We start from the raw sequence: 144179 nt of genomic DNA, 5'->3' as shown, positions 1-144179 counted from the left end.
TGCCCTCCCTAACATCGCCGACACCTAACTTCAAACATTAACCCCTAATCTGCCGACTGGAGCTCACCGCTATTCTAATAAATGTATTAACCCCTAAAGCTAAGTCTAACCCTAACACTAACACCCCCTAAATTAAATATAATTTTAATCTAACGAAATTAATTAACTCTTATTAAATAAATTATTCCTATTTAAAGCTAAATACTTACCTGTAAAATAAATCCTAATATAGCTACAATATAAATTATAATTATATTATAGCTATTTTAGGATTAATATTTATTTTACAGGTAACTTTGTATATATTTTAACCAGGTACAATAGCTATTAAATAGTTAAGAACTATTTAATAGCTAAAATAGTTAAAATAATTACAAATTTACCTGTAAAATAAATCCTAACCTAAGTTACAATTAAACCTAACTCTACACTATCAATAAATTAATTAAATAAAATACCTACAATTACCTACAATTAAGCCTAACACTACACTATCAATAAATTAATTAAATACAATACCTACAAATAACTACAATGAAATAAACTAACTAAAGTACAAAAAATAAAAAAGAACTAAGTTACAAAAAATAAAAAAATATTTACAAACATAAGAAAAATATTACAACAATTTTAAACTAATTACACCTACTCTAAGCCCCATAATAAAATAACAAAGCCCCCCAAAATAAAAAAATGCCCTACCCTATTCTAGATTACTAAAGTTCAAAGCTCTTTTACCTTACCAGCCCTGAACAGGGCCCTTTGCGGGGCATGCCCCAAGAAGTTCAGCTCTTTTGCCTGCAAAAAAAAACATACAATACCCCCCCCCCCAACATTACAACCCACCACCCACATACCCCTAATCTAACCCAAACCCCCCTTAAATAAACCTAACACTAAGCCCCTGAAGATCTCCCTACCTTGAGTCGTCTTCACCCAGCCGAGCCAAATTCTTCATCCAAGCGGAGCAAGAAGAGGTCCTCCATCCGGTAGAAGTCTTCATCCAAGCGGGGCAGAAGAGGTCTTCCATCCGATTGAAGTCTTCATCCAAGCGGGATCTTCTATTGTCATCCATCCGGAGCGGAGCGGCAGGATCCTGAAGACCTCCGACGCGGAACATCCATCCTGGCCGACGACTGACGGTTCCTTTAAATGACGTCATCCAAGATGGCGTCCCTCGAATTTCGATTGGCTGATAGGATTCTATCAGCCAATCGGAATTAAGGTAGGAATATTCTGATTGGCTGATGGAATCAGCCAATCAGAATCAAGTTCAATCCGATTGGCTGATTGGATCAGCCAATCGGATTGAACTTGATTCTGATTGGCTGATTCCATCAGCCAATCACAATATTCCTACCTTAATTCCGATTGGCTGATAGAATCCTATCAGCCAATCGGAATTCGAGGGACGTCATCTTGGATGACGTCATTTAAAGGAACCGTCATTCGGCTAGTAGGCGTCGGGAGAAGAGGATGTTCCGCGTCGGATGGAAGATGATGGCTCCCGAAGAAAGAAGATTGAAGATACCGTTGATAGAAGACTTCATCCGGATCATGGACCTCTTCAGCTCCCGCTTGGATGAAGACTTCAGCCGGATCATGGACCTCTTCAGCCCCCCGCTTGGGCTTGGATCAGGACATCGGAGGAGCTCTTCTGGATCGATCGGTGAACCTGGTATGGTGAAGATAAGGTAGGAAGATCTTCAGGGGCTTAGTGTTAGGTTTATTTAAGGGGGGTTTGGGTTAGATTAGGGGTATGTGGGTGGTGGGTTGTAATGTTGGGGGGGGTATTGTATGTTTTTTTTTACAGGCAAAAGAGCTGAACTTCTTGGGGCATGCCCCGCAAAGGGCCCTGTTCAGGGCTGGTAAGGTAAAAGAGCTTTGAACTTTAGTAATTTAGAATAGGGTAGGGCATTTTTTTATTTTGGGGGGCTTTGTTATTTTATTAGGGGGCTTAGAGTAGGTGTAATTAGTTTAAAATTGTTGTAATATTTTTCTTATGTTTGTAAATATTTTTTTTTTTTGTAACTTAGTTCTTTTTTATTTTTTGTACTTTAGATAGTTTATTTCATTGTAGTTATTTGTAGGTATTGTATTTAATTAATTTATTGATAGTGTAGTGTTAGGTTTAAATGTAGATAATTATAGGTATTTTATTTAATTAATTTATTGATGTGTAGTGTTAGGTTTAATTGTAACTTAGGTTAGGATTTATTTTACAGGTAATTTTGTAATTATTTTAACTATTTTAGCTATTAAATAGTTCTTAACTATTTAATAGCTATTGTACCTGGTTAAAATAAATACAAAGTTACCTGTAAAATAAATATTAATCCTAAAATAGCTATAATATAATTATAATTTATATTGTAGCTATATTAGGATTTATTTTACAGGTAAGTATTTATCTTTAAATAGGAATAATTTATTTAATAAGAGTTAATTAATTTCGTTAGATTAAAATTATATTTAACTTAGGGGGGTGTTAGTGTTAGGGTTAGACTTAGCTTTAGGGGTTAATACATTTATTAGAATAGCGGTGAGCTCCAGTCGGCAGATTAGGGGTTAATAATTGAAGTTAGGTGTCGGCGATGTTAGGGAGGGCAGATTAGGGGTTAATACTATTTATTATAGGTTAGTGAGGTGGATTAGGGGTTAATAACTTTATTATGATAGCGGTGCGGTCCGGTCGGCAGATTAGGGGTTAATAAGTGTAGGCAGGTGGAGGCGACGTTGTGGGGGGCAGATTAGGGGTTAATAAATATAATATAGGGGTCGGCGGTGTTAGGGGCAGCAGATTAGAGGTACATAAGGATAATGTAAGTAGCGGCGGTTTACGGAGCGGCAGATTAGGGGTTAAAAATAATATGCAGGGGTCAGCGATAGCGGGGGCGGCAGATTAGGGGTTAATAAGTGTAAGGCTAGGGGTGTTTAGACTCGGGGTACATGTTAAGGTGTTAGGTGCAGACTTAGGAAGTGTTTCCCCATAGGAAACAATGGGGCTGCGTTAGGAGCTGAACGCGGCTTTTTTGCAGGTGTTAGGGTTTTTTTCAGCTCAAACAGCCCCATTGTTTCCTATGGGGGAATCGTGCACGAGCACGTTTTTGAGGCTGGCCGCGTCCATAAGCAACTCTGGTATCGAGAGTTGAAGCTGCGTTAAATATGCTCTACGCTCCTTTTTTGGAGCCTAACGCAGCCTTTATGTGGACTCTCAATACCAGAGTTATTTTTATGGTGCGGCCAGAAAAAAGCCGGCGTTAGCTAAGCGGGTCCTTACCGACAAAACTCTAAATCTAGCCGTTAAAGATTTTTAATGCTCAAGTTTCTAAATTTATTTGGAGTAACAAAAGGCCTCGAATCGCGCTTGCAAGATTAATGCAAAATGTTGGTTCGGCTGGACTGGCGCTACCTGACCTTAAATTGTATAACTTGGCTGCGATGGTTAAGACAGCAATAGATTGGCTTGCTGATACTAGCCTAGTTTCAACAGTAGAGATAGAAAATTATATGATTGCCCCATTCTCATTGAAAGCAATATTACATACTTCAGTCCAGAAGCTGCCCCAGAACGTTAGTTGCCTCATTACTTTCAGAAACATTGTTGCAGCCTGGCAGAAATTTTGTGTAATATTAGACATAGATTATTCTTTATCGGAATGGCTGCCTATTGCGAACAATCCAAACTTTTTGCCAGGCTTACATCAAAAAGTATTTAAAGTCTGGGTTGATAAAGGATTACAGTATGTAAGACAGTTATTTGATGAGAATGATCAACTATTATTGGCGGATGCTATTTTTAATAAATTTGACCTAGCCAGATCTAATCTCTTTGCATATTTTCAAATTCAACATTTTATTTTATCTCAAAATTGGCCCCTATCTTCCTTTTCGATTTGGGTGGATATTAAACCTCTTATACAAAATTTTGTGGCAGGAAAAACATAATTTATGCTTACCTGATAAATTTATTTCTCTTGTGGTGTATCCAGTCCACGGATCATCCATTACTTATGGAATATATTCTCCTTCCCAACAGGAAGTTGCAAGAGTCCACCCACAGCAAAGCTGCTATATAGCTCCTCCCCTAACTGCCATATTCAGTCATTCGACCAAAAACATGTAGAGAAAGGAAAAAACCATAGGGTGCAGTGGTGACTGTAGTTCAAATGAAAAAATTACCTGCCTTAAAGTGACAGGGCAGGCCGTGGACTGGATACACCACAAGAGCAATAAATTTATCAGGTAAGCATAAATTATGTTTTCTCTTGTTAAGTGTATCCAGTCCACGGATCATCCATTACTTATGGAATACCAATACCAAAGCTAAAGTACACGGATGATGGGAGGGACAAGGCAGGTACTTAAACGGAAGTTACCACTGCCTGTAAGAAACCCTTTCTCCCAAAAATAGCCTCCGAAGAAGCAAGGTATCAAATTTGTTAAATTTGAAAAAGTATGAAGCGCAGACCAAGACTCCGTCTTGTAAATCTGTTCCACAGAAGCCACATTTAAAAAAGGCCCAAGTGAAAACCACAGCTCTAGTAGAATGAGCTGTAATCCCTTCAGGAGGCTGCTGTCCAGCAGTCTCATAAGCTAAATGAATTATGCTTTTTAACCAAAAAGACAGAGAGGCTGCCGAAGTCTTTTGACCTCTCCTCTGTCCAGAATAGACAACAAACAAGGTGAACGTTTGATGAAAACTGTAGTAGCTTGTAAGTAAAACTTTAAAGCACAAACCACATCCAATATTGTGTAATAGACGTTCCTTCTTAGAGGAAGGATTAGGATACAAGCATGGAACAACTATCTCTTGAGTGATGTTCTTGTTAGATACCACCTTAGGAAAAAACCCAGGTTGGTACGCAGGACTACCTTATCTGTACGAAGGACCAGATAAGGAGAATCACATTGTAACACAGATAACTTGGAGACTCTACGAGTCGAGGAAATAGCTACGCAAAAGGAACTTTCCAAGATAAAGATTGATATCTATGGAACAAAAAAGGTTCAAACGGAACTTCTTGAAGAACCTTAAGAACCAGGTTTAAGCTCCATGGTGGAGCAACAGTTTTAAACACAGGCTTGGATCTAACCAAAGCCTGACCAAATGCCTGAACGTCTAGAATACCTGCCAGACGCTTGTGCAAAAAAATAGACAGAGTAAAAATCTGTCCCTTTTAAGGAATTAGCTGACAACCCTTTTCTCCAAAACATCTTGGAGAAAAGATAATATCCTGGGAATCCAGACTTTACTCCATGAATAACCCTTGGATTCATAACAATCAGATATTTACACCATATCTATGTTCAATTTTCCTAGAGACAGGCTTTCATGTCTGTATTAAGGTATCAATGGCTGACTCGGAGAAGCCATGCTTTGATAACATCAAGCGTTCAGTCTCCAGGCAGTCCATCTCAGATTGATTCTATTTAGAAGGTTGAAAGGACCCTGAGGTAGAGGGACCTGTCTCAGAAGCAGAGACCGTGATGGAAAGGATGACATGTCCACCAGATCTGCATACCAGGTCCTGCGTGGCTACGCAGGCGCTGTCAAAAACACCAAAGCCCTCTCCTGCTTGGTCTTGACCTCCGGAGGAAATCCCACTCCCCCGGAAGAAAAGTCTGACGACTTAGAAAATCCACCTCCCAGTTCTCAACACCTGGGATATGGATAGCTGATAGACAAGAGTGAGTCTCTGTCCAGTGAATTATTGTAAGACTTCTAACATCGCTAGGGAACTTCTGTTCCCCATTGATGGCTGATGTAAGCCACAGTCGTGTATATTGTCCGACTGAGTATGATGTACCTCAGAGTTGCTAACTGAGGCCAAGTCTGAAGAGCATGGAATATCACTCCCAGTTCCAGAATATTTATTAGAAGGAGGGTCTCCTCCTAAGTCCACTATCCCTGAGCCTTCAGGGAGTTCCAGACTGCATCCCAACCTAAAAGGCTGGCATCTATTGTAACAATTGTCCCATCTGACCTGCGGAAGGTCATACCCTTGGACAGATGGACCTGATATAGTCACCAGAGAAGAGAATCTCTGGTCTCTTGGTCCAGGTTAAACAGGGGAACAAATCTGTGTAATCCCCGTTCCTCTGACTGAGCATGCATAGTTGCAGTGGTCTGAAATGTAGACGTGCAAACGGTACTATGTCCCTTGCCGCTACCATTAAGCCGATTTCATTCATGTACTGAGCCACCGAAGGGCGCGGATGGGATGAAAAACACGGCAGAAATTTAGAAACTTTGACAACCTGGACTCTGTCAGGTAAATTTTCATTTCTACAGAATCTATCAGAGTCCCTAGGAGGGAAAACCTTGAGATTGGGGATAGAGAACTCTATCCTTGTTCACTTTCCACCCATGTGATCTCAGAAATGCCAGTACTACGTCCGTATGAGACTTGGCAATTTGGATGTTTGACGCCTGTATCAGGATGTCGTCTAAATAAAGGGCCACTTCTATGCCCCGCGGCCTAAGGACTGCCAAAGCGACCCCAGAACCTCCATAAAGATTCTTGGGGCTGTAGATATCCCAAAGGAAAGAGCTACAAACTGGTAATGCCTGTCTAGAAAGGCAAACCTGAAAAAACGAAGGTGATCTTTATGCATCCCAATGTGAGGATAAGCATCCTTCAAATCCATTGTAGTCCTCTATTGACTCTCCTGGATCATAGTTAAGATGGTACGAATAGTTTCTATCTGAAATGACGGAATTCTGAGGAATTTGTTTAAGATCTTTAGATCCAAAATAGGTCTGAAGGTTCCCTCACCTTGGGAACCACAAACAGATTTGAGTAAAAACTCTGTCCCTGTTCCTCTCTTGGAACTGGATGGATCTCGTACACAATGTAAGAATGCCTCCTTCTTTATCTGGTTTGCAGATAATTGTGAAAGGCGAAATCTCCCCTTTTTTGGGGGGGGGAATCTTTGAAATCCAGAAGATATCTCTGGGATATAAATTCCAATGCCTAGGGATCCTGGGCATCTCTTGCCCACGCCTGGGCGAAGAATGAAAGTCTGCCCCCTATAGGATCCGTTACCGGATAGGGGTCCGTTCCTTCATGCTGCCTTAGAGGTAGCAGCAGGCTCCTTGGCCTGCTTATCTTTGTTCCAGGTCCGATTGTCTCCAGACCGCCTTGGACTGAGCAAAAATTAGACCTTTTTTGGCCCTTGATTTGGACCTATCCTGAGGAAGGGCATGACCTTTTCCTCCAGTGATATAAGCAATAATCTCCTTCAAACCAGGCCCGATAGGGTCTGCCCCTTGAAGGGAAGTTAAATAGTTTATTTATTAAAGTCACGACAGCTGACCATGATATAAGTCATAGCGCTCTGCGCGCCAGTATAGTAAAAAACAGAATTCTTAGCCGTTAGTCTAGTCAAATGAACAAAGGCATCAGAAAACAAAGGAATTGGCTAGCATAAGCTTGTCAAATATATTCATCCAATGGAGTCGCTAACTGTAAAGCCTCATCAAGAGACTCAACCCAGAACGCCGCAGCAGCAGTGACAGAAGCAATGTATGCAAGGGGCTGCAGGATAAAAACCCTGTTGAATAAACATTTTTTATCCATTGGATCTAAAAAGCACAAGTGTCCTCGCCAGAGGTAGTGGTACGCTTAGCTAGAGTAGAAACTCTTCTCTCCACCTTAGGAACTGTCTGCCAGAAGTCCCGTGTGGCGGTAACTATTAGAAAACATTCTTCTAAAAAATAGGAGGGGAAGAGAACGGCACACCTGGTCTATCCCATTCCTTATTAAAAAAAATTTAGTAAACCTCTTTAGGTATTGGAAAAACATCAGTACACACCGGCACTGCATATTATTTATCCAGTCTACACAATTTCTCTGGCCCTGCGATTGTACACATTCATTCAGAGCAGCCAAAGCCTCCCTGAGCGACAAGTGGAGGTTCTCAAGCATAAATTTTAAATGTAGAAATATCAGAATCAGGTTAAATCATCTTCCCTGAGTCAAAAAAATCACCCACAGACTAAGCATATTGTGAGGTAGTATCATACATGGTTCTTAAAGCTTCTGTATGCTCTGTATCTACCCCCAGAGCTATCTGCTTTCCTTTAATTTCAGGTAGTCTGACTAATACTGCTGCCAGAGTATTATTCACCACCTTTGCCATGTCTTGTAAAATAAACGCTATGGGCGCCCTTGATGTACTTGGCGCCATTTGAGCGTGAGTCCCTGAAGCGGGAGTCGAAGGGTCTGACACGTGGGGAGAGTTAGTCGACATAACTTTCCCCTAGACAGAATCCCCTGGTAAAATAAACGCTATGGGTGCCCTTGATGTACTTGGCGCCATTTGAGCGTGAGTCCCTAAAGCGGGAGTCAAAAGGTCTGACACGTGGGGAGAGTTAGTCGGCATAACTACCCCCACGACAGAATCCACTGGTGATAATATTTTTAAAAACAAAAAATGATCTTTATTGTTTAACATGAAATCAGTACATCTGGTACACATTCTAAGATGGGGTTCCACCATGGCTTTAAAACATAATGAACACAGAGCTTCCTCTATGTCAGACATGTTAAAACAGACTAATAATGAGACTAGTAAGCTTGGAAAACACTTTAAATCAAGTTAACAAGCAAATATATAAAACGTTACTGTGCCTTTAAGAGAAACAAATTTTGTCAAAATTTGAAAAACAGTGAAAAAAGACAGTAAAACAAACAAATTTTTTACACTACATGTAATAAGGTAACAGAGCATTGCACCCACTTGCCAATGGATGATTAACCCCTTAATGCAAAAAACAGATAAAAAAAACGACATAGACGTTTTTAAAAACAGACACAACAAAACTGCCACAGCAGAGCTGTGGATTACCTTCCCTATAAACGATTTTTGGAAGTCTTTTTAGCCCTTTAGAAAAGTCCTGTAGTATTCATGGGACTGCTGAGGGAATCTGGATGATTCATTTTGTCATTTTAACTGCGCAAAAAAGCGCTAAATTAGGCCCCTCCCACTCATATTACAACATTGGGAAGCTTCAGTTAACTGTTTCTATGCAAAATTTAAGCCAGCCATGTGGAAAAAACTTAGGCCCCAATAAGTTTTATCACCAAACATATGTTAAAAAACGATTAAACATGCCAGCAAACGTTTTAAAACACATTTTTACAAGAGTATGTATCTCTATTAATAAGCCTGATACCAGTCGCTTTTACTGCATTTAAGGCTATACCAACATTACAGTGTTATCACCAATGTACGTTAAAAAACGATTAAACATGCCAGCAAACGTTTTAAAACACATTTTTATAAGAGTATGTATCTCTATTAATAAGCCTGATACCAGTCGCTATCGCTGCATTTAAGGCTTTACTTACATTACTTCGGTATCAGCAGTATTTTCTTAGTCAATTCCATTCCTAGAAAAATATTTTACTGCACATACCTTTTCTGCAGGAAAACCTGCACGCCATTCCCCCTCTGAAGTACTTCACTCCTCAGAATGTGTGAGAACAGCAAATGGATCTTAGTTACGTCTGCTAAGATCATAGAAAAACGCAGGCAGATTCTTCTTCCAAATACTGCCTGAGAAAAACAGCACACTCCGGTGCCATTTAAAAATAACAAACTTTTGATTGAAGAATAAACTAAGTATAAATCACCACAGACTCTCACAACCTCCTATCTATGTTGAGGCTTTGTCAGATCCTTCCTTTTTTCTCTGCTCACTGCCCCTTTAATGAATGCACCTGCCTATTTAAGACACACCTTTGCCTCTCTTCTATGCTGGATTATCTGCAATTCTCAGTGAACTGTGTGTGAAACTGAGCCAATCCGGCTCCACCTAATTTCCCCAGCATCTCAGAGCGGCACTCTCGCTCTCGCTACTAACCGCAGCTTGTACTTTCAGCTTGTCTCAGACCAGTATCGGCTGCTACCCGCTGACGTCATCAGCTACCGCCTGGAGCCATTCTCACACAGCTCCACGCTGCAAGCCGCAAGCCTCCGCGGTCTCTCATATAACTTTGCACACCTCTGTTTCCAGGACTGATTAACAGGTCGTATGTTTACCAATACTATTACTTGAAACCTTATATTTCATTCGCTTCAGTATCTACCTTGATCAATATCTCACTGAATATCTGGACAGTATTATTGCATGAACCTGAACTTTAATCCTGCCTAATTAGTTTACTGCAGACTACAGTGTTTGTAGGATAAAACTATCTAGCTGGCAAATATTAATACAGATAGGTTAACCTAGCAAAAGTCTTATTCTGTTAACCAACCTGTAACACTATACATATTTTTTGTCAATTCCTATAATAATTGCTATAAGAAATCCTGTATGTTTCACTTCCCATAGTGAACAAACAAACAAGAAATATAATTATAACAGTATAATCCAGCCTCTAAATACAGGTATAGCACTATGGATATGACAGAAATTGTAAACCAAATTGCCACTTTAACTCAACGTATGGATTCTGTAAATTTAACTCTCAGAGATGTGCAAACTGAAAATCAGGTGCTCAAAGATTGCCTTAGAGATATGTATACTGCTAAAACTGCACATGCAGAAGCACATCCTGAACCACAGGTGTCTTTTCCTGACAAGTTTAGTGGTAATAGAGCAATGTTTAAGGAATTTAGAAATGCTTGTCTTTTGATGTTTGAACTAAAACCCAGAACTTATAGCACTGATAGAATTAAGGTGTTGACTACTATCTCTTATTTAAGGGGTGAACCCCGTGTCTGGGCGGATAGTTTGTTTGAAAATCAGAATCCCATTCTAAACTCTATACAGGATTTTCTAAAGGCTCTATCCTCACTATATGAAGATCCTTTTAAACAGGAATCTGCCGAATCCTCTCTCAGGGCCTTGAGACAGGGCAGACAACCTGTAGAAAATTATATATCACAATTTAAAATCTATGCAATTGAATCAAAGTGGAATGAACCCTCGCTTAGACATCAGTTCAGGATTGGGCTTTCAGAAGACATCAAAGATGAGCTCTCCCGTACTGGTGTACCAGAGCATTTGGAGGATCTCTTCACACATTGTACTACAATTGATAGGCGTATAAGGGAACGCAAACAAGAGAGGGCAAACACCCCAACCTCATACAAGAGACAGAATACTCCACCAGTACCCTCTAGGGAGAATGAGACTCCAATGGATATTGGATTTATCAGAGGTCCTTTATCACCTGAGGAGAAGGGCAGAAGACGCACTCATCGTCTGTGTATGTACTGCGCTGCCCCTGAGCATGACCTGACAGCATGTCCTCTCTTAAAAAAGACAAAAAACGGTAAGACTTCTTCAACATTTCTTAGCCTTTCAGTAAACAGACCAAAACAACCACATATTTCTATGTCTTTTACTTTACAGTGGGATCTACATTGCCTAAAGATTGATGCGATTATTGATACAGGCGCTTCAGGAAATTACATTGATTGTGATTTTGTAAATAGAAATAAAATACCCTCACAAGCAAAAATGTCTCCTGTTTCTATAAATTTGGTTGATGGGTCTTCATTATCCTATGGTCCAGTAACTCTTGAAACCACTCCCTTACTTATGTGCACCTCCACAGGACATAGAGAATCTATCAGCTTTGACATTATACCTAGTCCTCTATATCCTGTTATATTAGGTCTTACTTGGTTACAACTCCATAAACCTATCTTTGACTGGCACAAATTGACTATAGACCTAACGTCTTCCTACTGCTCTCAAACTTGTTTCCCTCTCAATAACATTCTTCTCTCATCTACTTCTCAGTTGCCATCCGAATATACTGATTTCCAAGACGTATTTAACAAGACTGATGCACAGACACTTCCGCCACACAGGACCTACGACTGTCCTATAGACCTCTTACCTGGCTCCACAATACCAGTGGGTCACATATACCCCCTATCTAAACCCGAATTAGATCACCTAAAATTATATCTACAGGAAAATCTAGCAAAAGGGTTTATTAGACCTTCCACCTCACCTGCTGGCGCAGGTATATTTTTTGTTAAAAACAAAGATCAGTCGCTCAGACCAATTATTGACTACAGGGAGTTAAACAAACGTACCAAGAAAAATCGCTACCCATTACCCCTCATCCCTGAATTGATAGAAAGATTGCGCACTGCCAAAGTCTTCACAAAATTGGACCTCAGGGGTGCTTACAATCTTATAAGAATGAGAGCTGGAGATGAATGGTTAACAGCTTTCAGAACTCGTTATGGCTTGTATGAATATACCGTTATGCCTTTTGGGTTATGTAACGCTCCAGCTACATTCCAATGTTTCATAAATGACATTTTTAAAGACATCTTGGACACCTTTATAGTAGTTTATCTTGACGACATCTTGATCTATTCTGATACTATACAACAACATGTGACCCACGTGAGAACAGTGTTAGCAAGACTTCGTCAACATAAGTTATACGCTAAACTAGAAAAGTGTGAATTTCATTGCAGTCAAGTCACTTTCTTGGGTTACATTATATCGAACACTGGTATTAAAATGGATGACTCTAAAATCCATGCTATCACTCAGTGGCCTACCCCAAAAAATCGCAAACAAGTACAAAGATTCCTTGGTTTTGCGAATTTCTATCGAAAGTTTATTCGTAATTTCGCCCAGACTGCTAAACCACTTACTGATTTAACAAAACACACAAACACTTTTAACTGGACATCTGACTGTCAGAGAGTCTTCCAACAGTTGAAAACTGACTTCACCACGGCACCTATTCTTAAATTCCCAGACCCAGATTTACAATTTATTGTAGAGGTTGATGCGTCGGATTATGCTCTGGGGGCAGTGTTGTCACAGAAACAGTCTCTTACTGATGTGATGCATCCTGTCGCCTATCTTTCCAGGCTCATGCTACCAGCTGAACGAAATTACCCCATAGGGGAAAAGGAATTACTGGCCATCAAAACTGCATTTGAGCAATGGCGACATCTATTAGAGGGAGCTTTACACCCTATTATCGTTATTACAGATCACAAAAATTTACAATATTTACAACAAAGTAGGACTCTCTCCTCCAGACAACTCCGCTGGAATCTCTATTTCTCACGATTCAATTATCTCATCACCTACAGACCTGGTAGTCGAAACGGCAAAGCTGACGCCCTCTCCCGCAAAGACATTAGACCGCTCAATGTGGAAACCCCGTCTACAGTTATACCCTCATCAAACTTTTTAGGTCTACTCGTTCATAAAGATCCTCAGTTCCAGAAAGCTCAAAATCAGGATTCCACAAAACCAACTCATCTTCTGCAAAGAAATCCAGATGGTTTATATTACCATGGTAAACATCTATACATACCACCTCAGTATAGAATTTCTCTTTTACGAGCTCATCATGATTCCCCACTCACGGGACATTTAGGCATACAAAAAACTCTAGAGCTACTTAAGCGTAATTACTGGTGGCCAACTATGCTTTCCTCTGTAGAAGACTATATTTCAAATTGTGGTATTTGTGCCACGTGTAAACCATCACATCAATCTCCGATGGGACTTTTACAACCATATCCAGTTCCAGAAACCCCTTGGACTCATCTCGCAATGGATTTTATTGTCGATCTACCAAAATCTTTGTCCTACACCTCCATTTTTGTAGTAGTTGATCTACTAACAAAAATGGCGCATTTCATACCAGCTATAGGAGTACCCACTGCACAACAAACTTGCGACTTGTTTATCAGGAATGTTGTTAGATTACATGGGTTGCCTATGGTACTCCTTTCGGACAGAGGATCACAATTCACCTCTCGGTTTTGGAGACATTTATGTAATACTCTACAAGTAACTCAAAAGCTCACAACTTCTTATCATCCACAAACGAATGGACAGGCAGAGCGCACCAATCAGTGGTTGGAGCAATACCTCCGCTGCTTTTGCTCCAACCAACAGGATCAATGGGCTGACCATCTAGCTCTGGCAGAATTCGCCTACAACAACGCTAAGAATTCTTCAACTGGCTTTAGCCCTTTCTTTCTCAATCATGGACTCCATCCCAGAATCAGCTTCCTTCCTTATGCACCATCTCCCTGTCCTAAAGTCAACGACACTGTGAATGACATCTCCCAGACCTTGTCTGTTGCTCGAGACAACATAAAACATGCACAAGCATCCCATAAACGTTATTATGACTTGCGGCATAAGCCTCAACCTGTCTACCAGGTTGGACAACTAGTCTGGTTGTCAACTAAAAATTTGCGCTTACATACACCCTCCAAGAAAATGAGTAAGCTATTTATAGGTCCTTTTCCTATAATTGCCGTTAGGAATCCAGCTACTGTCACTCTACAACTGCCTCACTCATATAAGTTGCACCCGACTTTCCATGTCTCCCTGGTTAAACCCTGTCTTTCCGACAGATTTACCGTGGATTCTGTTACACATGTTCTTTCCCAGGATTTGGAATATGAGATAGAAGCTATTCTTGACTCCAGGAGGCGAAGGGGTGTTTTGGAATATCTAGTACGATGGAAAGGGTATGATCATTCTGAAGACTCATGGGAACCTGCTACTTCAGTCACGGCCCCCAGGTGTGTTTCACTTTTCCACCGTAGAAATCCGGATAGACCTTGTCCTTAGAACCCTCGCTGTGGGTGTTCTTGGGGGGGGGATATGTCAGATCCTTCCTTTTTTCTCTGCTCACTGCCCCTTTAATGAATGCACCTGCCTATTTAAGACACACCTTTGCCTCTCTTCTATGCTGGATTATCTGCAATTCTCAGTGAACTGTGTGTGAAACTGAGCCAATCCGGCTCCACCTAATTTCCCCAGCATCTCAGAGCGGCACTCTCGCTCTCGCTACTAACCGCAGCTTGTACTTTCAGCTTGTCTCAGACCAGTATCGGCTGCTACCCGCTGACGTCATCAGCTACCGCCTGGAGCCATTCTCACACAGCTCCACGCTGCAAGCCGCAAGCCTCCGCGGTCTCTCATATAACTTTGCACACCTCTGTTTCCAGGACTGATTAACAGGTCGTATGTTTACCAATACTATTACTTGAAACCTTATATTTCATTCGCTTCAGTATCTACCTTGATCAATATCTCACTGAATATCTGGACAGTATTATTGCATGAACCTGAACTTTAATCCTGCCTAATTAGTTTACTGCAGACTACAGTGTTTGTAGGATAAAACTATCTAGCTGGCAAATATTAATACAGATAGGTTAACCTAGCAAAAGTCTTATTCTGTTAACCAACCTGTAACACTATACATATTTTTTGTCAATTCCTATAATAATTGCTATAAGAAATCCTGTATGTTTCACTTCCCATAGTGAACAAACAAACAAGAAATATAATTATAACAGGCTTGCAAGAGAATGACTGAATATGGCAGAATAGGGGAGGAGCTATATAGCAGCTTTGCTGTGGGTGGACTCTTGCAACTTCCTGTTGGGAAGGAGAATATATTCCATAAGTAATGGATGATCCGTGGACTGGATACACTTAACAAGAGAAATCTTCTATATCTATGATGTATGATATCATATTGTCTAAGCAGAGTCTCCTAATAAGGGAGAATATTTGTAAGTCCTGGTGGCCTTCAATACCCGCGGTAAATCATGATAAGATTACTCAGAGTTTTGACTCTCTACGTAAGTGTATAGTTCCGACTTCTTGGAAAGAATCCCATATGAAGCTGATTAACAATTTTTATCTTTCACCATGGAAAGTCGCTAGATTTTATCCGACTTCGGTTAGTGCATGCCCTCGCTGTTCACATGACAGGGCAGATCTTCTTCATATGTTTTGGACATGCCCTATGATAAGACAACTGTGGTTAAAGATTATTTTCTGGTTCAACAAATTATATAAAATATCAATTGGTTTATCTGCGGAAGATGTCATCTTTTTATTCCCTCCACATGAGGCCATCAATGTTAACACTATAAATAGTTTAAATATGATTATCCTCACTGTTAGATACTGTATTCTAAAAAACTGGAAATCTAGGAGTACTCCAGGATTAGCTATGGTCTTTAGAAGCTTACAAGACCAAATTTATTTGAATCTTTTCATATTTATAAGGTATCAGAGCAGAGGATTAAGCAGTTCCTTTGGAGATGGTCGCCCGTTATTCTGTCTTTTCCATATCCCTTACAGAAGCGGATTCTTTCCCCGTTCCTTTCGTCAGTAAGTTTTGCGGAATTAACGTTACTTAATGTTTTTCCACATACTTGGATTGACCGTAATATAGGGGATTCCTAGCTGGTGGTGTCCGGGGAGAGTGGGGGGGGGGTGGAGGTGGGGGGCGGGGACCGAGAGCGTATATTTTTTAGGTATCGATTTTTTTTTTAAATTTTTTTTTATTTCAGTAATGTTTTGTTTTGTTTTGTTCTGTTTTGGAGGTTGTTGTTGTCGGTTTGTTTGTCTGTTTGGCTTTCGTTGTTCGTTGGCACTCAAGAAAGAGGATGGAGAGAAAGAAAGGGAGAGGAAAGGGAAAGAAAAGAGAGGGGAATATTACAGGAAAAGGTAATAGTAAATTAATAATTGTTTATATTTTTAAGTTATATAAGGTAGAAATTCAATTATACTATGTCCTGTCAGGTTTTGACAAGAATTTTTTTTTTCTCTCTTTTCTCCCACAGTATAAAGATGATAGGAATTTGTGTTTGATTATATCCATTTTGTTTGTTGTTTATAAGCCATCAGATTTTTCAGATGTACAGTTATCTGGAGCTGCGTCTCCAGATATGCTACCTGCAATGTTTGTTTTGATGCATAAATTTACGTTGTAGTATTATATATTCAATAAAATGAAAAAATTGAAAAAAAAAAAAAAAAAAAGAAACTTCCAAGATAATCATAGAAATTCTCGTAGAGAGAATTGGAGAGAACCTAATCAGCATAACCAATATGGAGGATATTCCACTAGACCTAAAGATGACCATCATTTTAAAGAAAACACTGAAAGACGTCAAAATACTCACACTTTTGCACATAACAATAACTCCCATTTGAAATTGCAAGAACTACCCACACAAAATAGGTATTTAGTACTAGATGAAGTTAGAGAGGATCAATCAACCACTAGGCCTTTTTTAGCACTAGGTACACCCACAGAAGGAACATCGTGGGGAACACAACAAGAAAGGAATGTAGAAAGGGTTTGGATTCAAAAAGGAAAACGAAGGTTAGAGGAAAGAGAGGTAGAAGAAGAAGAACAGGAAACAAAAAGATTGAGGTAGTTAATACTAGTGGGATTTTTAATTTAAGTAAATTGACATTGACTAAAGAACAAGAAACAGTATTGAGTAAGGGACTATCATTTGCCCCAACGTGTAGAATGAATAAATTCAAAACCATGATAAATGTGAATCAATATATATGAAAATTAACCCTGAAGCGATATTTTATTAAGAACCCATTGGAACGTAATAACATGAGTGCTCAATCTAGTTCAATTATATCACAAGATTACTATAATCATACAGACCTTAGACAGAAATCCTCCTTCTACCCCACCCAAGATAAAGGTAAATATCTAGAACTCTTTGAAAAGTCTGTAAAAGAAGATCTTACTAAAAATACTAATAAAGGGAAACAGAAATATAATCTTATTAAAAAAGAAAAAGAACTACTCCAAGATCTTAAGAACAATTCTGATGTTATAATAAAGGCAGCGGACAAGGGGGGAGGCTTAGTCATATTGAACACTGATGACTACCTAACGGAAGCTTATCGACTACTAAATGACACTGAGACTTACATTAGACTTAAACCAAATCCAGTAAATAAATTTAGTATAGAACTAGACAAGTTACTCTTTTATGCTAAAAGATAAAAAAATTTAAATGAGAAAGAATTTGAATTTTTTAAAAACACAATACCCAGTTACCCCAGTTTTCTATTACCTGCCAAAAACACATAAATCGTTAGTGAAACCACCGGGAAGACCGATTATTTCGGGCATTAATTCTCTAACGGCCAATCTATCCCAATATGTGGACAAGTTCCTACAGCCTTATTTAACTAATTTATCAACCTATTTGAGAGACTCCATTTCACTAATCCAGGAGTTAAGTAATATTCATTGGCAGAAGGATTTTCTTCTGGTAACCTGCGATGTAAATGCACTTTATACCAATATTACACATATTTTAGGAATAGACTCAACCAAATATTTTTTACATAATGATGCCAGTATGTCGATTAATCAAGCAGATTTTTTAATACAGTGTATCAGTTTTATTCTCAATAACAATTATTTTAATTTTAATGGTGAATACTTTTTACAAAGAAAAGGAACAGCGATGGGTACGAGGTTTGCGCCCAGTTATGCAAACCTCTTCATGGGTAGATTTGAACAAGATCACATTGTAAATAGTGCATGGAGCGCAAACCTCGTACTCATCAAACGCTATATAGATGATTTATTCCTGATTTGGAAGGGAGGAGAAGATCTTTTAATTCAATTTATGGAAGATATAAATAATAATGGTTGGGGAATTACTTTTACATATGATTTTAATGTTAGGACTATAGATTTTTTAGACTTGACTATTGAGATTGTTGATAACAAAATTCAGACGAAAACATTTTTTAAGAAAGTGGATACAAACAACTATATACACTATAATAGTAGTCATTACGACCAATGGAAGTTGAATGTCCCTAAAGGACAGTTTTTAAGACTAAGGAAGAATTTTTCCACAATAGATGATTACAAGAGTCAAGCAAATGTACTTAAAGAAAGATTCATAGAAAAAGGTTATAATGAGGAATTTATAACAGGAGCTATACAAGAGGTAGAGAAAATAGAAAGAAATACACTTATTCAGAAAAAAGTAAAAACACAATCCAATCCTAAAGATTTTGAAACTACATTTATAACTCAGTATAGTGCGGATTTGAAATGAATAAAAAAAATTATTCATAAACACTGGCATCTAGTTCAGAAAGATCCAGTCCTAAGTGAAATTACAGAAAATAAACCTAAGATAGTCTACAGAAAAGCTAAAACACTTAAATCTATTTTAGCACCTAGTGAGTTCAAAAAAAGAAAAAGTTTTAATACAGATGTTCATGGACACAAACTTGAAGGATTCTACCATTGTCACCAATGTAAAGCCTGCAGTTTCAGCAGTAAATGCAAAATAATAGAAGCTAGCAATTCAGATCATAAGATCAATATTAGAGAAACTATTAGATGTTCGGATAGGAATGTTGTATATATGATACAGTGTCCGTGTAAGAAACAATATTTTGGACAGACGAGTAGGCCAGTAAGAGACAGGATAAGGCAACATCTTTTAAATATTGAATGGGGCTATGAGTAGGCTTACCAGAAGTCCCACTTTTACTGGGATTGTCCCGGTTTGGAGGCGCTGTCCCAGTGTCCCACCCAGTTGTTCATTCTGTCCCAGTAGGGTTGCCACCTCCAGGTTTCAAATCATGTGTCCGGGTTTCAGACCGCCTGAAACCAGGACACATTATTCAGAATGACTGGACTGTGGGTCTCCAGCATAGTTGCATGCTGGTACTTTGTTACATACAGCCCTGCTTAGCTTAATGTTTGTGTCCTTCAAAGTTTACATTTAGTAATACAGGCTGAGTGAGCAGCATAGGGTTTTTTAATTTTGTAGTACTACTTGGTTTATTTTTCTAAGAATTTAACACCCCCCCCCCCCCCCTGTGACATTGCCGGTAATGCACCTTTAGGGGAATCATATGGGTATGACTAGGAAGTACAGACAGGCAGGATTTTTGGCCTGGATCTTGCTTCATGCAGGATAGCATTTTGGCTATAATCTTCCTGCATTATGGTATAGAGTAGCCTCTTAAACAGCTTTAGCAGGTACGTGTTTCTTTTTTACTTTCATTCAATGTTGTATTTATGCCTTATCAGTATTTGGCTCTGTTCCTTAATTAGACACATAAAACACATATTACACTGCAGATATTAAATTATGAAAGTGATAATTATGCTTGATGTTTGGCATTATTTAGAATCTGAGATTTAGATTAATGATTTATTTGCCATGACAACGTAATGGTGCCTTTTCCACTAGGGGGTGGTGTTATGGTCTATTTAAACTGTGTGATTCACTTGTTTGACTGACGAAGGGTAGAGTATCCACGAAACATTACACACATAAAAGCTACTACTTTAAAAGGACCGGTATTTGTCACGCACCATTGACCACGCTCCTGACCACACCCCCACTGGCACCGCACCAGGTGGTCCCAGTTTTACCTCTAAAAATTATGGTAAGCCTAGCTATGAGGACCACTTACTTTCAAAGCATTTTAAAGACTTCCACGGACAAAAAACTGAAGGATTTTTATATTGGGGGGTTAAAAAGGTTAAACTCCAAAGAGGAGGAAATACACTGAAACAGCTCCTATTCACTGAAGCTGAACTGATTTTTAATTTTGGTACTCTGACCCCAGGGGTGCTAAATGCGGAACTTGACCTTAATCCTTTTAACTAATATACTCATGAGTTATTAGTATTGTTTATCCTCATATTTATTATAACATATCTAATATATTATACACATAGTCTCCTTTTCTAATCCCATGGTTAATATTCCAAGTCTTTTTATTTTTGCATCAAATATTTATATCCAGTTTCTATGAACTTTTAGTACAACCTTCTTAATCAATTTTTAATCATTAATTTTAGAATTATCTATTTTTTACTCATCAGTTTTATAATCTTTTATATACTTAGTTTTAAAATTAAATTTTATTTTAAAAATTGAATTTTATTTATTATGTAAATAAATTTTTATTTTCTGATTGCAATGGACCTGTTTTTTGTATCTTCTTATATATATATGGGTATATGTTTTTAAAGGTGCATATATGGATATATTTTTTGTGTATATATGTATTTTTAATACATGTCTTTTATATATATTACTTATGTGACTTTTTGTGCAATACCCGTGTGCTTATATATATTTTTTAATTGAACTTCCCCTTAATCAAGATATGAATGTATCAACCCCACGAATAAGTATATAGACATGAGAAAAAAGTCCTTTATTGGTAATACTAAGACATTTTATACTATATATAAAATTTGTTCGAATTTCACTCATATATATTTGACAGATTACACTATTTTTAAATTTAAATTTAAACACCTTTTGTAATTTATTATACGCCAAGCAAATACCACTAATAGAAATTTAGTACTGCTGCTCAAATAGAGTATGTTACAATGGACATTATAGAGTTAAAAAGGTGTTACAAGATTCGAGCCTATAAAAGGAAGTACTAGACCACCTGTAAGTCATCTTGATAAAGGCACGCCGTGCTGAAACGCGTAGAATGACTTACAAACTATGAATCACCCGCAATTGGATTGTCTGAGAATATCAGTGAACTTTTTGAATTTGGTACGTTTTTCCAGGATCCGGATTGGTCACTTGAGTCAGGTGACGAAGAACACGTACACGCTGACAGTGAAGACGCTGAAGCCACGCTTAGGAGTGAACCGATACTCGGCGTGTAGTGCCCGCAGCTGATTGTCCAGGGAAAGCATTTACACAGCACCGGAGCTACCAAGTCTGTTAGGTACGTGCAAGTTCTCCCACTTTAATACTGGAACATTTTCTTGACTGACCGATCAGCACTCGTTAGGTTTTAGGAACTTATCAGCCTAACCCAAGGGCTACTGAACTTCCATAGGAACAATTAGGATTAATTATAGGATACTTACAAAGTGACATTTGGTTATCCGAATTATATACCTGGACTGCAGATAACTTTTTTTTCCATTCACCACAATTGTTTGCTAAAACTGAATCAAACAGACTTTTGCACAGACTTACTCTAAGGAAACAGACTTTGCTGGATGATATTAAATCACCATCTAGTCTTTCACAAGCCCACAGCTGTCTTTCTTATAATTAGAATTATAACCTGCATAACTTGGTTTTAGTAATACCTTCTCTAAGGATTCCTTATATGAGTGATAAGTTTTATTAGATGTGGCCACATCTTGTTCTATTTTTGAATGAATATATATCTATTTTTTTCATATTTTACTTGATTGAATGCATTTGCTTTTTTGTGTTTGAATAAATACTTTAACTGAACTCTATTTATTATTTATAATTTTTTAGCACTGTTATTTAATTATTTTATATAATAGATTTTATGGTATTCTGATATAATTACTGGTTCATTATTTTCAGTGATATTTATGACCTCTTTTAAGAATTGACATCTTTTTAAGTAATACTACGTTTATTTAATCTTTCAGTATATTGGACACTTGCACATTTTATTATAACTCAGCCTAGTGCGCCACTCCTATCTTTTCTTGATTCCTAATTTATGCTCTATAATTATTTATGTAAATGTAATGCTAATTAGCATTACCAGTTTTTCCAGAAAAGGTGGCAACCCTCTCAGTATCTGCTCCAGCCTCCCTGGAGGCATTGGAGAAACACAATATTCAGAGGTAAATTAAAAGAAAAGCAGGAAAAATAAACAAAAAAAGCATATGACATATGTTTACTATGCATGATTAAACAGTTTATGGAAGTGGAGTTTTCTTTAAATGGGGGAATTGCAAAGCAATAAACAAAACGCTCAAAAAGAGTAAAAAATGAACAATTAAAGGGACAGTAAAATCATAATTAGACATTCATGATTCAGACAGAGCATACAATTTGAAACAACTTTCCAATTAACTTCTTAATTAATTTCCTTCCTTCTCTTGTTATCCTTTTCTGAAAGATTTATCTAGGTAAGCTTCGGAGCAGCAAAGAACCTAGCTTCTAGCTGCTGATTGGTGGCTGCATTTATATACCGATTATCAAATATTTTGGTTTCATGTCTCTTTGAGCACCCCTATAGGTCTGCCTTACATCAATACTCCACACCTAAACACCACAACACATAAACACCATCAACGAATTAAAACATTTATCTAAATCCCTGATTAACCAATTAAAATAGTTGGCAGTGATTGAATCTGACTATTGCAGTCCTGATTGGTTGACTAGTTGAGAACCAACAAAAACAGTTCTAAAAAATATATAAACAAGAGGGAATCTTGAACTAGGTCCTTACTGGTCCTTACTGGGTTAGCAAAAGAATGTAGAAGACATTAATATCAGGATTAAAGTAGAAAAAATATCATTTTTTTTCTTTAGATTTTTTTTTTATTACAATATTATTTTTTTAGGAGTTTCTTTCAGGTGGGCATTTAAGTGTTAGGGAGATAGTTATTGAAGGTATAGTGCTAGAGTTTTATGTAGATAGTGCTAAGATGTTATAGGGGTATTGTGGTGGTAGTTGAACAGAATACTGAGATAAGATAATAGAGAATAATAAGCATTACCATAACCCTTTAAAGGGACATGAAACCCAGAATATTTCTGTCATGATTCAGATAGAGAATAAAATTTTAAACAAATGTCTCATTTACTTCTATTATCTAATTTGTTTCATTCTCGTGCTATCATTTGTTGAATGAGCAACAATGCACCATATATATATATATATATATATATATATATACAGCCACCAATCAACAGCTAGAACTTAGGTTCTCTGCTGCTCCTAAGCTTGCTAAGATAAACCTTTCAGCAAAGGATAACAAGAGAATGATGCAAATTAAATAATAGAAGTAAATTGGAAAGTTGTTTAAAACTGTATTCTCTATCTGAATCATGAAAGACATTTTTTGGTTTTGTGTCCTTTTAAGGACCAGCGACATACGTTGGTCTTTCTAATGGGTTTGTGTTAACAATAGCGCATTCTCGCCACCAGAGACGAGACCACACTATTTCCAGTGACCAGAAGGGAGGGTATAATAGCGCTGTCCCTCCACTTGAAGTGAGACCAGCGCTATTATAAACATGGAAACCGTTAAGGACCAGAGACGTACATGGTATGTCGCGGTCATTGAGGGTTTAATAATAACAATTTAAATAGCTTAGTTAACTAGAACAATAACATTGCAGGTCTCATTTTCATTTTTACTGCTTGCATCTCTCTGCTCACACTTAGCTCCTTGAGCAGATATACTCTAAACAATTTTGTATTCATTGAACTTCTTGAAACATAGCACTAAGGGGTTGAATCTGTGTACATAGATTTGCAGAGGAACAACGGGACTAAGGTATTTTTCAAAACTCTGTATGTTTATTTTATAATGTTTTTACTGTGAAGTAGAGGCATGTTATCTCTGGAAAAACAATCATCTGTGATAACATATTCTAGATAGAAAAAATGCCCAAATAATCTTACAGAAACCTCTGGGAAACACTGTGAAGGCATGAATGCAATTCAATTACAAAAACAAACAAACATTGCAACCATTGCTATACAGGGGTCAATTTAACAAAAGGCGAGCAGACATTATTCGCTGTAGCGGCGGCTAGCAGGGGGTGTCAATCATCCCGATCCTATTGTATCGGGATGATTGCAGACAAATTAAGGAGCAGCGGTCTTATGTCCGCTGCTTCTTATCTTATGTTTCTGGCGAGCCGGAAACTTCGGGCGTAGAAAGCCGTCATACTACATAATTAAAAACATATCCTTATTTCAGGATGAATAACCTTTAGACTATGGGGTCTAATTAACAAGGGCTGAATGGCCCCTATTCCCCTTGTTTCTGCGCGAGCCTTCAGGCTCGCCGGAAACAGGAGTTAAGAAGCAGCGGTCTTAAGACCACTGCTCCTAAACTCATACGCTGCCTCCGAGGCGGCGTATAGCAATCCGCCCAATCATGTACGATCGGGCCGATTGACACCCCCTGCTAGCGGCTGATTGGCCGTGAATCTGCAGGTGGGGGTATTGCACCAGCAGTTCATAAGAACTGTTGGTGCAATGATAAATGCCGACAGCAAATGCTGTTGGCATTTATTGATGTGCGGCGTACATGGTTCGCTATAGCAGATCATGTCCGCTCGCACATATATAAATAGACCCCTATAACATATCTTTAGATAGACTTTTCCTCTAACTGATTTAAAAGGCCATAATACCCAAATGTTGAAACACTTGAAAGTGATGCAGCATAGCTGTTAAAAGCTGACTAGAAAATATCACCTGAACATCTCTATGTAAAAAATAAAGATATTTTACCTCAAAAGTTCCTCAGTAGCCACATCCCATTGTTAAGGACTTCTAAGCAGCATATCAGGGACAGCTGAAGGATTGAGCCTTGTGCACTCTCATGTTATTTCCCTATTCAGTCTAAGGAAGTTTACAATGAAATCTCATGAGAGTTAAATCAAATCTCATGAGATTACAGCAAAAGAGTTCATGACCTCAACACTGCTGATGCTGATTAGCTGCTGTTCATTTCTTCATTTTTTATTTTTTTTTACCTGTTACTGGGCAGTAACTGAAGTATAACTTTTTACACAGAACTTACTCTGCTGAGCTGAGGAGATTGTGAGGTAAAATATCTTCCTTTTTTACATAGAGATGCTCAGGTGATATTTTCCTGTCAGCTTTTTACAGTTATACTGCATCAGTTTCAAGTGATTTAGCATATGAGTATTATGTCCCTTAAATTAAAAAAAATAGATTTGAATAATTATATGTGTATCCACCCTGGTGGGCAATAACACTGGTTTATATGCTATATAGACATTTGAGTTATGCTGGATGGGTCAGAAGCTACTTGACAGCTGGTCATAACCAGTAGTAAGGAGCCACTATTTAACAACTCACATACAGTGCATTAAAGGGACATGAAACATCATTTTTTTCTTTCATGATTCAGATAGAGAATACAATTATAAAAAAGTTTCCGTTTTACTTCTATTATAAAAATGTGCCTAATTGTCATTATCCTTTGTTGAAGAGATATCTAGATAGGTAGTGTGCACAAGTCTGGAGCACTACATGACCGGAAATAGTGCTGCCATCTAGTGCTCTTGCTAATGTATAACATTGTTGTTAAACTGCTGCCATATAGTGCTGCAGACACGTGCACACTCCTGAGCTTACCTTCCTGCTTTTCAACAAAGGATAATAAGAAAGCAAAGTAAAATTTAATAGAAGTAGAAGTAAAATGGAAAGTTGTTTAAATTGTATGTTCTATCTGAATCATGAAAGAAGAAAAATTGAGTTTCATGTCCCTTTAAATAATAGTGATACAGTTCTGATATAGCTGTACAAATGGAGCCGCTACAAAAAAAAATGTTGGTAAATAATATTATGCCTCTTAATTAACCGTTACATGAGAATAAAGAGCGATGTTTAAACACCAAGCTATTGCCTGTCTGTTGAGATTATTAAACCGAATTGTGTGAATGGCCGTGTCAGCTGTTTTGATACTAAACTAAACCATCAGTTTCGGAGAGCAAATGGTGGAAATTGTCCATGCCTCATCATGTTCTGTTGTACTTTTCAAGAGACTATTATTCACACTTCTGAATGGCTCTATTTTATACTCTGTCTCTAAGAAGCAGTTTTCAGATGGTGGTCAATGCTGGTGATACACAGCAATGCTGTGATAGACACAAAAGTGTTGGCTTTTCTTGGGAAATATCCCAGTAACTGTGACACTCTTAAAGAGCACTGCCAAGTGCGTGCTAGCAATCCTATGGCACTGATCTGCAAACACAATACGTATTCAGTCTTCTACATCAGGCCGAGCACAAAGAGAACCACTATCTAAATCATTTGCTGCTGTATTTGAGGTGTGCAGATTCACATTTTAAGATTATTATATTTATTTTTTAACTTCAGTTTTATAAAACATATGTAGCAGCCATAAATTAATTGCAGTAATAATATTATAAGTTTCTGTGTATTATTAAAATTGTTGTGTTAAAAATTGTATTTAATCAATAGGAACCCATCCACATCACTGTTCCAAAATAAACTGCACTATAACACACACAAATATATATATCCAATAAAAGAAGGCACTCACTAGTCTTGTATAATAAAACTTCACGTTTATTTCATCCGTATAAAAATGACATAACGTTTCGGTGTATTCCTCAAATGTCAAAAGATAGTCCACCAATGTGAACCTAAAACCAATGGTTTACTTTATATATATATATATATATATATATATATATATATATATATATATATATATATACACACAGTATATATATATATATATATATATATATATATATATGTACACATACATACATACAGTGCCCTCCAATAATATTTTAATATTTTGTGGATTTAGTCAATACTTCCTTTGCCAACATAACAGCTCTGAGTCTTCTCCTATAATGCCTGATGAGGTTGGAGTATACATGGCATATAGCGCTGCGGAACCTGTTGGCGCTCTACAAATACCTGAAAAAAATAATAATGGCAATTATTATATCTCCAGATCCTTCAAATATCTATAGGTTTGCTATGGGGTTCAAGTAAGGGGAATGGGATGACCTTGATTTTGTGGTCAGTAAACCATTTTTGTGTTCATTTTGATGTATCTTTTGGATGATTGTCCTGCCGGAAGATCCAACCATGGCCCTTTTTAAACTTTCTGGCAGAGGCAGTAAAGTGTTCATTTAATATATGTTGATATTTGAGTCCATGAGGCCATGTATACTAACAAAATGTCCAGGTCCTCTGGCAGAAAAACAGCCCCAAAACATTAAAGAAAAACCACCATATTTAACCATGGGCATAAGGTACTGTTCCATATGGCTACCTCTCTCTGTGCGCCAAACCCACCTGTTGGGGGGCGAATTATGGAGCTTGATGCTCCTGTTTCCGCGCAAGCCTTCGAGCTCACCGGAAACTGCAGTTATGAAGCAGCGGTATAAAGACCACTGCTCCATAACTTATCCGCTTGCTCTGAGGCTGCGGTCTTCAATCAGCCCGATCCTATATGATCAGGCAGATCGACACCCCTGCTAGCCGCCGATTGGCCGTGATTCTGCAGGGGGCGGCATTTTACAAGCAGTTCACAAGAATTGCGTATGCTGTCGGCATTTATCGATGTGCAGCAGACATGATATGCTACATTGGCCCCATGGTGTTTATTGCAAAAAAGCTCTATTTTGGTTTCATCTGACCATAGAACCCGATCCAATTTCAAGTTCCAGTAGTGTCTGGCAAACTGAAGATGCTTGAGTTTGTTTTTGGATGAGAGTAGAGGTTTTTTTCTTGAAACCCCTCCAAACAACTTGTGGTGATGTAGGTGGCGTTGGATTGTAGTTTTGGAGACTTTCTGACCCTAAGATGCAACTACCTTCTACAATGCTCCAGCAGGGATCCTTGGGGATATTTCGCCATCTCAAATAATCCTCTTCACAGTGCGTTTAGACAATAAAGACACACTTCCTCTTCCAGGTTAATTCATAACATTTCAAGTTGACTGTAACTTCTTAATTACTGCCCTGATGGTGGAAATGAGCATTGTCAATGTATTTGCTATTTTCTTATAGCCAGTTCCCATTTTGTGAAGCTCAACAACCTTTTGCTGCACATTACAGCTATATTTCTTGGTCTTACCCATTGTGATGAATGACTAAGAGAATTTGGCCTATGTGTTACCTTATATTCATACCCCTGTGAAACAGGAAGTCATGGTTGAACAATTTCCTGTTCCTAGTCACCCAGGTGTACTAATATATCGATGAGAGTATACTTCAAATATATTTTTCTCATATGAATTCATAGATATGCCAATAATTGTGACAGACATATATTTAACAAACATTTGTGTATTATAATTGTTACTTGTATTATTTTCCACATACATAGCCACACCTCGCCAATGTATCTGAAATGAAATGTGTTATGTAAATTTTATCTTCCGCAAAGGAAACAGAAGCGTGTCCTGCATGTATCTATAAAGTCTGGTGGATATAACAGTGGGACTTGAACAACACTTTGTATATTATAAATGTCTCTTGTACACTTTCCATGTAATAAGCCGAGATGTCATCACCCGCACATGCGTGCATATACTAGCCGCAGCAAAATCCGATAGAACGATTTCTTTGTCAGAATGTATTGACTGTCTCCCTATGTAATTATATCAGCAGCACGCTACCGCACTACTGCTTTCGGGACAGTCAGTACATTTTCCAAACTGTGCAAGTGAAGTTGTACAGAATATCCAACGGCAGATTGAAGTAAACAGTAAATGCTCTAGTCTGTAACATAGGGATTCACTGTTTACTGCTGTGGTTTCGGCAGCACATGTACCCAATGCGAGATACCCCTAGCAGCAACAAGCATTTTATTAGTAATAATGAATAGTATGATTAAAAGAAATAATAATTAATGTATATATATATATATATATATATATATATATGTATATACATATATTAAACACAAGTTCTATTTTCTCATATATATTTCTACTGACATTATCGTGGGGGGGGTCGTCCGTTTCTATTAGTAAACAGTGAGTCGCTATTTAATAGAGCATTCATTGTTTAATTCAAGCTGCTGTTGGATATTCCATACAACTACAATTGCGCAGTTTGGAAAATGTACTGACTGTCCTGAAAGCAGTGGCGCTGGAGCATGCTGCTGATAGAATTACATAGGGTGTATGGTTCATCCCCTATTGCCTGCACCATATGCCCATCAAAGTTTAGATAAAATATATTTGGAAAGGAGGTGGCCAGAGAACAAGTAAAGGGGGGAAGAAAAAAAAAAGCATTTATTAGTGCAAAATTATTATTTATAATAAAATAAAGAGACTCAATGGATATTTATTATATAAAGCATTTATATAGTGAAAAGTGCATCTTTTGAAATTACCATCACTCTAATTATTAAACATATTTTTGTGTGCTCTTTTTTCTCACTCTCATACTTTCTATTTAAACCACTCACTATCATTATGTCAATCAGAAAATACTTTTCTCGTTCAAGAATAAGAGCCCTATTAATTTAACTTGAGCAGTATTAACGCTCAATAGCGCTAATATTTTTACGCTCCACTTGTAATCTAGCCAATAGTTTATTTTCAGATATCATTCCAATCAAACAGTATTTTTAAAGTAAAAATACCTTTTCATTCAGCTCAGGTGGTTTTTAGTTCTAGTTCTTTGATACTTCAAATAAAGTAAGGGGAAGCTGTTTGAATTAGTCAAAGTGACACAAAAATGCAAAAAGAAAATGCTCTAAGATATACGGGCATTTTATTATTCCAATGTTGCTTGCATTTGTGTTTAACCCCTGCAAATGCTCACCTGGGAACTAGCTGAACAGATCTGGTGAGCCAATGACAAAAGGCATATGTGCATAGCCACCAATCATCAGCTAGCTACCAGCAGTGCTTTGCTGCTCCTAAGCATATCTAGATAGTACAGTACAGTTTTCAATAAAGGATACAAAAAGATTGACATAAATTTAAAGGGACAGTAAATACTCACTTTTGTAAGTGCAATGCATTACTTACTGCAGTACAGCCTTTAATCTTCACCTCTTTCCGTACATATTCTTCTTAAGGTATAATTTCACTCCCTGAAGTCCCAGTATAACCCCCTGCACTGAGCACCCCATAATATTGCAAGCATGTGTGACCTAGATTGACACTGTCAACGAAGGATCTAGAGAATGTGCCAATTAAAATCTTACTGCAGACAGGACGATGCGATAGGCCTTGCACTTGAAAGTGCTTGTTTCTATATTATTGAACTTTGTGACCGCAAGTTTAATAATTTAGGTGCAAGCACTTTGAAATGCACTGTTGTGACCATGGCCATGAATGACACATTCTAGTTTGAAGGTCTCCTTGGCAGGTACAATGTTGCAATGAAGTGGGTTCAAGCTTTACAGTTTCAGTACTGTAATCCAGTATAAGAAGATTTTATAAGTCCATTCAATAGAAATCCGTAGCTGCCATCTTGTTTTACGAATGCACCAAAATGAAAACGATTTTTTAACAAACAATAGAAATAAGTGTTGTAAGAAAACAATACTTGTCAAAGTGACCATATAGAAAAATGGTGCCCAGTCTGCCCACCATGGCAACATATAATATGCATTCAGATGGTTTAGCAGTGGTGCGGATGGAAACAAACTGCAAAAGGTTCCTATGGAAGTCACAAAGGCATGATCCCATTTTAAAACCCATTTTTGAAGACTTCACTATTGTTAGTGACAAACATAACAGTGCAAGTGTGACATAGAATCAAATATTAAAATAAAAAATAAAAACATGCCATTAGTAGCTGTTACTGTCCTGATATGTATTTTCCTATAGATCCCCTTAGCTGTACAAGATATAACATACTCAATACATAGGTATACAAACCTATACAGTTGTAAATGTGTGTCATGTCCACTGTATACAGCCTCTACAATAGATAGCACTCACAATCCCCTGCTGGGAACTAGAGTTTGAAGAGCCATAAGAGGCAGACGTTCCAAGGAAACAAACTCTTTTAAAATTTAACTTTTATTAGGGCACAGTTAATTTTTTTTATTAAAACCACAGGAATTGCTTCTAACGTAAATGAAGTTAGGATGGCGGAAATGAGGATATCCAAATAGGTCACAATGGATTGAGGTGCTAGGTTTACTTGTGAGAGATGTGTATAAAATAATAACTAATCTTCTACGGAAGACCTAGGATGTAGGTGTTAATCCATAGTCTTCAGGGAGACAATTTAGGTGATACTCTCAACAAGGTTTGAGGGATCTAGGTAATTAGATTGTATCAGATTCAATCTGAGAGTTTGAATAAGACATATATAGATATAGTGATTATGGTGCACTGTGATGTACCATATACATGCAAGATAAACTGTGTATTATTTGAATGGAATCCAGGAAATTTAAGGTGCTTATAAAATATTCTGGCTAATCTCTCTTTGTAGTCCACAGTACTATAGAAGGTTCAGTAGTATATATACATATCTTTATTGCCCAACAACAACAAAATAAAGAACGAAAAGAAATGGTTTTGATCTTGGATCTTGATGAATGTAATTAACCTGATACTAATGTATCTTGGTATTCACTCCTTGCGGGAGAGAATTGGTTTACGCTCTTGATAATAAGATATCTAATACTTCTGAACGTAATTTCATGAATACAATTGGTTAAATTAAATTATATTCTTAGTTAGAACGTTCTAGTTAGATGATAGCAACTATTTATAAAACTCTTATATATGTGTAAATATAAACAGGTTTACTAGTATTAGGTCTGATCAAGTTTTAAGTACAGAATTTTATTAATTCATATCTTTGCACTTTATATTGCTGTCGGATAGTGTCTGCTTATTGCTGGTAAATTCTATTATGCTTATAGAGTCAAATATATTTACTCTATTGCTATACTTATTATTAGTTTCGTCCAGATCAAATTACCAGCTTAAGTATAATCTTGGGGTGGACAAATAACGTTTATCTTTAAAAAGAATAGTAGCTAAACTTATTAGCGGAAAAATGAATCTAATGGATCACATGTACTTTATCCATAATGTACTCACAATTAACTATTGCCATTTTAGCTCGTTCAATTTAAAGATATATCTACTGGCTCCTTGAAATGTATATGAGTGTCCTATGTAAGCTTACTGATTCCCCCGCTAGTCTGATGGCACGGTTTAACAGACAGACAGATTTGACAGAGGCAGATCCGCTTTGACAGAGGCAGTAGGAGGAGGAAGAGGCTTATTTACATTCACACACTCCGCTCCTCTTGGCAGCAAGAATATTCCCCCTGCCCGCCCCCTGAAGACCACAGGGAAAGACTTGCAGCGTTATATAATCCAAGTGTCTATGAGCAGTGTCGGGCGGGGCCTGGTGTGTGAGGGAAGTTTAAACGGTGCCATCAGACTAGCGGGAAAATCAGTAAGCCGGTACATCTCACTCCAGCCAGACTGCCACGTAAACCTTGTTAAAATGAAACTCGCTTATCCCACATTAATCTTCTCACCAGCAGGGAATCAATATCCCACGAAGCAGACCTAATGTCTGGAGCGCTGTGTGTATGGGATTTTATATACATATATGATTTAACAGGATAGGGCCAGCAGATGGCAGGTATCCACGCATATCTCTTTGGGATCTGATTTGGGATGGAATAAATGATTTAAATTTAGTTCAGTTGACCAGCTGTAGGACCAGAAAGTGAATTATAAAGGCAAAATAAAAATATGAGCCTGTAAAAAATGTATTTAAAATAAGAGTGAATACATTACTTAGAAGTGGGTTATACTGACAAGTTCAGTCAATCTGAAGGACTACAGATGTGAACTACTACGGCACTCACTGCCTCTCACTCTCTGTAACGCACAGCATGGATGAGAGGCAGTGAGTGCCGGGTATGAACAGCTGCTAGAGAGCTGAAATTGCAGGAGCGCGCAGGGAAGAGACTAGAGAAAAGGATCCTCTACTAGTGCAAGCTTTAGGGAGATGTCAGAGAAGAAGGGGTCAGGCGGCCATTTCCAAACTGCCAGATGAGATCTAGTAAGTTTATTTTCTGCAAAAGTTTATTTAGATGAAACTTTGGCTACAGTTTACTGTAAAGATAGTTATTTAACTAATCTAAATAAGTTACAGTAATTTTTGGGTTGGCTGTCCCTTTAATTAAATTTTTAACTATGCCCTAATAAAAGTTACATTTTAAAAGAGTTTGTTTCCTTGGAACGTCTGCCTCTTATGGCTCTTCAAACTCTAGTTCCCAGCAAGGGATTTTGAGTGCTATCTATATGTACATATCCTTGGTGGTCTTGCACCTCCTTTTGTCTAAATTGCTATTAGTACACAGCACCTATTGTATATCAGGTAAATATTATACCCCCTTTCATATTATGATTATATATTGGGTCCCTTTTATTACTCAGTAGTGCCATTGTGCCCCTTCCTTTTTTTGCGAGCCTCTACAACAGGGATAAAAAGAGTTTTAATGAATCGTTATCATATATATTAATAGACATCTAAAATGTCTCCTGTGGGCTGGCCATATCAGAGTGTTTTGAACATGTGCTATTTCCAGATAACTGTGAAATACTTGCAAAGATGTCCACAATGCCATTCCGAGAACTTATCAAGTGCTTTGAGGTGTCGAATTTGAAGAGACAAAACTAGTCTTGAAAAGGTGTTGAAAAGGGATTGAAAATGCATTGTGATCGTCAACAAAAACATAATTTATGCTTACCTGATAAATTTATTTCTCTTGTGGTGTATCCAGTCCACGGATCATCCATTACTTGTGGGATATTCTCCTTCCCAACAGGAAGTTGCAAGAGGATCACCCACAGCAGAGCTGCTATATAGCTCGTCCCCTAACTGCCATATCCAGTCATTCGACCGAAGACAAGCAGAGAAAGGAGAAACCATAGGGTGCAGTGGTGACTGTAGTTTAAAAATTAAAAAATACCTGCCTTAAAATGACAGGGCGGGCCGTGGACTGGATACAACACAAGAGAAATAAATTTATCAGGTAAGCATAAATTATGTTTTCTCTTGTAAGGTGTATCCAGTCCACGGATCATCCATTACTTGTGGGATACCAATACCAAAGCTAAAGTACACGGATGAACGGAGGGACAAGGCAGGTACTTAAACGGAAGGTACCACTGCCTGTAAAACCTTTCTCCCAAAAATAGCCTCCGAAGAAGCAAAAGTATCAAATTTATAGAATGTTGAAAAGGTATGAAGCGAAGACCAAGTCGCCGCCTTGCAAATCTGTTCAACAGAAGCCTCATTTTTAAAGGCACATGTGGAAGCCACAGCTCTAGTAGAATGAGCTGTAATCCTTTCGGGAGGCTGCTGGCCAGCAGTCTCATAAGATAAGCGGATTATACTTCTTAGCCAAAACGAAAGAGAGGTTGCCGAAGCCTTTTGGCCTCTCCTCTGTCCAGAGCAGACAACAAACAAAGCAGATGTTTGACGAAAATCTTTAGTAGCTTGTAAATAATACTTTAAAGCACGAACCACGTCAAGATTGTGTAATAGACGTTCCTTCTTTGAAGATGGATTAGGACACAATGATGGAACAACAATCTCCTGATTGATATTCTTATTAGATACCACCTTAGGTAAAAACCCAGGTTTGGTATGCAGAACTACCTTATCTGCATGGAAGATCAGATAAGGAGAATCACATTGTAAGGCAGATAACTCGGAGCCGAGGAAATAGCTACCAAAAAAAGAACTTTCCAAGATAAAAGTTTGATATCTATGGAATGAAGAGGTTCAAACGGAACCCCCTGAAGAACTTTAAGAACCAAATTCAAGCTCCAAGGTGGAGCAACAGGTTTAAACACAGGCTTGATTCTAACTAAAGCCTGACAAAATGCCTGAACGTCTGGAACTTCCGCCAGACGCTTGTGCAAAAGAATAGACAGCGCAGAAATCTGTCCCTTTAAGGAACTAGCTGACAATCCTTTCTCCAATCCTTCTTGGAGAAAAGATAATATCCTGGGAATCCTGACCTTACTCCATGAGTAGCCCTTGGATTCACACCAATAAAGATATTTACGCCATATTTTATGATAGATTTTCCTGGTGACAGGCTTTCGTGCCTGAATTAAGGTATCAATGACTGACTCGGAGAAACCACGCTTTGATAAAATCAAGCGTTCAATCTCCAGGCAGTCAGCCTCAGAGAAATTAGATTTGGATGGTTGAAAGGACCTTGAAGTAGAAGGTCCTGTCTCAGCGGCAGAGTCCATGGTGGAAGACATGTCCACCAGATCTGCATACCAAGTCCTGCGTGGCCACGCAGGCGCTATCAAGATCACTGATGCTCTCTCCTGCTTGATTTTGGCAATCAGACGAGGGAGCAGAGGAAATGGTGGAAACACATAAGCCAGGTTGAAGGACCAAGGCGCTGCAAGAGCATCTATCAGCATTGCCTTGGGGTCCCTGGACCTGGATCCGTAACAAGGAAGCTTGGCGTTCTGGCGAGACGCCATGAGATCCAGTTCTGGTTTGCCCCAACGATGAATCAATTGTACAAACACCTCCGGATGGAGTTCCCACTCCCCCGGATGAAAAGTCTGACAACTTAGAAAATCCGGCTCCCAGTTCTCTACACCTGGGATATGGATAGCTGATAGGTGGCAAGAGTGAATCTCTGCCCAGCGAATTATCTTTGAGACTTCTAACATCGCTAGGGAACTCCTTGTTCCCCCTTGATGGTTGATGTAAGCCACAGTCGTGATGTTGTCCGACTGAAATCTGATGAACCTCATTGTCGCTAGCTGAGGCCAAACCTGAAGAGCATTGAATATCGCTCTCAGTTCCAGAATGTTTATTGGAAGGAGTGTCTCCTCCTGAGTCCACGATCCCTGAGCCTTCAGAGAGTTCCAGACTGCCCCCAGCCTAGAAGGCTGGCATCTGACGTTACAATTGTCCAATCTGGCCTGCGAAAGGTCATTCCCTTGGACAGATGGACCCAAGATAGCCACCAGAGAAGAGAATCCCTGGTCTCTTGATCCAGATTTAGTAGAGGGGACTAAATCTGTGTAATCCCCATTCCACTGACTGAGCATGCATAGTTGCAGCGGTCTGAGATGTAGACGTGCAAACGACACTATGTCCATTGCCGCTACCATTAAGCCGATTACTTCCATACACTGAGCCACCGAAGGGCAAGAAGTGGAATAAAGAACACGGCAGGAATTTAGAAGTTTTGATAACCTGGACTCTGTCAGGTAAATCCTCATTTCTACAGAATCTATTAGAGTTCCCAGAAAGGTGACTCTTGTGAGAGGGAATAGAGAACTCTTTTCCTCGTTCACCTTCCACCCATGCGACCTCAGAAATGCCAGAACTATGTCCGTATGAGACTTGGCAATTTGGAAATTTGACGCCTGTATCAGAATGTTGTCTAAGTAAGGGGCCACTGCTATGCCCCGCGGTCTTAGGACCGCCAGAAGTGACCCCAGAACCTTTGTAAAGATTCTTGGGGCTGTAGCTAACCCAAAGGGAAGAGCTACAAACTGGTAATGCCTGTTCAGGAAGGCAAACCTGAGAAACCGATGATGATCTTTGTGTATCGGAATGTGAAGATAAGCATCATTTAAATCCACTGTAGTCATGTATTGACCCTCCTGGATCATAGGTAGGATGGTACAAATAGTCTCCATCTTGAATGATGGAACTCTGAGGAATTTGTTTAAAATCTTGAGATCTAAAATTGGTCTGAAGGTTCCCTCTTTTTTGGGAACCACAAAGAGATTTGAGTAAAATCCCTGTCCTTGTTCCTCCTGTGGAACAGGATGGATCACTCCCATAACTAGGAGGTCTTGAACACAGTGTAAGAATGCCTCTCTCTTTATCTGGTTTGCAGATAATTGTGAAAGGTGAAATCTCCCTTTTGGAGGAGAAGCTTTGAAGTCCAGAAGATATCCCTGGGATACAATTTCCAACGGCCAGGGATCCTGGACATCTCTTGCCCAAGCCTGGGCGAAGAGCGAAAGTCTGCCCCCTACTAGATCTGTTACCGGATAGGGGGCTGATACTTCATGCTGTCTTAGGGGCAGCAGCAGGCTTTTTGGCCTGCTTACCTTTGTTCCAGGTCTGGTTAGGTCTCCAGACCGACTTGGACTTGGCAAAAGTTCCCTCTTGTTTTGCATTAGAGGAAGTTGATGCCGCACTCGCCTTGAAGTTACGAAAGGCACGAAAATTAGTCTGTTTGGCCCTTGATTTGGACCTATCCTGAGGAAGGGCATGACCTTTTCCTCCAGTGATATCAGAAATGATCTCCTTCAAACCAGGCCCGAATAGGGTTTGCCCCTTGAAGGGAATGTTAAGCAGCTTAGACTTTGAAGTAACGTCAGCTGACCATGATTTAAGCCATAGCGCCCTGCGCGCTTGAATAGCAAAACCAGAATTCTTAGCCGTTAGTTTAGTCAAATGAACAATGGCATCAGAAACAAAAGAATTGGCTAGCTTAAGTGCTCTAAGCTTGTCAAGTATGTCATCCAATGGGGTCTCTACCTGTAAAGCCTCTTCCAGAGACTCAAACCAGAAAGCCGCAGCAGCAGTGACTGGGGCAATTCATGCTAGGGGCTGTAGAATAAAACCTTGTTGAATAAACATTTTTTTAAGGTAACCCTCTAACTTTTTATCCATTGGATCTGAGAAAGCACAACTGTGCTCGACAGGGATAGTAGTACGCTTAGCTAGGGTAGAAACTGCTCCCTCCACCTTAGGGACTGTCTGCCATAAGTCCCGTGTGGTGGCATCTATTGGAAACATTTTCTTAAAAATAGGAGGGGGAGAGAACGGCACACCTGGTCTATCCCATTCCTTAGTAATAATTTCTGTAAACCTTTTAGGTATTGGAAAAACATCAGTGCACACCGGCACTGCATAGTATTTGTCCAATCTACACAATTTTTCTGGCACTGCAATTGTATCACAGTCATTCAGAGCAGCTAAAACCTCCCTAAGCAACGGAGGTGTTCAAGCTTAAATTTAAATGTAGACATATCAGAATCAGGTTGAATCTTTTTCCCTGAGTCAGAAACATCACCCACAGAAAGAATCTCTCCTTCCTCAGCTTCTGTATATTGTGAGGGAGTATCAGACATAGCTCTTAAAGCGGCAGTATGCTCTGTATTTCTTCTAACTCCAGAGCTGTCTCGCTTTCCTCTAAACCCAAGTAGTCTGGATAATACCGCTGATAGGGTATTATCCATGACCGCCGCCATGTCTTGTAAAGTAAACGCTATGGGCGCACTAGATGTACTTGGCGCCATTAGAGCGTGAGTCCCTTGAGCGGGAGTCGAAGGGTCTGAAACGTGGGGCGAGTTAGTCGGCATAACTTCCCCCACGTCAGATTCCTCTGGTGATACATTTTTTAAAGACAGAATATGATCTTTATTATTTAAAGTGAAATCAGTACATTTGGTACACATTCTAAGAGGGGGTTCCACCATGGCTTCTAAACATAATGAACAAGGAGTTTCCTCTATGTCAGACATGTTTAAACAGACTAGCAATGAGACCAGCAAGCTTGGAAAACACTTTAAATCAAGTTAACAAGCAAAAAATAAAAACGGTACTGTGCCTTTAAGAGAAACAAATTTTGTCAGAATTTGAAAAACAGTTAAAAAAAGCAGTAAATCAAACAAAACTTTTACAGTGTGTATAATAAGCTAACAGAGCATTGCACCCACTTGCAAATAGATGATTAACCCCTTAGTTCAAAAAACGGATAAAAAAAAACAATATAGACGTTTTTTAACAGTCACACCAAACTGCCACAGCTTTGCTGTGGGCCTACCTTCCCTAACAAACGATTTTGGAAAGCCTAAGAGCCCTTGAGAGAGGTCCTATAGCATTCAGGGGACTCCTGGAGGAAGCTGGATGTCTCAGTCTGTAAAAGCTACTGCGCAAAAAAGCGCTAAATTAGGCCCCTCCCACTCATAGTAACACATATATATGCCTGATGAAACGGTTCTAACCGAGAAACGTGTTGCATTTGAGGGGTGCCACTGTATACCCTTTTATCCACTCATCATAAACAACTGCTGTGTTTTTAATAAATAGCTACATTTTATTTTAAATGTACTCTGAGTGGAGTTCTTTTCCTACCTTCTGCCTTTGCTGATTGCTCACTGGGACCTACACCCCTGCACAACCAAGAATCTACATCTAGGGTGAGCTGCTACACCTGTCATAAAGTTACAGCCTGCCTCTACCAGCACATAAGTGTGCTACAGGAGTATCTACACAGTTTTGCCTGGAGAGTGAGCTGTCACACCTATCTGAAATTGCAGCTTGTCTCTACCAGCACATAGGTGTGCTTCAATAGTATGTGAGTACTCATTTGGCTCCATTCTGTTTGTTCTGAATCATACCATCTGATTATACCACACATGAGGCGCCCCTCTGTCTTCTTGTACTTTTTTAGTAACACAGTGGAAAGCCTCAGGAAACTGTTTCTAGGCAAATTTAAGCCAGCCATGTGGAAAAAACTAGGCCCCAATAAAGTTTTATCACCAAAGTATATATAAAAACGTTTAAACATGCCAGCAAACGTTTTATATTGCAAATCTATAAGAGTATTACCTCTGAAAGTAAGCATGATACCAGTCGCTATTAAATCACTGTATTCAGGCTTACCTTACATAAATCTGGTATCAGCAGCATTTTCTAGCATTCACATCTTCTAGAAAAAAATTTAACTGCACATACCTCATAGCAGGATAACCTGCATGCCATTCCCTCGCTGAAGTTACCTCTCTCTTCAGTCATGTGTGAGAACAGCAATGGATCATAGAAATCACAGGCAGATTCTTCTTCAATTTTCTGCCTGGGACAAAATAGTACAACTCCGGTACCATTTAAAAATAACAAACTTTTGATTGAAGAAAAAAAACAACTATGTTACACCACTTCTCTCTTACTACCTCCATGCTTGTTGAGAGTTGCAAGAGAATGACTGGATATGGCAGTTAGGGGAGGAGCTATATAGCAGCTCTGCTGTGGGTGATCCTCTTGCAACTTCCTGTTGGGAAGGAGAATATCCCACAAGTAATGGATGATCCGTGGACTGGATACACCTTACAAGAGAAATAAGGCTGTTAGCAAGATTCCAAAAACACATTTGTGGGTTCCGGAAAGACTCGTGACCCTAGTTTAGCACATCAAAACATAGAATGGCCATAAAAAAAAGGTGAAAAAGCCTCAGCCGACTGATTGTGATCGAGGCTTTCGTAGATTTTAGATGCAGTTTCATTCATCAGTTGTAATGAATATGCGCTATAACTTACTTTTTAATACAGATACAAAATTCAAATTCCCACACGTTCTGCTGGGGATTTCAAAACTCAATTGTTCTCCAATCATCGCTAGCTACAACAAAAGTGCCATATGGGGAGAGTGCTGATTGGACAACAATTAGCTCACAGAAAAATTGACTTTTGATGTTGGCTGCAGAATGCTGGGAATTTGAAAAAGTAAGTTATAGAGCATCTTCATTACAAATGATAAATTTAACTAATATTCCAGATCTGATTTATTTTTTTAAAATGGAGAGTTTACTATCAGTTTAATGCTCACTGTCTGATAGCTATCTGCTGCTTATTGGCTGACAGATACACACAGCTGTGCACATGCTACATTAATTGTCAATTAAGCATCACTTTTGAACAGATTTTACTTCAGATTTTTTCAAACATGTTTAAAATGTAATTACTTATACATTATCTGGGGATCAATGTATTCTCTTGTTCATAGCCAATTTTTCAAGCAACATTGTTTCTATTAAAAACAAGGGCACTTTAATTCATAAAAATGTACATTTTACTTGTTTTCTTCAAATACTTACCTTTTAATCTTCACAGCAGCTCCAGCGATTCACCCGGCCGTTGGAAGCCTCTTCATATGTCAGAAATGAAGAATCCGGCTTCCACCAATCGCAGCTTCCCCTCAGTGAATCTTGGCCTGAGGCAATGCTGTGATTGGAGGGAGCTGGATTCGTCATTTTGGACCCGCAAAGAGGGCTTGCGACGGGCGGAGAAGGCGCTGCAGCGGCTGTCAGGATTAAAAGGTAAGTATTTTAAGAAATCAAGTGAAATGCCAATTTTGATGAATTAAAGTGCCCTTGTTTTTAATAGGATTATTAAAAACCAGGCACCAATTCATCTAAATTGACATTCACTTTAAATACATTTTCTGAAGCAGATGTTAGTCATGGAATTGTAATAACTATAACATTGAGGACATCTTGTGGTTGTTTTAAATACTGTTTAGCTGCTCACTTGTTTCCTGCCCCAAAAAGTGAAGCTACATTTTTTACTTACTGGTTGCCTGCACCTTGGTCTATGTAAGCTATTTTTTTTTGTGGTATATCTATATCTTTACATAGACTTTTTTCTCCATATGAGGCCTAAGATCACTATTTGTAACTGTGAAAAACAAGGCTGGATTAATTAATTAATTCAGGTTCTTATTTCTGGGTCCAGAAGCAATTGATTTGCTGTTAAATATGATTTGTTGATAGTAATGTACCTCATCGTCTCTCAAATGTAAACATCTGGGTGATGATTAAGAGAGACACTAACATTTTTTTTAAGGAATTTTCCTCTCACACCACTATCACTTTATAGGGTGTCTTTATATTATACCCACTGATCTTTGTATACATTGAAACTGTTCACTTTCTGGAGGCAGGAGACCATAAGGTATTTGCTTTATACAAAGCAGTTTAAAAATACATTTCACTCTCCTTTTCATAACAAAAATCAGCATTGTTAATGTGAAATATACACAGGAAAAGATCTTATGTAACTCAGAAGTGGGTTACATAAGACAACCATCCATCTACTTTTAAACTACTATTAAAACTAACTGCATCTGTAACCTTCCCATAGGAAATACCATAACACGCTACCCTGAAGCCCCTAAAACTGCAGGTTCCGCTTCTATTCAGTAAGCTGCATAGAGCACTATGCCATTAAAGGGACAGTGGCTCCTCATACTCAGTGTTTTTCAACCAGTGTGCCGTGAGAGATCCTCAGGTGTGCTGCGGCAGACTGACAACAGTGTGACATATTTTTTAAATTTTGCTTCTTTTTTTATTCTGGGCCGTTTTTTTTTTTTTTTTTGAGTGAGATGACTGAGAGTAACTGCGCAGCGACAGCTTGCCTCCCGACCCGTGTTCACACTTGGAAGGAACCCCCACCCACCACAACACGTGCCTAGCGCTGACTCTACACTCAGCACCACGCTACATTTCAATCCCCCATACATGCTGGCGCAGCTTTGCTCTTCCTCCAGAACAGTTCCAGCTAGGTCAAATCACTCACGTTCCTTCTCAGCACAAGGAACATGACTGGAGGACTGGAGACTCACTGGAGAGGAAGAGGGAGGTGCTCCACATATAATCTTGTGCTCCACAGATAACACTTTTCCCGGTGCGCGTGTGTGTGTGGGGGGGTACTTTTCCCAGTGCGGGGGTGTCCCTCTTTCAAATTTTTAAATATTGGGAGGTATGTGAAAGGCTCATCAGGCATCATTTACAACCATGACATATTGACATTCATTCACAGACAATCATTATGATTGTTTGTGAATGAATGTCAATATGTCATGTATAGTTTGTAGAAGGCATGGCATGACAGCACAGTGTGTGTGTATATATATATATATATATATATATATATATATATATATATATATATATATATATATATATATATATATATATATGCTGTATTAGGCTACAATGTGTGATTTTGTAAAATTTTGGGATGGTGGTGTGCTGCAGGATTTTTTAATGTAAAAAAAGTGTGCGACAGGAAAAAAAAAAAAAACAAGGTTGAAAATCACTGCTCATACTCATATTATGAGTATAAGCCAGTCAATATAATTAAAAAAAAATTAAAGTGAATATTAATCAGTAAATTATTCTGAGGGTTAAATAAATAAAAATGTTCTAACTGCATTATTACCTCACGTCTGTTTAAAAGTTTGAAGTTTCAGCTTATCAAAGGAAACACTATAGTAATTGAGTAACTGATTTGTAATATAACTAGTCTACAAGTTCACAGCTATATTTGTATCTGCTCCGACCAAGATGTTGCCATTTCAACTGTACTTTTGTACCTGCCCTCATTACTCATTGTACCTGCCCTCTCAATAGACAGACTCCCATTTAAAACCAGGTGCACACACTATTCCCATTGCTTCGTAGCAATAGAGACCGGGTGTTACAACCAACAGACGTTAAATTAAATTCCTATCACGTTTCTACAGAACATGATTCTCACGTCACAACTTTCCTGCGCGGAGCCATTGCGCAGTTGCGGTATTGCAAGCACAGCTCGTTATGTTGTAATGACACTTTCTGCACTTAAGATAGTCACATGGTCTCTCAGTAGTCACGTGGCCTTCTCTACTGCTTGATACGGCGGTTCACTTCTGACAGTACTATGCCGCCGTCCCGTAGAAAAGGTGTACCAGTTCGTAGGGTTCCGCTAGATGAGCTCCTTAGGGAAAGGACACAAGCAGCCCCCACCACCCCTGAAGTAGTAGAGAGCGGGGATGGACGGATAGAGGGTAGGAGACACCAGGGAAGAAGAGGTAGGGAAATCAACAAGATTCAAAGGATATTAAAAAATGCCCGGTACTGTATGTAAATCATGATTGGACCGTGCTTTGCTTTGGTAGCATCACTTTTGCTTGTTGCAAAACGATTAATTGGAATGTCTATAATCATTATATAACGATTCTGTTATTCGTGATATATATATATATATATATATATATATATATATATTATACACGTTTTATAAACACTGAATAAAATATGAATGGTATAACTGCACACAAAATGACTTTATTTCTGTTAGCTGTGCGCTACTTTGCATTTTCAATGGACATTATATCTTGCTACCATTATCTTCATTCTTGTTCTCCCTAACATGCAACACGCTACGATGACAATTATGACTATACATAATACATTCTCATACCCCCCCCCCCCCATTTTAAATAAAGAAACGCAGTGTTAATTTGTATTTCAATTGTGAAAGTATCTACTATTATTACTAAATAACTAGACGCAGGCAGATCATTTGTACCAGCACCAGCTATAGTTTTCAAAACTGGGAAAAAAACTTTTGTAGGAATTGGGCAAACATAGTGGAGGTTATATAACAATATTTGGAGGGGCTAATTGGGGAGGAGACACAGCACACATACAAATGGAGCCATTTGTAGCTAAATTGGGGTGCTATAAATGCTTTTGGACATTCAGACACCCACATTTGCACAGACACCCACAAATATACAGATACCCACATTTGCACATATATACATGCACCACATGCACACACACAGACACCCACAGTTACAGATATATACAGGCATCATATGCATTCACACATACATTCCCACATATATACATGCACCACAAGCACACACATAGACACCCACATTCCCACATGTATACAGACACCACATGGACACACACACAGACACCCACATTTGCAGATATATACAGGCACCATATGCACTCACACACACATTCCCACTTATACACATGCACCCACACATTCCCACATATACACATGCATCACAAGCACACACACAGACACCAACATTCCCACATCTATACAGGCACCACATGCAAACACACAGACACCTACATTCCCACATATACACATGCACCCACACATTCCCACATATACACATGCACCACAAGCACACACACAGACACCAACATTCCCACATCTATACAGGCACCACATGCAAACACACAGACACCTACATTCCCACATCTATACAGGCACCACATGCAAACACACAGACACCTACATTCCCACATCTATACAGGCACCACATGCAAACACACAGACACCTACATTCCCACATCTATATAGGCACCACAAGCCCAGAGGCAGAACTTTTTTTCCACTTTCTGCGATAAGATTTTTTTAGTGAAACATTTTCTGCAGGCCATTTTTAAATAACATTCAATTTAAATTAGGCAGTTACACTAAAGCACTAGTTCAAATGCAATGTGTTAGTTAAAGTTAACTGGAGTATAAAGCAATTTTTAAAGCTTTACAATATAGCGCAGTAGTTGAACATCGCATTGAAAATTAGCTGTAGACAAAAAAAGAAATTTAAAATGTCTCTTGAATATTTTATTTTCCCTTTTCTCTTGGTCTAACATAGAAATGTAGTAATAAAAAAGGTGCATTGCTCATACGAATGTCTTACATTCAGAAAAAAACAGCTTTGCAGAGTGGGGAAGGCTAGGGGGTGAGTTTAAAAAAATTTGAGAGCTGGTCAACAATCAATGAATGCACTGCTGCTTTTGTAGCACTACAGTATATTTAACTGTACACTTCAAACAGCACTTTGCTCTTAATGCACTCTATTAAGGAAAACTTACACAGCGCAGCCAGGTCACAGTGCTATTTGAAGAGAACAGTCTAATGTGGAGCAGTCCTGCAAAGTTAAAGCACTATCAGTTGCTGGATGTGTTCTCTTTTTTTCTGCAGACATTATGCATTTTCTGCTATGACATCTCAGATCACTGTATGTTCTGCCTTAGGGCACAAGCACACACACAGACACCAACATTCCCACATCTATACAGGCACCACATGCAAACACACAGACACCTACATTCCCAAATCTATACAGGCACCACATGCAAACACACAGACATCTACATTCTCACATCTATACAGGCAGCACATACAAACAGACACCTACATTCCCACAAATGTAGATGCACAACTACAGTAAAACACACATAATCATCCACAATTACATGCACAACTATACAGGAATTCAGACATACACATACACCTAGAATAAACATCCACAAACACACCTACATAGACAAATTTGAGTTAGAAACGTTGGGGGGGGGGGGGATGGGGTTAGAGGAATAATTTAAATTCCTGTAGTTGTGATTAAACATTAATCCTCAGACCCATTTGTTCACAATACTTTCTCTTAAATGGACAGTCAACTTAAAATTTGTTATTATTTAAAAATATAGATAATGCCTTTACTACCCATTCACCAGCTTTGCACAACCAACATCAATATATTAATATACGTTATTACCTTTAAACCTCTAAATATCAGTTTGTTTCTAAGTCACTAAACACAACCCCATGATCACATGCTTTTGTATTAGCTTTTCACAACTAGTTCATGTGAGCTATATAGATAACATTGTGGTCACGCCCGTCGGTTCTAACAACACAGCACTAATTGGCTTAAATGCAAGTCAATAGATCATAAATACAAAGACGTGACCAGGGGGCTTCAGAAGATGCTTAGCTACAAGGTAATCACAGAGATAAAAAGTGTATTACTATAACCAGGTTTTCTGTGCAAAACTCGGTAATGGGTAATAAATAGGCTGACCATATTGCAGCTTTAAGAAGGAACACATATGAAAAATACATATGTGAGGGTTCTTATACAAAACCATTTCTTTTAACAGCCCTGAAAACAGCCCTGACATGTATTTTTCATATGTGTCCCTTTTTAAAGCGGCAATATGGTCAGCCTACTAATAAAGGGATTATCTATCTTTTTTTAACAATAAAACATTTTAAGTTGACTGTCCTTTTAAGATTTTTTTTTTGATAAACCCTTTACAGCTTGTTGGCAATGTAATCTTATACCAGGCATTTTTCTACAGTGAAGTCAAGTGTGCTTCTGTAGTCAGGACAGACAGATGACACAACCTCTGAGAGGTAGAAGAGGAGATCAGAGCAGGCTTACAGGGAGGGGAAGTAACAAGTCAGTACTGCTTCAGCCTTGCTCTGAATTGCTTCCTCTTCTCAATTCATCTTGCTTGCTGGAACACCCGGAGAAGTGAAAAACTTAAAGGGACAGTATACACTCATTTTCATATAACTGCATGTAATAGACACTACTATAAAGAATAAGATGCACAGACACTGATATAAAAATCCAGTATAAAACTGTTTAGCTCTGTTGAAAAGGTAGCTGGAAAGCCCACTGCAAGTGGGAAATAAGACCCTCCTCCCCTTCTTTTGCATATGAAAAAACCTTTTACACAAACAGGAGCAAGCTGGAGAAGGTAGCTGACGGTATTCACATAAAACTTTGGGGCTTGGTTAGGAGCATGAAAATCAGAGCAATGTTATTTAAAAAATAAGCAAAACTATACATTTAAAAAAAACAACAACTTTATGGGCTATATAAATAGATCATCTACAAAACATTTATGCAAAGAAAAAATGAGTGTATAATGTCCCTTTAATCTCAGTAATGCTGCTGCTAGCAGAAGCAGGAGGGTAGCAGCTGTGTATATGTGCACTGTTCTGTAACAGGCCTGCCAGTATAAAGACTCTGCAGTACACACTCACAGTAATATTCTAATACAGCACAAGTTACCTTCTTGCTCTGTCAACCTGCTTTATTTTTTAGTAATAATCGGGTCAAATACAAATGTGAAAGTAATCAGTGTGTTGCGCTGCTGACATCACTGCTAGGGGTGATAACCTTTTTCTTGTTGCCTACAGAAATATCGGCTTTAAAGGGACAGTCTACTCCAAAACTGATATTGTTTAAAAAGATAGATAACGCCTTTACTACTTAATCCCCAGCATTGCACATCCAACATTGTTATATTAATATACTTTATAACCTTTGTAGCCTGATGAAACAGCTGGTTTATATGCTGAGAAACGCGTCGCTCTTGTCTGTACAAATAAAAGATTGTACTTTTACATTGTTCGTGCTCCTGTTTGTATACTACGGACCTCTGGACTTGCCTCCTTCGGCTTGTTTGGACCTTCTGATTGGCCTGCCCGGGTACCTGCCTCTTCTGGTACGGGTCCTGACGCTGCCACTGTGTCTTACGGGCGACTGAGAAGGTCCTGTGCTGCCCTGTACGGCACTCCGGTTGTGCCGCTACATCTGGTGAGAGGCTTACTTTAGAGGTTCGGTGTCTCCTTTGTTCTATTCCAAATAGACAATACTGCTCTACGTGGCGCCTCTGTTTTTCCTTTTTAGGTCTACTTTATAACCTTTAAACATCTAAATTTCTGCCTGGCTGTCTTTATCTCTGCATTTTTATGACTTTACACAGTAAAACACTGCTAGTTCATGTTTGCCATATAGATAACATTGCACTCACTCCTGTGTAGTTATTCATGATTCTGCACAAATTGTCTTAAATGCAAGTCTGTAAATAGAACTGAGATAAGGAAGCAGTCTGCAGAGGCTTAGATACAAGGTAATCACAGAGGCAAAAAGTATATTAGAGTGTTGGTAAACTTTCCCCTTTTTAAAATCAGATCAGGAATGTTAGTGATAATTTAGATGGAGTTTAATTAATAAGTTGTAACAAAGATAATAAGTATATATAATGTATATATATATAAGTATATATAATGTATATATATATATGTAACTTGCTTTTTAATATAGATATTAAATTCAAATACCCCGTGCTCCGCTGCCCACTTCAAAAGTACATTTTTCTGTGAGCTATCTGAATTGTTGTCCAATCACCGCTCTCCCTATATGGCACTTTTGTTGTAGCTAGAACGCTGATTGGAGAACAATTCAAACCTTTGACTCACAGAAAAATTGACTTTTGAAGTTGGCATCGGAGCGTGGGGTATTTTAATTTTATATCTATATTAAAAAGTAAGGTATAGCGCATCTTCATTACAACTGATGAATAAATCTCCATCTAAAATATCACTAACATTCCAGATCTTATTTTTAAAAGGGGAGAGTTTACCATCACTTTTATGACCGTGTTGGTTCTGCAAAACTGGGGAATCAGTAGTAAAGGGATTTTGAAGTAGATTGTCCCTTTAACATTACCAGTTTATAGGCTGTTCTGGCACCTGATTGCTCCATCAAAATACCGGCTATGCTGGCAAAATACCAGTAAGGTGGCAACCCTATTTATGAAGAACCTAAGATAAAAAATGCATAGACTTTGTAATCTATTTGTGTCCATTGTTCATGCTGAATTTAGTAGTACATGTGCAATTAAAATACACAATTTGTAATTGTGACAATGGTTGTGAAGCTAAATATATTTGTACAAAACATATTTACAGATTTGTTATTACTGTATATAATATCCTTCGACTGCAGGAAATTTAAATCTAGTTAATGCTTATATATCTACTAACTAGCAGACCACAGTCTGTTTTTGGTCACAGATGTATTATAACTTTAAAAAAAATTGTCTAAAAGGGACATTGCACTAAAAGAAAAACCCAGCATAAAAGATCAGATCTTTTTAAAGATGTTTTATTTATTTACTTATTTATATAATTATTTATTTCCTTAAAAAGTAATCTAAAACTTTAAATTGAAATGAATACAGTAGTATCAGTTGCACAGCCATTGTTAAAGCTGATTGGCTGATAGGTGCTTTCTGCTAATGATCATTGGTTCATAGCTGTTTCTTACGTAAGCTGATTGGCTTACAGCAATTCTTTTGCAATGATCATTGGCTGACATATATAATTAACATTTCTATTATAGCGTGAAGTACACAACTGATTGTTTTGCGTTAGTTTCAGTTAAAATGTAAACAGTTTTTACGACACTTTTTTTTCAGAGGAAAAATAACATTTATTAGTGCTTTAGTTTGATATGGATAAAACAAACATTTAAAGTACTATTTCCCTATGTCTCAATGTTTCCTATGCAGTTAATTTCCATATAACCGTTGGTTCATGCCGAAGGGAAATAAAAGTACATACAGAAAAAACACTAGATGCCAGAAACGAACAAAAACTCAGTGGCTTGTTCTATGGTCTGGTTACCACCTGGGAGTAGTTTCTTTTAGCCCAATTGTGCTTTTCACAGAGGATAAATTTCCTTAAGTTTGTCAGTGTGATCCCGCCTAACAATGTCAGTCCAGCCCCAAATTACAAGGGAAATGGCAACCCCAGATGATCGTTTTGGCCTCCTTTGGGCCTAGTCAGTAGGTGCAGCCATATCTCTCTAAGCATATTGGGCAAGGAGCCCACGCCTGGTTTCCCCCATCACCCTTAAAGGGACAGTTTACTCAAAAAAATTCTCCCCTTTAATTTGTTCCCAATGATCCACTTTACCTGCTGGAGTGTATTAAATTGTTTACAAGTAGATCCTTTACCCTTATATTGGCATTTGAAATAGTTGATTTAGCATGTGGTATCCCCACCTATTCTGAAAGTTTGTGGCCGCAGGTCCCAGCTATAGATAAGCTTTGTAAACACAGCCAGCAGAAGAAATGATACTCCCAGTAGGATATAGCAGAGATAAGGTAATAAAATGTTGATTTTCCATTGTTTTTTCCAAGTACTGGTGATTGTTTTATGGACAGATATAAGATTAAGTAACATGTTTATGTGCACAATGTGATACAGTAATGAGATCGGATTATACCTACAAGCTCAACCCATTTTATTAGGTTGTGGGTTCAAAACACAAAATCAGAGCTTTAATATTCACAAATAAACCTTAAAAAGCTAATTTTCATACATTTTTTACTCCGCAGTTGGTAAAAAAAGCAATTGTAAACACATTAAGGGAAAACTATTTTACAGTATACTGTCCCTTTAAGGAGACTTTCCCCATGGTCATAATACAAATACAAACAGAAAGAGAAACAAGCTGCCAGGAATAAACAACAGCTCAGTGACTTGTAATATGGCCCGGTTACCACCTGGGAGTAGCTTATTTTAGTCCAGATGTGGACTCTGTGTCCAATGTGCTTAGAAGAACATGTTAGTTGTTCAGAGAAGAATTGCCTGGTATTTCGGGGCTGGACTGACCTTACTAGGCGGGATCAGACTGATATACTTCAGGAAAGTTCTCTGTGAAAATCACAATTAGGCTAAAAGAGGCTGTCCCCAGGTGGTAATTCACTATAGAACAAGCTACTGAGCTTTTGTTCGTTCCTGGTAGAGTGCTTCATTGTGCAGTGAGACAGTGACGTCATTGACTACTTCACCCTCATTGTGCTTAGCTGCATTGCTGCAATGTTTTAGATAGTGGCAGTCCCTCTGCACAACATGTGACAAAATCCATGTGGCTGCTGTCAAATGGAAGTGGATAACGTTAATGGACATGCAATTGTTTCTGTCCTTAAAGGGATACTAAACTCAATTTTTTTCTTAAATGATTTAGATAGAGCATGCAATTTTAAACAACTTTCTAACTTACTCCTATTACCGGTTTTCCGGAAACCCGCCCACCCGATAAGCCGCCCATGGGCGCTTATTTTAGGTGGGCGGTTATATGGGGTTAAACATTATCTGATCGGGCAAGGCGGGCAAAAAGGGCTTACCGGTCTTTTTAATCATGCAATGTCCTGTTGTCGTCGGCTAGGTCGGGAGAAGGCAGCATATACGCCCCGGACTCACTCCTTGAGCTTGTCTATCCTATGTGTGCTTCCTCTCCCTACATCAACCTCCCGCGTCCCCAGATGACGTCACACCCACTCGATTCTTTCCGGTCACCTGCCCTGCACTCTCAAATGGGACGGATCCTAATATATACCGGTACGCCTGTGCTCTCCTTCCCCTTAGCAATCTAGGTACCGGTAGTAGAAAAGATGTTCAGGGCACCAGGCTTCATCCATAAAACTTGCTGGTTTTAAATTGTACCATACTTTACCAATAAATTAAAGTTTTATAGATTAAGCCTGGTGCCCCTGAACATCTTTTCTACTACCTACCGTACAAACTGTGAAGCATTTTACTAACACAAACTAACACAAACCTGTTATGTATCCTGACGACTCGAGTCACACAGGGACACAGTCTGACTGACAGTCTGCCCATAAAGCTCTGTAAATCAATGCGGCAGCCTTCCCTATGCCTGAGCCTGACACTCGAGCTCCATAGCCTACATCCGGTCAGGATCTTCACTTTATTGGTGTGCTCTATGTCAATCAAATTCATCCAGCCAATCCCCTGCAGGCAGCTCACATGTTCCAATAAAATACGAATAAGTATAGCTTTGCTTGGAGTTGCAAGTTACCGGCTGGAGTCCAAATAATAAAAACATAGCATTGATCCTAGGTGGGGTGAAAATCAGGTATTATCTTAAATAAAAAAAATATATATTTAATCTGCTCTGCTCTGCCCAGATTGAATTACATAGGTAAAACAGTACCTATACCTATACCCCAAAATGGAGTCCAAACCGGTACCAAAACGTGTGCAAAAGTCATATACTATCAGTGACAAGTTAGATGCTGTTAAAAGAGTAAAAGAACTTTCTGGTAATTTATCTGCAGCCGCAAGAGAGTTGGGTATTGATAGAAAACGTATACGTGAATGGTGCCAAAGGGAATCTGAACTGACAAATATCCCAGACAAGAAGAGGCGCAGATCTGCAGGTGGTGGTCGAGGACCACAACATGCACATTTAGAAACTGTACTATTACAGTGGGTTAGGGAACAACGTGCAAATAAACTGATTGTTAATTATCGCCGTTTACGTGAACAGGCTTTTGTAATTGCACAAGAGCATGAAATAGAAACAGCGGAATTCAAGTGCTCTGATAAGTGGATATCAAACTTTATGAAACGTAACAAGCTATCTGTGAGAAAGTACACATGTAGGTCAAGCAGACAATAAAACTCTAGGAGAAAAGGCACAAATTGCACGCAGCTATTTGGACAGTATACCTTCACTAACAGCAGATTTGGAAGCTGACCACATTTACAATATGGATGAGACACCTGTATATATTGACATGTTAAGCTCTTCCACCATAGACTTTGTTGGCAATAAAAATGTGGATGCTAGCCACTGTGGTGCTACTAAAGCTCGCTTTACTGCTGTGTTATGTGTTAATGCTGCTGGCAGTGTTATAAAAACAATGATAATCCTTAAAGGTTTAAAAAAAGTTCCAAAAGTTAAGGTACCAAAAAATATTTATTTAACAGTATCTAATAAGGGATCAATGACCTATGAACTTATGCTTTTGTGGATTCAAAATGTGTTTGGACAGCAAGTGTCTCGATTATTCAACATAGAGAAATCTGTATTGTTCATGGATGAATGCTCAGCACACAAGAAGTCCGAATTGTTGGAGGCATTTCAGCGTAGGAATACAGTTGTCAAACTTATCCCTCCGAAAACAACATCCTATCTACAGCCATTAGATGTAGCAATCAATGGTCCATTCAAAAAAGCACTTCGTGCTCAGTGGGAAGATTGGTTTGCCAATGGCGAAAAGGAGTATACAAACAAAGGTTATCGCAAAAAACCTTCCTATCAACACATAGTGGACTTTGTGGCTCATGCTGTAGTCAGTCTCAACAAAGAAAGCATAAGTCGTGCTTTTCAATGCTGTGGAATAGCACCCCGTGGGCAGACAGTGAAAAACGAACTGTTGAACACACGCTTAGTTGAGGTTTTATCTGTCTCTAATGAAAATGAAAGAGAAGATGATGATTATGATGATGATGATGACCACGATGCAGAAAGTGAAATTTCCAGTACCAGTACAGATGAAGATATACTTGAATTGTTCAAAAGTGATGACGAGTTGGAATTCAAAGGCTTTGAAAGTTCATGAAGATTTAATCAGACAATATGGACTATGGTACCGTATATATGTTGGTTACTTGGTTGTATTAAAAATTTTGAAAGTCAGTTTTACTTATTTGATGTTACTATAATAAAAAAAAAGTTCCTATTTGAGAGTTACATGAACATTTTACCAGATGCCATATGTTTTATTAGGTTATACTGGTATTAGGTTATATTAGGTTATATTAAAAAAATTGAAATGCCAGTTTGATTTAACATGCTGTTTTTTTTTATTTTTAAAAAAATGTACATGAGGTAATAAATGTACTTACTACAAGAAAATAAAGCATCCTCTTTTATTTGTTATGGCTTAGCACTTTAAAATCATTTGGAGGGGCTATCAGCATCCTACAGACTGGTATAAGTGACTACCGTATTATAGCCCTGGGCTGTTATTTGGTCCAAGAATGAAGGCCAAAAAAACAGGTTTTTCCATTTAACGGCCCTGGGCGGGTTTTCGGAAAACCCCGGTATGATTTTTTCTTCATTCTCTGTATCTTTATTTAATAGCAGGAATGTAAAGTTTATGAGCCGTCCAATTTTAGGTTCAGCACCCTGAATAGCGCTTGCTTATTGGTGACTAAATTCAGCCAACCAATAATCAAGCATAACCCAGGTTCTGAGCCAAAAATGGGCCGCCTCCTAAGCTTTACATTCCTGCTTTTTAGTTAATAATAGCAAAAGAACAAAGAAACATTGCTAATTTGAGTAAATTAGAAGAAATTAAGAAAGCTTAAAATCGAATGCTCTATCTGAAATTTTAAAGAAATTTTTTAGACTTAGTATCCCTTTAAAGTGATGGTAAATCTTAGAGTTTGTGAAACGCTAAGATTTTAACTAATAAAGGGGGGGGGGGGGGTTAATATACGGTACCAAGCAGGAATTCTTGCACGGCTATTGGCTAAAAGGTGGAAACATCAAATAGCGTTCTGCCGTGGGCTGCCTTAGCAGCTCAGTGCGGCGAACGCTGCAAACAAATAAAGGAGCTTTCAGAATAAAGTATTTTATACTTCATGAATAAAAAACTCCCCTTTATTTGTTCCAATAGTAAATCCTAGCGTTTCACAAACTCTAGGATTTACCATCACTTTACTACTCATGTATTCGGGAGGGCTGTTGGTTAGGAAAAAATAAAAAAAAATATATTAAAAAAAATGAATTTCTTAATACAAAGCTTTGTTTTTGAATAACAAGTGAATGGAAATTAATATGCAACACTCAAAATATATTTTTACAGAATGTTTTTTAACCCTTTAAAAATTAATAATCATTTAAAATGATGGTAAATCCAAGTATATAACAAACTCTAGGTTTTACCATCACTAAAAATAAACATTAGTTTCAGTCATCAGTTATTAAATAAACAATGATAAACTCTCCCTATATGTGCTGCAAGTATATAGCTAACTCAACAGCTCTGGCCGCCCACGGCACAGCGCTCTTCTTCAATTAGGTAACGTTTCTACCTCTAAACCAATAGCCGTGTGTGTCAACTGACATCCTAGCACAGCTATAGGGTGAGTTTAACAGTGTTTATTTAGTAACGGATTACTGAAACTAATGTTTATTCTTAGTGATAAGACATCCTAGCGTTTGTTATATGCTTAGATTTACCATCACTTTAAGAACCGTATAAAATGAATACATTAATTATTGAAATAAAAATGGTATTGTTTATTTGCATTAAAAATAGTAACAAAATTGTTCTCAACAAATCATATTTTATGAAGAAAAAAAAAATTCCTATTGAAATTATACAGGAAAAAAACTATTAAAAATCGTAATAAAACTAAACTGCACATGCAAACAACTCTGACGTTTGTATTTATAATACAAAACGCAAATCCTACTGTTTTCTTTATTGTAAAATGAATTTCCCCACCTAATGGTCTGAACAGGGGCGTTCCATGGGTGTAGCTGAAATGTATCCACCAAGTCCCCCTGCAGCTCTTGCTGCTGACTGTCCTAAAGCTTTAACTGCCATTCTTCTTTCCACTCTCTCAGTGCCATCTTAAACGGACATTAAACACTACATACATTTTCTAAGCATAGTATTAAGGTTATCCTCCGCCTCCCTCTAGTCATGAGTTCTGCCATGTTGAAATCTAGCTTTCATTGGATTCCATTGCATGCATATGTGGAGCAAACCTTTTTCAGATACTTGCAGTAAACTTAGGTTCCAGTATGGCGTCTCCCATATTTAGAGGGAGGTGCATGAAATGTATTTAGGGCTAGATTACAAGTGTCGCAGTATGTTTTTTTCCCGATCGCGAAAACTCCGCTAGAGTTAAGCTTTTTCCGCTAGTCGCGTTGCGTTCGTATTACAAGTTAAACATATTTTGCGCTAGCGTTAACCTGAATAGTGCGAAAAAAACAAACTTAATTTTCCACGTGCATGTATTCCCTCATAGAAATGAATTAAGAGAAAAAAATGGGGGGAAAGCGACCACCCGAGATCGCGCAACTCCATTGCATTTTCGCATTCCATATAGAAGTCAATAGAGAAAAAAGAATTGTTGAAAAAAAAAACCTAACACCCATCGCACAACATAGCATATTTGCATTAGCAAATGTGAAATATTTTACAGTAAATACATAGTTAAAATCTATATTAAATCTGAATATTGCATAAATATGTTTTATCATGTTTTCATCTACTTAAAGGGACACCAAACCCATTTTTTTCTTTCATGATTCAGATAGAGCATGCAATTTTAAGCAACTTTCTAATTTACTCCAATTATAAGTTTTTCTTTGAAATAGCAGAAGGATTTTGAGCGTGTGATGTCACGTTGTGGGCGGAGACCAACCTTCTGAACTGCAAACCGTAATTATAGACATTGTTTACAAATATACAGTCTGTGTAATATACAGAAGTTCTAGCTGTGGTTGTTCTCTGTAAACCCCTGTGATTTTAACAGTTTTTAATAAATTGTTTTAACATTCATCTGAGTTCACTTATATCTGCTCCTGCTGGAGTCTACCATTGATTTTATATCTAGAGCTTGATGTGAAGCTCTGTAATATGTGAATTAACCCTGTAGTCTCACAGAACTTCGCCATTGGCAACATTGATCTGTTTTATTCGAGATTAACCCTTAGGGGCCTATTTATTATGGTGCGAGCGGACATGATCCGATATAGCGGATCATGTCCGATGCACATCGATAAATCTTGTGAACTGCTGGTGCGATACGTATTCGATCGGGTTGATTTCTGTCCGCTGCCTCAGAGCAGGTGGACAGGTTATGGAGCAAAGGTCTTTAGAGGCATCAAGCTCTATATGGAGCTTGATAAAGATGCCCCTTGGAGTTCGACTGCAGCATTCATTTCCACTGAGAAGTAATCCCTGGGATCACTTATGCACATTTGGAGTTGGGATTTAGTCTCCAATTGACTTTTTTGGACATATCCTTTTTGCACTAACACATTGTTTTTTGTTTGATTTATTATTGTCTGCGTTTTAGTCAGGTTAATAATTTTATTTTTGTATATTTCTAGTGAAATGCTTGTGCAATGATAAATGGCGACAGCGTATGCTGTTGGCATTTATCGATGTGTGGCGGACATGATTGCTACAGCGGATCATGTCAGTCCACACATTGATAATTCGGCCCCTTAGTGTTTAACACAAATTTGGCTATTTATATTTTACATGCACATGTATATGAAAATAAACTCTTTATAAAAATAGAAAATTCACACTGATTGCATGTATGGTAATTCTAGGCAAGTATAGCACCTGTAATCACAATCTTTCATCATATGCGATCCATACAGTTGGGCAAATTTATCATTGTGCGAGTGGACATGATCCGCTATAGCGGCTCATGTTCGCCGCACATCAATAAATGCTGACAGCATACATTTATCCAATCGTCCGCTAGCAGGGGGTGTCAATCATCCCAATCATATCTGATCGGGATGATTGTTGTCCTCAAAGAGGTGGCGGACGAGTTAAGGAGCAGCGGTCTTAAGACCGCTGCTTCTTAACTTCAGTTTCAGGGGAACCTGAAACTACCGGGTTAGATTGCAGCATCCGCTGCTTAATAAATCTACCCCAGTGACTCTTTGTAGGTGCAAACAAGAAAAGTTTCAACTTCATATCACAAATCTTAATATGTATAGTAAGTGAAGACTTACCGCACCTCAGCAAACTCAATCAGGGCACCTCTCTTGACCCACAAGCCAGTGACAATGAGCTGCAATATTATCGTGAGCTGTTAATCCTGAAGACAGCATGTTTCACATCTCAGCTGTGTATAGTGTGTACAACCAGATCCGTAGTGTGCGTACACTTAGATGCCGATACTGTTTGAAACGGCAGAGGTTGAAAGCCGCAGATTACTAAGGCTCTCCTCCATGCCCCTCTCTTCGGGACGACTGTAGTAAACAAAGTAACCGATCTGTGCTGTGCCCTTTACATTTTTATATATCGTATCCACTAAAGTGGACATTTTAATCTTTCATCTCTCTCCTGACTTGGATTTTTGTGCCGAGATTGATACTTTGTTTGCTACTGTATATGAAAATATATAGATCATACATAAAATCCTTGAGAACTGATCATTGTATGACTCATATGTTTTTGACGTGGCTGAATTATGCTATGTTTGACTTTTGTTTGACTTTTCCTGTGCAGTTATCTTTAAACTTGCACAAAATAAAATGCAAAGATTCCCCTCTTAAAGTGAATGTAAAGTTGAATGAATCAGTGCCCGTTTCTTAAAAAATACTATTAAGGGGGGCGTGTCTAGGCGGCGGTCCATGACAGGACGTGTTATCAGGAGCTCTAGAAGAATATCTGCACAAATCCGCCGATTATGCACTGATAATTGCAGCATCTATGGGAGAAAAAACGTTTTATTGTGTCTGCAGTATAATCCACTGAACTGATCTTTACCAAATTTGCTGACTTAATGATTCTGGAGCGCTGATCTGGACTGCTGTGGCCTCTGGCGGCGGGCCTCTTCTGAGACCTCAGGCACCCCCCCCCGGTCTATCCGGGTAAGGCATTCCCTACTGGATTGCAATCCTTCTCTAAAGGAGAAAAACATTTATCATTCATGCTACCTATGTCTGCTATGCCGTCCTTGTTCTGGGGGATAAGCCAGGAGAGAGGATTGAGAAACTTCACTGCTACACACCATATGTAAGAAATGGCGCCTTGTGTCGCTATACTACTTCAGACTGTGACCCGCTTACTAGAGGAGCATCACAAACGGATATTACAGACCTGGTTTGCTGAAAACTGATAGTCTTGCGAGAGCTCACAAAGCAAGCCAGACATCGATATAATGCCCCAGAAGCTCCCCGAAGAAATTTGACAAAGAAGACAGCCCCCAAGCGCACCTCCCAGACACACTAGATCCCTTGCTGCAGGTCCCGGTCCCGGATGGGGACAATCACAGCACCGCAATCTGAGTACACCGGTAGGTAACGCTTTAAGGATGGGCGATTCCTCTGATCACTCACCGGGAATGAGAGCGATAATGAGTGGTTCCTTTGTGGGGAAGCCGAATGCGGGGAGACCCGCGAGCGCAACTAGAGTAGAATTGAATGTTGCTTCTCCCCGGTCTTGAGGGGACCTATCATGGGCAGAGACACAGGGGAGGCTGGTCGCGGGGAAATCACTATACCTGCTGTCAAAGGACCGCACACTGGGGGCACTTATATCACCTGGATTTATAGGCCAAAGCCACCGCACTCAAAGTTTTCACAAAGAGGGGAAAATCGTCTGAGCCTAGCCTCCGCAGCATATCCGATTAACCAGTTCGCACCGCACAGACCTCCTTTTTTCTGGGTCACAACCCCTATGCTTTAAAAACGAAGACGCAATAAGGAGAACAGGCATCGGATAAGAAGCTGCTACTTTCTGGTTTTGATGTGCGGCAATTAGACAGACTGTTATATGTAGCACACCCACAGAACTTATTATAAGAATCAGCAGGCAAGTTCATCCCCTGCTTAAACTATGTATGGGGTTACTTTCCACTATGAACATGGATAGAATGGGAACTCTAACAACTACATTAAGCCCTTTGTGGTTGTTTTTTCTTTTTGTTTTGTTTCTTAATTTCACTGTATTCTTTATTTTTCTTTCAGCATTATATGTCCTGTTGTATGATTCTTCTCTTCCTTAGTTTAATACAGGATAACATAAGGAACATTAACAGACAGTTCAATATAAAGCAGAACTAACTTATAATGCAATCTATATGTTAAAAGCTTTTGGCCCTGCACTCTGCTTTCTTTCATATGTGCATGCCTCTATAGTTAAGCTGCACCTACATGGTGTCACTGTACCAACAGAATTAATATGGAAGCTTTATAGTGCTTAGACTTAAATGTAAATATTCTGCTCTACACTGTGTATTGCTCCCTAAGTGGTTTTCCCTTACAAACTTCCTACACGTCACACAATGATTTATATTAATGTCTGGGTTGGGGGGCAATGTCTGGGTAATTTATTAGAGTTATAATGGGCGCTGTTGTATTTTTATATATGTCCTTCACCAGAAGAGCCTTGTTGCAAAGGTGGGTAGGCTCATTTTCCTACTCCAGGATCAGGGGTATTACTCCACTTGGCGTTATAAGAGGAAAGATATTTCATTAGGATAGTGCCCCTCAAACACATGTTTTTTGTTTCAATGTTTGTAGTTATGTTAGTTGAACTGGAGGTTCCATTTATTTTACTATTGTTTAGAGCAGTATCTAAGTCAGTTTGCTATTCAGTACTTTGGAGTGATTTGACTGTACATTCTGGTGACCCCTTCTCCTCACGACGATGTCCCTTATGTACTTAGAGGTCCCCTTGCAGAGATCAATTAGAAAATAGTTCTCATGATGATAATAGCTAACATAGCATCAGTTAATCCTCTTTTGCGCAGCCAGCGGCCGAGGTAGCGCAATACTTTGAGGGTAACTACCGGGGGAAAGGAAAAAGAACAAAAAAAAAATAAAAAAAAAAAAAAAAGGCAAAAAAAAAACAAAAAAAAAACGGGAGAGCTAAGTAATAGTGAGCTTGAGTAAGGGGCTGCCCTGGTCTGGGATTTAAACACCCAAAATGCATTCAGGGATATTATCTGGGGAGTTGGAGGTCACCTATGGCCTAAGGAGGTTGGCTCTGTAGTTGAAAGATATATCAAGTGGCAGCAAAGATAGTTCAACTCCCCTATTTGTAGTCCCCATTAGTCCCCTGTCAACCTTAATGAGTAATAGGGTTCGCCATGTTCAACTCCAATTCTCCTTCCATTGCGGGCATAGACTTAGTCAAGAGAGAGTGCGCCATATAACAGGATGACATCGCTTAGAACAAACTTTGGACACCTTTGTAATATGTCCCTTATAATTGATTATTATCCTCATTTCTCCTTTAGCTTTACTTTGATATGGCAGACATAGGAAATATATCACTTTGGGTCATTATAAAATTCTATGGTCCAAAAGGTGACCGCACCTATCATTAGAGTCCCCCTATTGAGTCATATATATTCTCATGGGTCCAAGAGTGGCCCCTAGAAGTGTGGGGGGCAAATATCTATCTATATATTAAAAACATATAAATTAGGTTTATTACTAGTGTAAATAGCTTTACTTACGGTGATATTGGTTTTGACTTTTAATTATCGTTGTAACTTATTGTTATGCACTTCCATGTCATACTTCTGTAACATAATGTATATGCTGTTTCCGCTATTGTGCATTGCCTTGGAGCTGTATTTATGAATAACCTCAATAAAAAAATTAAAAAAAAAAAAAAATACTATTAAAAACAGGGTCCCCTTTCATTCATTAAACTTTACATTGCAGCGTTTTTTACCTTAATTTAGCAAAACCAAACCGGCGATCCTCCGCCCGCCTCTCCTGTTGTACTTAGCACCTCAATGACGAAAACCGGCTTCCTCCAATCTCACGGCGCTGGCCTCACGAGATGAATGCTCTAAGGTGCACGCCTCTGATTGGAGGGAAGATGGGTTTCGTCATTGCTTGAGGTAAGTACAGAGGAGCTGCGGGCGGGGAATCACCGGTCTTGGTTGCTAAAGAAAGGTAAGCATTTTAAAAAAAACCACTGCAATGTAAAGTTTTAATGAATTAAAGTGCCCCTGTTTTTAATAGGTATTTTTATAAACCAGGGCACTCATTCATTCAAATTTACATTCACTTTAAGTAAACAGTATTTCTGCTGTACCAATTAATTGCTTATATTAATTTTATTTAATTATAATCTATGCAATAAGCATTGAAACATTTTAATATTAACTCATTTTAGGTTTAATACTAGGTTTTAATTTCTGATGGATTGTCAGTAAACTCAGCCGGGTGGTGCAGCCATTTAAAAGGCCCCTGAAAAGAACACTGTAATGACACTGCATTTTTAATGTGCAGTTATGGTAAAAATATTCAATTGGATACTGTCCTTTTGTTTAATATATTTTTAATTTTGTTATTTATTACACAGCTCGCAGACCTTTATACCGACCATCAAAGAGTGTTCTTCTTGATATACGGAAATATCAAGGATCCACAATGCTGTTAATCAGTAAGCTGCCATTTTCAAGACTGGTTAGTATAATGATGAATTTTAATTTTCTATTTTTCTAAATAATATGTTTATTAGCAAATAAGGAGAGAAATGTTTTGTTGTCATTTTAGTTTTATCATGTACACTTATATATGTATTCTGGGGCTAGTGCATTTATACATATCCTAAGGCAGATGATGTTGTGATCTGAGATGTAATTGCAGGAAAATTGCAACATGTCTGCAGAAAGAACAGGAAACATGCAGGAACTGTTATCGCTTTTGCTTTGCAAGAGATGCTCCACAGAAGCCTGTTTCACTTCAAACAGTGCTGTGCTCTGGGATGTACTGTGTAAGTTTTTCCTTAACACAGTGACAGCCAGAGGGAAGTGTTGTTTGAAGAGAACAGTCAAATACGGAGCAGCGCTGCAAAGCAACAGTGCAGAAAAATTTTCACCAAAAAAATCTCATTGCAGGATGTGAAAAAAAGCTCTCTCTCTCTTTCTCTCTCTCTCTATGTCTTTCTCTCTGTATATAAAGAGTATCTATCTATCTATCTATATCTATCTATCTATTGGGTACTTTATAGAGCGTGAACTAATTCACCCGTGAGGGTCTCAAGGCGCTAAGGGAAAGGGGATAGGAGGGGAGGGGGGGGGAGGGGATGGGCGGTTCATTGAAGAGCCAGGTTTTGAGGTCCTTTCTGAACTTGGTAAGGGAGGTGATTGTTTGGAGGTGCTTTGGCTGCCATGTGGGAGAAGGATCTTCCACCCGCTGTGGATTTGCTGATGCTGGGATGAGCTGTGAGTGCTTGGTCGGGCCCGATCGGGAGTTGTCTGGCGTGGGGTGTAGAAATTTATGCGGTGGTTGATGTATTCGGGTCCGATGTTTATGTAGGGCCTTGAAACGCCGTGGGTAAGGTGCTTGAAGGTGATTATCTTTGTTGATGGGGAGCCAGTGAAGGGTTCCTTAGGTGTTCGTTGATGTGGCATTGGAGAGGGACTGTCAAAGATGCGTCTGGCTGAGTGGCCGTTTTGGATATGTTGGAGTCTCTTTTGGAGTTTGATGGTGGAGCCGGGCATAGAGTGCGTTGCCATAGTCCAACCGGCTTGCTGACGAGGGTGTGGGTGACTGTTTTCTTGGTTTCGGTAGGGACTCCACTGAAGATTTTTCGTAGCAGGTGGAGAACTGTGGAAGCATGTTGAGGTGATGGCTTTGAATTGTCGGTCCATGGCGAGTAAGGAGTCCAGGAATGAAGCCTAGATTTTGTGCGCGGTCTTCGGTTGGGGTTGAGAGGGTGACCGAATGCTGTGGGCCCACCAGGAGTCATCCCATGCGGATTTATTGGGGCCCAAGGAGGAAGACTTCGGTTTTGTCTGTGTTTAGTTTGAGAGCCGGTTGTCATTCAATCCCAGGCGCGACTGCTGTCAGGACCTTCATGGACGTTCTTTTTGGTGGTGGTGGGATCTCGGGCGAGTGAGATGTTTAACTGGGTGTCCGTTGGCGTAAGAGACAATGTTGAGGTCGTGGCATTGGACAGTGGCGGCCAGAGGTGCCATGTAGATGTTGAAGAGGGTGGGGCTCAGCGAAGAGGCCTTGCGGTACACCCGCAGTTGACTGGTGTGGGTTTGGAGGAGAAGGGTTGGGAGTCCGACTTTCTGGGTCCCTGCCCGTGAGGAAGGAGGTAATCCATTCCAGGGCTTTGCTGCGGATGCCGGTGTTGTGTAGACGGGTGGGGAGGGTGTTGTGGTCGACAGTGGTTGAAAGCTGCTGATCGGTCGAGCATGATGTGGACTGTCGGTCTCGGTGCTGTGGTTGCTTCTGAAACTGGATTGGGTGTGGTCCAGGGTGTGGTTGGCCTAAATGTGGTCAATAAGTTGCAAGTTGATGGGACTTCTCTATAATTTTTTGCCGGGGAAGGGGAGAGTAGAGAGATGGAGCGGTAGTTTTTCGGGTACGTGGGGTCTGCCGAGGATTTCTTCAGCAGGGTTTTTCAGTTCTGCGTGCTTTCCAGACATCGGGGGAAGGTGCCGGTTTTGATGGAGTAGTTGATGGTGCGGCGGAGTTCAGAGGCGATGGTGTATGAACCAGATGGCCTTGTTGATGGTTTGGGCGTCCTGGACGTTTTTTTGAAGGCGGCGAGGGTGTTGGAGCAGTCCTGTAATCCAGCGGTGGAGGTTGCGGACGGAGGGAGTTGGCGTCTGTGGAGTAGGTGGGGAGGATTTGTTTAGGGTGCGGTGTAGTTGGTCTTGGGTGATGTTGTTCCAGTTTCTGTGGGGCCGGGTGGTTACTGTCGGAGGTGGGTGGTGGGTTTGTTGAAGGAGACGTGTATGCGAGTGGTGTCAGTCCAGAGGAGTTCGGTGATGTGATTGACTGAATATGTGGTTTCCTGAGGAGAAGATCGGGTCGAGGGTGTGGCCGGCTGCGTGGGTTGGGTAGTTGACGAGTTGCTTCAGGTCCGATGGTTCCAAGGTTTTCCATGAGGGTGGGAGTGTTGTGATCATTGGGGGTTGTCAAGATGGAAGCTGAGGTCACCGAGGAGATGTAGTCCTTTGTGGGTGAGGGCATGGGGTGCAATGTGGTCGGTGAGTAGAGTCACAGAAGGGCGGGACGACGTCCGGGAGGTCTGTAGATGAGGGGTGCCGTGGTGGGTGATGGTTGGGGGTTGACCTGGATCTTGAAGTGTAGCTGTTCTAGGCTTGGTGAGTGGTCGTCGGAGCTGGTTGTGACTTGGATGATGTGCTTGTGGATGATGGCGATGCCTCCTCCAGGTCTGTTGGCTGCAGTCTTTGTGGTTGATCTTGTAGCCGTCGGGTATTGCAGTGGCAATGTCCAGCGCTGATGCAGGGTTCAGCCAGGTCTCGGTGAGGAAGGCGACGTCCTGGGAAGGTAGAGTCTAGCAGGTTCCAGATTTTGAGGGCGTGCTTGTGGATGGAGCGGGTGTTGTGGGAGGATGCAGTTGAGGTAATTGCGGCTGTTTTGGGGTGGGTTAGTTGGTTGGGTTGTGGTCCGGAGGGAGGGGCAGTTGTGGCAGGTGAAAAGGTCCGAAGGTGTTGGTCTGGGATTTTATATATATATATATATAAAAATATATATACACTCATCGGCCACTTTATTAAGTACACCTGTTCAATTGCTTGGTAACATAAATTGCTAATCAGCCAATCACATGGCAGCAACTCAATGCATTTAGGCATCTAGACGTGGTGAAGACGACTTGCTGAAGTTCAAAACCGAGCATCAGAATGGGGAAGAAAGGGGATTTAAGCGACTTGAACATGGCATGGATGTTGGTGCCAGACGGGGTATCTGAATATTTAAAAAACTGCTTATCCACTAGAATGTAACATACGTCCCTTTAAGAATGCCGTCCTGCTACTGACAATCATACTGTTTGGGGAGTATCTGCATTCAACTTACCTGCCAAAATTATTAATCATTCATGCACCTGATTCCCTCAGCCTCTTTTTAAATCATTGCTGGCCTAATGTGCATTGCATTAGCTTTTATTATTATTATTATTATTATCAGGTATTTGCAGAGCACCAACAGATTCCGCAGCGCTGTAAAACATAGTCGGTGTACAGGATAGCTTTTGTAGGGGTCAAGTGGTTAGAGGGCCAGGCCGAGAGTTTTCACTGTTGTAGTCAGCTCTTATGAAGCGATCTGTAAACAGCTGGGCCCATAGGCTTACGTTCTAAGGGGTTCAAGGGGAAAGCAATGGAGTTAGGAAGGTTAGTGTTGGTTGTATGCATCCCTGAATAGTAGAGTTTTTTAGGGAGTGCTTGAAGCTGTTAAAACTAGGGGAGAGTCTTATGGGGCGAGGCAGGGAATTCCACAAGATGGGGGCCAGTCTGGAGAAGTCCTGTAAACGGGAATGTGAGGAAGTAACAAGAGAGGAGGAGATCCCTGAGCTGATCGAAGGGGACGGGATGGAGAGTATCTAGAGACAAGTTCTGAGATGTTTGGGGGGAGCAGTGCAGTTGAGAGCTTTATATGTCAGGGTGAGGATGTTTATGTTTAATCCTAGAGGCAAGAGGAAGCCAGTGAAGGGATTGGCAGAGAGGTGCAGCAGATGAAGAGCGACGAGTAAGGAAGATGAAGCCTGGCAGAGGGCATTCATAATGGATTGTAAAGGAGCTATGTGGCAGGATGAGAGAGTGGATTAAAATCTTGGTTGTATCTTGTGTAAGGAAATGTCTAATTTTTAGCAATGTTTTTTAAGGTGGAAGCGGCAGGCTTTAGCAAAGGACTGAATGTGAGGAGTGAAGGAAAGATCTGAGTCAAGTGTGGACCCCAAGACATCGGGCATGCGGGTAGGGGTAATGATGGAATTATCAACAGTTAATAGAAATTTTGGGGGGTGGAGACAATGGAAGATAGGGGGAAAAATAAAGAGCTCAGTTTGTGAAGAGATTTAGCTTAAGGTAGTGAGAGGACATCCAAAATGAGATGTGAGATAGACAGTTAGTGACACGGGTTATTAAGGAAGGAGGTAGGTCTGGTGCAGAGGTAGATTTGGGTGTCATCGGCATAGAAATGGTATTGAAACACCATGGGAACTTTATTAGGGAACCTAGTGACGACGTGTAGATTGAGAAAAGAGAAGGGGGACCAAGGACAGAGCCTTGGGGTACCCCAACAGAAAGTGGTAACGGGGGCAGAGGATGGCTCCGGAGAAGGGCTTATATAAAGTGTTTTGTTCCAGAACAACAGAGGTCTGTGACTGTTCCAGTATGTATTTTACCAGTATTTTCAAACTACAGCCTTTCCTTTTAAGCTAAGCAAAATCATCTAATCAGAAGTATTCCATATAATTCCATTTTGTTTTTCCTATGGGTTGCCTTATCTTTTATTTTAATCCGGTTAGGATGGATTTTATTTGGTTTTAAAGCTCATGTTTGTGATCGCACTGTTTACCTCTACTGTTCATGAGGACGTGTTTTAGTATTATGTTGTCTGTTGTTGATCTCTCTTTCTTAAGAAGGTGACTGATGTGGCCTTGTCAGTGTTGGGCCCTTGGTTTCAGGCTGGTACTGACTGGGTACAAATCCTTCTGTTTTTAAGGCCTATTGCAGACACGTGGCGCCTGTTATGCCTGGCTGGTCCGGTTATGGCGCTGAGTGGTTCCCACTACTATTAGTTTTTCATTTACAAGTTTTTAGCTAGCATTCCGGAAAGATTTGAGGGTCCGTGGTTTGTCTAGGGCATGGAGGATTGTGTTCGGTCCTCATTAGCCTTTCAATCTAGTTAGCCGGATCTCCATTGAGATCTGCTACGACATTCTCTGTTGGTTCCAATTTCGGAATCTAGAGTGTTTCCTTCCCATTGTGGGTTAGAAGTTGAAGGATTTAGGTTCTTCGTGCAGCCAGTTCGCTGGTGGTCTTGCCTTTCAAGGTTCCTTGGGATTGTCCTTTTAGGACTTATTCCCTCTTGAGGTCTCTTCTTTAGGGGTCAGAGACTGTTTGGACATTGTCCATTTTTTCTTGGCAGAAGTTGAGGGCTGTGCTCTTATCTGCTTCTGGGAGTTCGTAGTTCCATATTTGGGACGATAGACTGTTGTTTCCTCCTTTCCTAGCTTTCCGTTAGGAGACGTTCCGCCAGGATTCGGGATGCTCTGCATTCTTTTTCCTTGGGGTGGTCCTCTGAAGGATAGATCTGAGAGAATTATTGGAGACTAGTCTTTGTTCTACTCTCTCCTTCGGGGCGAACTCTGTTCTCGTAATTATTTCCCTTAGTCTTGGACTTTGCGGGTGTGTGGTTCTTAGGTGCACTTTGGGCTCTAGAGTAGTTTGCATAACTACGGCTTAGCACCTTGTTGTTGGGGAGTTGGCTTCCTGCTAGGGGCGTTCTCTTCCCTTTGAGCTGGGAATTTATGAGTGAGGCATCAGTTAGCCCAGATTTCATTCCCTGTGAGTCTGAATTCCTTCAGACGTTGTATCTTGTGCTCCCTGGAGGTGTTGGTCGCTTTGAGCAGCTCTGGGTCCCAGTTCTAGGGGTCTTATACGGATGCTTATGGACTTATGATCCCGTAGACTGGTTCAGGATGACCCAGTGTTCAGAGAGGGCTTATTTGTGTGATTTGTGTGATCCCTTTTTACAGGGAGTTTTTTTCTATTCTATTCAACAGTGGTAACCTGGATGATTTTCATTCGGTCTTTGACTGATTAGCCTACGGCCTCTCACATCCTGGTGGGCATGTGCGCTGTTTTCTTATCTGTCCCTTCCCCTTTGGGGGGGTAGATTGCTTCCTTCAGTGGTGGGTTCCCCTGTCTCTGGAGGATTGTGGTCCTGCCTTGTGTGCGGGAGGAGACAGATAATTATGTACCTATCTGTGCTGGACTGCCTGGAAGGGTCTCTTTATTTATCTCCTGCCGCCTACCATCGGCAAAGCAGTTGCTCTCAGAGCTCTGAAGGCAGGGATGATTGGGAAAATTCCCATAAACAGTTTCATACTCTGAAGGTCGTTTGTTCAGGCCCTCTCTCAAAGCACTTGATGAAGCACTTGTTCTTGGAACAAGTAGCTTTTATTTAGGAGAGGCAGCAGTCTGCTGCTCTGTGGCTTGTTCGACCAGCTGTTTGGAGAGTAGACTCTCTGGGGCCCATTTATCAAGCTCCAAACGGAGCTTGTGGGCCCGTGTTTCTGGCGAGTCTTCAGACTCACCAGAAACAGCAGTTATGAAGCAGCGGGTCTAAGAGACCGCTGCTCCATAGACCCTGTCCAGCTGCTCTGATGAGGTGGACAGGAATCGCCACAAATTCAACCCAATCGAGCACGAGTCGGGTTGATTGACACCTCCCTACTGGTGGCCGATTGTCCGCTAGTCAGCAGGAGCTGCTGGTGCAATGTTAAATGCGGAGAGCGTATTGCTCTCCGCATTCAGCGAGGTCTTGCTGACCTGATCCGCACTGTTGGATTCAGATCCTCAAGACCTTTGATAAATAGGCCCCTCTGTGTCAAGACTGTCAGGGGAGAGTTGTGCCAGGTCTTTTCTAAGGATCTTTGCACTTTTCCCTATTCCAAGTCCTAGGGGTTCTTCCTGGAAGTGCCTTATGTTTGAAGGAGCGAATGGGTTGGCACCCGAGCTCTGTTGGTGTGGGTTAATCCCCCATTCTTCCATTTCCTGGGGGGCTTGGGGTTGGGGTCATTTTTGTTTCCCCTGTCTATCAGACATGCCTGTCGGTTGGACTGGTCCGGAGTTTGGAGCGAGTATTAAGATCTGTTGCTCTGCAAATTTTCGTCCTCGAGTTCATCGAGGTTTAATGAGCCTTCCTTGGAGGGCTCTGCTTCTTTTCCATGTTTACAATTTTGTGGGAAGGTCTGGCGGCATCAGCTGGTTAACTGGACGTCTAGCAAGCTGTAGGTTAGGATTTGAACCTAGCCTCATCTGCTTTCCCTTGCTTGTATATATTCAAAATTCTAGATTCATCTTCAGATTACAGCAGCGTGCAGCGTTCTGACTCTTCTGGTGTTGCCATCAGGGGTTTTCCCTATCTGAGTTGCTGCATGAGATTAATGGTTTCTTTGGTTCTCGTCTTCAGTTACCTTCTAGGGTGCGAATGCACTTTGTTTAGGGAAGATTCTCTTCTCTTTTTCAATCTCTGGGTCTTGATCCAGTGGATTTTGAGCAAACTAGAGTTGGGTGTTGCCTCCTTGTTCTATGAGGCCGGTTGGGTCTCGGTTGCTTGGCCCTCTGGGTTTTTCGCCATGCGTTCTTGAGGTTTGTTTGGGCCCTATTTAAAGTTTTTGTGGTTCCCTATTTAGGGGTTCTCTGGAATCCTTTATGGATGTCTTCTCCTTTTGGAGCATACGGCTGTTTGATCCCTTTCTTTAATAAGGGGTTTGTTGTTTGGAGACCGTCTGGCGGTTGATGATGTCTCTTGGAGGCTGTTGGCTCAGTCGAGTCTAGTTCCTGCGGTCTCTAAGAAGGTTTAGGGACTATCTGTGGGTCGGTGTCCTTGGGCCTTTTTCAAAGTTTTTTTCTCGGCTTTGGACGAAGCTGGGTTTTTCTGGAGTATGGGTTTTAGGCCTGGTGCCCTCAGAATGGGTTGCCTTTTGTACCCTCCCGTTTTAGCATTCAGTGTCCTCTATAGCTTGGGTATTGTTTTCCCAAAAGTAATGAATGCAGCTGTGGACTCTTTCCGTTTATGAAGAAAAAACATAAATTATGCTTACCTGATAATTTCCTTTTCTTCAGATGGAAAGAGTCCACAGCTCCCCGCCCATAATTTTTCTGGGGGGGCGTCGGGTATTTTTGTTCTTCTGGCACCTTTTCACCCTATGCTTCTTCTACTGTTCCTTGTTCCTTGGCAGAATGACTGGGTAATGGGGAAAGTGGAAGAGGTATGTAAGCCTTTGGCTGGGTGTCTTTGCCTCCTCCTGGTGGCCTGGTGGCCAGGTTCTGAATTCCCCAAAAGTAATGAATGTAGCTGTGGACTCTTTCCATCTGAAGAAAAGGAAATTATCAGGTTAGCATAATTCATGTTATTCTCAGTAGGGCATAACACAGTGAGGGATACCGATATTAAAGATATCAGCAGGGAAGGATGTATGTAACACTCAGTTTTGGGTGTGTGTGTGTTGTTCCATGTGTTGTTTCCACATTGTTAATTTTAATTTGTGTGTGTCCAGTGTACCTAATTGGAGGTGGTGATATCTCTTTAAGTGTAGGAAGTTTTCTACTTGGTTCTCCCATTCCTTTTCTGTGGGAACTGTGTCAGATTTCCAGTACTTTGGTATTAAGGATTTTGCACTGTTTAACATTAGTATCAGTAAGGCCCTAGCCGTAATGTCGCTGAGCTTGGGTAAGGCCAAGTAAAGAAGGATCTGTGGGTCGTTCGGTAGTTGTTTCCCTATTATGTTCGACATTCGATTGAAGATATTTGTCCAGAATGTGTCCAGTTTGCTGCAGCGCCACCATATGTGTGTTGGGTTTCCTATATCACCACATCCCCTCCAGCACTTATCGTTGGCTGTTTTGTATATTGTTTGTAATCTGGTAGCTGTAAGATACCATCTCGTTAGGTATTTGTAATTTGTTTCAAGAACCCTTGTGGATATTGATGATTGTTTGGTGATCATGAAGGATTTTTTCCAATCTTTGGGTGTGATGTTGGTTCCTAATTCTTTATCCCAAGAGTTAGTGTATGTGGGTAGTTTCTGTGGGTCTCTTAGCTGTACTAATTTATATAATATAAAGATTGCGTGTTTTTTTTTCCAGCTGACACAGATTTTCAAATGGTGTGGAGAGTTCTAAGTAAATGTTGTTTTTTTGGGGTGTGTGTCTATATAGTGGCATGTTTTGTGAATAGGAGTACCAGTTAAGGAAATGTCAGGATGTTTTTCTCTGATATCGGCTAGGCGTCTATATGTTTTTTGATATTATTCTGTCCTTTTATATGATAGCTAAAGTCTGGTTGTGGGTCTCTGTGATTCAAAGGTAGTGTTGGATATTGCAAATAGGGGACATGGGAGAGGATGTTGCAAATGTTTGTAGATGTATTTGTCAATTTGGTCCTATGTCACAAAAAATTCTGTCCAGAAGGGGTATTGTATTGTATTTTACCTAGTCTGTGGTACGAGGTAACCATGCAGCTATTCCTTCATTGCTATAGCCTAATATGTGCCTATCTATTTGGACCCACTGTTTGTTTGTTTTGTTCCGTGCCCCAGTCAAACAGTATGTGTAGTATAATCGCATCTTTGTATGTATGTATGTATGTTTGGTACACCTAATCCACCTCTATCCTTGGGGGTAGGTACATTGTCTGTTTCTCTATTCTGTGTCCGGTGCCCTGCCATATGTTTTTCTATTTACAATTGCATTTTTTATTGAGATATTGTGTGTTAGATGTATAGAAGTGGTTTGCATCATATACAGTAGTCTTGGCAAGATATTCATGTTTATTACATTTATTCTACCTATTCCCATGATATGGATTTGGTTTTCGAGCTTGATTAGGTCTGTCATTAGAGTTTTTTTTTCCATTGCTCTATAGTTGGATTTGAATATAGTTGGGATGTCTGGGGAGCTAAGCTTAATACCTCAGTATTTTAATTTTATTTTTTGTCTTTTTAGTGGGCAATTGAAGGCAAGTTGGTTGAGTATTTGTTCCTTGTAATTAATATTTAGCATTTCAGATTTTGTTAGGTTCAATAGGAAGTTGGACACTTGTCCAAATTTCTTAAATTCCTCTAATGTTTTTGGTAAGAAAGTTTCTATCTTAGTGAGGGTAAGGAGGACATTGTCAGCATATAATGCCAATTTATGTTCTGTGTTTGTCAATTTGTATACCCGTGATCAGTTTATTGTTTCTATTTTTTGTGCCAGTGTTTCGATAAAGAGGCAAAAAGTGTGGGTGAGAGGGGGCAGCCTTGTCTTGTGCCGTTTTGTATGTGAAATCTGTCGGATATAAGACCGTTTACTTTAACTTTGCTGTGGCATGAATATAAAGAAAAGATTTAATTGATAAAATTGTCTCTGAATTTCATTTTCTTTGTATACCGTTGTTTTCATCTGGAACTATTTTATAGAAAAATATTTTGTATCTGTAGTTTTAGAACTTAAATTACATTAATAGATTTATCCATTAGGGGGGGGGGGGGTGTTGCCAGTTACTGATTGGTGGCCTCAATGAGGGTTGGGCTCTATAATGGTGCATTGTATGAGGTCAGCTATGCATGATTAAGGGCCAGGTGCCCAAAACGTTGCTTAATACATGACCCAGCTGTATCAGTAATAAAGGTTGTTTTTATCTTCAAAAGTGCTGCTGTGTGTGGCTACATATTGAAGGCTGGACAGCATCCTTGTATCAGCGTGCACTATACAGGAGGTGCTGTGCTTATTGGTGTATGTATTTAATGTAAATATTTCACATTGCAATGTTCTTCACATAAGGGAATATGTTCTAAGTATTTATAATAATTTATAATCTAAATATAATCTAGTATTTATAATAATTTATAATCTTAATATAATTAGCCATATATTGGTACCAATCGATAATTTTATACCTCATTTTTTATTGATTGCTGTTCTTTTTTCTGTATACCAGTGTTTGTGTTTAGCACACTTTATTAATGCTTGCATACTGCTCAGTTAATATGTTTATTATTACACTTTCAAATTTATAAGAACTCAGCATGACTAAGGGCCACATTGAGTCAGAAACATTGTATTTAATAGTTTTTTAATAGTGAATTGTGATTTTATGAAGATTAGTGATTCTGTTGCCTTCTGTATAATATTTTTTTATTCTTTATTATAAACATTCCCAGCTCACGCAAGATATTGAGTGAGAGTTTGAGTCATGGATTGGGTTGCTATGGCAATTTACATAGGCTGTTGTGGCTCTTCTACATGTGTACTTCTGTTATTTTTGGGTGCAATTCTTGACAATCTATCTTTCATATAGTCCCACCACAACCTATCAAAAGCTTTCTCAGCATCTAAGCAGGATAGGGTAACGACTGGCATCCCTAGAGAGAAAATATTCATAAGTCTTTTGGTATTATCCAATCCCTGCAAACTGGGGTAAACTGCACCTGGTCTCTATGGATCACTGAGGGTAACGCTCTAGTAAGTCTTGCTACCAAGATCTTCACATAGATCTTGACATCTAAATATATTAAAGAGGTGGGCCTGTAACTTTCACATTATCAAAGGTTCTTTCGAGGCTTAGAAAATGGTCATAATTGTAGCCTCTTGATTTCCTTACGGAACCTGCCCTCCTTAAAAGCCTTATTATAAACCCTTACCAGGAAGCTAACCAGTAAGAATGATAACTTTTTGTTAAACAAGGCAGGTCCTGGTTCCTTGTGCAGCTTAAATGACCAGTAAACACAGTAGATTTGCATAATGAACAAATGCATGATAAAAAAGACAATGCAGTAGTACTTAGGGGCTGATTTATCATGCTGCAAATCCAGCAGTTTCCGAGCTAGCCTTCAGGCTCGCCGGAAACAAAATTGAAGAAGTGCTGCTCCTTAACTCAGAGGTTGCGGACTGCAATCATCCAAATCAGATACGAACAGGATGATTGACACCCCCTGCTAGCAGCCAATTGGCCGCAAATGTGCAGGGGGCGGGCATTGCACAAGCATTTCACTAGAAATGCTTGTTCAATGATAAATGCCAAGAGCGTATGCTGTCAGCATTTAGCCATGTCGGGCGGACATGATCCACTACAGCGGATCATGTCCATCTGACACTTGATAAATCTACCCCATAGTCTGAACTTCAAATGAGTAGTAGATTTTGTTCTGACACATTTCAAAGTTATGTCTATTTGCACTCCCCCTGTATCATGTGACAGCCATCAGCCAATCACAAATGCATATACATATATTCTGTGAATTTTTGCACATGCTCAGTAGGAGCTGGTGACTCAAAATGTATAAATATAAAAAGACTTTGCACATTTTGTTAATGGAAGTAAATTGGAAAGTTGTTTAAAATTGTATGCTCTATCTGAATCATGAATGTTTAATTTTGACTTGAGTGTCATTTTAAGGTCTTTAATTGCTGAGAGTATTTCATCAGAATTAATCGGTTAGCATAACATTTCTGCTGATTCCTCAGCTCAACCTTGGAAACTCCAAGGATAGTAAAAAAATGTTCAATATTATCAACAGTAGCCTTCTTGTCCGCTATGTGAGTATTAATGTTATATAGCTGGTTGTAATAGTTAGCAAACACATTACCTATGTCTTTGGGTGAATAAAAGGTCTGACCCTCTCTTCTAATTTTGTCTATTCTGTTTAGGTGGAATCGTTGAAGAAGCTTAGTATAATCTATTTCAGCCTTGTTACCTTTATGGTAATAATAGTGCTTCAGCCACGCTTGCTTGAACATTAGCCATCTCCCTGTCCATAATTATTTTCCTTAGTTCCAGCAATTTCACAGTTTGAGCCAAAGAAGTATCAATCTTGGAGACAGCTTTTAAAGTTCTCAATTCACAAAACAATTTTGCTAAAGAGGCCCCCTCTCAAGTTTCACCTGTGCAACCAATTTAATGAAGATACCCCCATATAATCCTTTCAGTGAAGCCCAAACAGTCAGGTCAAAAATGTATCCTATATCATTGATTCCAAATAATCTATAACTTCTTTCTCGATGTCAGGGACCTGCACATCACTAAGATAACAGTCTGGCAATTGCCAGTTAGAAGATTCTTTCCCATGGTTGGCAAACTGAAGAGCCAAGAAAAATGAATCATGGTCTGACCACACACAGCAATATGAATGCTTTTTAGACTTTGTCTAATGTCCAAGTGTCACATAAGAAGTAATTGATTCTGGAATATGAACCATGTGCACTCGTATAATCCCAACCAGAAGGATGCAAAACAGACCATATTGTTTGGCAAGGGTATGAAACGACTTAAATGTTTGCACTACTCCCTTATCAATCTGCTCCCCTTCCCGTGCTAACTTGTCCAGACTGGGCTCCCAAACTGTATTGACATCCCCCCATATAATGAGATCATAATGTTACAAGCATCTAATAAACTAGGTTTAACATTGGGCAGTTTGTATACAATGGGCCAAGAACTCTCTGCCCTCAATAAGAAATGGTGCTCAATGTAGAAAACTTAGGCCCTGCAGTAATGCATTAATCATTTTGGCAAATGTTTAACATCTAAATCACTCTGTCATGACTAGGTGTCAGGATCCCATAAGGTACTGTCAGGATCTCATAAGCTATGTTCGTGCTAATATAAAAAATGTGTGGTAGGGACACTGCTGGTGACTTCCCTTGTTGGGCCCTTGCAGGGATGGAACCAGTGACTCCGGGTTCAGAGTCCAACTTGCTCAGTCTGTGCCACTGGAGATTGTTTACTTGCGGGTAATTGCAATAATATTATCTTAGTAGGTGTGTCTCCCAGCTCCACCTCTCTGGATGCCAACCAATCAGGGAAGTGCTCTCTGACCATATATTGAACAGCCTATTTCTTTACTCTTTGCTCTGGCATTACAAGTCTTTCCTGTTCCTATTTCCTATTTGTTGCTGGATTTCCTGCCTGCGACCTTGCCTATGTTTGGATACTTGCTGCTTTGTTTATATCTTGAACTTCCTCCACAGAAAATGTTACCAGCCGGGTGCTATTATAAAGTAGCCGGGTGGGGATAGTGTAATACTTTCAAATATTTTAACATTTTCTGCTATCCAAAGCACAAAATAATTGCATAATTTAACATTTATTTAATGATAATTTAAAATAAATATAAATTTTTCTTGAATATTAGCTAATTTTAGCTTAATACTGGCTAAAACTTTTAGCCGGGTGGTAAGTAAAATAGGTGCACCCATTAAAAAGGTCCTGGGGAGAACACTGTATGTGTATATATATATATATATATATATATATTTATTTATATGTATGTGTGTGTATATATACTGTATATATATATATATATATATATATATATATATATATATATATATATATATATATATATATATATACCAAATAAATGAGAAAAGGCACTCTCAGTATAATAGTAATTCAATTTTACTTAGATTAACGTTTTCGGGGTTGCCCCCGTCCTCAGACCTTAGGTCATTTATTTGGCATGTTACTGTTTTAAGTGCACCCCGAAGGCTGAGTTGAAGCAGTGAGTGTGGGATCCTCTTGGAAGTTTGTATATATATATATATATATATATATATATATATATATATATATATATATATATAATAGTAGCCATATTAGTCCAGTAGTTGAATATCAAAATAAGAGTATTGCAGTATGCAGTTATACATTTTTATTGGACTAACATTACATAGTAAAAGACAAGCTTTCAAAGTTTCTCTGTTTTCTTTCCTAAGATATAGTGAGTCCAAAACGTCATCAATCACTCACTCAAAGCTGTTAAGTGTCACTCCCCCACCCATAATCCCCAGTCATTCTCTTGCCTTCGTCAATGGAGGAGGTGAAATTTTGGTGTCTGAAGAAAATTGGATTTCTTTCGCTACAAGCAAGATTTTTGTGTCTAGCCGTAGTCCACGTTAATCTCAGTAGGTTAGTGGTGGCTTTAAAGCAGTTAGGAACTTGTGAGGTGGGCCTCGCTGCATTTTCCTAACATGTTGCTGCCCTAGTATAGAAAGCCAGAGTAGGTTTACTCTGTTCTTTCTTTTCTTCTGTTATGTGTGATCAGTCCACGGGTCATCATTACTTCTGGGATATAACTCCTCCCCAACAGGAAATGCAAGAGGATTCACCCAGCAGAGCTGCATATAGCTCCTCCCCTCTACGTCAGTCCCAGTCATTCTCTTGCACCCAACGACTAGATAGGATGTGTGAGAGGACTATGGTGATTATACTTAGTTTTTATGACTTCAATCAAAAGTTTGTTATTTTAAAATAGCACCGGAGCGTGTTATTACTTCTCTGGCAGAGTTTGAGGAAGAATCTGTCAGAGTTTTTTTACTATGATTTTAACCGGAGTAGTTAAGATCATATTGCTGTTCTCGGCCATCTGAGGGAGGTAAAGGCTTCAGATCAGGGGACAGCGGGCAGAGGAATCTGCATTGAGGTATGTAGCAGTTTTTATTTTCTGAATGGAATTGATGAGAAAATCCTGCCATACCGTTAAAATGACATGTATGTATACACTTCAGTATTCTGGGGATGGTATTTCACCGGAACTACTCTGTTAAAGGTCACTAATCCTTTTTAATAACTATTTATCATGTTAAACGTTTTTGCTGGAATGTAGAATCGTTTACATTGCTGAGGTACTGTGTGAATAAATATTTGGGCATTATTTTCCACTTGGCAGTTTTTTTTTTTTGATTTATTTGTGACAGTTTCGTTTCTCTTCACTGCTGTGTGGGAGAGGGAGGGGCCGTTTTTGGCGCTCTTTGCTACGCATCAAAAAATACCAGTCAATTACTTTTATTTTTCCTGCATGATCCGGTTCATCTCTGATAGATCTCAGGGGTCTTCAAACTTCTTTGAAGGGAGGTAAATTCTCTCAGCAGAGCTGTGAGAATTCTTATAGTGACTGTGAATAAAAACGTTGCTTTGTATTTTTTATGTCAAATTTAATTATCGTTATTTTACTAATGGGAACAAACCTTTGCTAAAAGTTTTGTTGTTTTAAAGTTTGATGCTATAACTGTTTTTCAGTTCACTATTTCAACTGTCATTTAATCGTTAGTACCTCTTTGAGGCACAGTACGTTTTTTGCTAAAAAAGATTATAACCAAGTTGTAAGTTTTTTGCTAGTGTGTTAAACATGTCTGACTCAGAGGAAGATATCTGTGTCATTTGTTCCAATGCCAAGGTGGAGCCCAATAGAAATTTATGTACTAACTGTATTGATGCTACTTTAAATAAAAGTCAATCTGTACAATGTGAACAAATTTCACCAAACAGCGAGGGGAGAGTTATGCCGACTAACTCGCCTCACGCGGCAGTACCTGCATCTCCCGCCCGGGAGGTGCGTGATATTTTGGCGCCTAGTACATCTGGGCGGCCATTACAGATAACATTACAAGATATGGCTACTGTTATGACTGAAGTTTTGTCTAAATTACCAGAACTAAGAGGCAAGCGTGATCACTCTGGGGTGAGAACAGAGTGCGCTGACAATGCTAGGGCCATGTCTGATACTGCGTCACAGCTCGCAGAGCATGAGGACGGAGAGCTTCATTCTGTGGGTGACGGTTCTGATCCAAACAGATTGGACTCAGATATTTCAAATTTTAAATTTAAATTGGAGAACCTCCGTGTATTACTAGGGGAGGTCTTAGCAGCTCTCAACGATTGTAACACCGTTGCAATACCAGAGAAACTGTGTAGGTTGGATAAATACTTTGCGGTACCGGCGAGTACTGACGTTTTTCCTATACCTAAGAGACTAACTGAAATTGTTACTAAGGAGTGGGATAGACCCGGTGTGCCGTTCTCACCCCCTCCAATATTTAGAAAGATGTTTCCAATAGACGCCACCACTCGGGACTTATGGCAAACGGTCCCCAAGGTGGAGGGAGCAGTTTCTACTTTAGCTAAGCGTACCACTATCCCGGTGGAGGATAGCTGTGCTTTCTCAGATCCAATGGATAAAAAATTAGAGGGTTACCTTAAGAAAATGTTTGTTCAACAAGGTTTTATATTACAACCCCTTGCATGTATCGCGCCGATTACGGCTGCGGCAGCATTTTGGATTGAGTCGCTTGAAGAGAACCTTAGTTCATCTACGCTAGACGACATTACGGACAGGCTTAGAGTCCTTAAACTAGCTAATTCCTTCATTTCGGAGGCCGTAGTACATTTAACCAAACTTACGGCTAAGAACTCAGGATTCGCCATACAGGCACGTAGGGCGCTGTGGCTAAAATCCTGGTCAGCTGATGTTACTTCTAAGTCCAAATTACTTAATATACCTTTCAAGGGGCAGTCTTTATTTGGGCCTGGTTTGAAAGAGATTATCGCTGACATTACAGGAGGTAAGGGCCACGCCCTACCTCAAGACAAAGCCAAAGCTAAGGCTAGACAGTCTAATTTTCGTCCCTTTCGGAACTTTAAAACAGGAGCAGCATCAACCTCCACTGCACCAAAACAGGAAGGAGCTGTTGCTCGTTACAGGCAAGGCTGGAAGCCTAACCAGTCCTGGAACAAGAGCAAGCAGGCCAGGAAACCTGCTGCTGCCCCAAAGACAGCATGAACCGAGAGCCCCCGATCCGGGACCGGATCTAGTGGGGGGCAGACTCTCCCTCTTCGCCCAGGCCTGGGCAAGAGATGTTCAGGATCCCTGGGCTCTAGAGATCATATCGCAGGGATACCTTCTAGACTTCAAATTATCTCCCCCAAGAGGGAGATTTCATCTGTCAAGGTTGTCAACAAACCAGATAAAGAAAGAAGCGTTTCTACGCTGCATACAAGATCTGTTATTAATGGGAGTGATCCATCCGGTTCCGCGGTCGGAACAAGGACAAGGGTTCTACTCAAACCTGTTTGTGGTTCCCAAAAAAGAGGGAACTTTCAGGCCAATCTTAGATTTAAAGACTCTAAACAAATTACTAAGAGTTCCATCGTTCAAAATGGAAACTATTCGGACAATCTTACCCATGATCCAAGAGGGTCAGTACATGACCACAGTGGATTTAAAGGATGCTTACCTTCACATACCGATCCACAAAGATCATCACCGGTATCTAAGGTTTGCCTTCTTAGACAGGCACTACCAGTTTGTAGCTCTTCCATTCGGATTGGCTACGGCTCCAAGAATCTTCAACAAAGGTTCTGGGTGCCCTTCTAGCGGTACTAAGACCGCGAGGGATTTCGGTAGCTCCGTACCTAGACGACATTCTAATTCAAGCTTCAAGCTTTCAAACTGCCAAGTCTCATACAGAGTTAGTTCTGGCATTTCTAAGGTCGCATGGATGGAAAGTGAACGAAAAGAAGAGTTCTCTCTTTCCTCTCACAAGAGTTCCATTCTTGGGGACTCTTATAGATTCTGTAGAAATGAAGATTTACCTGACAGAAGACAGGTTAACAAAGCTTCAAAATGCATGCCGCGTCCTTCATTCCATTCAAACACCCGTCAGTAGCTCAATGCATGGAGGTGATCGGCTTAATGGTAGCGGCAATGGACATAGTACCTTTTGCACGCCTACACCTCAGACCGCTGCAATTATGCATGCTAAGTCAGTGGAATGGGGATTACTCAGATTTGTCCCCTACTCTGAATCTGAATCAAGAGACCAGAAATTCTCTTCTATGGTGGCTTTATCGGCCACACCTGTCCAGGGGGATGCCATTCAGCAGGCCAGACTGGACAATTGTAACAACAGACGCCAGCCTACTAGGTTGGGGCGCTGTCTGGAATTCTCTGAAGGCTCAGGGACTATGGAATCAGGAGGAGAGTCTCCTTCCAATAAACATTCTGGAATTGAGAGCAGTTCTCAATGCCCTTCTGGCTTGGCCCAGTTAACAACTCGGGGGTTCATCAGGTTTCAGTCGGACAACATCACGACTGTAGCTTACATCAACCATCAGGGAGGGACAAGAAGCTCCCTAGCAATGATGGAAGTATCAAAGATAATTCGCTGGGCAGAGTCTCACTCTTGCCACCTGTCAGCAATCCACATCCCGGGAGTGGAGAACTGGGAGGCGGATTTCTTGAGTCGCCAGACTTTTCATCCGGGGGAGTGGGAACTTCATCCGGAGGTCTTTGCCCAAATACTTCGACGTTGGGGCAAACCAGAGATAGATCTCATGGCGTCTCGCCAGAACGCCAAACTTCCTCGCTACGGGTCCAGATCCAGGGATCCGGGAGCAGTTCTGATAGATGCTTTGACAGCACCTTGGAACTTCAGGATGGCTTATGTGTTTCCACCCTTCCCGCTGCTTCCTCGATTGATTGCCAAAATCAAACAGGAGAGAGCATCAGTAATTCTAATAGCACCTGCATGGCCACGCAGGACTTGGTATGCAGATCTAGTGGACATGTCATCCTGTCCGCCTTGGTCTCTACCTCTAAGACAGGACCTTCTGATACAGGGTCCATTCAAACATCAAAATCTAACTTCTCTGAAGCTGACTGCTTGGAAATTGAACGCTTGATTTTATCAAAACGTGGTTTTTCTGAGTCGGTTATTGATACCCTAATTCAGGCTAGGAAGCCTGTTACCAGAAGGATTTACCATAAAATATGGCGGAAATACCTATACTGGTGCGAATCCAAAGGTTACTCCTGGAGTAAGGTTAGGATCGCTAGGATACTGTCTTTTCTACAAGAAGGTTTAGAAAAGGGTTTATCAGCTAGTTCATTAAAGGGACAGATTTCAGCTCTGTCCATCTTGTTACACAGACGTCTGTCAGAAAATCCAGACGTCCAGTCCTTTTGTCAGGCTTTAGCTAGGATCAAGCCTGTGTTTAAAGCTGTTGCTCCACCATGGAGTTTAAACTTAGTTCTTAACGTTTTACAGGGTGTTCCGTTTGAACCCCTTCATTCCATTGATATAAAAATGTTATCTTGGAAAGTTCTGTTTTTAATGGCTATTTCCTCGGCTCGAAGAGTCTCTGAGTTATCAGCCTTACATTGTGATTCCCCTTATCTGATTTTTCACTCAGACAAGGTAGTTCTGCGTACTAAACCTGGGTTCTTACCTAAGGTAGTCACTAACAGGAACATCAATCAAGAGATTGTTGTCCCATCCTTGTGTCCAAATCCTTCTTCAAAGAAGGAACGTCTTTTACACAATCTGGATGTAGTTCGTGCCCTCAAGTTCTACTTGCAGGCAACTAAAGATTTTCGCCAAACTTCTTCCTTGTTTGTCGTTTACTCTGGACAGAGGAGAGGTCAAAAAGCTTCTGCTACCTCTCTCTCTTTTTGGCTTCGTAGCATAATACGTTTAGCTTATGAGACTGCTGGACAGCAGCCTCCTGAAAGAATTACAGCTCACTCCACTAGAGCTGTGGCTTCCACTTGGGCCTTTAAGAATGAGGCCTCTGTTGAACAGATTTGCAAGGCTGCAACTTGTCTTCACTTCATACTTTTTCCAAATTTTACAAATTTGACACTTTTGCTTCTTCGGAGGCTATTTTTGGGAGAAAGGTTCTTCAGGCAGTGGTTCCTTCTGTATAATGAGCCTGCCTTTCCCTCCCGTCATCCGTGTACTTTTGCTTTGGTATTGGTATCCCAGAAGTAATGATGACCCGTGGACTGATCACACATAACAGAAGAAAACATAATTTATGCTTACCTGATAATTCCTTTCTTCTGTTGTGTGATCAGTCCACGGCCCGCCCTGTTTTAAGGCAGGTAAATATCTTTTAAATTATACTCCAGTCACCACTTCACCCTTGGTTACTCCTTTCTCGTTGATTCTTGGTCGAATGACTGGGACTGACGTAGAGGGGAGGAGCTATATGCAGCTCTGCTGGGTGAATCCTCTTGCATTTCCTGTTGGGGAGGAGTTATATCCCAGAAGTAATGATGACCCGTGGACTGATCACACAACAGAAGAAAGGAATTTATCAGGTAAGCATAAATTATGTTTTTTCCACAGGTCACTGTAAGGAGTGGCCTCCTGTCACACCGGGTGAGATGTCCTCCTGCCGGATGTTTTCACAAAGATCTGTGTGCAGTGAACATAAGGGTCAGTTTGTTAACACTTTTCTTATTTATCGCAAATGGCTGCGATCTTTCCGCAGTGGCTTTTCCTTTTTGGCAACAGCTCTTCCGGCTTGAAGTGCGCTTTACATGTGTGGCGCAACTTCATTTGCCGGTCATGTGACCTTTTTGTTCCGCTCCTGGACTATCGGAGCGGCTTCAGCGGCTGCATTAGGTGGAGTCTGGATCATTCATCACAGTTTCAATCCGAAAAGGCAGGTAGGCATCCCAATCACAGGCTGAGGTGTAGAGGTGTACCTTTTTTTGCTGCCCAAAAGATTTATTTTCACACTATAGGGGGGTTATATACTGCAAGGCACAGTATGTGTTTTTAACTAAAGTCTTTAGCGACTTTTTGGTTACTTAAATAACAGTACCTCAATAATATATTTTATATTTTCTATTTTTCCAAAAATGTAATCTCAGTCATGGAACAGGATTCTGTTCCTATGGACAGGTGTCTGCTTAGCTTGAAGAATCAAATTGTGTCGCCCTTGCAATTTTGTTCCTCATGTATAGACAGGACTTTAAAAAATAAAGATAAACTTGTTGTTTCTGAGCCAACTGTCTCTCAGGATGATGCTGTTCAGGCAATGCCACAGCTTTCTCCTCAAGCGTCCCAAGCCTCTATGGCGTCATATACAGTGCCCTGCAGGTCCTCTCAACCTACTGGAGGAGTGTATTTGCAAGCAGAAATTGCTGCCCAGGTATCTTCTGCTGTATCTGCGGCATTAGCTGCCTTTCCTATTCTAAAAGGAAATCATAAGAGGAAAATTAGAGATTCAGATAGTAAGGTTTCTGTTCCAGCTCCCGCTACCCAAGTTGTCCTCCTTCATAAGTCGGATGAGGAAGATACATTGGTAGCATCTTAGGGTAAAATCTCAGAATCGGACAGTATAATTCCTTCATCTGATTCTAAAGTTGTATCCTTCAGATTTAAGTTTGAACACCTTTGTGTATTGTTAAAGGAGGTTTTTTGCTTCTTTGGACAACTCCGATACTCCTGTCGTTGTCAACCCTAAGAAATCTAGGCCTAGATTTGGAGTTTGGCGGTAGCCGTGAAAACCAGCGTTAGAGGCTCCTAACGCTGGTTTTAGGCTACCGCCGGTATTTGGAGTCATTCAAAAAAGGGTCTAACGCTCACTTTTCAGCCGCGACTTTTCCATACCGCAGATCCCCTTACGTCAATTGCGTATCCTATCTTTTCAATGGGATCTTTCTAACTCCGGTATTTAGAGTCGTGTCTGAAGTGAGCGTTAGAAATCTAACGACCAAACTCCAGCCGCAGAAAAAAGTCAGTAGTTAAGAGCTTTCTGGGCTAACGCCGGTTCATAAAGCTCTTAACTACTGTGCCCTAAAGTATACTAACACCCATAAACTACCTATGTACCCCTAAACCGAGGCCCCCCCACATCGCCGACACTCGATTAAATTTTTTTAACCCCTAATCTGCCGACCGCCACCTACGTTATACTTATGTACCCCTAATCTGCTGCCCCTAACACCGCCGACCCCTATATTATATTTATTAACCCGTAATCTGCCCCCCTCAACGTCGCCTCTACCTGCCTACACTTATTAACCCCTAATCTGCAGAGCGGACCGCACCGCTACTATAATAAAGTTATTAACCCCTAATCCACCTCACTAACCCTATAATAAATAGTATTAACCCCTAATCTGCCCTCCCTAACATCGCCGACACCTAACTTCAATTATTAACCCCTAATCTGCCGACTGGAGCTCACCGCTATTCTAATAAATGTATTAACCCCTAAAGCTAAGTCTAACACTAACACCCCCTAAATTAAATATAATTTTAATCTAACGAAATTAATTAACTCTTCTTAAATAAATTATTCCTATTTAAAGCTAAATACTTACCTGTAAAATAAATCCTAATATAGCTACAATATAAATTATAATGATATTATAGCTATTTTAGGATTAATATTTATTTTACAGGTAACTTTGTATTTATTTTATTAAATAGTTAAGAACTATTTAATAGCTAAAATAGTTAAAATAATTACAAATTTACCTGTAAAATAAATCCTAACCTAAGTTACAATTAAACCTAACACTACACTATCAATAAATTAATTAAATACAATACCTACAAATAAATACAATTAAATAAACTAACTAAAGTACAAAAAATAAAAAAGAACTAAGTTACAAAAATAAAAAAATATTTACAAACATTAGAAATATATTACAACCATTTTAAACTAATTACACCTACTCTAAGCCCCCTAATAAAATAACAAAGCCCCCCAAAATAAAAAAATGCCCTACCCCATTCTAAATTACTAAAGTTCAAAGCTCTTTTACCTTACCAGCCCTGAACAGGGCCCTTTGCGGGGCATGCCCCAAGAAGTTCAGCTCTTTTGCCTGTAAAAAAAACATACAATACCCCCCCCCCAACATTACAACCCCCCACCCACATACCCCCAAATCTAACCCAAACCCCCTTAAATAAACCTAACACTAAGCCCCAGAAGATCTCCCTACCTTGAGTCGTCTTCACCCAGCCGAGCCAAATTCTTCATCCAAGCGGAGCAAGAAGAGGTCCTCCATCCGGTAGAAGTCTTCATCCAAGCGGGGCAGAAGAGGTCTTCCATCCGATTGAAGTCTTCATCCAAGCGGGATCTTCTATCATCATCCATCCGGAGCGGAGCGGCAGCATCCTGAAGACCTCCGACGCGGAACATCCATCCTGGCCGACGACGAATGACGGTTCCTTTAAATGACGTCATCCAAGATGGCGTCCCTCGAATTCCGATTGGCTGATAGGATTCTATCAGCCAATCGGAATTAAGGTAGGAATATTCTGATTGGCTGATGGAATCAGCCAATCAGAATCAAGTTCAATCAAGTTTATTTAATTGTATTTATTTGTAGTTATTGTATTTAATTAATGTATTGATAGTGTAGTGTTAGGTTTAATTGTAGGTAATTGTAGGTATTTTATTTAATTAATTTATTGATAGTGTAGTGTTAGGTTTAATTGTAACTTAGGTTAGGATTTATTTTACAGGTAATTTTGTAATTATTTTAACTATTTTAGCTATTAAATAGTTCTTAACTATTTAATAGCTATTGTACCTGGTTAAAATAAATACAAAGTTACCTGTAAAATAAATATAAATCCTATAATAGCTACAATATAATTATAATTTATATTGTAGCTATATTAGGATTTATTTTACAGGTAAGTATTTAGCTTTAAATAGGAATAATTAATTAATTTCGTTAGATTTAAATTATATTTAACTTAGGGGGGTGTTAGGGTTAGGGTTAGGACTTAGCTTTAGGGGTTAATACATTTATTAGAATAGCGGTGAGCTCCAGTCGGCAGATTAGGGGTTAATGTTTGAAGTTAGGTGTCGGCGATGTTAGGGAGGGCAGATTAGGGGTTAATACTATTTATTATAGGGTTAGTGAGGCGGATTAGGGGTTAATAACTTTATTATAATAGCGGTGCGGTCCAGTCGGCAGATTAGGGGTTAATAAGTGTAGGCAGGTGGAGGCGACGTTGTGGGGGGCAGATTAGGGGTTAATAAATATAATATAGGGGTCGGCGGGTGTTAGGGGCAGCAGATTAGGGGTACATAGGGATAATGTAAGTAGCGGCGGTTTACGGAGCGGCAGATTAGGGTTAATAATAATATGCAGGGGTCAGCGATAGCGGGGGCGGCAGATTAGGGGTTAATAAGTGTAAGGTTAGGGGTGTTTAGACTCGGGGTACATGTTAGAGTGTTAGGTGCAGACGTAGGAAGTGTTTCCCCATAGCAAACAATGGGGCTGCGTTAGGAGCTGAACGCGGCTTTTTTGCAGGTGTTAGTTTTTTTTTTTCAGCTCAAACAGCCCCATTGTTTCCTATGGGGGAATCGTGCACGAGCACGTTTTTGAGGCTGGCCGCGTCCGTAAGCAACTCTGGTATCGAGAGTTGCAGTTGCGTTAAATATGCTCTATGCTCCTTTTTTGGAGCCTAACGCAGACATTCTGTGGACTCTCAATACCAGAGTTATTTTAAAGGTGCGGCCAGAAAAAAAGCCAGCATTAGCTACGCGGGTCGTTACCGACAAAACTCTAAATCTAGCCGCTAGTAAACTTTATAGATACTTCGATGTTCCTTCCTCTGTGGAGGTGTTTCCTGTTCCTGACCGTGCTACGGAGATTATTGCACAGGAATGGGAGAGGCCAGGGATACCTTTTTCCCCGTCTCCTGTCTTTAAGAAGATGTTTCCTTTCGCTGGCTCCATTAAAGAGTCATGGCACACTGTACCTAAAGTAGAAGGGTCTATTTCTACTCTGGCTAAGAGAACTACTATTCCTATTGAGGATAGCTGCTCTTTTAAGGATCCTATGAACAAAAAGCTGGAGGCTTATTTGAAAAATATGTATATTAATCAAGGTCTGCAATGGCCACTGTGTCAAGTGTGGCATCTTATTTGTTCAATGCCTTGTCTGGTTCTCTTCAGGTAGAGACTCCCTTGGAAGAGATACAAGACAGGATTAAGGCTCTTAAGTTAGCCAATTCCTTTATTTCTGATGCTACCTTGCAGGTTATTAAACTGGGAGCCAAGATATATGGCTTCGCTGTGCTATCCCGCAGGGCTTTGTGGCTGAAATCTTGGTCAGCCGATGTTATACCTCTTAGTCCAAGCTTCTGGCAAACCCCTACAAGGGTAAGACCTTGTTTGGACCTGGTCTGGCAGAAATAATTTTTGATATTACGGGTGGAAAAGGGTATTTTCTACCACAAGATAAGAAGAATAGACCTAAGGGACGTCAGATAAATTTTTGTTCCTTTCCTAACTTTAAAGGAAAGTCTTCCTCTTCCAAGCAGGAGCAGTCCAAGTCTTCCTGGAAGCCCAATCAGTCTTGGAACAAGGAGAAGCAATCAAAGAAGCCCGCACCTGAGTCTAAATCAGCATGAAGGGTTTGCCCCCAATCCGGGATAGGATCAAGTGGGGGCAGACTTTCTCAGTTTCTCAGGCATGGATACGAGATGTTCCAGATCCCTGGGCTGTGGACATAGTATCTCAAGGTTACAAAATATATTCCAAGGCCTTTCCTCCCAGGGCCAGGTTTCACCTCTCAAGATTATCTGCAGACCAGATAAAAAGAGAGGCGTTCTTGAAATGTGTTCAGGATCTTTCCTCTTTGGGAGTGATAGTTCCAGGAGAGGAACAGGGCCTAGGTTTCTATTCAAATCTGTTTGTGGTTCCCATACAATGTACAGACAGTCGATGATGTTAACATGTACCTATGTGTACATGCTAATGACGGATGTTAGGTGACTTATTATATAAAGTTTTGGTAATGTGCTTATGTCAAAATATGTCACCAATTTCATTTCAAATGTTTACCATTCCTGGTTGCTTTCAAGTTCCATTTTTAGTATTTTAATTGTGAGGTTTCAAATGGAATGGCCAGTCTGTGTTCAACTGGGGAACAGTATTTATTATTATTTATTTTCTTTGTGATTTTTAATAGTGTCTATGCAGATTCTTCTTAAGGTGTAGTTTTTGTCCATTTTCTCCTATGTAGCTTCCCTTAGAAAGTAATGGTGCCATTTTTTTTTCTTCAAGCCTCCCTGTCCTTTCTCCTGAGTTCTCACACTCAATACCAAAGGACAGGAACTCTAGAGGTTGGGGTAGCAAGGTAACATGAAATGAGGTCACTCCTGATAGGATAAGAGGGAGGCGGAGGCAGCAGGGTGAAGAGGGCATTACTCACTGAAGCAGAGTGGTAGCAGTCAGTGGTGTGGAGGCCGGAGTGTGTCGGACTCAGCAGTTTGTTGATATTCTTTAGCAGCTGTGTGCAGGAGCCTTGGAGAGGAGGAGGAGATAGGAGTGGCCTTGGCTTTGCGTGTTTTCAGCAGCATATGACACTGTGGTGGTGGCAGGGGCTTGCTTGGCCTGGCTGGAGAAGTGAGTTGGGCCTTGGGCTGCTGGCATTTGTAGACTGGAATAGGTTTCGGTGGAAAACCAGAGGAGTGGATGTTTGTAGGGGAGGTCCGGACTTGCGAGGGGACTCAGGGGAGTGAGGACTGCTATGGAGCTTGATAAATCGACCCCAAACGGAGGGAGGGAGAGACAAAGGGAGGGAGAGAGAGAGACAAAGAGAGACACAAGCATTGTGTATGCCAGAGGGTAGCTGGTTTAGTAAACCCCAAACACTTATAGACTGCAAGTGATCTGTAACCCCCAAACACCCATAGAATGGCATAGTAATCTGTAACCCACAAATAGCTATAGATTGCAATAGTGATTAGTAACCCCTAATCCCAGCAACACTGGAATCTAAAGTATTGCAATAAAGCAACAGAACCCAGTAGCTAAATAATACAGTATGTCTACTGTAGTCATCATTAACTTAATATGTACAGTAACCCCCAAAATCTGCAGTAAATGAACAACAGTACAGAGCTGGTGAATCCGGCAGCACATAAATAAAACAAGAAGATGTTGCCCAGAGACCATAGTGAAAAGTTGCAGTACAGAGTGTCCAGTTATAAAAAAACAACAACATTCCCTTCAGCTACTGTGGGCCAAAGTGATCCTGAGAAGCATGATCACTCACAGGTGCAGCCCAGGGGTCATGTACATGGGGTTCTTGGTGGTCCCGGGTCATATCCGCTCTACTTCTCGATTGTGTTTGCAGTTAGTCTGCGATTTGCTATACTGGGCTGTTATATACCTCATGGCCGCACTCAGCCTCTGCTTCACCATCAGGCCTCTGCCTGTGGCCCGACACTACCGCTGAGGATGCCTAGCCTACTCAGCTCCCGCTCGACCTTTGGCTCTGGCAGATTAGGGGCAGTGAGCTGAACTTGCTCCACATTGCGGTGATACCTGCTTAGGTATAGGAATAGGCTCTGTGGCATCATAATCTATGTGTAATGTCTAATAGACATCCAGAACAGCCCATACCTTAACTCCTACAGTATGCAAGCCTGTTAGTTTTTAGGGTCATCAGACATTATGTGTTACATGCGTGTAATGTCTAATAGACATCAGGAACGGCCCGTACCTTCCCTCTTACAGTATGCAAGCCTGTTAGCTTTTAGGTTTATCAGGCATTATGTGTAACATGCGTATAATGTCTAATAGACATCCGGAACGGCCCGTACCTTCCCTCTTACAGTATGCAAGCCTATTAGCTTGCAGGATCATCAGACATTATGTGTAACATGCGTGTAATGTCTAATAGACATTCGGAACGGCCCGTACCTTCCCTCTTACAGTATGCAAAGTATGCAAACCTGTTAGCTTGCAGGATCATCAGGCATTATGTGTAACATGCGTGTAATGTCTAATAGACATTCGGAACGGCCCGTACCTTCCCTCTTACAGTATGCAAAGTATGCAAGCCTGTTAGCTTGCAGGATCATCAGGCATTATGTGTAACATGTGTGTAATGTTTAATAGACATCCAGAACGGCCCGTACCTTCCCTCTTACAGTATGCAAGCCTGTTAGCTTGCAGGATCATCAGGCATTATGTGTAACATGTGTATAATGTCTAATAGACATCCGGAACGGCCCGTACCTTCCCTCTTACAGTATGCAAGCCTGTTAGCTTGCAGGATCATCAGGCATAATGTGTAACATGTTTGTAATGTCTAATAGACATCCGGAATGGCCCGTACCTTCCCTCTTACAGTATGCAAGCCTGTTAGCTTGCAGGATCATCGGGCATAATGTGTAACGTGTGTGTAATGTTTAAAAGCCATCCGGAAGGTACGGGCCATTCCAGAAGTCCATTAGACATTACACACACGTTACACATTATCCTGCAAGCTAACTGTAGGAGTGAAGGTACAGGCTTTTTTTCCGGATGTCTATTAGACATTACACATAGATTATGGTGCCGCGGAGCCTCTTCCTTTACCTAAGCAGGGATTGCTGCAATGTGGAGGAAGCTCAACACACTGCCCTAATCTGCAAGAGCCAAACGTTGCCTGGGAGCTGGGTAGGTTACAGATGAATAATAGGTAGAAAAAAAATGTACAATCCAATTTGAGCATATCTCTGATCCGTGTGATTGCTGGCATCAGAGATTCATGTCAGAGGCAAGCTGTCTTGGTCCATCCAGGACTACAAAGCAAAGCTGCTGCTACATGCTGCTTGATGGCGCCATTCTACTCCCCACACCCCCTACTCCCCCGCACGCAATAAACAGTTACAACCTGCTTGTGGGAAAATCTTCACGAACTGAAAGAATGATGTTTAAAAATTATGGGATAGGACACTTCTATATAGAATTTGGTAGAGAATTTTTCTAAGTCGTCCTTAGGAAAATCAAAGTCGTCCAGGACAGCTGGACGACTGGGTTTTTCAACCCATATATGTATATATATATATATATATATATATATATATATAAATCCTTAAAGGCGTACTCTCGCAAACAAACGGCTAGATTTAGAGTTTGGCGGTAGCCGTCAAAACCAGCGTTAGGGGGGTCCTAACGCTGGTTTTTACCGCTCGCTGGTATTTGGAGTCAGTCATTAAAGGGTCTAACGCTCACTTTGCAGCCGCGACTTTTCCATACCGCAGATCCCCCTACGCCAATTGCGTATCCTATCTTTTCAATGGGATCTTTCTAACGCCGGTATTTAGAGTCATGGCTGAAGTGAGCATTAGAAATCTAACGACAAAACTCCAGCCGCAGAAAAAAAACAGGAGTTAAGAGCTTTTTGGGCTAACGCCGGTTCATAAAGCTCTTAACTACTGTGCTCTAAAGTACACTAACACCCATAAACTACCTATGTACCCCTAAACCGAGGCCCCCCCACATCGCCGCCACTCGATTAAATTTTTTTAACCCCTAATCTGCCGACCGCACACCGCCGCCACCTACGTTATACTTATGTACCCCTAATCTGCTGCCCCTAACACCGCCGACCCCTATATTATATTTATTAACCGCTAATCTGCCCCCCTCAACGTCGCCGACACCTACCTACACTTATTAACCCCTAATCTGCCGACCGGACCACACCGCTACTATAATAAATGTATTAACCCCTAAAGCTAAGTCTAACCCTAACACCCCCCTAAATTAAATATAATTTAAATCTAACGAAATAAATTAACTCTTATTAAATAAATGATTCCTATTTAAAGCTAAATACTTACCTGTAAAATAAACCCTAATATAGCTACAATATAAATTATAATTATATTGTAGCTATTTTAGGATTAATATTTATTTTACAGGCAACTTTGTAATTATTTTAACCAGGTACAATAGCTATTAAATAGTTAATAACTATTTAATAGCTACCTAGTTAAAATAATTACAAAATTACCTGGAAAATAAATCCTAACCTAAGTTACAATTATACCTAACACTACACTATCAATAAATTAATTAAATAAAATACCTACAATTATCTATAATTAAACCTAACACTACACTATCAATAAATTAATTAAATACAATACCTACAAATAAATACAATTAAATAAACTAACTAAAGTACAAAAAATAAAAAAGAACTGTTACAAAAAATAAAAAAATATTTACAAACATTAGAAAAATATTACAACAATTTTAAACTAATTACACCTACTCTAAGCCCCCTAATAAATTAACAAAGACCCCCAAAATAAAAAAATGCCCTACCCTATTCTAAAATTAAAATAGAAAAGCTCTTTTACCTTACCAGCCCTTAAAAGGGCCATTTGCGGGGCATGCCCCAAAGAATTCAGCTCTTTTGCCTGGAAAAAAAAACATACAATACCCCCCCACCAACATTACAACCCACCACCCGCATACCCTTAATCTAACCCAAACCCCCTTAAATAAACCTAACACTAAGCCCCTGAAGATCTTCCTACCTTGTCTTCACCATGCCAGGTATCACCGATCGGTCCAGGCTCCGAATTCTTCATCCAAGCCCAAGTGGGGGCTGGAGATCCATCATCCGGCTTGAAGTCTTCTATCAAGCGGTGGCTGAAGAGGTCCAGAAAAGGCTCCAAAGTCTTCATCCTATCCGGCCAGAAGAGTAGATCCGGACCGGCAACCATCTTCTTCCAATCGGTGACAAGCGGCTCCATCTTGAAGGCCTCCAGCGCGGATCCATCCTCTTCTTGCGACGTCCTAAGTCCGAATGAAGGTTCCTTTAAATGACGTCATCCAAGATGGCGTCCCTCGAATTCCGATTGGCTGATAGGATTCTATCAGCCAATCGGAATTAAGGTAGGAAAATTCTGATTGGCTGATGGAATCAGCCAATCAGAAGCAAGTTCAATCCGATTGGCTGATCCGATTTCCTACCTTAATTCCGATTGGCTGATAGAATCCTATCAGCCAATCGGAATTCGAGGGACGCCATCTTGGATGACGTCATTTAAAGGAACCTTCATTCGGACTTAGGACGTCGCAAGAAGAGGATGGATCCGCGCTGGAGGTCTTCAAGATGGAGCCGCTTGTCACCGCTTGGAAGAAGATGGTTGCCGGTCCGGATTTACTCTTCTGCCCGGATAGGATGAAGACTTTGGAGCCTCTTCTGGACCTCTTCAGCCGCCGCTTGATAGAAGACTTCAAGCCGGATGATGGATCTCCAGCCCCCGCTTGGGCTTGGATGAAGATTTCGGAGCCTGGACCGATCGCTGATACCTGGCATGGTGAAGACAAGGTAGGAAGATCTTCAGGGGCTTAGTGTTAGGTTTATTTAAGGGGGTTTGGGTTAGATTAGGGGTATGTGGGTGGTGGGTTGTAATGTTGGTGGGGGGGTATTGTATGTTTTTTTTCCAGGCAAAAGAGCTGAATTCTTTGGGGCATGCCCCGCAAATGGCCCTTTTAAGGGCTGGTAAGGTAAAAGAGCTTTTCTATTTTAATTTTAGAATAGGGTAGGGCATTTTTTTATTTTGGGGGTCTTTGTTAATTTATTAGGGGGCTTAGAGTAGGTGTAATTAGTTTAAAATTGTTGTAATATTTTTCTAATGTTTGTAAATATTTTTTTATTTTTTGTAACTTAGTTCTTTTTTATTTTTTGTACTTTAGTTAGTTTATTTAATTGTATTTATTTGTAGGTATTGTATTTAATTAATTTATTGATAGTGTAGTGTTAGGTTTAATTGTAGATAATTGTAGGTATTTTATTTAATTAATTTATTGATAGTGTAGCGTTAGGTTTAATTGTAACTTAGGTTAGGATTTATTTTACAGGTAATTTTGTAATTATTTTAACTAGGTAGCTATTAAATAGTTATTAACTATTTAATAGCTATTGTACCTGGTTAAAATAATTACAAAGTTGCCTGTAAAATAAATATTAATCCTAAAATAGCTACAATATAATTATAATTTATATTGTAGCTATATTAGGGTTTATTTTACAGGTAAGTATTTAGCTTTAAATAGGAATAATTTATTTAATAAGAGTTAATTTATTTCGTTAGATTTAAATTATATTTAACTTAGGGGGGTGTTAGTGTTAGGGTTAGACTTAGCTTTAGGGGTTAATACATTTATTATAGTAGCGGTGTGGTCCGGTCGGCAGATTAGGGGTTAATAAGTGTAGGTAGGTGTCGGCGACGTTGAGGGGGGCAGATTAGGGGTTAATAAATATAATATAGGGGTCGGCGGTGTTAGGGGCAGCAGATTAGGGGTACATAGGTATAATGTAGATTGCGGCGGTGTACGGAGCGGTAGATTAGGGGTTAAAAAAAATATGCAGGTGTCAGCGATAGCGGGGGGCGGCAGATTAGGGGTTAATAAGTGTAAGGCTAGGGGTGTTTAGACTCGGGGTTCATGTTAGGGTGTTAGGTGTAGACTTAGGAAGTGTTTCCCCATAGGAAACAATGGGGCTGCGTTAGGAGCTGAACGCTGCTTTTTTGCAGGTGTTAGGTTTTTTTTCAGCTCAAACTGCCCCATTGTTTCCTATGGGGATATCGTGCACGAGCACGTTTTTGAAGCTGGCCGCGTCCGTAAGCACCGCTGGTATCGAGAGTTGCAGTGGCGGTAAATATGCTATACGCTCCCTTTTTGGAGCCTAACGCAGCCCTTCTGTGAACTCTAAATACCAGCGGTATTTAAAAGGTGCGGGAGAAAAAAAGCACGCGTAGCTAACGCACCCCTTTGGCCACAGAACTCTAAATCTAGCCGAAAGTATCCATTGGACCAGGGTACAATCTTCTATATCAACAAAACTCCAACACAGCTACACTCTCTGGATTTATAACATTCCAAACTAGATTATTAACATATTTTTCAAACACTGGTTTAACCCCTTTATGTGGGTTAAAGGGACAGTCAACACTAGAATTTTTGTTGTTAAAAAAGGTAGATAATCACTTTATTACCCATTCCCCAGTTTTGCATAACCAACACAGTTATAATAATACACATTTTACCTCTGTAATTACCTTGTATCTAAGCCTCTGCAAACTGCCCCCTTAGTTCAGTTCTTTTGACAGACTTGCATTTTAGCCAATCAGTGCTCACTCCTAGGTAACTTCATGTACGTGAGCTCAATGTTATCTATATGAAACATGAACTAATGCTCTCTAGTGGTGAAAAACTGTCAGATTAGAGGCGGCCTTCAAGGTCTAAGAAATTAGCATATGAACCTCCTAGATTTAGCTTTCATCTACGAATACCAAGAGAACAAAGCAAAATTGGTGATAAAAGTAAATTGGAAAGTTGTTTAAAATTACATGCCCTATTTGAATCATGAAGGTTTATTTTGGACTTGACTGTCCCTTTAAATAAAAGTGCAATAATAAAATGCTCTAACGCATTTAAGTATTTTCATTTTGCACTTGTATGTGCCCTTGTTTGTGTTTCCTGTTGGAAGCTCAAGAATGAATACATAATGAGCCATGGTGGAAGTTCTGTAAGTTAACTGTAGTTTGCATTGTGTAACATGATTATCAGCCACTTGATTTTACATTTTCTCTTTAGATCTTTTTCTGCTGTTAATATATATTTATAACTATGTATTTTTAACTATAGGTAAGGGAAGTTACAAATTCTATTACTTTGCTGAACTACAGGTACCAGTCTATGGCTTTAGCTGCATTGCAAGAGGTGAGGGTTTTCTCAGAACTTTTTTGCAATTCAAAGTGAAAAACATTGGTTTACTAAGGAATAGTATATATGGAATTTAAAGGGGCATTAAACCCAAAAGTTTTCTTTCATGATTCCGATAGAGAATAGAATTTATAAAGAGTTTCCAATTTACTTCTATTATCAAATTTGCTACACTTTGCTGTAATTTTTTGTTGAGGAGATATCTAGATAGGTAATAGGAAATAGTGCTGCCATCTAGTGTTCTTGCTAATGTGTAACATTGTTGCAAAACTGCTGTCATATAGTACTAAAGATGTGCACTCTCCTTGAACTTACCTTCCTGCTTTTCAACAAAGAATAATAAGAAAATAAAGAAAATGTAATAATAGAAGTATATTGGAACGTTGCTTAAAATTGTATGTTCTAATTCATTTTTTTTGGTTTCATTTCCCTTTAAGTAGTGATTTACACATAGCATATATCAGCAATTAAAGGGGCATATAAATGCAGAAGTTTCTGGGCAAGCCTTCAGGCTCGCCAGAAACATAAGTTAAGAAGCAGCTCCTTAACTTATATGCCACCTCTGAGGCGGCAGCTAGCAATCATCCTGATCGAATACGATTGGGATGATAGACACCCCCTGCTAAGTGCCGATTAGCCGTGAATGTGCAGGGCGCGGTATTGCACAAGCATTTCACAAGAAATGCTTGTGCAATGATAAATGCGGACAGCATATGCTTTTATGCATTTATCGATGTGCGGCGGACATGATCTGCTATAGCGGATCATGTCCGCCCGTACAATGATAAATCGGCCCCAAAGGGTCAAGACACAACTCATTTTTCTTTCATGAATCAGCATAACATTTTTAGAAAGTTTCTAATTCATTTTGTTTATCAAATTTACTGTGTTCTCTTGGTAAAAAGCACGTGGGATGGCTCAGGAATGTGCACGTCTGAAACATTAAAGTGATGCTAAACTTTTACAAGTTTTTAAATCGGGTCCTGAATCTAAGCGATATTTTACAGGAACTTTGATCACTTCTAATTAAGATGCTCTGTAACTTACTTTTTAATCTAGATGTGCCATTCTAATACCCCACGCTCTGGCTGCCCACTTCATAAGTAATTTTTTTCGGTGAGCTAAAGGTTAGAACTGTTCTCCAATCGGTGCTCTAGAAGTATGGCACTTTTTTGTAGCTAGAGCTCTGATTGGAAAACAGTTCAAACCGTTAGATCACAAAAAAAGAGTTTTTAAATGGGCGACCAGAGTGCAGGGTATTAGAATGTCACGGCTAGAATAAATAGTAATTTTCAGTGCATCTTCATTAGAAGTGATCAATTAAAGTCCCTGTAAAATATCACTTAGATTCTGGACCTGATTTTAAAACATATAGGGCTAGATTACAAGTGGAGCGATAATTTATTGCATGCCTGCAAACAGGCAGATTTGCCCGTTTGAGGACGCACGATAAATAACCAGCTATTACAAGTGGCTGGTTTTTGCTATCGCAAACTTGCGGTAGCAATTAGTGCTTAGAAAATTAACCAGAGATCAGATCTCTAGTTAATTTTATAAATGTCCACCAAATGCCCCCCAAATTAAGTGTAATATATTTTATTAAAAAATAAAGATAAGAGTATATTAACACATAAATATACAGTATATGTATATCAACATATACTTCTGCCATCGCTGTGCGACACCCCCTTTTCTGGCACTGAAGTTCTGATGCCGTATCTGACGGCATCAGAACGAGGCTCCCATAGGAGCCTATGGAAATGCATTCTTGTGAGCGCAATGCTTCCCAGCAATTGCTGTGAACTTGTAATACCAGCGCACATTATCGTGCGCTGGTATTACAAAGTGAAGCGCTAATATCTCTTTCATGAAAGCGATATATAGCGCTCCACTTGTAATCTAGGTCTATATGTTTTATTTTAAAAGGGACATTAAACACTTTGAGATGGTAATATAAAATTATAAATTGTATATATAAAAAATTCTGCAAGATACTTTCATTATTTATTTTGTCCCCTTTTCCTGTAATTCCATTCTGAAATTGTGAGCTTTTCAGTTCCTGTTAGAAATGAAAGTGCAGAACACTGTTACAGTCCACAAAGCCATTGGCTGGCACACTCTATTGACCTATTTATAACTGTTCCCTAATTAGCCACTGGCAGAGAAGGTAACCTAAGTTACAACATGGCTGCTCCCATTGTTTTTATAGACTCTAAAACTTTACACATATTTTCCTTCCTTACCAGATAAATTCCTTTCCTTCCGGATAGGGAGAGTCCATGGCTTCATTCCTTACTGTTGGGAAATACAACACCTGACCCCCAGGAGGAGGCAAGGACACCCCAGTCAAAAGCTTAAATATCCCTCCCACTTCCACATTACCCCCAGTCAATTCTTTTGCCTTTCGTCACGTTAGGAGGGTGGGCAGAAGATTCGGAGAGTCCTGAAAAAGGATATCTGCCCTTCAAGATAGGCCTGGAGTTTTAAGTAGTCATGTCAGTGAGAGTATTGATGAAAGTTTGAGTCTGGAGATGCAGGAAAGTTTTTTCTGCAAAAACCATCCAGACTACTGGTAAACAGCTCCTAAGCCATCAGTGTTGAAGGAATTTCACTACCTGCTTTCTCTCACTCAAGTCCATGTCAGGAGCGCTGCTATAAGACTGTCACACTTGAGAGGCTGTGTTCTGTTCCACAGCATGGATCCTGGAGGTAAGATCATTTACATTTTTACACATAAAACGCTAAATAACAGGGTCACAGTGTGGCTCCTTTATACCTTGACAGGGATCCAGGTTTAATATCCTCTGAAGGGGGTTTTATTGAACCGTTGGGGTTAATTAATCAGTTGAATAATTATTACATGCGCTTTGTGTGATTTTTTCCTGGGCTGATAGACTGCGTTTTTTGGCTGGAACAAACAGGTTTCACTTTCTTTTTTGAAAGTGTTGCACAGCTCCTATTACTTGTTGTACTTGTAACTAACAGGAAGTACTGTCTTACACTCATGTGGGTCTATGTCATTTCCTCCATTGCAGCTGAGACTGAACCTGAGGAAAGCGTTTCCTCTGTTAATTGTCTGAGTCTAGGAGGGTGGTGAGGTGCCTCAGCCATTGGAGTATAAAGGTGCAGTTTTCTATAATAAAAAGTTTTCTCTTGCAAGGTGTATCCAGTCCACAGATTCATCCTTACTTGTGGGATATTCTTATTCCATACAGGAAGTGGGGGCAAAGAGAGCACACAGCAGAGCTGTCCATATAGCTCCCCCTCTAGCTCCACCCCCCAGTCATTCTCTTTGCCGACTCTAAGCACTAGGGTCTCTCTACGGGGAGGGGCAAAGTGAATGTGGTGTTAGAATTGTAGTTTTATATCTTCAATCAAAAGTTTGTTATTTTAAATCGTTACCAGGTTTGTACTATTTACTCTCTAGCAGAAAAGTGATGAAGATTTCTGCTGAGAGGAAAATGATTTTAGCATGTTGTAACTAAAATCCACTGCTGTTCCCACACAAGGACTGAGGAGTACCAGAAAACTTCAGTTGGGGGGGAACAGTTTGCAGGCTTGACTGCAGGTGAGTTTGTTTAGTCATTTATTTCTAGACAAGGACTGAGATAATGCTAGAAGACTGACAAGTCCCCATGTGGGGAGGGTAAGCTATGTTCTGAGGACTTAGTAAAGAAATTGAATGCTTACATAACAGGGCTAATTAGGCTGGTTGACACTAATGCAGGGGCAAGTCGATTATTTGTTTCAAGGAAATTCTCGTTGGAGACACTTTTTAAGCACTTTGGAGTGTTTTCTGGGGGTTATTATCCACATGGCAAAAATTTAGTCACTTAGAAGTGATTTTTGTAGGCCTCACAACTCCGGAGTGGAGTGGGAGGGGGCCTAATTTCGCGCCTCAGATGCGCAGTTAGAATTGAAAGACAGTTCATGCTGCTTCACATGGAGGGTCCAGCTGCTGATTGAGGGCCTAAAAGAAGCTTTATTCCCCCAAAACTGATCCCTAAGGGCAGGTAGGGGCACAGCAGGTAAGCTGTGGCAAGGTGCTGTAGTTATTTAACCGGTTGTGTTGGCTTTAGGCTGCTCCGGTTTGGGCATTAAGGGGGTTAATCGTTCTGCAACTCGTGGTGCAATCATATTAAAGCCTTAGGTACATACTGTGAACATTTCAAAAGGATTGCTGCATTTTTCACTGTTTGGTAAAATTGTGTGCTCTTTTTATTTCTTAAAGGCACAGTAACGTTTTTTCAAATTGTGTTTTTTATTTGATTAAAGTGTTTTCCAAGCCTGCTTGTGTATGCTACTAGTCTGTTAAACATGTCTGGGCACTAAGGAAAATCCTTGTTCAATGTGATTAGAAGCATGGTGGAGCCCCCTCTCAGAATGTGTCCCAATTGCACTAATATGTCCTATGCACTTTAAAAGATCATATAGTTGCACTTAAAAGGTGTGTCCCTAGATGATTCTCAGGCTGAAGGTAATGAGGATAGTCCATCTACCTCTCCCCATGTGTCACAACCAGTTACGCCCGCTCAAGCGATGCCTAGTACCTCTAGTGCGTCTGCCCCTATTACATTGCAACAACTAGCGACAGTCATGGATAATTCCCTTTACGGCCTTTCTATCAAAACTGCCAGTTTTTCCTGCAAAGCGCGATAGCGCTGTTTTAAGAACAGATTATGAGCAGTCTGAGCTTTGGTAGCCTTATCTGATGTGCCCTCCACAACGCTCTGAAGTGGGGGGTGAGGGATTGATGTCTGAGGGAGAAATTTCTGATTCAGGAAAGGTTTCTCATCAGGCAGAGTCAGATTCATTAGCGTTTAAGTTTAAATTGGAACACCTCCGCGTATTGCTCAGGGAGGTGTTAGCTACTCTGGATGATTGTGACCCTATGGTGGTCCCAGAGAAGTTGTGTAAAATGGACAAGTACCTAGAGGGGTCCCTGGTATACACTGATGCATTTCCGATCCCTAAGAGGGTTGCGGATATTGTTACTAGGGAGTGGGATAGACCAGGTGTCCCTTTTGTCCCCCCCCCCACTATTTTTAAGAAAATGTTCCCCATAACTGACCCCAGACGGGACTCCGTGGCAGACGGTCCCCTAAGGTAGAGGGGGGCTGTTTCTTCACTTGCTAAACGCTACAACCATACCAATTGAAGACAGTTGTGGCGTTTAAAGATCCTATGGATAAAAAGTTAGAAGGTTTACTTAAGAAAATTTTTGTTCAACAAGGTTTTTCTTCTCCAACCTATTGCCTGCATTATTCCTGTAAACTACTTGCAGCGGCTTTCTGGTTTGAGGCGCTGGAGGAGTCGCTCCAGGCGGGAGACCTCATATGACGAAATTATGGATAGAATAAGGCTCTAAAGCTGGCTAATTCTTTTATCACAGATGCCGCTTTGCAATTAGCTAAGGTTAGCGGCAAAAAATTCAGGTTTCGCCATTATGGCACGCAGATCGCTTTGGCTCAAGTCATGGTCAGCCGATGTGTCGTCAAAATCCAAATTATTAAATATCCCTTTCAAAGGAAAGACCCTTTTCGGGCCAGAATTGAAAGAGATTATTTCAGAAATCACCGGGGGAAAGTGCCATGCTCTCCCTCAGACAAAGCCTTTAAGGTCTAAAAACAAAGCTAATTTTCTTCTGTTATGTGTGATCAGTCCACGGGTCATCATTACTTGCTGGAGTATAACTCCTCCCCAACAGGAAAATGCAAGAGGATTCACCCAGCAGAGCTGCATATAGCTCCTCCCCTCTACGGTCCAGTCCCAGTCAATTCTCTTGCACCCAACGACTAGATAGGATGTGTGAGAGGATTATGGTGATTTATACTTAGTTTTTATTGACTTCAATCAAAAGTTTGTTATTTTAAAATTAGCACCGGAGCGTGTTTTTACTTCTCTGGCAGAGTTTGAGGAAGAATCTGTCAGAGTTTTTTACTATGATTTTAACCGGAGTAGTTAAGATCATATTGCTGTTCTCGGCCATCTGAGGGAGGTAAAGGCTTCAGATCAGGGGACAGCGGGCAGATGAATCTGCATTGAGGTATGTAGCAGTTTTTTATTTTCTGAATGGAATTGATGAGAAAATCCTGCCATATCCGTTAAAATGACATGTATGTATACACTTCAGTATTCTGGGGATGGTATTTCACCGGAACTACTCTGTTAAAGGTCACTAATCCTTTTTAATAACTATTTTATCATGTAAACGTTTTGCTGGAATGTAGAATCGTTTACATTGCTGAGGTACTGTGTGAATAAATATTTGGGCATTATTTTCCACTTGGCAGTTTTTTTGCTTTAATTGTGACAGTTTCGTTTCTCTTCACTGCTGTGTGGGGAGAGGGAGGGGCCGTTTTTGGCGCTCTTTGCTACGCATCAAAAAATACCAGTCAGTTACTTTTATATTTCCTGCATGATCCGGTTCATCTCTGATAGATCTCAGGGGTCTTCAAACTTCTATGAAGGGAGGTAAATTCTCTCAGCAGAGCTGTGAGAATTCTTATAGTGACTGTGAATAAAAACGTTGCTTTGTATTTTTATGTCAAATTTAAGTTATTGTTATTTTACTAATGGGAACAAAACCTTTGCTAAAAGTTTTGTTGTTTTAAAGTTTGATGCTATAACTGTTTTTCAGTTCATTATTTCAACTGTCAATTTAATCGTAGTACCTCTTTGAGGCACAGTACGTTTTTTGCTAAAAAAGATTATAACCAAGTTGTAAGTTTTTTGCTAGTGTGTAAAACATGTCGACTCAGGAGGAAGATATCTGTGTCATTTGTTCCAATCCAAGGTGGAGCCCAATAGAAATTTATGTACTAACTGTATTGATGCTACTTTAAATAAAAGTCAATCTTTACAATGTGAACAAATTTCACCAAACAGCGAGGGGAGAAGTTATGGCCGACTAAATCGCCTCACGCGGCAGTACCTGCATCTCCCGCCCGGGAGGTGCGTGTGTATTTTGGCGCCTAGTACATCTGGGCGGCCATTACAGATAACATTACAAGATATGGCTACTGTTAGACTGAAGTTTTGTCTAAATTACCAGAACTAAGAGGGCAAGCGTGATCACTCTGGGGTGAGAACAGAGTGCGCTGACAATGCTAGGGGCCATGTCTGATACTGCGTCACAGCTCGCAGAGCATGAGGACGGAGAGCTTCAGTTCTGTGGGGTGACGGTTTCTGATCCAAACAGATTGGGACTCAGATATTTCAAATTTTAAATTTAAATTGGAGAACCTCCGTGTATTACTAGGGAGGTCTTAGCAGCTCTCAACGATTGTAACACCGTTGCAATACCAGAGAAACTGTGTAAGTTGGGATAAATACTTTGGTGCGGTACCGGGCGAGTACTGACGTTTTTCCTATACCTAAGAGACTAACTGAAATTGTTACTAAGGAGTGGGAATAGACCCCGGTGTGCCGTTCTCACCCCCTCCAATATTTAGAAAGATGTTTCCAATAGACGCCACGACTCGGACTTATGGCAAACGGTCCCAAGGTGGAGGGAAGCAGTTTCTACTTTAGCTAAGCGTACCACTATCCCGGTGGAGGAATAGCTGTGCTTTCTCTGATCCAATGGATAAAAAATTAGAGGGTTACCTTAAGAAAATGTTTGTTCAACAAGGTTTGATATTACAACCCCTTGCATGTATCGCGCCGATTACGGCTGCGGCAGCATTTTGGATTGAGTCGCTTGAAGAGAACCTAGTTCATCTACGCTAGACGACATTACGGACAGGCTTAGAGTCCTTAAACTAGCTAATTCCTTCATTTCGGAGGGTCCGTAGTACATTTAACCAAACTTACGGCTAAGAACTCAGGATTCGCCATACAGGAGCACTAGGGCGCTGTGGCTAAAATCCTGGTCAGCTGATGTTACTTCTAAGTCCAAATTACTTAATATACCTTTCAAGGGGCGAGTCATTATTTGGGCCCGGTTTGAAAAGAGATTATCGCTGACATTACAGGAGGTAAGGGCCACGCCCTACCTCAAGACAAAGCCAAAGCTAAGGCTAGACAGTCTAATTTTCCGTCCCTTTCGAACCTTCAAAAGCAGGAGCAGCATCAACCCTCCACTGCACCAAAACAGGAAGGGAGCTGGTTGCTCGTTACAGGCAAGGCTGGGAGAGCCTAACCAGTCCTGGAACAAGAGCAAGCAGGGCCAGGAAACCTGCTGCTGCCCCAAAGACAGCATGGAACCGAAGCCCCCCGATCCGGGACGCGATCTAGTGGGGGGCAGGACTCTCTCTCTTCGCCCAGGCCGCTGGGCAAGAGATGTTCAGGATCCTGGGGCACTAGAGATCATATCTCAGGGATACCTTCTAGACTTCAAATTATCTCCCCCAAGAGGGAGATTTCATCTGTCAAGGTTGTCAACAAACCAGATAAAGAAAGAAGCGTTTCTACGCTGGTACAAGATCTGTTTAATAATGGGAGTGATCCATCCGGTTCCGCGGTCGGAACAAGGACAAGGGTTCTACTCAAACCTGTTTGTGGGTTCCCAAATAAGAGGGAACTTTCAGGCCAATCTAGATTTAATGATTCTAAACAATTTCCTAAGAGTTCCATCGTTCAAAATGGGAAACTATTCGGACAATCTTACCCAGGATCCAAGAGGGTCAGTACATGACCACAGTGGATTTAAAGGATGCTTACCTTCACATACCGATCCACAAAGTCATCACCGGTATCTAAGGTTTGCCTTCTTAGACAGGCACTACCAGTTTGTAGCTCTTCCATTCGGATTGCTACGGGCTCAAGAATCTTCACAAAGGTTCGGGTGCCCTTCTGGCTGGTACTAAGACCGGCGAGGGATTTCGGGTAGCTCCATACCTAGACGACATTCTAATACAAGCTTCAAGCTTTCAAACTGCCAAGTCTCAGACAGAGTTAGTTCTGGCATTTCTAAGGTCGCATGGATGGAAAGTGAACGAAAAGAAGAGTTCTCTTTTTCCTCTCACAAGAGTTCCATTCTTGGGGACTCTTATAGATTCTGTAGAAATGAAGATTTACCTGACAGAGGACAGGTTAACAAAGCTTCAAAATGCATGCCGTGTCCTTCATTCCATTCAACACACGTCAGTAGCTCAATGCATGGAGGTGATCGGCTTAATGGTAGCGGCAATGGACATAGTACCTTTTGCACGCCTACACCTCAGACCTCTGCAATTATGCATGCTAAGTCAGTGGAATGGGGATTACTCAGATTTGTCCCCCTACTCTGAATCTGAATCAAGAGACCAGAAATTCTCTTCTATGGTGGCTTCATCGGCCACACCTGTCCAGGGGATGCCATTCAGCAGGCCAGACTGGACAATTGTAACAACAGACGCCAGCCTACTAGGTTGGGGCGCTGTCTGGAATTCTCTAAAGGCTCAGGGACTATGGAATCAGGAGGAGAGTCTCCTTCCAATAAACATTCTGGAATTGAGGGCAGTTCTCAATGCCCTTCTAGCTTGGCCCCAATTAACAACCTCGGGGGTTCATCAGGTTTCAGTCGGACAACATCACGACTGTAGCTTACATCAACCATCAGGGAGGGACAAGAAGCTCCCTAGCAATGGTGGAAGTATCAAAGATAATTCGCTGGCAGGAGTCCTCACTCTGCCACCTGTCAGCAATCCACATCCCGGGAGTGGAGAACTGGAGGCGGATTTCTTGAGTCGCCAGACTTTTCATCCGGGGGAGTGGGAACTTCATCCGGAAGTCTTTGCCCAAATACTTCGACGTTGGGGCAAACCAGAGATAGATCTCATGGCGTCTCGCCAGGAACGCCAAACTTCCTCGCTACGGGTCCAGATCCAGGGATCCCGGGAGCGGTTCTGATAGATGCTTTGACAGCACCTTGGAACTTCGGGATGGCTTATGTGTTTCCACCCTTTCCACTGCTTCCTCGATTGATTGCCCAAATCAAGCAGGAGAGAGCATCAGTGATTCTAAATAGCGCCTGCATGGCCACGCAGGACTTGGTATGCAGATCTAGTGGGCATGTCATCCTGTCCCGCCTTGGTCTCTACCTCTAAGACAGGACCTTCTGATACAGGGGTCCCATTCAAACATCAAAATCTAACTTCTCTGAAGCTGACTGCTTGGAAATTGAACGTTTGATTTTATCAAAACGTGGTTTTTCTGAGTCGGTTATTGATACCCTGATACAGGCTAGGAAGCCTGTTACCAGACAGATTTACCATTAAAATATGGCGTAAATACCTATACTGGTGCGAATCCAAACATTACTCCTGGAGTAAGGTTAGGATCTCTAGGATATTGTCTTTTCTACAAGAAGGGTTAGAAATGGGTTTATCAGCTAGTTCATTAAAGGGACAGATTTCAGCTCTGTCCATCTTGTTACACAGGCGTCTGTCAGAAAATCCAGACGTCCAGGCCTTTTGTCAGGCGTTAGCTAGGATCAAGCCTGTGTTTAAAGCTGTTGCTCCGCCATGGAGTTTAAACTTAGTTCTTAACGTTTTACAGGGTGTTCCATTTGAACCCCTTCATTCCATTGATATAAAATTGTTATCTTGGAAAGTTCTGTTTTTAATGGCTATTTCCTCGGCTCGAAGAGTCTCTGAGTTATCAGCCTTACATTGTGATTCTCCTTATCTGATTTTTCACTCAGACAAGGTAGTTCTGCGTACTAAACCTGGGTTCTTACCTAAGGTGGTCACTAACAGGAATATCAATCAAGAGATTGTTGTTCCATCCTTGTGTCCAAATCCTTCTTCAAAGAAGGAACGTCTTCTACACAATCTGGATGTAGTTCGTGCCCTCAAGTTCTACTTGCAGGCAACTAAAGATTTTCGCCAAACTTCTTCCCTGTTTGTCGTTTATTCTGGACAGAGGAGAGGTCAAAAAGCTTCTGCTACCTCTCTCTCTTTTTGGCTTCGTAGCATAATACGTTTAGCCTATGAGACTGCTGGTCAGCAGCCTCCTGAAAGAATTACAGCTCACTCCACTAGAGCTGTGGCTTCCACTTGGGCCTTTAAGAATGAGGCCTCTGTTGAACAGATTTGCAAGGCTGCAACTTGGTCTTCGCTTCATACTTTTTCCAATTTTACAAATTTGACACTTTTGCTTCTTCGGAGGCTATTTTTGGGAGAAAGGTTCTTCAGGCAGTGGTTCCTTCTGTATAATGAGCCTGCCTATCCCTCCGTCATCCGTGTACTTTTGCTTTGGTATTGGTATCCCAGAAGTAATGATGACCCGTGGACTGATCACACATAACAGAAGAAAACATAATTTATGCTTACCCTGATAAATTCCTTTCTTCTGTTGTGTGATCAGTCCACGGCCCGCCCTGTTTCAAGGCAGGTAAAATATCTTTTAAATTATACTCCAGTCACCACTTCACCCTTGGTTACTCCTTTCTCGTTGATTCTTGGTCGAATGACTGGGACTGACGTAGAGGGGAGGAGCTATATGCAGCTCTGCTGGGTGAATCCTCTTGCATTTCCTGTTGGGGAGGAGTTATATCCCAGAAGTAATGATGACCCGTGGACTGATCACACAACAGAAGAAAGGAATTTATCAGGTAAGCATAAATTATGTTTTTCGTTCCTTTCGTAATTTCAGGAGCGGTCCCGCTTCAGCCTCTACAGCTGCAAAGCAAGAGGGTAACGCTTCACAGCCCAAGGCAACCTGGAAGCCTTACCAGGGCTGGAACAAGGGTAAACAGGCCAAAAAGCCTGCAGCTGCTACCAAGACAGCATGAAGGGGTAGCCCCCGATCCGGGACCGGATCTAGAAGGGGGCAGACTTTCTCTCTTTCGCTCAGGCCTGGGCAAGAGATGTTCACGATCCCTGGGCTTTAGAGATTGTTACCCAGGGATATCTTCTAGAATTCAAGGACTCCCCTCCAAGGGGAAGGTTCCACATTTCTCGTCTGTCTACAGACCAGACAAAGAAAGAGGCGTTCTTACGCTGTGTAGAAGATCTACATACGATGGGAGTGATATACCCAGTTCCAATTGCAGAACAAGGACTGGGTTTTTACTCAAACCTGTTTGTGGTTCCCAAAAAAGAAGGAACTTTCAGACCAATCCTGGATCTAAAAATTCTAAACAGATTCCTCAGAGTCCCATCATTCAAGATGGAGACCATTCGGACAATCTTACCTATGATCCAGGAAGGTCAATATATGACTACCGTGGATCTAAAGGATGCGTACCTGCATATCCCTATCCACAAGGATCATCATCAGTTCCTCAGGTTCGCTTTTCTAGACAACCATTACCAGTTTGTGGCTCTTCCATTCGGTTTAGCCACTGCTCCCAGAATTTTCACAAAGGTGCTAGGGTCCCTTCTGGCGGTTCTAAGACCGTGGGGCATAGCAGTGGCGCCTTATTTGTACGACATCTTAATTCAGGCGCCGTCCTTTCACAGAGCCAAGGCTCACACGGAGATTGTATTGGCCTTTCTCAGGTCTCACGGGTGGAAGGTGAACATCAAAAAGAGTTCTCTGTCCCCACTCACAAGGGTTCCCTTCCTAGGAACACTAATAGATTCAGTAGAAATGAAAATATTTCTGACGGAGGTCAGAAAGTTGAAACTTTTAACTACTTGCCGAGTTCTTCATTCCATTCCTCGGCCATCTGTAGCTCAGTGCATGGAGGCAATCGTATTAATGGTAGCGGCAATGGACATAGTCCCTTTCGCTCGGATACATCTCAGACCACTGCAACTATGCATGCTCAGTCAGTGGAATGGGGATTATGCAGATTTGTCTCCTCAAATACAGTTGGACCAGGAAACCAGAGTTTCTCTTCTCTGGTGGTTGTCTCAGGATCACCTGTCTCAGGGAATATGTTTCCGCAGACCAGAGTGGATCATTGTAACGACCGACGCCAGTCTGTTAGGCTGGGGTGCAGTCTGGGACTCCCTGAAAGCTCAAGGCTTATGGTCTCAGGAAGAATCTCTTCTCCCGATAAACATTCTGGAACTGAGGGCAATATTCAACGCGCTTCAGGCATGGCCTCAACTAGCTGCGGCCAAATTCATCGGATTTCAGTCGGACAACATCACGACTGTAGCTTACATCAATCATCAGGGGGGAACAAAGAGTTCCCTAGCGATGAAGGAAGTAACCAAAATAATCAGGTGGGCGGAGGACCACTCCTGCCATCTCTCAGCAATTTACATCCCAGGAGTAGACAACTGGGAGGCGGATTTTCGGAGTCGTCAGACTTTTCACCCGGGGGAGTGGGAACTCCACCCGGAGGTATTTGCCCAGCTGACTCAGCTATGGGGTATTCCAGAGTTGGACCTGATGGTGTCCCGTCAGAACACCAAGCTTCCTCTCTACGGATCCAGGTCCCGGGACCCCAAGGCGGCATTGATAGATGCTCTAGCAGCGCCTTGGTCCTTCAATCTGGCTTATGTTTTCCCACCGTTTCCTCTTCTCCCTCGTCTGATCGCCAGAATCAAGCAGGAGAAGGCTTCAGTGATTTTGATAGCGCCTGCGTGGCCACGCAGGACTTGGTATGTAGACCTAGTGGACATGTCATCTGTCCCACCATGGACACTGCCAATGATGCAGGACCTTCTAATACAGGGTCCGTTCAAGCCTCCAAATCTAGTTTCTCTACGTCTGACTGCTTGGAGATTGAACGCTTAATTCTATGAAAGCGTGGTTTCTCTGAGCCAGTTATAGATACTTTGATTCAGGCTAGAAAGCCTGTCACCAGGAAAATCTACCATAAGATATGGCAGAAATATCTTTGTTGGTGTATCCAAGGGTTACTCATGGAGTAAGATTAGGATTCCCAGGATATTGTCCTTTCTCCAAGACGGATTGGAGAAAGGATTGTCGGCTAATTCTTTAAAGGGACAGATATCTGCTCTGTCTATCCTTTTACACAAGCGTCTGGCAGAGGTACCAGACGTTCAAGCGTTTGCACAGGCTTTAGTCATAATCAAGCCTGTCTATAAACCTGTGGCTCCGCCATGGAGTCTAAATCTAGTTCTTTCAGTTCTTCAAGGGGTTCCGTTTGAACCTTTACATTCCATAGATATTAAGTTGTTATCTTGGAAAGTTTTGTTTTTGGTAGCTATCTCTTCTGCTCGAAGAGTCTCAGAGATATCTGCCTTACAGTGTGATTCACCTTACCTGGTGTTCCATGCAGATAAGGTAGTTTTGCATACTAAACCTGGTTTTCTTCCTAAAGTGGTTTCTAACAAGAATATTAACCAGGAAATTGTTGTTCCTTCTCTGTGTCCCAATCCTTCTTCGAAGAAGGAACGTCTGTTGCACAATCTTGATGTAGTTCGTGCTCTAAAGTTCTATTTGCAAGCAACTAAGGATTTCAGACAAACATCTTCCTTGTTTGTTATCTATTCTGGTAAGAGGAGAGGTGAGAAAGCGACTGCTACCTCTCTTTCCTTTTGGCTGAAAAGCATCATCCGTTTGGCCTATGAGACTACTGGCCAGCAGCCTCCTGAAACAATTACTGCTCATTCTACCAGAGCAGTGGCTTCCACATGGGCTTTCAAGAATGAGGCTTCTGTTGAACAGATTTGTAAGGCAGCGACTTGGTCTTCACTGCATACTTTTGCCAAATTTTACAAATTCGATACTTTTGCTTCTTCGGAGGCTATTTTTGGGAGAAAGGTTTTGCAAGCAGTGGTGCCTTCCGTTTAAGGTACCTGTCTTGTTCCCTCCCTTCATCCGTGTCCTAAAGCTTTGGTATTGGTATCCCACAAGTAAAGGATGAATCCGTGGACTGGATACACCTTGCAAGAGAAAACAGAATTTATGCTTACCTGATAAATGACTTTCTCTTGCGGTGTATCCAGTCCACGGCCCGCCCTGGCATTTGAGTCAGGTAAAAAAATTTTTGTTTAAACTACAGTCACCACTGCACCCTATGGTTTCTCCTTTTTCGTCCTAACCTTTGTTTGAATGACTGGGGGGTGGAGCTAGAGGGGGAGTTATATGGACAGCTCTGCTGTGTGCTCTCTTTGCCACTTCCTGTAGGGAATGAGAATATCCCACAAGTAAAGGATGAATCCGTGGACTGGATACACCGCAAGAGAAAGTAATTTATCAGGTAAGCATAAATTCTGTTTTTTTTATGTCCTTCTGTGGGTATAACCAGAGCTATGGAGGACTCTGACGTTTTAGAAGGTACTCCTTCTGTACTAAATCATACCTGTTTATATTGTGAGGAGGCCGTGGTTTTCCCGCCCACTCAATAATGTTCCACATGCCTTAACACCGTTATAAAGTCTAAGAAGGGAGACAAGCCTGCTAAGGCTCTTAGTCCCTCTGAGCCATCTACCTCTCAGGACTTGGCTTCCCATGAGATTACTACCCTTGCTACATTATCCACTCCACATGCAGTTCCCCATAGCACATCTAATCCTTCATCCGGAGGGGGCCTTCTTCCTGCGGACTTTGCAGCACAGTTACAAACGGTGGTGTCTGCGACACTCAGTGCATTACCTTGCTCTAACAAACGCAAGAGAAAGGTTAAACATAGCTCTCCTGACCCGGAGTCATCTAAATATTTATCGGATTTAGCTATTGTGTCCCAGTTATCCGATGATGAGTTAACCTCTGTAGCTTCAGAGGGTGAACTTTCTGGGTCGGAGTCCTTAGCGTCTAAGCCTCCTGCTGCGGAGGAACCATCCTTTAGATTTAAAATTGAGCACTTGCGTTTTTTATTAAAGGAAGTTCTGTCTAAGTTAGAGATTCCAGAGGCCGCACTGCCTGAAGAACCCATGATACCTAAATTAGACAGAGTTTACGAAGACAGGAAAATTCCTTTGACTTTTCCTGTGCCGGTTAAGATGGCGAACATTAATAAGAACGAATGGGAAAAAATTTGTTCTTCCTTTTCCCCTTGTCTACTTTTAAAACGGGATTTTTGTTTCAACCGGCGGCTGCAGTTGCCGCGGTTGCCGGAGCGGCTACCTACTGGTGTGACTCTTAGTCAGAAATCATTGAGGTGGAGTCTCCCCTAGATGATATTTAAGACAGAATTAAAGCTCTGAGAATTGCTAATTCTTTTATCTGTGATGCGAACATGCAAACTATTCGCCTAAATGCAAAGGCCTCTGGCTTTGCGGTCCTAGCTTGCCGGGCGCTCTGGTTGAAATATTGGTCTGCAGATATGATTTCTAAGTCCAGACTCCTTTCTCTTCCCTTCAAGGAAAAGATTTTATGTGGTCCAGGCCTGGACTCCATTATCTTTATGGTAACCGGAGGCAAGGGTGCCTTCCTACCGCAAGATAAGAAGAACAAGTCTAAGGGACGACAATCTTCTAATTTTTGTTCCTTTCGTTCTGACAAATCCCAATGAAAACAATCCTCCTCCAAGCCAGAGCAACCCAAGAGTACTTGGAAGCTGGCTCAGTCCTGGAATGAATCCAAGCAGAATAAGAAGCCCGCAGAAATCAAATCGGCATGAAGGGGCGGCCCCTGATCCGGAATTGGATCGTGTAGGGGGCAGACTGTCTCTTTTTTCAGACGCCTGGTTCAAGGACGTACAGGATCCGGGGGTCCTGGAGGTGGTATCTCAGGGATACAAGATAGGCTTCAAATCTCATCCACCAAGGGCAGATTTCTTCTCTCAAATCTGTCTACCAGACCAGAATAGAGGGATACCTTTCTAGGGTGTGTTCGGGATCTATCCTCCTTAGGAGTTTTTGTCCTGGTGCCTATCGAAGAAAGAGGTTTGGGGTTTTATTCAAACCTTTTCGTGGTCCCAAAGAAGGAAATTCTGGACCTAAAGTGCTTAAACAAATTTATCAGTGTCCCTTCCTTCAAGATGAAGACAATAAGGTCCATCCTTCCTTTAATTCAGGAAGGCCAGTTTATGACCACTATGGATCTGAAGGACGCTTTCAGTTCCTTAGGTTTGCATTCCTGGACCATCACTTCCAGTTTATTGCCCTTCCGTTTGGTCTAGCTACTGCTCCAAGAATCTTTATGAAGGTTCTGGGGGCTTTTTTAGTCATTGCCAGAACTCAGGGTATTGCACAAGCCCCATACTTGGATGATATTCTGGTGCATGCACCATCCTTTCGTCTTGCGGAAGAATTCTCAGTCTTCTTTGATCACATGGATGGAAGATAAACTGTTATCCCAACTACCAGGGTGGAATTCCTGGGTACTATAATAGACTCCATATCCATGAGGATTTTCCTAACAGACCAGAGACGTTGCAAGCTAACCTCAGCAAGTCTTGCCCTCCGAACCTCCTTGAGTCCCTCTGTGGCTCAGTGTATGGAGGTGATTGGTGTCATGGTGTCCTGCATGGACATTAGTCCTTTTGCCAGGTTCCGTCTCAGACCTTTACAAGGACGTGGTTCGCGGATCTAGTGGGCATGTCCTCATCTCCTTCATGGAAGTTACCTTGTCGCAGAGACCTGCTGATACAAGGTCCATTTGTTCATCAAAATCTAGATTCTCTGAGACTGACTGCATGGAGATTGAGCGCTTAGTCTTAGCCAAGAGAGGTTTTTCTGAGAGTGTCATTGATACTCTTATTCAAGCTTGTAAACCAGTTACTCAGCGTATCTACCACAAGGTGTGGAGGACCTACTTATTCTGGTGTGTGGAGTGTGATTTTTCCTGGCACAGAGTTAAGGTTGCCAGGATCTTATCTTTTCTCCAGGATGGGCTGGAGAATGGCCTTTCTGCTAGTTCCCTGAGGTGACAGATTTCGGCCCTTTCGGTTTTATTGCACAAGAGATTGGCTGAGCTTCCAGTCGTGCAGTCCTTTGTTAAGGCTCTGATTAGGATCAGACCTGTGTTTAGATCTGGGGCTCCTCCTTGGAGCCTAAATCTTGTTCTTCGGGTTTTGCGACAGGTTCCGCTTGAGCCTCTGCATTCCGTTGACATTAAATTAGGTTTTCTTCCTAAGGTTGTGTCATATCTCAACATCAATCAGGAGATTGTGGTTCTTTGTGTCCTAATACGTCTTCATCGAAGGAACGCTTACTTCATAATTTGGATGTGGTTCGCGCCTTGAAGTTCTATCTTTAGGCTACTAAGGAGTTTAGACAATCTTCCTCTTTGTTTGTTGTCTATTCGGGGAAGCGTAAGGGGCAGAAGGCTACTTCGACTTCCCTATCTTTTTGGTTAAGGAGTGTCATCCGCTTAGCTTATGAAACAGCGGGACATTGTCCTCCTGAGAGGATAACGGCTCATTCCACGAGAGCAATGGCTTCCTCTTGGGCGTTTAAGAACAAGGCCTCTATGGATCAGATTTGTAAGGCGACTACCTGGTCCTCCTTACATACTTTTTCAAAATTTTACAAGTTTGATGTTATTGCTTCGACTGAAGCAGCTTTCAGGAGAAGAGTTTTGCAGGCTGTGGTGCCCTCAGAATAGAGTCCGCCTCTTCCTTTTTGTTCCCTACCGTTATTCATTCAGTGTCCTCTGGAGTATAGTTATAGCTTGGGTATAGTTTTCCCAACAGTAAGGAATGAAGCCGTGGACTCTCCCTATTTTAGGAAGGAAAACATAATTTATGCTTATCAGATAAATTCCTTTCCTTCCGGATAGGGTGAGTCCACGGCCCCCGCACGTTTTTTTTCTTGTCTATGGGCGGTCCCATATTATTTATTTTATTTTTCTTGCATCATTTGTACCCTAATGTTTCTCCTACTTTTCCTTGTTCCCTCTGCAGAATGACTGGGGTAATGAGGAAGTGGGAGGGATATTTAAGCCTTTGGGCTGGGTGTCTTTGCCTCCTCCTGGTGGCCAGGTGTTGTATTTCCCAACAGTCACTAATTAAGCTGTGGACTCTCCCTATCCGGAAGGAAAGGAATTTATCTGTTAAGCATAAATTATGTTTTGTCACTATTTAAACAGCTAATGAAACTTTAAAAATACATATAAACTTTTTAAAATATATATCTTTTTGTATATTATATGTATGTTAGATTATATGTATGTTAGTATACGGTTATTGATAGTATTTTTTCTCATTCTTTCAGGCCTCAGAAGCATTTTTAGTCAGGTTATTAGAAGACGCTTATCTCTGCACCATCCATGCCAAACGGGTCACTCTTATGCCCAGTGACTTACAGTTAGCCAGACGAATAAGAGGACATATTGGAGGTTTAGGATGATGAAGTAAATAGTTTTTGAACTTTAGTGTTCGAATGTTTTTGACATTTGTATTAAATATGGTTAAATGTATTTAATTGTTACTATCCCTTTCTATACATTACTATTCATATATCATATGATACACTTTTAAAGTGAAATGTCTGTATTACTACAGCTATGTAATTAAATATCAACTCTTGAGTAATTTTACAGTTAAATAAACATAAGAAGCTGCAAAATATATATTATATAGTAGCTGTTTCTGTAACTACATGCAAATGATGTTTATAAATGGTCAGTAAAAAAAAAATTAACTCTCATGATTCAAAAATAGCATGTAATTTTAATAAACCTTTTAATTTAGTCGTCATCAGATTGAGTTTGTTCTCTTGGTAGCCGTTATTAAAAAAGTATACCTAGGTAGGCTCAGAAGCAGTAATATGCTGCACACATTTTTTTTTTATAATTCTCATCCTTTTTATTGTTTACAGCTGGTTTGCTAATTTTACTTCATTCTGCCTAGATTCATTTTAAAACTGATGATTTTAGTGTCAGCTTGTGGTTTGCTTTTTACAATTTTATAAACTGTTAAACCTATACATTCCTTATCCAAGGGCACCATCTAGTGGATAATACATTCATTAACATATTTTATATTTTTCATGTTAGTGCTATTTAAATTCAAATTAAAGAAATCGTTTGAAGTCATATAAACAAATATTTTACACAATTAAAATATTTTTATTTAACCCTTTCAGTTTCATAGATTCACATGTATTAAAGCTAAACATTTTTTTTGTTTGTTGATGAAATCATTTTTATTGAACTATTGCACAATTATAAAGTACTGTACATACAAAAATAATAACAAAATACAAATGAAAAGGTAAAAACAGTCTAAATTTACATTCTAACCTCGTCACAATGTCTGCCTTAATGTCTTTATTGCATATATAATTTGATATGGTTAATGATTGCTCTGAGTTAAATCCAAAAGAATAATAACTACATGTTAGATAGTTTTCTATACATTCACATTTTTCCTATTATTAACAAGACCTTACACCTGTTCAACAATTGTACCTCTTCTAATGTGACTCCTCACTTCTTTATAGTACATAATATATGGTTCCCAATCTACAATGAATTGATTTTGTTTATTCAGTAGAGTTGCTGTTAAACTACTCATATGATAGGGATATTCTAATTTTCGTTAGATATATTCAAAAGAAGGGGGTTCTGATTTCCAATATCTGGCAATACTTAAAGGGACACTCAATCAAAATTAAACTTTCATTATTCAGAAAGAGCATGACATTTTAAACAACTTTCCAATTTACTTCCATTAACAAAATGTGCACAGTCTTTTTATATTTAAACTGTTTGAGTCACCAGCTCCTACTGAGCATGTGCAAGAATAAGTGTGTATGCATTTGTGAATGGCTGATGGCTGTCACATGGTACGTGTATGCATTTGTGATTGGCTGATGGATGTCACATGGTATAGGGGGAGTGCAAAAAGACATAACTTTTACAATTATCAGAAAAAAAATCTACTCATTTGAAGTTCAGACTAAGTGCTATTGCATTGTCTTGTTATCTTGCATTTGTTGATTATGCAAATTTACTGAGTTCACTAGTCCTTTAATCTAGTAACCGTACATATCATTGCTGTTTGTTTATTTTGGTGTGTGAGAATGTTATCTAACGGGAAGTGTAGTAGAGCCTGCTCAGGTTTAAGAACTATTTCTTTAGAGAATAAGTGACTTAACAGACGTGAGGTCTGATCCCATATTTCTCTTGTTTTGGGACAGTCCCTCCACATATGAAGGTACGTTCCCTGTTCCCCACAGCCTCTGTAACAAAGTAGATTCTCTGAGGCCTAGTTATCAACGTGTCTACTTACCTGCCTTCGCCGGCCCAATACGCCCGCCTAAGCTCGCCTACCATCGCCGTCGCGGACCTGAAAAATCTTGCCAAAGTTATCAAAAAAGCTGTCAAAAAGCGCGCACCAAGTACGGGGCGATGAGCAGCGGACTGTGATAGTTATCACTCATCCGATCTCGCTGCTCTTCGGCTTTTTGACAGCTTTATTGACAAGCTGTCACCAAGCACTCACACTAACTATACTGTTCTACCCCCTATAGCCCCCCGCAAATAAATAAAGTTATTAACCCCTAAACCGCCGCTCCCGGAGCCCACCGCCACCTACATAATACCTAGTAACCCCTATCCTGCCCCCCCTATACCGCCGCCACCTATAATAAATTTATTAACCCCTATCCTGCTGATCCCGGACCCCGCCGCAACTAAATAAATGTATTAACCCCTAAACCGCCGCTCCCGGACCCCGCCGCCACCTATATTAAACTTATTAACCCCTATCCTGCCCCCCCTACACCGTCGCCACCTATAATACATTTATTAACCCCTATCCTGCCCCCCCTACACCGCCGCCACTATAATAAAATTATTAACCCCTAAACCTAAGTCTAACCCTAACCCTAACACCCCCCTAACTTAAATATGAATTAAATACATCTAAATAAATTTAACTCTTATTAAATTAATTATTCCTATTTAAAACTAAATACTTACCTTTAAAATAAACCCTAATATAGCTACAATATAACTAATAATTATATTGTAGCTATTTTAGGATTTATTTTTATTTTACAGGCAAATTTCAATTTATTTTAACTAGGTACAATAGCTATTAAATAGTTATTAACTATTTAATAGCTACCTAGTTAAAATAAAGAGAAATTTACCTGTAAAATAAACCCTAAGATAGCTACAATGTAATTAATAATTACATTGTAGCTATCTTAGGATTTATATTTATTTTACAGGTAACTTTATATTTATTTTAGCTAGTTAGAATAGTTATTAAATAGTTATTAACTATTTAATAACTACCTAGCTAAAAGAAATACAAAATTACCTATAAAATAAATCCTAACCTAAGTTACAATTAAACCTAACACTACACTATTATTAAATAAATTAAATAAATTACCTACAAATAACTACAATTAAATAAACTAACTAAAGTACAAAAAATAAAAAAAGCTAAGTTACAAAAAATAAAACAAATAAGTTACAAACATTTCAAAAATATTACAACAATTTTAAGCTACTTACACCTAATCTAAGCCCCCTAATAAAATAACAAATCCCCCCAAATAAAAAATGCCCTACCCTATTCTACATTAAAAAGTTAACAGCTCAATTACCTTACCAGCCCTTAAAAGGGCCTTTTGCGGGGCATGCCACAAAGAAAACAGCTCTTTTGCCTGTAAAATAAAAATACAACCCCCCCAACATTAAAACCCACCACCCACATACCCCTACTCTAACCCAAACCCCCCTTAAATAAACCTAACACTACCCCCATGAAGATCATCCTACCTTTAGCCGTCTTCAGCCAGCCGACCACCGATGGAACCGAAGAGGAGATCCGGAGCGGCAGAAGTCATCATCCAAGGGGCGCTGAAGAAGTCTTCCATCCGACTGAAGTCATCATCCAAGGGGCGCTGAAGAAGTCTTCCATCCGATTGAAGTCATCATCCATCCGGAGCGGAGCGGAGCCATCTTCAGACGAGCCTACGCAGAGCCATCTTCTTCCACCGACGACTGAACGACGAATGACGGTTCCTTTAAGTGACGTCATCCAAGATGGCGTCCCTCGAATTCCGATTGGCTGATAGGATTCTATTAGCCAATCGGAATTAAGGTAGGAAAAATCTGATTGGCTGATCCAATCAGCCAATTAGATTGAAGTTCAATCCGATTGGCTGATACAATCAGCCAATCAGATTGAGCTTGCATTCTATTGGCTGTCCCGATAAGCCAATAGAATGCGAGCTCAATCTGATTGGCTGATTGGATCAGCCAATCAGATTTTTCCTACCTTAATTCCGATTGGCTGATAAAATCCTATCATCCAATCGGAATTCGAGGGACGCCATCTTGGATGACGTCACTTAAAGGAACCGTCATTCGTCGTTCAGTCGTCGGTGGAAGAAGATGGCTCCGCGTAGGTTCGTCTGAAGATGGCTCCGGATGGATGAACAGTGAAGACGCTGTCTGGATGATGACTTCAATCGGATGGAAGACTTCTTCAGCGCCCCTTGGATGATGACTTCAGTCGGATGGAAGACTTCTTCAGCGCCCCTTGGATGATGACTTCTGCCGCTCCGGATCTCCTCTTCGGTTCCATCGGAGGTCGGCTGGCTGAAGACGGCTAAAGGTAGGATGATCTTCGGGGGGTAGTGTTAGGTTTATTTAAGGGGGGTTTGGGTTAGAGTAGGGGTATGTGGGTGGTGGGTTTTAATGTTGGGGAGGTTGTATTTTTATTTTACATGCAAAAGAGCTGTTTTCTTTGGGGCATGCCCCGCAAAAGGCCCTTTTAAGGGATGGTAAGGTAATTGAGCTGTTAACTTTTTAATGTAGAATAGGGTAGGGCATTTTTTTTATTTTGGGGGGATTTGTTATTTTATATGGGGGCTTAGATTAGGTGTAAGTAGCTTAAAATTGTTGTAATATTTTTGAAATGTTTGTAACTTATTTTTTTTATTTTTTGTAACTTAGTTTTTTTTATTTTTTGTACTTTAGTTAGTTTATTTAATTGTATTTAATTGTAGTTATTTGTAGCTAATTTATTTAATTAATTTAATGATAGTGTAGTGTTAGGTTTAATTGTAACTTAGATTAGGATTTATTTTACAGGTAATTTTGTATTTCTTTTAGCTAGGTAGTTATTAAATAGTTAATAACTATTTAATAACTATTCTAACAAGCTAAAATAAATACAAAGTTACCTGTAAAATAAAAATAAATCCTAAGATAGCTACAATGTAATTATTAATTACATTGTAGCTATCTTAGGGTTTATTTTACAGGTAAGTATTTAGTTTTAAATAGGATTAATTTAGTTAATAAGAGTTATAATATTTAGATGTATTTAATTAATATTTAAGTTAGGGGGTGTTAGGGTTAGACTTAGGTTTAGGGGTTAATAATTTTATTATAGTTGCGGCGGTGTAGGGGGGGCAGGATAGGGGTTAATAAATTTATTATAGGTTGCGGCGGTGTAGGGGGGGCAGGATAGGGGTTAATACATTTATTATAGGTGGCGACGGTGTAGGGGGGGCAGATTAGGGGTTAATAAGTTTAATATAGGTGGCGGCGGGGTCCGGGAGCAGCGGTTTAGGGGTTAATAACTTTATTTAGTTGCGGCGGTGTAGGGGGGGGACAGATTAGGGGTGTTTAGACTCGGGGTACATGTTAGCGTGTTAGGTGTAGACAGCTCCCATAGGAATCAATGGGATGTCGGGCAGCAGCGAACATGAACTTTCGCTATGGTCAGACTCCCATTGATTCCTATGGGATCCGCCGCCTCCAGGGTGGCGGATTGAAAACCAGGTACGCTGGGCTGGAAAAGTGCCGAGCGTAACTGCTAGTTTTTTGATAACTAGCAAAAGTAGTCAGATTGTGCCGAACTTGTGTGCGGAACATCTGGAGTGACGTAAGAATCGATCTGTATCGGACTGAGTCCTGCGGATCGAAGCTTACGTCACTAAATTCTACTTTTGCCGGTGTGTAGGGCTTGATAACTTAGGCGAATCAGCCTCGCCACAAATATGCTGCGGAATTCCAGCGTATTTGAGGTTGACGGCTTGATAACTAGGCCTCTCTGTATTATCTACTCTATAAAAATCTTGTAGAGAAAAAATACCACCTAAAAGCTACTTTCATATAACTTTCCTTCAGGAATGCATTTATAGAAAAAGACATACCCTTAAATAAGTTTGTTTCCCACGGTTCTAGTGACCAGGTATTATTTAATTCCCTTTTCCATTTTATTATAAACTCTGGCTTATTATCTTTAACAGCTGCATTAAATATAGAATATAGTTTTGAAATTGTATTTTGTGTATTGTGTATGGATAAATAAATTACTTTGAAGGTGGCATTGTTTGGATTCTAATTCAACCCACTGTTTATCAATAATGTGGATTAATGGGTTTATTCCAGTGTGCTGTCTGAGCCATCCGGGCTGCATAAAAGTAAAACACCAGATTAGGTATTCCAATCCCTCCCTCTCTTCAATTTTTGCTCATCAAAATCCTATTGATACGCGCTCTTTTTCCCTGCCAAATGAAGTTTAGGATATCTTTTTGAACTCTACAGAGCTCAGTAATGGGTATCTAAATTGGCTGAGCCCTAAATAGATATAAAATTTGGGGTAAAATTGTTATTTTAGTCGTGACTATTCTGCCGTATAGAGAAATTTTAAACTGAGTCCATTTTTCATTGTGTTTGAACATTGGAACAGTATTTAATCTATTTGCTAGGATTTTGGTGAGAAGTTTGATATCCTGAATGATGAGGGAAATCAGCCTATAGTTCTGACAATATTGTGGACTTTTACCTGGTTTGGGAACAACTGATATTCGGGCTAATAACATGTCTGGGGGTATTTTTGTACCTTGCATAATTAAATAAAATAATTTGACTAATTGTGGAATAAGGACTTGTTAGAAGTCCTTATAAAAGGAGCCTGTAAACCCATCTGGTCACGGTGTCTTATTTCTCTTAAGATTTTTAATAGCTAAAAAAACTTCCTGAAACATTATTAGTGCATTTAGTATGTCCTTATCTTCTTCTGGTATTTTTTGGTAATTGGGATAATTCTATAAAATTGTTCAGGTCTGCAGAGTTCTATCTGAGCTTGTATTAGTAGCGTTAATATTATATAATATATTATAAAAATCTGCAAAAGTGTTTACATTTTTTAAGGGGTCATTTGTAACCGTACCATCTTTTTGTTGTATTTGCGGGACTGAAGTGTTATGTGTTACTTCTTTTAGCTTATTGGCCAACGTTTTATCTGGCTTATTGCCATAAAGGTAATATTGGGTATCTATAAGTTTAATGGGGTGAACCGCCTCTTTGTCAAGTATTTGGTTTAATTCTTCTTTTTTATCTTTAAGTTTTTTAGCTATACCTTTGCTTGGGTTTTGTAAAGATTGTTTTCTAAGTGTAGAGATTTCTTTCTTAAGCTCGTCTATTTTAGTGTTATTCCGTATTTTCAGTTTGTTGGATTCAGATATTAAAAGACTTCTAACATACAATTTGAGGGCACCCCAGGTATAAATTGGATTTGAGGTAGAACCTTCATTAATGGATATGAACTCAGACATATCTTGTTTAAGTTTTTGTAAAACTATATTATCTTTTAGTAGACTGGAGTGTAAGGACCAAGATAGGATTCTATTTGGGTTTAGTAGTCCTGTCAGGGTAATTTCTACTATTGAGTGGTCTGACCACAAGCAGTCAATAATATTTGCTGATTGAAGTAAAGGCATCATAATTTGGCTAATTAGGATAGAATCGATCCTGGAGTAAGTATTATGTACTGGTGAAAAATATATGTATTCTCTGGAACTCTTTTGAAGCAATCTCCAACTATCTATTAAGTTCTGGTCTAAAAGGAAATCTCTCAAGAATTGTTGGGATACTTTGTGTCCTATAGGTGAGCTAGTGCATTTGATAGTTCTGTCCAATTTGTTGTTAAGAGTCATATTAAAATCCCTACCTATAATAGTTTTATATATTTTCCATTGTGTGATATGTTTACTGACCTTGGACATAAATGGGCCTTGCTTTTAATTAGGAGAATAGACATTTACTAAGAGTATAGGAGAATTTTGAATGCAACCCCTGACAATGAGAAATCTTTCCTCCTTATCTCTGAAAACTTCCTCTTCTTTAAAATTAAGGGAAGTGTGTAAAAGTATGGACACTGCACATTTTTTCTTTTTGTTGATTGCATGATATTGTATAGGAAACACTCTATCTCAGTATTTGGGAGTGCACTGCGAGGTAAAATGAGTCTCCTGTAACATAACTATCTGAGCTTTGGCAGCTTTGTATTCAAGAATAGCTTTCTTTCTTTTAATGTCTGAATTCAATCCCCTTACATTATGCAAAATTATTTTAATTGTCATATTTTTCTAACATGGGGTAGCATAAACTGGCAGTAGAAAAGTGTAGGGGTAAAATATATTTGGGCTTCTGAGTATAAGAAAGGAGGAAAAAAAACAACCAATTAAAGAGCAAAGAACGTACCTGTAGTAATTCTGTGACTTAATGTGCAATAAGAACATTTTTGGTAGTATCTTGCCAATACAGACATCAGGATCGATGATGTACTCTTTATGTCTTTTCTTCTTAAGTAGGAGGTGCAGACACAATAACTAATAGTTGGGGAACATCCCAACTACAAGAACATAATAACAACATTACAACCATAAACTTTTTTAAATAACACATAAGCAAATTCTTTTTAATGTTTGAGACCTGAGAAAGAGTTGGATTCTAGAAAGGGGAAAAAGGGGAGGGGAATAGGATATGGGGAGGGTCTGAGAGGTGTGGGAAGGGATGAGAGGATGACCTCCAAATTGAACAAAATATAGAACACAATAATATCAAAGGATGCCAGTATGTTGAAAAGTTAGTGGGAATGGCTTAAGAATAAAAAAATAAAAAAAACATACAAAAAGTCCCAGAAGTTATCTCATTTCAGACGAGAAAAATTGAATTGGCATGACCCATCAGAGATTTCGATCATGGTGGTGGTGTGTCTTCTCTTATCAGTGATCCATTTTCCACAGCAGAGTTGGGACCCACTTGAGTCCAGTCCTTTTGGAAGGATTTAGGAGAACTTGATATTTCTACTGGTTCTTGAAGTATCTTCAGTTGATTAAGCAGGTGTAATCCTTCATTAGACAAGCAGGAATGGGTGCCATTTTGATAAACGAAAGTGAGCTTAAAGGGAAATTTCCATCTATACCTAATGTTCTCCTTAATGAGAGCTTGTACAACTGGCTTCATCTCTCTCTTGGTAGTGTAGTTGGAGAGAGGTCTGTGTATATCTAGATGTCCTTTCCTTCATATTTGAGAGTATGTGCTGCTCGTACTGCTTTCAATAATGCCTCTTTAACATGAAAATAGTGCATCTTTACAATTATATCTCTAGTTACAGACTGAGAGGGTTTCGTTAAGGCTCGATGAACTCTCTATCTCTGGGGCAAGCCAATGAAACAGATTGGTAATATCTTCTTTCAAATTCTTAGTTTTCTGGGAGATTTCTTATTCTTAGATTGGAACAAAGTGACCTGTTTGCTAGGTCTTCTACCTGATCTTCCAATTTTCTGATGTATATAGAATGATCTAAAAGAGTAGTTTGTGTTTGAGGAATCTCTTCTGTGATATCATCTGCTTTTCTTCGATATCAGATGTTCTATGGACAATTTCTGTAATGTCTCTTTTCAGTTCCGATAAAGCTATTTTAAATTCTTATGGAAGATGGTTTTTAATTGTGAGAGTATTTCTGTATTTGGCATATCCGAGATACTTTAGCTATCCAATTCATTTTGGTCATGAGAAGAGTTTTCTTTCATAGGAGACATATTTTTGTCTGTTAATTTTTGCTTAGATTGAGCTTTCGCAAAGTAGTCTTTAACCGAGTGACTCCTACTTTTCATGTTGGGATTATTCCGATAGGGGCCTGGGGTAAATTATAGGTATTATCTCTAGGGAGACTTGAGAGCTAATTGTCATATATGGACTCAGCTGTATATTATTAATAGAAATGCACCCTTACGTTGATGTTTGGAGGTCTTATAGTGGATAAGTCTTCATATAAGGCAATAAAAGGGTTGCATTTATTTATTAAGATTCGGCATGGTTTCCCAGTGAAGTTTCACTGTTTATATATGCAAAGTCACCACTATTGGGGAGAAGTCAGATCCTATGCGTTGCAGCACAACCATATCTCAGATAGACTTCCTAAGCTTATCCTGCCTCTATACTAAACTGTATTGTGGGTCATGGTGGGAAGTTTAATCTCTTTGGAGCAGGTGTCTGCACTGGTATCTGAGATAAACTGACTTTCCCAGTTTTTTAGGGCTTAATCATCCATCCAAAATTTCAACCTGAATGATGCTGTAGCTCTGTGCCTTGTTCTTTTCTTCACAATACACTGCTTCCCGGGGAGGTTGGCCTCACAGGACGATCACGAAAAATGGAATTGGGGATATGACCTGCCTATCTGAAAATAGGCAGGAAAAGGGGAAAGAGTGTATTGGTTCTTGCTAGAGTATATATAAGAACAAATGACAAGCTGAGTAGACTGTAAAATCTTCTATATTAAAATTTGTGTCACTTTCGATTGATGGCTTAATATCTATGTCCTTTTCAGAACTAGTACTGTATCATCTGATTTATAGGTACGCAATCAAATTTTAGATAATCCAGTCACGCAATTCCCCAGTTTAAGGGTTAGGCAGAGTTTGTGGTAATGTCCATCAGACAGAATTATGTATATTTAGGGATCAAAGTGTTAAAAGTTCAGGCTTACAATTTTACAATTAGCCTTCTTTCAATTTTCAGTGCGTAACTAGGTTTGTGGGACCAGGCTGCAAACCGTTTTAGAAGGCAAGATGGCGACTCGCGCCAAAAGGGATCCTCCTCCCCACTAGATCCAAGACCAGCTGCAGTTAAGCCTCAATTGTTTTTAAGGTATACAGATAATTTAATATCGCCCTTATACTTATCTGCTATTACTATGTGACTTGGGCTTATACTTTTGTACTCACTGTACCGTCGCACTGCTCCTGCGTTCAGCCATTTCGCCTCTTACCGCTCAGAGTACTTCATAATTTTTCCCGAGTGTATCAGCCTGTTAGTGTTATTGCGCGAATAGGCGCAAACTTTACAGCTCGGTAGTTGGTAGTCTAGACCTCCACTGCAATCTCCTATTGTTGAGAACAATATATGGAACCGGGGCGGCATTAAGTCGTTAAATTGTTCCAAAAGTGTATAGAAGTCCTTCCAAGATGGCAAAAGATACCTCACCTTAAATTATTAATCTCCAAAATTTACTGGTTTTGATGCGGAAGCTCCTTTTCGCATTGGCAATTAGCTCTGCCCCCAGCTAAACAATTATATTTTTAAAAAAATCCTTCATCAACTCTCCTTAATTCTATAAAATTGCAACTTTTGAGGAGACGAAGATATCTAAATTTATACGTCTAATATTGAATTTCTGTTTATTACCAACCCTTTGTTTTATTTGCTCTTTATTATATAAGAGCATAAACCCACAAGTACGTTTAGGCCTAGATTGCAAGTCAACTGTTATGGTTATTGCGAGTTACGAAAACAATTATGGCCAAATTACAAGTGGATCGATAAATATCACTTTATTGAAAGCATTTTTTGCGCTCCACTGTGTGATACCAGATCACGCTAATGTGCGCAGGTATTAGAAGTTGTTGCTGGGAAGTGCGCTTCCATAGGCTCCAATGGGTGCCTTGTTCTGATCCCGTCAGAGACGGCACAGAATCTAAGTGCAGCGAAGGGTTAAGTAGAGCAGCAAACGCAGAAAATTTAAATATATATGTATATGACTATATACATACATATTTATGTATTAATATATGTATATACTCATATTAACACATAAATATATATGTATATAAGCACATACATATATATTTACTGGGAACACACAGTTCCCATAGATTTTATAAGCGCTAATTCATGGTAACAATAACCAGACACTTGTAATGGCTTGTTTGTTATTGCGTGCCTGCAAACGGGCAAATGTGGCCGTTTGCGGGAGGGCGCTAATTTAGCGCTCCTCTTGTAATCTAGCCCTTATTGAATAAAGATATCAAATGTGATTTTAATTGAATCTTCCAATTCCTTTGTTATAACCTCCAAAAGAAAAAAATAGCAAATACTGTAATCCTGTTAAAGAAATTAAAAAGTCAAAACTGTAATGTGCACAGGAGCATATGGGGCCCATTTATCAAGCTCCGTATGGAGCTTGAAGGGCCGTGTTTCTGGCGAGCCTTCAGACGACCGCTGCTTCTTAACTCCTGTTTCTGGCAAGCCTGAAGTCTCGCGCGGAAATAGATGTATTCAGGGCCATTTGGCCCTTGATAATCTGGCCCCATAGATATTCTTCACTGATACAGTATACCCCACTGCCAGCCCTGTGAGCTTTAATACTGGTGCATGCCCCTCACAGCATATGTACGTATGCCACTGAAAAACAGTAATACCTTTTACTAGAAACATTTTTGCTAATGAAAGTAATTTGCAAAATTGGTTTTATTTTAACTTTTAATCCACATTTTAACTTTTGACCTTTCTATCCTTTTAATTTAAGGTTTACTTCCAAAGAATATGCCAATGAATGTATCAGTAAACATACTGTTTTCTTTCCTATGACATGGAGAGTCCTCAACATCATTCAAATTACTAGTGGGATATTCAACTCCTTGCCAGCAGGAGGATGCAAAGAGCACCCCAGCAAAGCTGTTAAATGTTACTTCCCTTACCCATAACCCCCAGTCATTCTCTTTGCCTCTGTCAATGGAGGTTGTGCGAAGACAATGTCTGAAGATATTTAATCATTTTATGGGTACTCTTCCCTGCGAGCAAGGATTGGGGTTATGCTGTGTCCATTTCAATTTTACTTTAGTAAGAGTAATGGTGTCTTTTAGCAGTTGGAAAATGGCGAGGTAGTCCTTGCTTACCTTCCAACATTTATGCTACCGCTCTTATAGAAAAACAGGGTTGGTTACTCTGTTTTTTCTTGTAAGTCCTTTTATAATTATTTCTTGGGGCAAGAGGTATCAGTGGAAGGACTTGGATATCAGGGACCTAGTGGGACCTGCTACCCTCAGGAAGGGTTTGTATTTAATTTGTATTTATTTTGTGTATCCTCTAGATGGGATACCTTGCGGCTGAGAAGCTTCCTGGACTATCCAGTGAGGACTCTATTAGGATACCGCCATCTTTACAGCCTTATATCTGGTCAATTGTTATAGGTAAGGACCCAGGCTTATCGTAAGTGGATATCCCATTAAGTTCCTAACCCACCAAGCACATTTTTACTGTTGAATTGTGCTACTGGATAATATCGTCAGGCAAGTCAAGGAGTGTGTGTCATACTTGTGTAAATACAGGATGATTAAACAGGGATCACCATCTTTATTATTTTCTTCATACAGCGCTAACCTATGCACAGCTTGCATTGCAGACTTCATTCATACTGTGATGTGCAGTCACTAGAGGCAGGTGAGGCAGTGCTTCACCTCTCATATGGGCAAAAATATATATATTTTTTATTGGCTTTAAAAAAAAAATTGTAATTTTTTTTTCCCCAGCTTTTTTTCTCTCACAGCTATATGTTGTGCAATGGAGAGGCACAAGCAGGTCTGCCCACCATTACACAACATTCTGCGCCACCTACTGGATGCAAGTGGTTAAGATCATTGCATGGCCCATTAACTGCTTATTTGAGGCAGTCCTATTTGGGCTGAACCAATCCAGCGAGAGGCATTAGTAAGTGGAACATGGGGTTGGGGCTGGATGTTAAATCATATAAAACAAAACAAAAACGGAAAAAAACATCTTTCATATATTTTGTTGCTGTCCTGTGAACCTGCTAGCTTTGCTAAAGTGAAAAAGAGAGTTCTGTTCTTCCCCTCTAAGTGCAGTGGAATGTGCCACTGTCACTTCCGGAATCCTTACAGAGCAGGAAAAGAGGCACAGAGAGCAGTGTTTCAGCCACATCTTATTAAAGTAAGATTTTACTGAAAGGGATTCTGTTAGTGAAAATGTTCATTTAATGAATGTGGTTTAGTGTTTTTTTACTCTTTTACAGCAGGGTCGTTTTTGTATTTTGTTTACTCAAACTTTACACCCACTAACTTAGCAGCTTGCCTCTGTACTTCACACTAAATTATAGACTAATTTTCTGAACTCTCTGTAGCTCTGCTGTTTTATTACTTTAAAATGCAGTGGTTCCCCCCCCCCCACTTGTGTGTGTGTCTCTCTCTCTCTCTCTATCTATCCATCTCTCTCCTTATGTGTTGTTCTCCCCCATGGTCTCTTTCTCTCTCTGTCTCTCTTCCTCCCCCTCTGACTCTCTCATCCCTTATGTAATGAAAGAATCTATAAGCATAATTTGCAGCATTAAAGTAAAAAGTATGTTTTAAACATATTTTAATGGGCATGGATTTCTAGATCTCATAATCAGAGCAAGCATTGTGTTTTCTGGCAAGAGTTTCTGTTACAATACTTTTAGACTAAAATCAGATGTTTACTAAGTTGACCAGTTTTCCAAGACACCATTTAAAGGGACATGAAACCCATATGAAACCCATATGCAAATTTAAATAACTTTCCAATTTACATCTAATATCTAATTTTCTTCATTCTTTTGATGTCCTTTGTTGAAAATCATATCTAAATATGCTCAGTAGCTGCTGATTGGTGGCTGCACATAGATACCTCATGTGATTGGCTCACCCATGTGCATTGCTATTTCTTCAACAAAGGATATCTAAAGAATTAAGGCATATCCTAGCCACTGCCTCACCAGCCTCTGACGTCACTGCACGTCACTGTCTATGCTGTCTGCTGTTTTGTTCCCCATTTACAAGGTCTTGGGGTTAATTTAATTATAGTGAGTAGGAGATGACGTCGCTACAGCCTGGGAGGTGTGTATGCTGTCATCCAATCACAGCCCATGAATATCGGTACAAATGAATGCACTGATGGCGTGGTGCCAGCTAGGAGAAAAGTCGAGCCAACTTCGTAGCACAAGGGTGAGAGGAAGCAGCACTCTTAATCCAAAGTCAAATTTTAAAATCAAAATTTTATTCCTTGCTTTTAAAAACAGAGACAAATGGAGGGGGGAGCAAAATCCTTACATGTTTCGTGCTATGCAGCACTTAATCATAGGATAGCTCTCCACCTGTGCAGCACACCTTTTAAGGGTGTCATGGCCAATCACAGCATTAAGACCTTGACACACCCCTAAGAATACATTTCTAAAAATAAAATAAAAGGTGCATTGCAAAGGTGTGAGAAGAAAACAGTGTAACATAGAAAAAAAATTAAAAACCACAAACAAAGGTGCATGTAATATGAAATATAAAAACATTACAAAAGAAACTACAAAATAAATATTTTTCTCATTATTATCATATGTAAATAAATACATTAATAATTCTCGTTACACAATTCTGAAATTAGCCTCAAGCAATGATAAACATATTATTGACCAATGTCCATCTATGAATTGAAATTGATGTAAACACATTAATATCAGTTACTATAAACTGAATTAATATACAAAGTTCAATATCCATATCCCAGCAAGGTAATATACATGACATCCCATTGAAACTCTGAAAAATGTTATTTAATTTAAGCTCACATCAATATAAATTAATGTAAAATGAATTAATAAATAAAGTTCAATATCCATATCCCAGCAAGATAATGTACATGACAGCCCATTGAAACTCTGAAAATTTTTATTTAATTTAAGCTCCCATAATCAACCATAAGCAAATGATACTTTCATTTGTTAGTTGGACCATAATATCTAAATGAATGGTAGGGCCACAGGTTCATATAAGACCACGGTATAATAAAACAAACATTGTACTCCATTAAAAATATTCAATCACAATATTTCACAATACTGAATAAATACAGAAATAAAATGTTAATATGAAAATATATACATATACAAATGTAAATATCAATATGTGAGTATAAAAAATACATATATATATAGGATGTACAAAAGTATTATTGTTATTGTTAGTATGCCTAAGCGTGGACAGGGTGGTGACATGCTTATTAACTACATATTTTTCAGAAAATAGCCTAATGCAACCAGGATTAATCCACAAAATAGCTAATATCCCATTCTTTATTGAGACCAAGGGGTGCCCTTGTATTAAGTTTTCAGATCCAATACAGTTCTTTCTTGGAGAATATGTTATAAATATTTCCTCCTCGGATAGGCTTTTTGGCTATATCTATTACTTTTACAGTGAATTTAGGTTGGTCTGTGAAATGCAAGCAGTTAAAAGGCCTGGCTACACTGGAATCCTTATTGTAGTTTTTGATGTCCCTTCTATGTTCCCCTATCCTAGATCTTAAGGCACGTGAGGTCTGACCTACATACTGCTCAAAACATAGGGTACACTCAATGAGGTAGACAACAAAAGTTGTACCACAATTCGCATAATAGTTAATCTTGAAATTTTGTTTGGTTACATAACTGGCAAAGTCTACCCCCATAGAAATCTGTTGACAAGTAAGACAACTTCTTGATAGGCATTTAAAAGTGCCTTTCTTATTAAGCCACTGACTCCCTATGATTCTCATTTGGCTATTAACCATACTAGGGGAATGTTTCTTTGCAAGTGTTGGTGCCTTCTTGGACACAAATTTAACTTTGTCAACAATTCCTACTAGAGTGTCATCACCTTTAAGTATAGATAGATTCCTTTTAATAATATTGCACAAATCATTGAATTGCAAAGAGAATTCAGTAGAAAAAACTACTGTATCCTTGTCGAACATCGCTTTTTTCGCTTGATTGTTCTCTTTTGTATGCAAAGGATTGTAATTTTTTCTGACATCATCCAATGACTGCTGCAATAAATTGGGATCATAGCCCCTAGCACATAACCTATCCATAAATTTGCTCGCTTGAAGATTGAATAAATTATCTGAATTAGAATTTTGACGCAGCCTGAGAAACTGGCTCCTAGGAATTTAATTTATTAGGTGTTTAGGATGACAAGACGTAGCATGTAGGATCGTGTTGCCAGATGTGGGTTTCCTGTATGTATCAGTGATGATCCCATTATGTCTTTCTTTGTCTTGAACTTCCCCTGTAAACTTCAGATGTAAATCATTTTTATTCACAAAGTTAAGGAAATCTTCAAAAATAAAGTCACCTTTGACCACAAAAATTAGATCATCAATTTATCTCATATACATACAGATATTTTCTAAAAATGGATTACTGCTGTTATAGAGACTGCCGAGTTCCCACCATCCCACAAATAAATTGGCGAATGAGGGCGCAAACTTCGCCCCCATCGCTGTACCGCATATTTGCAAAAAATATTCTCCATTAAACATGAAATAATTGTGGGATAGTAGTAACTCAACAGTCTCACAAAAAACTATTTAAACTCCCTTGAATAATTGGTGTAATTGTCTAAGAAAAAATAGATGGCATGTAGACCCAAAGTATGAGGTATGCATGAGTAGAGTGACACCGTGTCAATCACCACCCACCTATAATCTTTATTCCATTTGATCTTATCAATAATTGTTATAAGATGCGACGAGTCCCTTAGATAACTACTAAGGCTCTGAACTAAAGGTTGCAGCACTGAGTCAACCCACTCGGATAATGGTTCAAACAACGAACCAATCCCAGAAATTATTGGGCGACCCGGTACGTTGACTGAGTCCTTATGTAATTTAGGTAGGTGGTGAAAGACCGGCGTCACAGGAAATTGGGGAATCAATGAGACATAGTCTTCTTTCGTGATAAAGCCTAATGCAAGCGCATCTTCAAGTCTATCAAGTTTTTTGGCAAATTCTTTCTCAGGGTTAGAGGGTAACTTCCTATACGTTATGCCATCATTTAAATGCCTATAGGCTTCCTCAATATATTGTGCTTTGTTCATCACTACAACATTACCCCCTTTATCTGACGTGCGAATAACGAGATCATGTTGACTTTCTAGTTGTTTAATGGCTGCCCATTGTCTGTTTGGGAGATTATCACTGCGGTTTGTTGGTGTGATTTGGTTACCTAATTCCACAATTTCTTTCTCAACTTGTTTTTGAAATAAATTAATGTGTGTACCCCTAGATTGAGTAGAATAAAAGTTAGATCTGGTTCTTTTAGGTTTTGGAACATCAGAATCATCCATCCCATCACCAATTGTATCCAACATTCTTAGTTCTTCCAAAATGCAAGTATCTTTAAAATCAAGATTCAGTTCTGGATTTGTGCTGGACAGATTGGTGGTGGGATTAGATAGATTGGTGTCATCCTCAATTGTTTCATTTAGTACATCAGCATCTACACCACCACTTTCATTAATATTAAAGAAATGCTTGTGCAATGTGAGCTTCCTTACAAATTTATTAAGATCTAACAAAGTGTTAAATACTGAAAGATTGTGGGTAGGAGCAAAGCCCAAGCCTTTAGATAATACACTGATATGATCCCTCGTGAGTTGAAAGTCAGATAAGTTGACAACACTGAGCGCTAGTTCTTCTTTGATCCCCTCTTTGAGATTCTTCTTCCTTCTCCTGGATCCAGCTCTGCGCGTCCTTTTTTTTAAAATTTAATTATAATGCACTTGGCTGAGCAGTTCCCTATATCGAGAATAGCCATCTTCATTTTGAGCTTAAAGTGAATGTCAATTTTGATGCTAAAGTGCCCGGTTTTTAAAAATTCGATTAAAAACAGGGGCACTTTAATTCATCAAAATTTACATTTCACTCCTGTTGTGAACAAAAAACGTACCTTTTAATCTTGTAAGCCATTTCTGACGTCAGAAATGATGGATAGGTCATCCTCCAATCAGGGCTTCCCCCTTGGGGGAATCAGTGTCTGATTCAACTCCGTGATTAGAGGAAGCCGGATTCCTCATTTTAGACCCAGGAAGAGGCTTTGCGACGGGTGGAGGAAGCTGGAGCTGCTGTGAAGATAAAAAGGTACTTTTTTTTCTCAACAGGAGTGAAATTTAAATTTTGATGAATTAAAGTGCCCCTGTTTTTGATCGAATTTTTAAAAACAGGGCACTTTAGCATCAAAATTGACATTCACTTTAAGACAGCTTAGTTTTAGTGTAGGTTTTATAATCTGTAGGGGTGGATTACTCTTAGGATACTCATAACTTTATATTTAATTTATTGATAGAGGTTAGTGCACGGATTGGCTCCGGAGGCCTGGGGTAGAATCTGGGAGAGTTTTTATTTTCTGTGAGCGATCCGGCGACTATGGGGTTAATTTTCCCGCCACAGGATCTTTTTTGGCACAATCTCTGCTTCCATGAAATCTGAGAAGGCAGTTATAATGCACTTCTGTATTTGAGTCTAGCACATTGCTAGCTCAAGAAGTCTCTTGTAATTCTCTCTCCTTATAGTCAGCGGTTAACTCCTCTACCACGATACCGGAGATGCCGTTCTGACTAGTTAGCTTGTACCTTTTTCAGTGTGCAATGCACTTCTGTAAATACTGTAATTAATCTTCTATCTCACATCTTTTTAGAGTAAGAGACTGAGATGTGTGGGGACAGTGTTTTCTGTTCTTATTCATGAACAAAGTATTTCTCTACAGTTTTATAAGAATCAGATTGCAAATGCTTTTCTCTCTGAAGCTCCCTGGTATTTGCTGCCATCTTGTGGCAATTAATTGTTCTAGTCCTTGGAAACTGATTTCCAATTTTCACAAGTATTTGTCTTTTTGTGTGTCAGAATGACAGTAATAACTTCAAGCCTAGATATGGTCTAAAGCTTTTGATTACATCCATATGCCTTTTAGAACTGGCTAATGTTAACATGGTGCTTCTAATTCTCATAAGCTTTGAGATTGGATATTAGGGGTTATAGCATTTCATGTTTTCCCCTATCTTTCTAACGTAAATATTTTTTATACATTTTTATAAATGTTATATCTACTTATTTATTCTTTGTCTGCAGTGTATATTAACTGTATGTTGTTAAGGATTATTTAATTTTATATGTTTAATCCCTTTCCTTTTTCAGTAGAGGTATATATTATCTATTCTATGCTGTGTGTAGTATTATATGTTTGATGGATTATTAAAATTTTTGTTATTATTCCTATTTGTCTACAGTAATAAAGGGTCATAATTGATCCTTTTTATTATAATGAGACATACAGTATATAATATAAAATATTAATGTTTTTCTATATTATTTTACTTGTACAGGGACTCTCCTTCTTGTCAGGGGATCCATGTATCTATACTTATGTCCGTGTCATGTATGTTCTCCTATCTTGTATATAAGGGTTTCATTTTTTATTTCATTTTTGTTTACATGTATCATTCTCATTAGAACGCTATTTATCTATTTATTTTTATCAAACCAGAAAAATAATCACGTTGTTTATTATTGTATAAACTGAACATGCAGGAAAAAATATACATAGAAAAAACAGTGCAAATAGTCAGGTTGTTTTCTTTCGTGTTGCTAGTGGATCTCGTTTGCTGAGCGAGTTATCATTTTATACAACTTGTTTTTTTTTAATAACTTTATTTTCAAAACTCAGTCAGAGATACAAAAACACATAAAGCGCTGGAATTCAAGTACCCATGTGTGCGGTACAAAATGCATTTACATATACAGAGACATAACAATTTGAGATGCAAGGTACATAGGTGCATTATCCACTGATCGCTTCCTGAGTCTATTTTTAAACCATTTTTAACCAACTGGGGAAAGAGGGGGAGGGGAATGGGGGGAGGGTTGGGCAGGAAGTAGGGAAAGGGAGGGACAGAGGAATGGGGATGTGAGGGGCGAGGGGGGGGGAGGGGGAGAAACAAGACAAGTAGAAATTAGCAAGTGAGTGCGAACCCAGTTTCACATCTAATGCCTCTTGACTCCTTTGCCCATGGACTCCTAAATTCACTAAACAGTTTGTTATGGAGTGATATCATTTAGGGCTACAGGTAAAGGTTAACAAAGTCGATGAAACCTAGCGATTTACAACTGTAATCTGTCGAGACGTCCAACAGGGATATCCAATAGGAAAGGGCTCTATAAATATTTACTGAAAATAAATTACCATGTCTGTAGCTAAACATTCCAAAGTGTAGTACATAAATAACAGTCTTGAAAAAATAGTAAACTATGAACTATGAACCATGAACTATGAACTATGCGGAGGCCATCAGAGATGCTAAAACTTACCCCCTGAATCACTTCAGGGGTTTCTCCGATGAGGGGGGGGGAGCCCCAGAGTCCGACAGCCAGCCTGTAGATGTCCAACGTCAGGGCTGTGTTGAAAGTACACAACATGTCGTGAAGAACGAGGCAAGTATCAAGTGCTCTCTCTGTTCAGTCATTAGGTAGGTACTGTTAAGAAAGGGGGCAAAGAGGTGTTTCCTAATGTTAGGGGGGAGGTGCAGTAGGTATGGTTCCCACTTGGTCGTGAAGTGTTTTACCCTCTTCTCCACATCCCCTTTAACGTCTGCCTGTTCAACAAGGAACTGAGTGTGCACTAATCTCGTGAGCTGGGTTATGTGCGGGGTTTAGGGGAAATCCAGTGTTTGCGTATTAATTTTACTGGCCAGCAATACGATGGAGTTTAGAAAGCGGTCTGTAGGGGAGGGTTGCGTCTGGCCTCGTAGGAAAAAAGCCTCATGTTAGCACAGAATGACTGTCACTCATTTTTGAGAGCCAGAATTGTACCTTCGACCAAAACTGAAGGATTTTTGGACAGTTCCAAAATAAGTGTGATATGTCTGGGTCAGGGAGGGAGCATTTAAGACATATATTGCTTGAATTGGGTACCCATTTGGCACGTAGAGCAGGTGTAATGTAGCTAAGGTGCATGAGTCTAAGGTGTGATTCTCTGACATCCGAGGCCAGAGTGGCTTGTGCCACCAGCTCAAAGCAATTGGTCAGGACGTCTGCGTCTATGTCCGTATGCATGATAGCAGTCCACTTGTTGCTCAGCTGTCGTGTTACGTCCTCAGATGTCTTCTGCATGATTAGGTTATAAATGTGTGAGATGGAGTGAACTCCTTGTTTGACTAAAGAACATAGGTTGTCAATGTGTGTACGATTCCCATTGTCAAGTCCGTCAGTTTGAAGTTTGCGTACATAGTGGGCACATTGGAGATATGCAAAGGTGCTGTGTTTAGGGAGGTTATATTTTCTTTGGAGTGCAGCTAGAGAGTATAATTTATTAGAGAGCGGGTCTATGAGTTGTGATACGGAGGTTAGGCCTCTCTCTTCCCAAGTTCTGAACATGTGCGTGGTCATGCCTGGGAGAAAGGTTGGGTTTCCCTGCAGAGGAAGGCGTTTGGTCACAGTGTGGGAGAGACTCCACCACCTGCACAGTCTCGCCCATGCCCGCAGGGGGTCCCTTAATAGGATATTGTCTTTAATTTGGGACGGTAATGAGCGAAGCACCACATGCGGAAGGAAGGCTCGGCCCAGAGGGTGTGCAAGGTGCATCTCCAGTTGCTTATTGCCAAAAACAGACGTGCCCCCCAGCCACTCCAGGATCAGTTTGGCTAGTGTGGACCAGTTATACCATTCCACATTGGGAAGCCTAAGTCCCCCCCTACTCGCTGGCATAGCCAGCTTGAGGCGGCTAATCCTGTTTTTTGCCATTCCATATGAACCCGGAGAACGCTTTATTTACTAGTTGTATGTCTTTTCGCGTGAGGAGAAGTGGTAGTAGTTGCAGGGGTATAGCAGTTTGGGCATCACTATCATCTTTATTAAATTAACTCTCCGTGATAGGGGGAGTGGGAGCCCAGACCAGCCAGCAGGGTCTGGGCCTGAGTGAGAACTGGGGGAATGTTAAGCTTATAGATAAGGTTAGGGTTTGTGTGTTGATGTATAACTAGGTATTTAAAGGAGCCTACTGTGGTCTTAAGTGTCGTTTGGGATGAGTCTGCACCCATAGAGTTTTTCAGGTATATTAATTCCGACTTGTCTAGATTGACCTTGTAACCTGATATCTCTCTGAATTGATGCAACATGTCAATAAGTTTAGGGATTTCAGTGTTTGGGTTCTGGATATATAGCAGTAAGTCGTTGGCGTAGAGGGATAGGTGCATGGAGTGGGAGCCTATGTCTACACCCTTCAAAACCTCTCTGAGATGAATGACCAGTGGCTCTATGGCCAGGTTGAAAAGGAGAGGCGAAAGCGAGCATCCCTGGCGGGTACCCCTCCCTAGTAGAAAGGGCTGGGACACCTCCCCATTAACTATGACCGAGGTGCGTGGGCTTTGGTAAAGTATCCGAATGAAGTTGTGGAAGTCCCCTGTAATTCCAAATTTATGTAAGGCTGTCAATAAGTGATCCTACTCCACCCTGTTGAACGCCTTCTCCGCGTATTGCGAGGAGACAGGCGTCCGGCAGTGAACTAAAACGGCCCTCACCCCTGGCCTGCCAATAGTGGGAAATGATCGCTAGGGTCTTACAGATATTCGTGACCGACGATCGGTGCTTCATGAACCTGGTTTGGTCTTTATGAATAACACTGCCCACCACCCCAGCCAGTCTGTCCACCAATATGGCTGTGAAAAGCTTATAATCATTGTTTCAGCAATGATATAGGTCTATATGAGGCGGCAAAGGTGGGGTCTATATGAGGCAGCAAGGGTGGGGTCCCTATCCGGTTTCGGGATCAGGCACATATGTGCATCCGCAAAGTCCGTCGCTGTTTGGGCCGTATTATTTAAATATGCTGTAAATGACTGGGCCAAGGGCAAGCTAAGTTTGTCTTGGAGTATTTTGTAGTATTTTATTGGGATTCTGTCTGGGCCTGGGGGTTTTCCTAGTTTGGCCTTCTTTATGGCTTTCTGAACTTCTAGAGCTGTTATGTTTGCATTTAGGTGGGCTAACTGCTCCTGTGTGAGGGTGGGTGTCTGCTCCCAAAATTTATCTTTGTCTCCGGGTGTTGCGATGCGTTTAGTGTAGAGATCTGTATAAAAGCGGACAAATTTGTTCATTATGTTTTGTTGTCAGTCTAGATAGTCCCATTCACCAGTATAGAGGTGATTAATGATTTAAGTGAAGCTAGTTTCACAATATTAGCCAGTAGTTTCCCTGTCCTGTTCCCAAATCTGTAAAACCGTCCCTGTCTATGATGTTGGAAGTTTAAGTCCTGTCAGTACAAAGCATCCTCTCTGATTTTCTTGCATTCATAGTACTTTAGTCTGTTTTGGGGGAATGGGCGGGCCAGATATTAATTATAGGCTAGAGTGACCGCCAAGTTTGTATCTGTGTCTGTACGTCTACGTTTAGAGTTGTAGTGGGCCATGTAATTAATTATGTGTCTCCTCATTACTGCCTTTGACGCGTTCCAAAAGAGTCCCGGGGTATCTTGGTGCTGGGCATTGAACCTAGCATAGTCTAACCATCCTGTTCTCAGGTGCTTTTGAAAATCTAAGTTATTATATAAGTATGTGGGGAGCGCCAGACCCTCTGAGAGGGGCTGCATGGAGTGAGTTGCAATTCCAGCCAAACATGTACATGGTCTGAAATTATGATGTCCGCGATTTGAGTGCGTTTAATCTGATTGTTCAGTTGTGGAGAGCACAGGAAGTAGTCTATCTGGGTTAGGGAGTTGTGTGCCTTAGAAAGGCAGGTGAAATCCCGTTGAGACGGGTGGCGCAATCTCCACAAATCTATTAAGCTTAGGGCAGCTTTAAATGCCGCGATAGTGACCGTTTCTGTTCTGTGTCGTCTAATGCACCTTCTGGTGTGGTTTGAATCAACGCTATCGACCTTGTGGTCAAGTGGGGTGGCTTGGATTAGATTGAAGTCACCACCCACCAAGAGGGGTTTGTCTGCGTGTAAGAGCAGGGCTGCTTGGAGGGAGTGCCAGAATTGGGGCAGAGGGCGATTTGGGCCATAAGCATTACATAGAGTGTAGGATTTTCCAGCAACTTGGAGGGCTGCTATTATGAACCTGCCTTTAGGATCTATGCTGAGTGTAGAGATCTGGATTGCCAAGCCCTTTCTCACCATTATTGCCACCCCACGCTTGCGACCCTCTGTTTGTGTGTAGTCAATCCGACCCACCCATCTAACCCTCAGCTTCTCGTGTTCAGTGTCCGTCAGGGGTGTCTCTTGAAGCAATGCCACGTCTGTGTGTAGGCGCTTGAGATGTTGCAGTATAATGCTCCTTTTGGCCGGGGATGTTATACCCCCGATGTTCCAGGACACAATCCTCAGGGTTTGAGACATGGTGTATGTGGTATGGGAAAAAATGTGTAGTAGCAGTCTTGGAGAATGCCAGGGTACCCAAGCCCCCTTGCATATGAGTTAAGGAGAGATTTCAGTTTGTGTGTGTAAGTGAAGGATGACTTACGGTTATTGCAGTCTGGCGATGGAGAGCTGACCCCCGGAAGTTTAGGCACTGGCTGTGGGTATCTCTGCGGGCTCCCCCCAAGACCTGGTAGAGAAGATAAAACAAGATTGGAAATGTACAATGCAGTAATACAAACAGAAAGCATTTGTGTTATAAGGAACACTGTGGTTGCATATGGACCCCTGCAAGTAGATCTCTGCATATGGGTAGGGAGAGTTATTTGGGCGCTGGGCCTCAAAACTAGGGAAACAGAAATTGAGAGGGAAAGCAAGACAAACCATGGTAGCCCTAATTGCAAATAGGCCCTGTGTGGCCATTGGGGGTTAGTGGGACATCTAAGACTGTGGGTGTCAAGCTAGTTGGGGTAGGGCTGGGTGCATGGACCCTTAAGTAGAGACTTCTGGACTTATGAAGTGCCTGCAAGAAAAACTGGGGTCCACGGGTGTGCTCAGGCCAAGGGGCTGAGTAACAATTATGTAAAGCCATTTTAAAGTAAGGCTTCAGAGTTACAAAGACCAGAAATAGGAACAAATGATGTCTCTCGGCTCTCTCCATCCTTGTTTTTGGCATCCAGATGATCTTGCAGTTGTTGAGGTATGAGGAAAAGCTTATGGCCCCCTGGGGTTACAAGTCGTAGTTTGGCAGGATACAGGAGTGATGCCTGCCATCCCTGGGAGTGTAGCCTTGAGCACAGGGGGGCAAATTCCTTCCTCTTCCGTGCAACTTCGGCTGAAAAGTCCTGGAAAATAAGCAGCTTGTGCCCCTCGTAACAGAGGTCTGGTTTGGCTCTGTATGCCTTGAGAACTGCTAATTTTTCTTAGTAGCGCATGTCTGGGGTGTTGGTTGGATCTGGTAGATAAGGGTCAAGTTGTAGAAGTTTAGGTAATGTTAGTGCTGTAAACTCAAGAAGATCTTTATTCTTTATTAATTCAGGCACCCCCACCACTCTCAGATTGTTGCGGCGGGACCTATTCTCAAGGTCATCCAGCTTTTCCTGTAGCGTAAAATTCTGACGTTCCAATCTTTGAATAGTGATGGAGGATGAGTGTTGATTATCCTCTACATCTGAGATCCTCTGTTCTGCCTGTTGCAGGTGGGTAGAGTATTGCCTGATCTCTGTGGTGATTGTGTCCATGCCCGCCTGCAGGGTCTCCATTTTGGGAAGAAAAAAGGCTTTTAAGTCCTGAAGCAGTGAGGTGTCTGGAGTTGGTTCCCTGTCGGGAGGCACAGGCGGTTACAGCTGGGACTCTAGGGCTAGTTTTTGCTTTCTGCCGGTTTCTGTTTGCCCGTCATGAGTAGCAGAGACCTTGAAATATTTGTCCACTTTCATGTGGGTCAGTGCAATTAGAGTGCAGCTGGCCTCAGCCTGTCAGGGGCTAGGTGAAGATAGAAGCAATTTGAACTTTTTCATCAGGTTTTAAGAAAGAAAGCTGTAGTTCTCTGTTAAGCAGCTGCAGTGTGTCTTATAGGTCCCTAGATGGTGCTGTGGGACTGTGAGTGTCAGGCCAAGTATGGGAGTAAAATGATCAGGAGGCATAAAACAAAGTATTGTGTGTCACTATGGTATTAACACAAAAGCAGAGCACAATAGATCTATGCTGAAACAGTTTGCAGCTTCACAGATGACCTACTGTCCTGCAAGTCTATATAGATCACTCTCTCTGCGTAGCCCGCCGAAAACTCCCCCCTATGTGGTCAGCTCCCTGCCAGGTGGTTCACAAAAAGAAATATGCATGAGTAGCTCCTGCGTCGCTTTGATGTTGCGGTTCAAGCACTGTGTCCCTTCCTATCCCTCCTCTCCTCCCCGCTTTTAGAGGTGGCTAGGGATTTATGTATAAATGAAAAGTCTCTCCTTCAATCCCCCGTTATGTAACAATTAGATTGAGGAAGGGGGGGAACGAGTGCTCATGGGCGGGTGAATAGTGAGCACTTTTGGCCTCTAAAATAGCGGATCACTCGTGGGGCGGAAGAGCCCTTTACCTGGTCCTGCAAGTGTCGCCGGAGTATTATAGAGCTCACCTAGTCCCGGTGGTTACCGTCTCCTGCGGGCTACCCTCCCGCGTGATGTTTGTGGGTAGGTGGCTGCTTAGTAAGCTGCTGGTGTGGGGCTTTCTCCGAGATCCAAGATGGCACTGGGTGCCTTGTCTCCTTCACCCTTTCTGCACCTCCGGAGGCAAGGGCTGCTGCAGAGTGTCCTTCACACTAGATGATCGGTTGGGGCTAAGGTAGGGGGGGTTGCCCAACAAGAATTATGCGTGGGGCGAGCCGATCAGCACAGATAACTGCTTTTTTGAGTCCTTTGTTGTCGTAGCTTGGTGCTAGTACTGCCGCTTCTTAGACCTGCCCACCGGAAGTCTTTCTTATTAGAACACTATTATATTTATTTCTATATCTGTATTATAGGAATATTTTTTTTTATTGTCACTCTCATTGAGGTGATATTATTAGCGTATGTGACATGGGATGTTTAATGCATCATATTATTTTTCTTAGTTTTTGATACTAATTAATCTCATGAATTGAGGAGCTCTTTGCTCAGGACTGTTCTATTCATTGTCCTTTTGACACATGGGGGGATATTTATCAAAGCCTCAACCGCAAATACGCCGGAATTCCGTAGCCTAATTGTTGCGAGATTGATCCAACCTATTTATCAAAGCCTACAGACTGGCAAAAGTTGAAATTTTTGACATAAAATACGATCCCGCAATCTCAGTCCGACGCAGATCGATGCTTACGTCATTACAGATGTTCCAAATACAAATTTGACTCTATTTGACATCTTTTCCCAGTTATCAAACTTTTAACAGGTACCCTTGCGGCTATTCCGGCCCAGCGTACCTGGTTTTCAATCCGCCACCCTGAAGGCCGCGGATGACATAGAAATCAATGGGAGTCTGAAAGCAGCGAAAGTTTATGTTTGATGCTGCCAGATATCTCATTGATTTCTATGGTTGAAAACAAGTTACGTTTACACCTAGCACCCTAACATAAATCCCGAGTCTAAACACCCCTAATCTGCCGCCCCCGACATCTCAACCCCTAAACCGTCAGCCCCCCACATTGCCATAAACTAAATTAAGCTATTAACCCCTAAGCCTAACAACTAACTTTAAATTAAAATTACGTACTAAATTAGGGGTAAATACGTTTATTTAGTGGCGGCGGTGTCGGGGAGCGGCGGAATAGGAGTTAAAAAGTTTATGTTGCGGCGGGGTCGGGGAGTGGCGAGATAGGGGTTAAACATTTTAGTATAGTTGCAGCGTTTAGTGACAGGGTATAAATAAAGTTGGTAAAAAGCTGAATAGACGTGAGATCGATGACTGCTAGTTAACAACATTCCGATGCTCATCGCCACGTACTTAGTGCGCGTCTTTTTGCCGGCTTTTTTTATAAATATGGAGAGCGTATTTAGATACGCGGCCGCAGGGTTTAGGCGATGTTAGGCGAGCGTATTGGTGCCGGCGAATGC

The 144179-nt window shown here is 40.3% G+C and overlaps 1 protein-coding gene across 1 annotated transcript; it reads left to right on the top strand.

Moving 5' to 3' along the window:
• The first annotated feature begins 53931 nt into the window (after positions 1–53931).
• On the top strand, positions 53932–115721 carry LOC128647343 (uncharacterized). Its single transcript, XM_053700127.1, has 4 exons — positions 53932–53941; positions 62390–62493; positions 96559–96633; positions 115587–115721. Exons 1-4 carry the CDS (start codon positions 53932–53934, stop codon positions 115719–115721), a joined length of 324 nt encoding a protein of 107 aa, XP_053556102.1.
• Positions 115722–144179: the final 28458 nt, after the last annotated feature.

Source organism: Bombina bombina, chromosome 2 (genome assembly GCF_027579735.1).
Source record: "Bombina bombina isolate aBomBom1 chromosome 2, aBomBom1.pri, whole genome shotgun sequence".
NCBI classification, from domain to species: Eukaryota; Metazoa; Chordata; class Amphibia; order Anura; family Bombinatoridae; genus Bombina; species Bombina bombina.
The sequence above is the reverse complement of the archived record's forward strand: the minus strand, read 5'-3'. Positions and strand labels throughout refer to the sequence as shown.

What these genes read in the sequence shown, in the direction of transcription:
- LOC128647343 (XM_053700127.1), top strand. An exon ending in AGCTGCCATTTTCAAGACTG is followed by an intron (nt 62,494 to 96,558) that starts GTTAGTATAATG and finishes TTTTAACTATAG; the next exon opens with GTAAGGGAAGTTACAAATTC. An exon ending in CTTTAGCTGCATTGCAAGAG is followed by an intron (nt 96,634 to 115,586) that starts GTGAGGGTTTTC and finishes TCATTCTTTCAG; the next exon opens with GCCTCAGAAGCATTTTTAGT.